The 144,179-nt window shown below is 41.0% G+C and overlaps 3 protein-coding genes and 1 long non-coding RNA gene across 5 annotated transcripts; 2 read left to right on the top strand and 2 right to left on the bottom strand.

Moving 5' to 3' along the window:
* Positions 1-7,488: 7,488 nt before the first annotated feature.
* Positions 7,489-7,836, bottom strand: LOC122672292. The gene has a single exon (XM_043869786.1). It carries the CDS (start codon positions 7,834-7,836, stop codon positions 7,489-7,491), a length of 348 nt encoding a protein of 115 aa, XP_043725721.1.
* A 41,839-nt stretch (positions 7,837-49,675) lies between these two features.
* On the top strand, positions 49,676-51,404 carry LOC122672291. The gene is made up of 3 exons (XM_043869785.1): positions 49,676-50,659; positions 50,826-51,105; positions 51,211-51,404. The coding sequence occupies exons 1-3, from the start codon at positions 49,676-49,678 to the stop codon at positions 51,345-51,347; spliced, it is 1,401 nt and encodes a 466-aa protein (XP_043725720.1). The 3' UTR covers positions 51,348-51,404.
* Positions 51,405-53,100: 1,696 nt separating this feature from the next.
* On the bottom strand, positions 53,101-106,955 carry LOC122670506 (UDP-N-acetylglucosamine transferase subunit ALG13 homolog). Of its 2 annotated transcripts, XM_043867413.1 has the most exons (4): positions 106,726-106,955; positions 60,169-60,268; positions 53,182-53,475; positions 53,101-53,151 (listed from the first exon to the last, which is right to left on the bottom strand). In XM_043867413.1, the coding sequence occupies exons 1-3, from the start codon at positions 106,903-106,905 to the stop codon at positions 53,219-53,221; spliced, it is 537 nt and encodes a 178-aa protein (XP_043723348.1). In that variant the 5' UTR covers positions 106,906-106,955; the 3' UTR covers positions 53,101-53,151; positions 53,182-53,218. The 2 variants fall into 2 exon arrangements, with proteins under 2 accessions (XP_043723348.1, XP_043723347.1); XM_043867412.1 differs by having other exon boundaries at positions 53,101-53,475.
* A 995-nt stretch (positions 106,956-107,950) lies between these two features.
* LOC122672798 lies at positions 107,951-109,854 on the top strand. Its single transcript, XR_006334481.1, has 2 exons — positions 107,951-108,157; positions 109,731-109,854. It is a non-coding gene; the product is annotated as an uncharacterized LOC122672798 (long non-coding RNA).
* The last annotated feature ends 34,325 nt before the right edge of the window (positions 109,855-144,179 follow it).

Below are 144,179 nucleotides of genomic sequence, written 5' to 3'. Positions count from 1 at the left end.
TTAAGACTGTCCCGGGCTCAAATAGGTTAAAGGTAAATGTATATGAGAGCCCAGGGGGTTCGATCTTTGGACATAAACCCCAAGGGAACAAAAAGTCCAACTAATCCTCTGGAACACTCCCAAAGTTATACTTCCATTTTTGGGTCGCAAGGTTTTAGGTTTCTACTACATTCCATACAAGGCTTTTGCTCTAAAGACTTTCACTTCTAATTCTTCAATACCTAACTCAACTTTATAATGAATTGAAATATTGATGGAATCTCCTATTGTTCATTCCCAATACAGAGGGAACGCATCGGTGACCCATTACTCCACTCATACCTATTATTGAGTAAAGTTTTGTCAAATCCTTCAGTCTAAGTCTCACATTCCAAAGGTTGCACTTAGTTGCACTAACACTCGATACAATGCTTCTCAACCACTAGATCTCCCAAAAACAACAATCACTTCCCAAAGATGCATGGGGCCACACAGGAAGAACACTCACAAGACATCAAACGACATGGGGAAGGTAAAATCCCTCCCACACAGGACTACAAGTCCTTTGGTGAGTCCCTCACCGACAGTTAGACTAAGAACGAGGAGGTTACTACCCACGATAGTGGAAAACTAGATTGGGTGCTAACCCTAAGGGTTGACAATACAAATGTATGTCAAAGGTCGGTGCTTATGATACCTACCACAGTAAGGTTTACACTAATGCCATGCTAGCAATGTAAAGAAATGATACATGTCAGGCATTAAAGAGTTATAAAAGGTACCTATCGTTGCACCCAATGTTGACCCGATTCACCCAAGAATCATGGTGAGGCATGGCATTGGGATCCACCATCCGGCCATGGCTCCTCGAGATGTAAGGCATTCAAGCATGGCACGTACTTAGCCTTATGGTATGAGTAAGTCCTAAGCATATACCCCCGTTCATTGTAGTCGTAGCAAGTAATATTTGGGTCACAAGCCTGAGGGGTATCTGTGGATTGTGATGGCCGATTACATAGAGTTGTATTCCATCTTCCTGACTGTATTGGAGTGGAATCAGGATAGGTCCCCTTTTAATTCTTGTTGGGTACCACAGGTTCCTATGGACAAGCAGGTCTCTTTCTAGACTTTGACCGTGTCACGCATTCATCTTCTTGCCCATCTTTCCCAGACTCATTAGGTACAGATGGTGTATCAGACACTGGGGGAGTCCCTGGTACCGCCTGTGCCTGCTGCACAATGAGGAACTATTCGTTCATACAAGTCATGAACTGTTACTACTGATGTTGCACTGTAGTGATTGCATCACTCATGAACAGTTGCTACTGTTGCTGGAAGTCTTTTAACATATCCAAGAATGTACCCTTCAACAATTCATCTTGGTATTGGAGGAAGCTTATCATCATATCATTCACCATAGTGGTGACATCATGAGCAGTGAGAGGAGGTTGAGCAGTAGGTGCTGGGGGTGATAATTATGCAGGAGGTACTGACTTTCAATCCCTCCCTCGCATTACAGCTTGGAATTGAGCATTCATAGTTTGTATGAAAGCCCATTATTGCTCTTGCATGGCTTGCAACATGCTCCTTAACACCACAACTACATCCACATAGTTTTAGACTGGAGGGACTTCCAGGAGAGCCGAATCTGAGGTGTTAGTGGCCTCGTCACGGGGAGGCGATGCATTGTTGCCAGAACGGGTACGAACCATGATTGGAGTCAGCTCTCAATTAACAGCTGCCAAGCATAGGTATAACAAGTCACAAAATATAAAGAAACACTAAGGGAAAAGGGAAACAAGTGTTAGAGAAAACAGCTTGAAACAAAAGGTTCAAAAGACCACTTTTAGTTCAAACGGATCCTCGAACGGATTCACTCTTTGTGGGTTCGTTTGAAAGTCTGTTCATGAAATTTTTAATTTAACTAGAACCGTGTGTTTTAAACTCATTTACCCCTCTATTTTGGATAGATTCTCAAAGTAGGGGGGAAGAGACTCAGGTCCGTTCGCGGTTTACATAGTATTATGTATAGCCTCACATTCATGCATTTGATTTCTCAACCATATATTTAGTTTAGGAATTGGAGAAGAAAATTCAAATTAGGTCAAAATTCCCTTTTCCCTTTGTCATATGTAAATGAGCATTGTTTATGGCAATGAGATGTCATTTAATTCATATGTTTGGAAGTTATTTAGGTTCACACACTCACACTGTTATGCTTGTATTATTGTGTTTGGGTTGTGTTTGTGAGCACGTGGTTTTGTTGTCTCCCCCCTTCTCCTTACAAGGTTGAGTGGGTCACTAAGTATCATATTGAAACTTGTGATTTGGGTTGCTTGTTTCCACTTAATTGTTTAGGGCTCAAATCATTCGAATTCTTAAAGTTCACTATGCTTGATCACAATGTGTTATGTTTTTCCAATACCTTGGCTGATATAACCATTGTTGAGCCATTTCAATTTTGTTTAGAATATATGGAGTTCCCATTCTTTTAAGTTTTTATGACTACCCATAATTAGTCACGGAAGTGAAAGTTCTAACTCTTGCTGTATTTTTGTTTAAAACTAAGGGAGGTAACTACATGTGGTCTTTGATTTAAGCCATTACTAGTTTATAGGTTCCAATCATGTTAAGGCTGTTTGGATAATTTATTTACATTTCTCATGACAATTTTCCTTAACTTGTTCTTCTTTAGTTAACGTCAACAATGGTTCGAGGTCAATTAGCTATCACCCATGAGCGCCTAGAATGGATGGCCAAATACACCCATGACAGCGACACATTTCTGTACCATGATGATCTCATGGGTGCTGAAATGAAGAAGATCAGGAGTACTATTACTCCGAAGGGGAGGGCAACGACATGGAGGATTAGGCCTCATGTCACACTAGAAGATTCTCTTTTATACTAGCAAGCTTTGGCTAGGGAACAATTTTATTGTTTTAATATTGTTTTAACTTTTCTTAAGTAAAAACTCTTATATTTCAGCAGTATTAATATGGTTTTTCCTTGTTGTCCAAGTTTCATATCCACCTCAGTAGGAGGCCAGGTAACAAACAATGGAATCCTATCTCTTACTTAACTAGTACGTACTATTATCCCTATTATGTGCTACTGTTCTCGGTTTTCACACCAATCAGTCCTCTTCCTAAGTTTGCACACACATCAATTTATTCTCTTTGAAAGCTTTTAATTTAGAGCCTAATCGTGTAGAGTAAATTAGGTGTTTCTGCTAGACTGTTATTGGTGCAGAGCATCACTCTCTGATACCATGTTGTCACACCCCATCCTGGCAAAGGATAAAATACTATAAAAGGGGTATGACTAGGATGCTTACCAACATCCTAACCACTACCAGGACCTCAATGTAGTGGCCAACTCATAGTCTTAAACCAATATTAATTACAGTAATATCAAAGTGCAGAAAGTAAAGGAATATTACATTCCAAAAGATCAGAAATAAGCGTAAGCGTTACAAACACAAAAGGATTCAAAGTCTATGTGATACATAGTTTAATGTTTTATATTTTGACCCAAAAGATTAGCTGAAAAATGAAACAACAGTATTACTACCAAATATATACAATGCACACGATAAACAAAATAACAAAAGATATAATTGTGCCCCAATGACACAGTTCTTGAGTGTACACCAACATCCAGGTCCAATATCACGGGCTCTGATTAGTCCATATCAAAGGAGGATCATGGTCATACATCACCCACATACAACTAAAAAGGGTTACGCAATGGGGGTAAGCTCCACTGAGCCAGTGAGGAGATGGGGATGCATATACAAGCAATTAACACATAGTCCATGATACATGTAAATGTTAGTAGATTTTTCACCTAACACACAATCTAAGTCATGGTATATGCTACTATGACAACTCGGGCAAAAACCATGGGTCACTTATCTTATCACCACAGTGAAACCTCAGTTGTCACTAGGGGCCTGCGTCGGCCGTAGTCATCACCACCCAGAGGCAGACCCCGATAACCATTGCTACCTTGATTGACCTCTCTCACTCTCCATAGAATTCGGTGCTTTGGTTATCCAACACCTAAACCCCTGTTGGTAAGGGTCGTAGCATAAGAGAATAAAGATCCTAACCGCAGATATACTACATGCAAGTCTTATCATCCCGAGAGATGTTCTGGGTGCATCAACGTCCCATTCCATCTATCACTCGGGTACCAACACGGCACGACGCATACAGACCAATATGGCAAGCAATAAAAGATAACATAAACATATATGGGGTTCCGGCACCGTAATCCAACACAGTTCACATCATTATAATCATCATCACAAATAAGAAATAATGCAATTGTGTAATCATGCTTATAATGATGCAAGTAACAATATACATATAGATATAATAAGCAAGCCCAAATAATCACCCAGACCCACTCACCAATAGTTCGAATATCATTCGATGTGTTTGGTATGGATTTCCTTAATACACGTTCTCCCGCACTAGCTAGATAGCCTAGGGATACATGAAACATAGAGTTAGGAGGTGTGGATGGGTCCTAGGAGGAGCTCCAAGTGTTTTGATCATTTTATACAAAAGATAGCAGGGACGAAAGCAAGGACGGAGGTAGTTGAGGTGGTTCCATTCGTAGTTCCGCCCAAGCCATGGGTTCAAAATACATGGGATGGATCCATAGACGGAATTATGATCATGGTTCCATTTGTGCATCCGTTCCAAACCCTGAGAAAATATTGGAGGGTTCAAAGCTATGGACGGAAGCAGTCAAAGTGGTTCCGTTCGTTGTTTCGCTCGAGCCTGAACATGAAATCCTTAAGTCAATCTGATTCCCAGCCTTCTTCCTTGAGGTCCAATAGCCTCAAGGGCTAGGGGAGGGTGTCTTAAACCTTTTTAAGGGCATAATGTCAGATATCATTCATTGGCCTTGAGAGATTCCATGGATTGGTCTCACCTTAGAGTTTTCCATTTCTAGGTTGAGGTCATAAGTCCCTTAGAACAGCAAGGGGGGTTTTGAGGGTATCAATGGTAGACCTTGGCACCATATTAGATCACTTAATTAGTATATTTAGGGGGAAATTTAGGTGGTAATTAACTCCCACTAAAATTTATCAATTCTTAGACAAGTAGCCACGATGTGGGCGAGGTCACCGAATTAGAGTTATGTTCTAAGGCTGCTATCAAAACATGACCTCAATTTTTGGTCCCATTTTTTAGGGTCTTTCATTCAGATTGGGTCAAAGATTCCTCCCTAGGAAATATATCCCTTTGAGTCTAGTTTACAACTCAACTTGAATTGCATCGATACAATATTTATAGACAAAGTTATGGCCAAAATACTAAGCAGTGGTCAAGCTATCAATAACGGACTGATTTACGAATGGAGGCAGTCAAGGTGGTTCCTTCTGATGTTCCGTTCTTAGATATGATGGGCCATCAAAACATCGAACAATTTGAAACTACGAACGGAAGCAGGTAGAGTTATTCCGCCCAGTTCAAATCATAAATATTTATAATTTTATATGGGATGAATTTAAGGGCGGAACCACGATGGTGGCTCTGTCCCTTGTTCTATCCGCAGCAAACATAAGTTTTCCACTCTGAAATTCCTCCAAATTAGTTCTTAAGGACATCAATGGCTTCAAGCGCTTGTAGAGATGGTTCCTGAAGTTCATTAGGGTCCTAATAACCTTAATGGCACAATGAATCAAGGCATCTATGGTCCATACCCAATTATTCAACCCAAAACTGGGTTTTTGGAGAAAACCCTAGGTTTTTATGGCTTGGGTTGTATGGTACACCATTGAGATGATTAAGGGTATCCAATGGCACCCAAAGGGACTAAGATCAAGTCCTAACACAAGAGCATTAATTTCCAAGTGGAACCCAAGCAATTCCCAACCCCAAAAACCAAAACCCTAAACTACCAAATAGAGAAACGGAGAAGAAAAATTTGGATGATTACTTACCACCATTGGAAGCAAAAAGAACAAGGCTAGGTGAGCCCTCTTTACTCTTTACTTCTCCTCCTTCCCTTCTTTTCCTTCCTTTTCTTCCTCTCCTTCTTCCTTCTTCCTTCTTCCTTCTTTCCTTTCTTTTCTTCTTTCCTTGTCCGGACAGCAAGAGGGCAGGAAGAAAGTGTGAGTGAGGGAGTTGTTTTCCCCTTCCCCCTCTCTCCTTCTTCTCCTTCTTCTTCTTATTCTTCTTCTTATTCTTCTTCTTCTTCCTCTCCTCTTTCTCTCCACTCTTCTCTCATGATTTTTGGTTTCAAGAGAAGAAATGAGCCTAAGAGCTCAAGTCCCCCTTCTTATAACTTAAAAAGGACCTAAGGCTCTATTTGGTTGGCTACTCAAGTCTTAAAACCCATTTAAGCTCTAATTGGCAATGTGGGCCCACCTATATAATCCAATTAGGTAAGGTAAGGATGGGGGTGGGGTCCACCATGGCCAGGAACATAGCCACGGTGTTCGATACATGGGCACGTGGGTCCCACCCAAGAAAACACACAATACAAGCATGATAGCAAGAACGGAACATTGGGCGGACTCACTAGCAATGGTTTCGTTCATAGTTTCATCCCTGCTGTCAAGGCCAAAAACTTAAAGAAAGATGACAGGCTTTGACCCGCACTTCAAGGACTTCGAGGAGGGTACGTGTACCTAACATTTAGGGTTTAAAGCTTACCCATTGTGTGGTCCAATCGCCCATCAAGGTTGAATCCAATCTTTGTTTAAAGCTTTTCCTTCGAGTGTCACAACTCGAGGTCACAGGTGTCGACTGTTGGCCGCATCGTCACACCTATCATTAAGAATTCAATTTGACCCGAAAAACTTAGGGTGTATTTTGGGCGCGGGTGTAACATGTCTACCCAATCTCTATGAGTATCAGCCATTTTTTGCAATATGACTTTGACATTTTTGTTGGCTACTTCCACTGCTCTGTTAGTCTATGGTCTGCAAGTCATAGACCAGTGTCTTTTAATACCAAACTTGGCGCAAAATTTATATGTTTTTCCCAAGAAATGTGCTCCCTGGTCGGATATGAGGGCATGTGGCACTCCATATCTACATATGAAATTTTCCTTGATGAACTTTGCTACCTTCGCAACCATCAAGATGGTGTAAGACTGTGCTTCCACTCACTTGGTGAAATAATCTATGGTGATGAGTATGAATTCATGTCCGTTAGATGCTTTTGGCGTCACCTTCCCTATGATGTCGATGCCCCATGTGGAGAATGGCCAGGGAGTGTTCAATGAATGGAGTTCCGTGGGAGGAATGTGAATAATGTTGGAAAATATCTGGCACTTGTGACATCTTTTCACGAATATGGCACAATCTTCTTCCATGGTTGCCCAATAATATCCTAATCTTAGGATCTTCTTGGTGAGCATTCTGGCGTTCATATGTGGTCCGCAGATTCTCTGATGGATTTCCTTCATGATTGTTTGAGCTTGTTCCTCATTTACACAGAGCAGTTGTATGCCATCATAAGATCTTTTATACAACAAGTCTCCTTAGATCATGAATTGCATGGTGTACTTTCGTAGCCACTTCTTTTCACCCACTGTGAAATGTTCAAGATACCACCTTTCTCTGATGAAGTCAATTATGGGGGTGAACCATATTTTTCCATCAACTGTCAAGACATTCACTGATTCTTCATATGCCGGCTCACATCTCTTGTCTGCCATAAATTGTCGAATCTGGGCATCTGAGCTGCATTCAACCATTGAGGCGAGGGTGGCCAAAGCATCTGCAAATTTGTTGTTGACTCTTGGCAAATATTCGAATGTAATTTCTTCAAAATTCTTGATTATCCCCTCCAAGTACTCCTGATAGGGTTTCAGCTTTTCATCTTTCATTTTCCATTTCCCTTGAGTTTGACAGATTACAATTTATGAATCCCCATAAACATTCAACTTCTTGATTCCCAATGCCATGGCGGCCTCAAGGCCAATCACACATGCGTCATACTCTACGATGTTTTTGGTACATGGGAATTCTAATCGGAAAGCAGAAGGGAGATAAAGATCTTCTAGGGTTATCGACAATAGTTTGGCCCCGTATCCTCTTTGATTGGCTATGCCATCAAAGTACAACCGCCACCAATCTTTGCATTCTTCTTCTTCCATTCATGCTAAGTCCTCATCCAGGAAAAGATCTTTCGTTGGCCGCGAATTCGACTCCACCGGATGTGTACCTAGATGGTCTAAGACTGCTCGCCCCTTCATAGACTTTTGGTTAACATATGTTATGTCAAATTCTAATAATAAGAACAGCCATCTGGCTATCCTACCGATTAGTACTGGCTTTTCAAAAAAGTACTTTATCGGGTCCATCCTTGAGATGAGTCAGATTGGATGTGAAAGCATGTAATGCCTCAATCTTTTAGCTACCCAAACCAAGGCGGTACATGTCTTCTCCAAAGGGGTATAATGAGTTTTGTAATCTAGCAAATTCTTTCCCAAGTAGTAGATTGCGTGCTCTTCCCCATTCTTCTGATCAAGTTGTGCTACCATTGATGCCATTGCCATTTCTTCAATGGATAAGTATAATAGCAGCGGTTCACCCAGCATCGGCGGGACAAGTACTGGAGGATGAGTCAAGTACTCTTTTATTTTTTCAAACGCCTCTTGGCACTTATCGTTTCATTCTTTTGGTTCTTCTTTTCTCAGGAGCTTGAAGATGGGTTCACATGTCGCGGTTAGGCGTGCTATGAACCGGCTTATATATTGGATGCGACCCAAGGAACCTCAGATTTCTTTTTTTATTTTTGGTGATGGCATTTCTGTTATAGCCTTTATTTTTTCGGGATCCACTTCTATTCCTCTTTCACTGACGAGAAATCCCAGAAGCTTCCCTGTCGTTGCTCCGAATACACATTTTTGAGGGTTCAATCTGAGCTTTTATTCTTTTATTCACTCAAGGAACTTTCTCAGTGCTAGGAAATGCCCCTATCGGGTGACTGATTTGATGATCATATCATCCACATAAACTTCTACTTCTTTGTGTATCATGTCATGTAGGATGACCGTGGCTACTCTTTGATATGTTGCTCCTGTGTTCTTCTGACCAAAGGGCATTACCTTGTAGCAATAAGTTCCCCATAATGTGGTAAACGCTATCTTCTCTCTGTCCTTTGGACATATGCTGACCTGATTATACCCAAAAAATTGATCCATAAATGATAATAGAGCATGCTTTGTTATGTTATCTACCAGCAAGTCAATGTGCGACAATAAGAAGTCATCTTTGGGGCTAACTTTGTTGAGATCTCAAAAATCCACATACTTCGTTACTTTCCCATCTTTCTTGGGAATTGGGATAATATTGGACAACCATTGGGGGCACTGTGGCACTTGGAGAAATCTTGCATTCCATTGCTTGATGACTTCTTCCCTAATCTTTCACTCCATTCAGGTTGTATTCTTCTAGACTTCTGTTTGACAGGCTAAGCTTCTGGATATGTGGGTAGTTGATACTATACTATCCTTGGATCGATGCCTGGCATATCTTCATAAGACCGTGCGAACACTTCTTGGAATTCTTTCAACAGGGCTATCATCCGAACTGACTTGACAATCATATCATCCACATATACCTCCACTTCCTTGTGTAACATGTCATGGAGAATGGCCATCGCTGCTCTTTGATACGTTGCCCCAACATTCTTCAAACCAAAGGGCATCACCTTGTAACAATAAGTCCCCATGGTGTAGTAAACGCTGTCTTTTCTCTGTCCTTTAGACACATGCTGATTTGATTGTATCTGGAGAATCCATTCATAAATGACAACAAGGCATGTTTTGCCGTGTTGTCCACCAATATGACAATGTGCGGCAAGGGAAACTCATCTTTAGGACTAACTCTGTTGAGGCCCCAAAAATCCACGTACATTCTCACCCTCCCGTCTTTCTTGGGTACAGGCACAATATTGGACAACCACTGAGGATATTGTGTCACATGTAGAACCCCTGCATTCCACTGCTTTATGACTTCTTGCCTGATCTTCTCAATCCATTCAGATCGCATCCTTCTGGGCTTTTGCTTGACTGACTGTGCATCTAGATAAGTAGGCAGTTGGTGTTATACTATCTCTGGATCAATGTTGGGCATATCTTCGTATGACCAAGCGAACACTTCTTGGAATTCCTTCAATAGGGCTGTCATTTGACCAACTTCCTCTTTGCTGAGCGAGACACCAATTTTAACCATTTGTGGGCATTGTTCAATTCACAAATTTATGGGGCATACATCCTCTTGGACATGTTGGGCCTTTCTTTGCTTTAATTACTTTATTAGATGATGCTGTTCGAAGATATCCTCATCATCAGAAGAAGAATCAAAAGAGGAATCAGATGAAGAGGAGACATACTCGAAATGGTTGATTTCATTCATGATGAGAGCAGGAATACAAGTAGACTCAACAAACTGGAAGGTACAACCTTCCTTGATTTCAATAGAGTCATCAACAAACGGGACTAACTCGGAGCTTACCACTCCTTGAGACTCTATCTCACTAAACCTTTTAGCGACACTAATATAGTTCACCATTGGCTCTTGCACAGGGTGAATTAATAAATAAGGTTTTGGCCCCTCTTCATCCCCCGCAGAGATCATAGCTATTTCAAACAGTCCTCCGATGTTCAGCTCTTCTTCAGTAGCTTTTAGCTTCATTTGCTCTATTTTGAGGGTGATCTAGTTGACATCATCCTAAAAGAATGTTTCAAACCCAGGTTGGAGACTTCCATTGTCATGATCGAACCAAAGCTCAAAGTTCCCGCAGTAAGGGAAGCTGTCACCTTCTTTGAAAAAAAATCCATTCAAGGTCTTGAAGTACGGAGATGGTTTCTTCATCTCAGCAGCGCTAGACTTCTGACATTCTCGGCTCATTTGGTTAGGATAACCTCCCTTCTCCAGTACCTTGTATCCCTGCCCTCGATGGTTGCCATAGGTCAGAAAGTCAAGGAATTGTGGGATCTCTTGTTGGTTCCTTCCTAATCCGAGCCCTGGAAAATATCCCATATTGTTCATCATCTTCAGAATTGTCCCACTCCATGTGGACGGGTAACTGGATGGAATTATTTCCTTCATTTTTGAGGCCATTACACTGATTGCCCCAATCTCAAATCCTCCTAGCTGGATATCTGTTGGGGCTTCCCCACCTTCTTCAATGCTTGCCAAGGTATGGACTATTTCTGGGCCGCCAAAAATAGTGATCATTTTTCCTTCATAGATAAATTTCATTTTCTAATACAGGTGTGAGGCTATTACTCCTACAGAATGCAGCCAAGGCCGTCCTAGCAGCATATTGAATGATGTTTGTATGTCAATCACTTGACATTCCACACTGAACAAAGCGGGACCGACTTGGATGTTCATGGTCAACATACCCAGAACCTTCCTTCTTGTATTATCATATGCTCAGATTGTCTGAGTAGAGGGCTTCATTTGGGTGAGATCCAACCCTATACAACTTGCAAATTTGAGAGGTATGACATTGAGAGCCAACTCCCTGTCAATCAAAACTTAAGGGACTCAGTTTCCATTGCACTCTAATGTAATGTGTAGAGCTCGATTATGGCCCTTTCCTCCAGGCGGGAGATTATCTTCCGAGAAGGAGAGAGATTACATGGCGTAAGTGATGTGTGAGAGTTCTTCTGGACCCATTTCTATCGAAACTTGAACCTTGTTGAGTGCTTTCAGAACTGCTTCCCGATGTAATGGGGAAGCCATCAATAATCCCCAGATAGAGATGTTAGCTTGTGCCTTCTTCAGCTAGCTCAGCACCTGATTTTCTGGCTCGTACTTGACTTGGTTCGGAGCAAGCACATAAGGCTTTTCTATAATCAATCCCCTATATTTGAAGTTCTTTCCACTTCGGGTCTTTGAAACCTCGGGTTCCTTCCCTTTTATGAGGAGCTCTACTAGGCACAGTTCTTCATCTTCTAAGTTACTTTCGGTTATCACAAGGGTTCCCACCATGGGACTCTTCCTTCTTGGGCTAGTGACTTTGCATTCTGTTTTCAAGGTAGTGATTGTCTTCTGGACCTTCTGTAGGATTTTGGATAAGTCCTCTTGCTTTTCATAGAGGTGCTTGATGAGCTGGTCATGGTCTAGCCTTCACGGCCCCACTGGCATCATTTGTTAGATCATTTCAAAGGGCTCACTGGCTAATTTTTTGAATCTCATTGCTTCGGACAAGGACCCAAAGTATTCCTCTTTCGACATCTCCTCGTCACTAGAGATTACTGGATGAATGTTCTTTGTGGGATCTCTCACTTATTCATCTACCTTGATGTTGTAGAGGAAGAACCTATCATGTGCTCATGCCCATTCATGATACTCCTCACTCCCATGGTCTAGAGATGCTGGGAGACTTCCGCACAAATCTTTTGCCAAAGCCAATACCAAGTTGACCGCATCTTCCAACTCTTTCATGACTTGGGGTAGTGGCCATTTCTCATTTACCGGCTGTTGTCACTATAGTTCTTCTTGGTACCTTTTTTCTGAAGGTACTACCTCAAAGAGCATTTGGCAAATCTTATCGACCATCCTGAGGATTCCTCTTGCTTCAAAGGGAAGGGACCACGCTCTTAGCCCATAGATTTCCTTATATTGGTTGATAGGAGGTTCAACCTCCATTTCAGATGCTTCGCTGGGTATTTCATCGCTAGTGTCCTCATCCATTACTTCATCATTCAAACTTTCACCGGATGCTTTCTGATTTGAATTTTTGTCAAGGGCCTCATCACTTGAATCATACCTTTCCTCTCCACTGCTATCAACAAGGTGGATTCCTTCTGTTGGGTAGAAGTATGGATCTCCGGTGTTAATATTACCTATCCAAGTTTTCATTCTTCCATCATCTTTGGGGCCCAGAGTATGGCCAGTTGTCTGAATACAACATGGGATCTTAATGAGGATTCCCAAAGAAATCTTTCGCCAAAGCAAGATTTAACCAAGTTATGTTCCTTAACTCATGTAATGTTCTCTGGAGAAGTCTTCTTCCATTGTCAACTCTATCTTCTCGCATTGTGTTGCAAAATGTTCGTACACCATGTTTGGGAAGTGTGAAGTAGCCTTATACAGGATGTCATGAGGCATGGACATTAGCTCAAGGATGTCTTGCACTTGGTAGAAGATGACCATATTCCACTTGTCAAAATCCTCCCCTTTGACAAACCATGCCCTTCTTGGATTTGCTGGAGATCTTACTCCCTCATCACCACTCCTCCCTCCGTCTTCTTAAGGGATAGGCTGAATGAGGTCTGTCGGATCTACTTCATCATCATCAACTCCGATGCTATTTACCTACTATAGAGTTTCAACAGAGAACTCATCTTCAGACTGTGACTCAAAGTCTTCTTCTTCACTATCGTCGGTCCCTCCTCCCACCTGGATAAGGAAAGTGTCTCCAGATCGAGGTTCGCCAATGGCTAGAGCCATATATCTTGGATCAAACTTGGTGTGACCTCCTCAATAGTTCTCATGCTGTCTTTAGATGGCCCTTCCTCAATGGGTTGAATATGAATCGTAAAATCTTTTTCACCTTCTGAATTTTCCACATATTCCATGTGACTGGTCTCAAAATTAGTGAACCCGAACCTTCTCAGTTGTGTGCTAAGACTGTCGAGTCCATTCTCTAGATATTCAAATTGCACCATCTAATGGTCAGAGGCTAGACCTTTCCCTCAGTCGCAACATTGTCCGCCTTCTCTGAACTTTTCGTTGCAGTTTGTTCTCACACAATAAGCACATACCATCATTCTTCTTGCTCTCCTTTTATGAGCGTATCAGCTTCGACCACCGAACGACGTTGGTCGACTTTTGATTATCTCTTCTTTGTATATTTCCTTCAGGAAGTCACTGATATTGGTTCTTGCTTCTGCTGGGAGATCCATTTGCCACATGAGGCGCACTTTGTCTCTCCATACCATTTTCAATTCCCTTAAAGGTGCTTTTAAGGGCCGGATTAGAGTGGTTGGGTTCAAACCCATTGTCCCTTCTTCCAAAGCATTCACAGATCCCATAGACGATCTTGGGGAGTTAAATTCTTCTTCATCAAGCGACCTGTTCAAGGTGGTAAATGTTTCTAGTACGCCGCTAGGGGTATAGATACTCATGATACACTCCATGTGGATTGTTTGCAAGAAATAATAACCGCAAGCGTATGGATCAATCATAGCTACGGGTCAAACTCAAGGAGATGTACGTCACTCTATTTTACTCACTTAAAAGCAATGCAAAGTGAAACAAATTAATTAAAGTGGTGGATTAAACTAATGGTAATTAAATTAACGCATCCTAACTCACAAGCATCTAACGAAATTACGCATCTAAGGAATTGAATTGGCGTCCTAACACATAAACATCTAACCTATCAAAATTAATGCGGATTTGAAGGGATAAATTGCAACCACACACCACAACCACATAAAAAAAAAAAAAACAAAAGAAAGAGATTAGAGAGGGAGACTGAGACTAAGAGATTAGAGATGTAAAACCTGAAGGGGCTTGAACCAGATTGAAATTGCTTGCTTCTCACACTTGAAATGGCATTACTAAATCTGAAATTAAAACAAAAATAATTAAATTAATATCCTAACATAATGCATAATGATAATAGTGAATAAAAAATAAAAACCTTAAAAACATGATTGAACTTGGGAGGAAGAGAATGAGAAATAAAATTAAAAAGTGGAGAGTGAGAATTCTTGATAGAATGGAGGGATTAATGGAGATGATAATACTAATAAAATAAAACTAATAGAAGAAGAAAGAGGTGGAGAATAAGAAGAAGAAATTAGAAACTAGAAGAATTAAGAGGTTAAGAAGAAGAAGAACACAAAAATAAAAATAAGAAATTGATACTCCCTTCTACCAAAGTTGAATTGCATGAATTAATTAGGCCTTGCATGAATGTAGTTGAAGAAGTTTGAACACTTGAATAATCCTACCATGGCTTCCTCTTCCAAGTCTTCTAAATCTTCTCACTAGAATTTAGAAGCCCAGACTAGAAAGCTTGAAACTAAACTAGAATTATTACAATCATATTGAAGACATGAAATTAAAGCATGAATCAAAAGCATTACAACCATGGAATTGAAAGCATGAAATCAAACTAGAACTTAGAAAGCCAAAAACTAGAACAAGAAAAGAAGAAATTTCACTAATAATTGAACTAGTTACAAGCTTAAACCCATAGGGTATTTATAGGGAAAGGAGGGAGAAGGGAGAAGAGGGGGCGGGGCTCCACGGTTTTGGGAGCTCCTCTCCTTCTAAAACCGTGGAGAGGAGAGAGAGTGGGAGAAGGAAATCCAAAGTAACGGAATATTCCCTTCTCCTTCCTCCTTTACAATGCCTTGAATCCCAAAAAAAAGAGAAAAAAATAGAAAGAGGGAGAGAAAAGAATCCTAGCTACATAAATTTTCTATTTTTTTAAAAAGTAACCTTCTAATTCTAATCTTGTGTTTCATTTTCCTTGTAGGTGTCTTCTCCAAGCAATGAGATCAAGGCATCTTTGACTTTTCAACCTTCCATGGATGAGAGAATATTTTTCAAGAGAAATCTGTCCAAAGTAGAATTTTAAAAGTGCCCTTGAAAAGTTGGAGGAGAGAGAGAATAAGGGTGATGACTAGGATTCCACTCAATCAATTAATCAAATACCCATTAAGTCCTCTAGAAAAATCGTGGAGGGTGTGTGTGCACCCTCTAAAAATCGTGGACAGCTATGGACCTTCAAAAATCATGGAACCTTGTGGTAGTGTGGGTCCCCCCTATGTGGGTAGCAGTCCTTCTCTCTCTTCAAGACTGGAAAATTGCTAAAACGGTCCTATACATGCAGTAGATCTCCACCAGTGATTAGAAATACCTCCTTTGATGCCAAAAATATCCTTGGGAAGTGGCAGAACGGCTATGGGCTTGCATTACACCTCATTTCTGACCCAATATCCTTTCTTGGATTGAAAAGAATAATCAACTGCATGGAGGCCTAAACGGATGCGTAACTGAATTCCGTCACGTCCATCTTGCTCAAAATTTAGCTCTAAACACAGCCGTGCAAAAACATTGGGCAGCTTTACGTGTAAATTTGGAGATGTAGCCCCCAATAGTCCAGAATAGCAATAAATAGCCCCAAACTTGAAAGGCACAAGAAAGCACCGAGTAACTCTGTCCAATGTGGTAAAATACATGCTTTATGCCCTAAGATATCACACATAAATGTGCTCATCATGGATTCTCTAGGATTATCCCCACTTGCTCTTCCTCTGTTAGGTGGGGCTGTATCTTTTCAGCTTCTTTACGGAACCTTTTGACGAAGTCAGAGAATCCTTCATTTGGCTCTTGCCTTTGCACCTCTAGCTCTTTTCTTTCCCTCTTGCTCTTCTCAGTTTGGGCTGCTATGATAGCCCTATAGATTCGAGCATGCATCATCTTCCGCTCTTACTTCACAGGTTGAATCAAAACCATTGAATCTCTGAAGGGATCTTCTTCTTGTAACATATTCACCCCATGATTTGGCAGAGGGTTAGTGGTCACATTGAGCTGTTGACCCATCTTCAATTCAATTTTCCTAGCATCTATCAGATCATGGATTGCATGCTTGAGGTGTATGCATTTGTCTATCATGTGACCCTTCTAATTATGATAGTAATAGTGCCACTCTGGCTATATCCTAGGGGTGGATTAACCGTATTCACGGGCGTGGTGGTACAATGTCCAACATCCCTTGCTTCTTGAGTTTGAAGAAGAGGTGAGTGGGTGTCATACTGCCAAAGGTAAACTGTCTAGGAGGGGCCAACTGCTCAGCATGGATTACCAAAGTAGGAGCAACGGTTGGTGAAATTTTGCTTCTCGGTGTACTAAACGGTAGTAACTGCATTCACTTCAGGGCCTTTCCTTCTTCCTCCTCTGTTGTTCATGCCAAAATAAGATCCAGAAGCTTCCTTGGTTAAAGTCTAGGCCTGCCTCCCTTTGAATAATTTATCCTCAATGCACTTTCTAGAGGCTATGAGTGCTTCAAAGGTTTTGATGTGTTGACAGTAGAGGCGATCGTGATACTCTCCATGCAGGTTTTTCAATATGATTTCAACCTGTTCTGATTCATTCGGGCGGTTCCACATCTTAGATGACTTTTTACGGAATCTCATGATGAAGTTAGAAAATCCCTCATTGGCTCCTTGCCTCAGGGTTTCCAACTCGTGTCGAGTGATGTCCACTTCAATGTTGTAGGAGTACTATTTGGTGAATGCCTTTACAATTGCTGACCAAGTTTGAGTTTGTGTTTGATCAAATTGGGTTAGCCCACCTTAGAGCTGATCCCGCCAATGAGTAAAGGAATGCTTGACCCATTTGATTTTCTATGAGATTCCACGACTTGGCCACTGTAATGAAAATCTTCAAGTAAGCTCGGGGATCTCTTGTTCTGTCAAACTTGTCGAGCTTCCATTTGAAATCTTTGGGTATTCTTTCTCCAGCAAAGCAAACCATGTCTTCTCCTGGTTTCTCAACAGCCTTTTCTTTTATTGCCATTTCGAGCTTCTCAACTTTCTCCCTTATCTGCCTCTCCCTTTCCATTTTTGGTGGGTCCTGGGGAGCATTGATGGCTATATCCTCTTCTTCGGGGGTTGGTGCATTGTCTGCTCGAGATTGACCTTGTATCGACTAGACCAACTGTGTAACTAGCTGCTTCATCTCTTTCAGTTTCCTCCGCATGTTAACCATTTCCTGACTTAGTACTTCTTCTGAAGATTTGGCCTATGGTGGATCCATGGTGCTCGTAACAAGGGGTGACCTTGTTAGACTTTATGTCAGGGACTAGAAGTCAAGGGAGGTGAAGAATTAAGAGGTTAAGAAGAAGAAGAACACAAAAATAAAAATAAGAAATTGTTACTCCCTTCTACCAAAGTTGAATTGCATGAACTAATTAGGCCTTGCATGAATGTAGTTAGAGAAGCTTGAACACTTGAATAATCCTACCATGGCTTCCTCCTCCAAGTCTTCTAAATCTTCTCACTAGAATTTAGAAGCCTAGACTAGAAAGCTTGAAACTAAACTAGAATTATTACAACCATATTGAAGATATAAAATTAAAGCATGAATCAAAAGCATTACAACCATGGAATTGAAAGCATAAAATCAAACTAGAACTTAGAAAGCCAAAAACTAGAAGACGGAAAGAAGAAATTTCATTAATAATTGAACTAGTTACAAACTTAAACCCATAGGGTATTTATAGGGGAAGGAGGGAGAAGGGAGAACAGCGGGAGGGGCTCCACGGTTTTGGGAGCTCCTCTCCTGCTAAAACCGTGGAGAGGAGAGAGAGTGGGAGAAGGAAATCCAAAATAACGGAATATTCCCTTCTCCTTCCTCCTTTACAATGCCTTAAATCCCAAAAAAAAAGAGAAAAAAATAGAAAGAGGGAGAGAAAAGAATCCAAGCTACATAAACCTTCTATTTTTTAAAAAGTAACCTTCTAATTCTAATCTTGTGCTTCCTTTTCCTTGTAGGTGTCTTCTCTAAGCAATGAGATCAAGGCATCTTTGACTTTTCAACCTTCCATGGATGAGAGAATATTTTTCAAGAGAAATCTATCCAAATTAGAATTCCAACAGTGCCCTTGAAAAGTTGGAGGAGAGAGAGAATAAGGCTGATGACTAGGATTCCACTCAATCAATTAATCAAATACCCATTAAGTCCTCTAGAAAAATCGTGGAGGGTGTGTGTGCACCCTCTAAAAATCATAGATAGCTATGGGCCTTCAAAAATTGTGGAACCCTGTGGTAGTGTGGGTCCCCCCCATGTGGGTAGCAGTCCTTCTCTCTCTTCAAGACTGGAAAATTGCCAAAATGATCCTGTACTTGCAGTAGATCTCCACCATTGATTAGAAATACCTCCTTTGATGCCAAAACTATCCTTGGGAAGTAGCAGAACGACTATGGGCTTGCATTACAGCTCATTTCTAACCCATTATCCTTTCTTGGGCTGAAAGAATAATCAACTGCATAGCAGCCTAAACGGATGCGTAACTGAATTCCGTCACTTTCATCATGCTCAAAATTTAGCTCTGAACACAGCCATGTAAAAACATTGTGTAGCTTTACGTGTAAATTTGGAGATATAGCCCCCAATAGTCCAGAATAGCAATAAATAGCCCAAAACCTAAAAAGCACAAGAAAGCACCGAGTAACTCTATCTAGTGTGGTAAAATGCATGCTTTATGCCCTAAGATTTCACACATAAATATGCTCATCAGATTCCCCCACACTTAAAAGTTACTTGTCCTCAAGAAAACAACAAGAAAAACTAACCTAGATGCAAAAATCCTAACTCACTTTCGTAGGAATCACGGTTACACTTAGCATGTGCAACAAGCCTTTAAACCCCTAGGTTACCCCTAGTGGACGAGTTTTGTCTTGTGGGTGTTTGCAGTGAATTTACACCCAAAATTCAATAAGAAAAAGAATGATGCAAATTGTAATCATGGCATAAGTAGGACAATGCACATAATCTCAAAAAGTGCTCAACTAAAGATCAAGGAGCCAAAGGTTCCCCCACACTTGAATTTTATCACCCCACATCAATTCAAGTAACAAGAATGCATCAAGATTAAGGGACCTCCTCATATTTTCTGAACACTACTCATCTTCAGGTAAACCACTCATAGCATCGATGGAACCAAAGACTTAGGCTTTGAGTATTTTTTGCCATACTTTCTTTTCAGGCATTTAGGCAGAAACTTTTCTTTCTCAACAGTTAACTCTATTTCTACTCCACCACTGTTCTCTGAATGATATGGTGGAGCATACACCAGACACCCAAATACTTGGTATGTCAAACCCTGCTCCTGACTGACTGAAGTTTTGATTGAAGGACAGGAACCCCTGATCAGGCAACCAAGAACACTGTGGAGTATCACTCCAGTGATTTGGATTAATGAGGAAACCCTGTGTGGATCATCCTACATGCCTGTCAGTAGGTGGATAGCAGACCCCTGCAAATGTACAGCTCATAGCATGATGTATGGCCTGAACTCCAGGTAATCTCTCTCCTCCCCATAACTGTGGGACCCACCTCTGTAAAAGTGTGTAAAAAACCCTTAGAAGGCATGTGGGGACATTGCCCTGACCAAGGGTTAAACCCCTATGCAAGCCCCAATGAGATTCAGCTTTGCTGCAATCTCTGGGCGATGGCATTGGGCAATGCAGGCAAGGCCCAGAGACATCACCCAATGAGTGAAACAGCATATTTTAATGGATTTTAATTATGGAGACCACCCAACATGAGCATGGGCACCCTCCATAGATAGAGGGGAGTCTGAGGGACCACCTCATACCCCTAGTTCAGTGTGGACCCCACCACAAAGCCCAGAATGGCTGTGAATTGGGTTAAAAATACATTTCTGAAAAAGGGACTTAATGGCCAAACAAACCCTAGTTGGGCTGGGCTAATAAAAAGGTGGCCTTGGGCTCATTTTAGAACCCTTGGCCACTGTTCAATTCGTGGGGGAGAAGAGAGGAAAGAAAGGAGAGAAAGAAGAAGAAGCAAGAGGAAGGAGAGGCTGCCACCCCCCCAAGGCCTGGAACCAAGCTCACTCAACCCTGTGCAGTTATAGAAACTCTGCTCAGATCTGCTGCTTCTCATTTGTGCTTATATTTATGGATTTTCTACTCCCTGGGCAACCCAAAACAGCTAGGGTTTGCCCTGAATAGCTCCAGATCTGCCATGCAAGCTTAGAGCATGGAAGATCTGTGATTTTTGAACAAAAATACAAGTCTAGTTTGCTATTTATGAGAGCCAAATCTGGCTATGCACAACTGCACTGGCCAGATTCACTGTTGGCTAACTGTTTGGAACCCTGGGTGTAAGCTATGGCTACACAGACCTAGCCCTAGGTAATTGCAACCATGAACCACCATATTACATCTATTTCCAGCCTTGCATGTGGCTGAAACTGAGATCCATGCTTGAAGAAAACCCTATGACACTATTTACTGGGCTGTCTAGGTAGCCTCTGGCAGCCAAATGGTGGGCCCAATGGAAAATCTACTTGGATCAAATGGTAGATCACCCCAGGGGCTACCTAACCCCCTAACATGCATGGGGTGAAGATTTGAGCCCTGCCTATGAAGCCCAACCTTGGAATCTCAGCCCATTGTCGATTTGCAGACTCTGGGCGATGCACCCAACGCCCAGATCCAACGCCCAGTAAAGGATTTGTTGTAGTTTTTGCAATTTGACCTTGGGGAACTCACCCATTGGCCATGTGACACTGTGGGATGATGGGAAATGACCTAAATGCCCTTTTCCACATCTGTCTTTATAAAGGAAATGCTTTGGAACCTAAGTGGGCCTCGTAGATAAAGGAAACCCTGCTGTGCTTGGTCCTACAGTATAGACAAGCTGTGGACAGCACTGTGAACCTAATCTGACCTAGGGTGAGGTACAATTACTGAAAATGACCATTTTACCCCTAGACCACCATCTTTGGATAATGCACCGAGATATAGACCTAAGGCCCAGTGCAAGACCTAGAGGATTCCAAGTGAGAACCAACTGGACACCGAGTCAACCCAGTAAGCTTAGGCTAACCCTAGGACTACTAGAGACAGATTGGAAATGTAATATGACAATTTTTTATTTACATCTAGGATTTGATCCCGCGCTCGAGGTCAACAACCAGACTGCTATTGGAACTCAGTTTGCGACTAAGGTCTTAGAACCAAACTCAGGTGAGTGAAATATTATCATATATGTACAAGTAATCTGTGATGCTGTGCCGACAATTAAATTCAAATATTAATGCTGTGTTTATTAAATTCAATTCAATTATTCAAGCTGTTATTCATTGATTGTCTGATGATCAACACTGTGAATCTTATATGATGATTGTGATTATTAGACTAGATGCCATAGTCGCCTTGGAAATGAGGCTTGTGGTAGCCCATAGAATGGGATGCGGTTGACACCACCTGACTCATACGATGCCATATAGACATGGGGTTAGAGTTTCATCACCCATGCTACGCACCCTTGCCAACAGGGGTTAAGGTGTTGGATGCCTGTGAGGGTGACCATATGTGTATATGAGAAAATAAATGAAATGAAATGTGTTTACACCGGAATGGTGATTTTGAGCTATATGCCGGGCCATATGCCAAAAAAGAAAAGAAATGAGAAATGTGATGGATTACCCTACAGGTTAATCACAAAGGGCTGGTCGGGCTGACCTTGGTGAACGAATGCGAAAGCTGACTGGTCCTCTCCGACAACTCAATGGGTGTATCGTGGGAAGGGGTTAGAAGCCTGTACTAGGGATACATGTACTGGGGATTGTAGTAGCACAGACCTAACTTAGTTGTGATGTTAGGTGGCTAATGAATAATCTGGACTTGCATATCATGTAGGATCATGTGAATTGTGGTTGCACATTCATGCATGATGATATGTTTTGCTCACGGGTTCAGTGGGGGCTCACACTCTGTTACACATTATTTTCTTAGATGATTTTGTAGATCGATGCCGCTGTGGCATAGAGGCTCATTATGAGGAGGCAAGCCCTAATTATTATGATGATATTGGTGTGGACCCCGACGGAGGTCATGCCGATGATGCGTGCATTCTCGGTGGTCATTGATGAAGACCATTGAAGAGCACACCTGATGCTTTTTGTCTTAGGGACACCTTTTTGTTTTTATTAGGAGTTTATCCCCGTTCTGACTGTGGTTTTGTTGTAGTTTTCTTTCTTTTTCTTTTTGGGGTTGAGTTATCTCACCCAGTATATATATATTATAGTTTATCTACAGCACTCTGATCTTGCCTTTTATAAAGTGAATGAATGTGGTACCATAAATGTAAGTACTACTTCTAAATCTGTGGGATTTGGCGGATTGCCGTTATGCAATTCGGGCCACCTACCCAATCCTCCCAGGGGGTGGTTTGGGGTGTGACAGAGCTTGGTATCAGAGCGTGAGGCTCTTCTTACATTCATGGAATGCAGATTAGGGTTAATAAGCCACCAATAATAAAACAAGTAAAAAAAAAAAGTTAAAAGCTACAAGGGAGGTAGATGTAATTAAATAAACGTGCATAATTTCCATTAAATTAAAGATGACTATGGCTAAGCTACTACATAAGCTTTAATTACATGAACTGCATTCCAATAATCACATAAGCTGACAAAAAAAAAACACTAAACTAGAAACATCCCAAATAAAGAAAAGTACATAAGCTAAAAAAAAGATATGTCCGGACCACGAACATAAACATCTGTCAGAAGAACTACTCCGATGGAGGAAGGTCGCTCGAAGGAGGCTGTGTCTAGTGTGAGTCAACATGATAGAATCTATCCCAAAAGTCCAAACGCTGCTCGATGGATCCTACCTTGCTCTCCAAAGAAGTGAAGGCCCGATCCATCCTAGTCGCCATGTCTGAAAGCTGGGTACCAAGGCTCTGGAAATGTGACATCATCTGCATCCACTCGGATGGCCCTGGAACCTGAGAACTGGTGGCACCCGTCGCCTCATAGGCAGGTAAGTCAGTAAACTGAGTGTCAACACCCTCGAAGCCGCCCTGACTCACATCCTGTGCACCAACAAACTGCTCCTCTCCATGCATGCCCCCGATGTCACCCTGCTCCACTCCATGCGTCTCCTCATCATGCACATCATCACCTTGCTCCTCCGCATCCAACCTCTCATCTCCCTACTACATCCCTACCTGCTCCTCCCCCTCTGGTGGATCCTCCCCAGGAACCTTCATCTTCAATATCGAAGTGTTATTAATGGGCCTGGATTTGTCCTTCTCCATGTACTCACCCTCAAGGGGAACGTCAAAATGTTAGAAAACCAAGGTAAGGAACTTCCTATATGGAAGGTTCCCATCCAATGGGTTCTGCACATGATATAGCATAACCTGGAGTAAAAGATATGGAAGGTTGATGACTGAACCCCCTCTACCAGCTCCTAGGAGACAAAAAGTGATGTAGGCTCTCATCATAGATATGCTACCCTGATTCCCGCCATTGGGGTAGATATTGTAGGTAACACACCTACTAATCACTTTAGCACTGGGCTTGTAGGAAGCCTCAGATTTCGGTGTGCTATGTGACCCTGTCAGTGCTTTGAAGACTGTCCTCCTAGTCTCCAAAGAAAACATCTCAGAAATATCCATGCGAGGTTTGTAATAGCAACTCTCTCCTGTATTGGGTAACCCCAATATCCCTGCTAGTGAAGCTGTGGTCAAATGGATGTCCACTCCCTTCAACCTACTCAATAGTCTGAACTCTTGTGCCTCAGATGGCACAAAGTTGCAGTAAAAGTACCGAACCAAGTTGGGATAACAAGGCTCAATAGATGACAACATAGATGCCCAACCTAGGGCATTGAACCTAGCAAAGAGACCGTACTGGTGGAAGTCCTCTACCCGAACAACCCGGCCATTTACAACTTTTAGGGATCTAAAGTTGTCCCATTCCTTAGAATGCTCATATCTAGAAAAAGGGAATCGATCAAATTCGGGTTCCTCCGAAGAGGAATCATCCCTAGATGAAGATGGAGGTACCATAGATGAAGATGATGATGAACGTTCACTTCCAACTCGGAGTCGCTTCTGAGCCACAGATTTTCTAGCTGTGCGGTGGCTTGTAGACATTTTCTACAAAAAGAAAAGGAAAGAGATAGTTAGGGCAAGAAGACTTGGCAAAACCCTAGCCAAAGTGTGGGGAAAACAAAAGGAAGAACTGAAATAGGGAAAGCAACCAAAAATCTTCCCTAGGCACATGTGGATTCGCAAAGAACTCGAGGAAACGCGAGGATTTGGTGTGGAATTGGTCACACTACCCTCCAAGGACCTTTCCCAAGTGTTTAGAGAGGTTTAGAAGAAGTTAGGTTTGAAATGGCCCCCTCTCGGACTCATATACCTGCGCCCCGATTCTCTGGGCGATGTGTCCAATGCCCAGAGACATCGCCTAGTGAATGTATTTTGCTGGTTTTTAGATTTTAACTCATGAGAACTTAGGATTTACCTAAAATAACCTTGGGAAAACACAAAGGTACAGACTTTTATTAATGTTTTAAAAAAGTAATAATAAAAAATAAAAAAAATAATTTAATGACCTAAGAAATTAAACAAACACAACTTTCTTAAAATCAAAGGGGTGAAATTTCTACATGTGGTTTGAGTATAACACAAAGGGACTTGGAAAAATTTTGTTATTATATTTTATATGAGAATCTAATATATATATATATATATATAAATATATGTGTATACGTACCTATGGGAATTGGTGTATGTAATACTAAATTATTACATGCTTGAATATTGATATGTACGAATTGTGTGGAGTGTTGCTATGCAAAACAGAACTTAGTTACGTAGGTATGTTGTAATACGTGTTTACTATGTGTGGGGAGCGTAGATCTTACCCTATCCAAGGTTTAGGACAGCCAAGAACAGGATATGATAGGTTGTCTAGGCAATCAAATATTTAGACGCTAAGGTACCTCGAGCCAACCCAAGTACATAATTATTGATTTGTTTAGCTATTTAAGTTCCAGTAGACATGTACTTAATTCTTCTAATTAAGTATGACCTGATGCTTAGAACCATTTTCTATGACAGGACCTATTACCTCAGCCAAGGCTGGAAACCCTGGCATTATGATCTATATCAAACAGCTACGAGAGAGACTGAGACGGATACGACTAGTACTACCCCGAGCCGAGAATAGATTGGACTTTTATCTAGCCCTTTCTGCCATTAGTGGACCGGAAAAGTAAGACTACTTTATGACCTTAGCTGAAGAAGTAAGAGCCGACATAGAGTACCTACTTACGATGGAGTTTGTGATAGGGAAGAAGTTGGAGTTGCTTGCTTGTTAGATCAGGTAAATAATTAAAAACCTTCAATTTAAAAATTTGAAATCTCTCATATAGTGTCATGCATAGGATATTGTTACATAAAATACGTAAGAAAGAGAAACAAAACACAAAGCAGAGAAAACATCTCACAATAAACCAAAATAACATATCTAACAATCCACCTTACTGGTGCGACTCATGAGGATCACTAGAAACTATGGACTAGGTTTGTACCTGCACTAACTAGGAAAAAAATAATTGTTGAACCTGATAAGTGATATTGAAATATTGAACACGCTCCTCTTTTCAGAGAAGCAACAATGGTCAACACCAGAAGGAGTTCACGTGGTGGCCGCAAAGGAAAACAACCTCGAGTTGTACCGAAGGTTGAACTACCTAATGGGACTGAGGCTCAAAATTCTGAGGCATCGGCTGCTTCATCAGAGGCACCAGCGGCTGCATGAAGCACTGTTGCAGCACCTCAGCCAAATATGATAGCTGGTGACGTGACTGCATTCATGACCACTATGATGTGGACCATGCAACAACAACAAGAATTGCTTGGTCAAATGTCTACACAATTTGCAACCATGATGCATGAACGTGCAGTTCCACCACCACCACCCAACCAGCCCGTACTATTTCCACCACCTGTGTCTCAACACTTAGCGGAGAACTCTGCTGCCAAGGTCATGGAGAGATTCAAGAAACTCCAACCGCCTGCATTTACCAAAATAACTTCTGAGGCAATGCAACTGGAACGGTGGATTAGTTCACTAGAAAAGGCATTTGAAGTACGAGAGTGCACGGACGCACAAAATTTGATATGTGAGAGTTATCAGTTGCAGAATGAAGCCGAAGCTTGGTGGAAAGCTACTAAACCTAATTCGGAAGCTACGCACCCAAACCCTACGTGGGAGCAATTTAAAGAAATTTTATTCAAGAACTACTTCCCAGAGAGATTTAGGGATAGGAAGGAAACTGAATTCATCGCACTGGTGCAAGGAACCAAGTCAGTATTGGATTACCAACAACGATTTGAAGACTTGTTTTATTTTACTCCAAAGCACCTGAAAGGGGAAGTTAGTAAGGCTAAGAAATTTGAGAAAGGACTCAAAACTAAGATCGGATCAGTATTGTCAATCATGGACATCTGGGATTATGCTTAGATGGTCGACAAGGCGAAGGCCATGGAAGATAGATTTAAAGAGAAAGAGAAAGAGAAGGCTGTGAAGTCGCCTGGGTCGAACAAAAGGCCAAATCATTTTCAAACTTTTGGGTGGCCAAATAAAGCTTATCGAGGAATAAGTTCAAGCCCAAATCCGACTCCGTATCATAGGCCGAACGTGGGTCAGAACTCTTTCCGCCCCATATTCAATCGACCTGCTCAACCGACTATGAGTCAAGCGGCAACAGCAGCTTCGCCAGCCCGACCAACAACAAGTTAAGGGAGTCAAGCCTCAAAACCTATTGCTCCACCCTTTAAGTGCTACCTATGCAACAAAGAAGGCCACATGGCTAGAGATTGTAGATCGTGTGGGTATGGCAACAACTTGAAAAATCAGCCCTACGCTAGACCCTTCCAGCCACAGGACAATCGGATGCTAGGAAATGTGTTTGCGATGACGAATGAAGAAGCTGAGGTGACCCCCGATGTATTGACAGGTAAGTTTGCTGAACACTGCTAAATTATAGGGAATAAATGGCTTACTTCATGTAACCTAAATTACCTACAAACCCTAGGTACCCTGAATGTCTCAACCATACCTGCACGAGTATTATTTGACCCCTGCCAGATTGAGATTTATGGGAAGAATCTAACCGCATGATTAATAAAGATGGATATAAAGGATTTTGACGTGATACTAGGCATGGATTGGTTATTCGCCTATGGTGCAAACGTCGTGTGTGTGGAGAAGAAAATAGTATTTAAGATGAATGCTAGATCAATCCTCACCTATCAAAGTGAACCAAGAAGGAAACCTAGGAAGATAACCCTATCAGCCCTCTAGGCACGAAAGTTGCTTGATAATGGATGCCAAGGCTTTTTGGCCACTGTAATAGACACGGAGGTGAAGATAAAACCCTTGGAGGAACTAGAAATTGTCAGAGAATTTCCTGATGTTTTTTCAGATGATCTGACGTAGCTACCGCCTGACCGCGATATAGAGTTCGCGATTGACCTAATTCCTGGTGCAACACCAATATCCAAGGCACCATATCGGATGGCGTCAATCGAACTGAAAGAGTTACAGGTTCAACTTCAAGACCTGTTGAAGAAGGGATTTATACAACCCAGTGTATCACCATGGGGAGCACCCGTGCTGTTTGTTACGAAGAAGGATGGTAGCATGCAGTTGTGTATAGACTTCTGCGAGTTGAATAAGCTGACTATCAAGAATTGATATCCGTTGCCACGTATCGATGACCTATTTGATCAGTTACAAGGAGCAAGAGCTTTCTCCAAAATCAATCTCAGGTCAGGATACCATCAACTGAAGATCAAGAGTGGTGATATTCACAAAACGGTGTTTCGAACTAGATACAGACATTACGAATTCCTGGTCTTGTCATTTGGATTAACCAATGCCCCAACAGCATTCATGCTCATGATGAACAGAGTATTCCATGACGTGTTGGATAAGTTCTTCATTGTGTTTATTGACGACATCTTGATATACTCCAAGAGTAAGGACGATCACGCTTGACACCTTACTTTTGTGTTGCAGCAGTTACGGGAACACCAACTGTACGCCAAGTTCAGTAAATGTGAATTTTGGCTTCACCAAATTGGATTCCTGGGACACATCATCATTGAGGATGGCATTAAAGTAGACCCAGGCAAGGTGAAAGCAGTTCTCAAATGGGAAACTCCAAAGAGTGCCATTGAGATTTGAAATTTCTTAGGTTTGGCCGGTTACTACCGACGGTTTATTGAAAATTTCTCGTGAATTTTGATACCCATGAAAAAACTTATAAAGAAGGGAGCCAAATTTGAATGGAATGAAGCGTGCGAGAAGAGTTTTTAGGAATTAAGAAACAGATTGGTGACAGCTCCAGTCTTGACCATTCCAAACGGTACCGGAGGAATGGTGGTATACACCGACGCGTTCATAACCGAATTAGGTGGCGTCCTGATGCAGAAAGGTAAAGTAGTTGCCTGCACCTCTAGACAATTAAAAGAGCACGAAAAGAACTACCCCACTCATGACTCAGAGTTGGCGGCGGTAGTTTTCGCATTGAAGATATGGCGGCATTACCTGTACAGTGAGAAGAGTGAAATCTTCAGCGATCACAAAAGTCTGAAGTATTTCTTCACCCAAAAGGAACTGAATATGAGGCAGAGGCGGTGGTTAGAACTAGTGAAAGATTATAATTGTGAAATTAATTACCACCCCGGTAAGGCCAACGTTGTAGCTGACGCGTTAAGCAGAAATCTCAGACTACAACTCTCGCTTCCTTAGTTGTAAGCAAATAGTTGTATAAAGAAGCTCGGAAGCTTAATCTGAAACTCGTGATCAAAGGAACGGCTATACAATTGGCAGCTATGGATCTACAGCCGTCGATAGGAGAGGAAGTAATTGCGAAGCAACCATTGGACCCTGAGCTGGCCAAGATCGTATGGGAAGTACAACAAGGTGTCCACAAGGATCCAAATTTTTCTTTGGCCCATGATGGTGCATTGAAGTTTCAAGATAGACTATACGTGCCTGATGATTTTGACGTCCAAGATCGAGTTCTTAAAGAGGCGCACAACTCACCCTATACAATCCACCCCGGAAGTACAAAGATGTACAAGGATTTGAAGAAGTATTATTGGTGGATGGGAATGAAGGAGACACCGACCGTATGGCTTATTGCAGCCACTTCCTATACCTGAGTGGAAGCGGGAAAGAATCACTATGGACTTCGTGACAAATCTACCCAACACCAGGAAGGGCATGAATGCAATTTGGGTGATTGTAGACAGACTAACGAAGGCAGCTCACTTCATACCAATCAAGATAAATTACTCCATGGATAAGCTTGCCCAATGATATATAGAGAATATAGTCTGCTTACACGGTGTGCCGGTCAGTATTGTGTCTAACCGAGATCCTTGATTTACCTCAAGGTTTTGGAGGAGTTTACAAGAGGCATTGGGATCTCAACTAAATCTTAGTACAACTTTCCATCCGCAGACGGACGAACAGTCAGAAAGAACTATTCAGACTTTGGAGGACATGCTCCGAGCCTATGTTTTGGAAATGAATGACAGTTGGGATGCTCACATACCTTTGGTGGAATTTGCATACAATAATAGCTATCACTCCACCATTGGCATGGCACCGTTCAAAGCTTTGTATGGACAGAAATGTAGAACTCTATTTTATTGGGATGAAGTTGGTGAACAAAAATATCTCGGGCCTGAGATGATACAAGCGACCTGCGACAAGGTGGATAGTATAAGAGAAAAGATCAAGACAGAAAAGTTATGCGGATAATAGAAGGAAGGACATTGAATTTTAAGTCGGAGAAAAATTATTCCTTCAAGTATCTCCAACTAAAGGATTGCTACGATTTAACAAGAAGGGCAAGTTGAGCCCAAGATTCATCGGTCCTTATGAAATACTCAACAAAGTGGGATCCGTAGCATACCGACTGGCACTACCACCATCTTTGTCAGGTGTCCACGATGTTTTTCATGTGTCGATGCTAAGAAAGTACATTACCAACCCGACACATGTATTATCAACTGAGGCCGTATGGCAAGGCCGCGGAGGCCGTGGCCCTGCGCGATAGGGGATGTTTGCGGTGTTTGAAAAGTTGGTTTTCAAGGACATTGCCATTTATCTACATCCAATAGTCGTCATCACTGGGAGTGACAAAATCCAGCGTTTACAGGCACCCCCTTCAATCTCAAAATGACTATGGGGAACATGTCAACATGCGCTCCTACGCGCAAAGGGATCTTATCCTTGGGTTACGCACTTTCACTAAGTGGCATACTACCACTGGGCTAATGATCACTCTCACCCTCTCTAGTAATCTCATGATGAGTTATTAATTCCCCACCTTCGCCAAGAGTAGGTGAAACATTTTCATCAGTCTCTATCTCAAAAAGATCAAGATCTCTACCAACGTCTCTAATACTAGGGAAATCGGTCTCAAGAAAATTAACATCGCAAGACTCAGTCTTGGTCATTCCTCCATCTTGATGTCCACTATACATTACATAGCCTTTAGAGCTATTGGAATATCTTATAAAGATACTCTTTGTAGCTCTAGGGTCATGTTTTCCAAACTTATGTGAGGTACTGTGAACATATCCCGCACATCCCCATGGTGGCTTATGGCCTAAAGTGGGCTTTACGCCTTTCTACAATTCATAGGAATGGAAGGAACTGACTATGATGGCATGCGGTTAAGGATGTAGGTAGTGTTTAAAAGAGCATCCCCCAAGAAAGATAGTGGGAGGTTGGCTTGCGTCATCATCAATCTAAACATATCTAGAAGTGTCCTATTCCTGCGCTCTGCTACACCATTTTGCTGCCGATTACAAGGAATACTTAATTGTCTGGTGATTCTTTTTTCCTCACACAGTTCTTTGAACTGATCTGACAAATATTTGCATCCTTGGTTAGTGTTAGAGTTTTTAAGCTCTTGCCTTGTTGATTCTTAACCTCTGCTATAAAGCGTTTGAAGCAATCTAATGCTTCGTAGCGGTGAGTAATCAAAAAGATAACCATATCACGAATAGTCATCTATGAAGGTAAGGAAATAAGAAGCACCATGACGTACCTTCACATTCATTGACCTGCAGATGTCCAAATGGACAACCTCTAGGGTCTGGGTTGCATGGATTGCCTTTCTAAAAGGCTTTCGGTGGGCCTTACCAGCTAAATAGGGCTCAAATGTCGGTAGGCTAATTTTAGCGAGTAGTCCAAGAAGGCCTTCCCTATCTATACATCCCATCCTATCTCGACCTATATGTCCTAATCTAACATGTTATGCAATTGATTCCGAATAAACATCAATATTAATTACAAAAGATGAAGAAGTAACCACAGGAGTTATTAAGTCTAATTTAATAAAATCATTTTCAAATTTGCATTGTCCAAAAGAACTACCATCCAAAAGTATCTCAACAGTATCACCATAAAAAACAAATGAATAACCTAAAGTCATAAGTGCAATAATGGAAAGTAGATGATGTTGGATTTTTTATGCGTATAGCACATCGTGAAGAAGCAAGATGCGCCCAGTGCACAAGGTGAGCTGATAGGTATCAACTCCATGAACTGCTTTACTTGTGCTATTTCCCATGTAGATGTTCTGGGCACCATCCAAAATCTTTCTATAATCTACGATCCCCCCTCGATCACGCGCTATATGTCTTATTGCTCCTGTATCCACAATCCAGTCAAATCGGGTTTGGGAAACCAAAACATGTATACAGACAAAAGTACAGGGAGAGAGGGATAGAAATGGTACCTTCTTCGCTTCAGTGTAAACATGAGCAAAGTGCCCCATCTTCTAGCAGTTATAGCACTTGACTTTGGTAATATCTCTTTTTCCACCTCGCTTGCCATGTTTGCGCTTGGCGGATTTGCCTCCACTTGGTGCTACGTTCTGAGCCTGTCCCTGATTCCGTGTGTTCCTTTGTCTCTTGCGTTTAGACCAAGAAGTCTTGCGCTGCCCCACTTGGGTGACAAGGGCATGTGATTGGGTCTCCTCTAGACGCTCCGCCTCTAGCTCCACATGAGCGGCAATGTCATTGAAAGTTTTGACACTATCATTATGTGTGAGAACCACTTTCATTTGGGCTAACATTCTAACGCGTGATGATTTATTTACATTGGCATCAGAGCCATTAGGGTTTGGTTCGCTCTGTTTTTTATTTGGGATGAGAGAGATTTGCAACGTACGCTCACAAATTTTTTGGAGTTTTCAATTTTTAATCCACAACCAGCGGCGGTGTACGTAGTCGAGGTAGCGTGCACCACCGCTAGCTGCTTACACACACATCAACCTCGCACATTGGCTCGGCTGCGCGCCTGCATGCCTCCTGGCCCTAACTCGTGCTGTGGCGCGCTTTGTGGATCGTGTGCAAAAACCCCATGAATCAGATTGCATAGCAAAACATTTTTAAAAAAAATTATATCACAATGATTGCTTTTCAAAAGGAAAAGCAATTATTGCTTTTTCAAAAGTTTTTAAAGTAATGATACTTTCTTTAAAAAGTCAAAAGCAAAGCAATCTATTTTTTCTCAGTCTCTCTCCCTTCTCTCCCTCTGCCCCGTGAAGTTCTTGCAAGCACAGCAGTAACAGCAATAGGCCATGGCTTGTGGCTGCCGCGGCTGTGTGCCATTGGGATGGATAAAAATAAAAAAGAAAAAAAAAAGAAAGGGGCAGATTTTAAGCTATTGTTTAAACCTTGCTTTTAGGGTTTTTTTAGGAAGGAGATGGGTGAAGTGGGAATTCCTTCACCCACACCTTTTCTTTTTTCCTAATTGAGCTATAATTGTGATATGCCCAAATTTTTAATTGCCCTTGAGTTATTTTATTTTTGCTTTAACGTGTTTGCAAATTTAAATTAGCAATTTTACCCTCCCATGGCGGTATTGATTTTGTTTGACTCGCACCATATTGGTAAGAGGTCAAACCCCATCCCATGCAACTTATGTTTATTTGATTTTGTATTTTATGGGATGGAATATTGGTACTTGTGTAAGGGATATATTTTTTTATGTATGTGCGATAGAGTTGGTACCTTGACATGATACAAAGTGCGGTGCTCCCTAGGAGTGATGTAGTAGAATTCTTGAATGTAAAGAGTTGGTTGTAATTTTAATTTTAATTTTTGAGTAGCCAAGTATAGGGAGGCTACTGCACTACGTATCATGACTTTGTATCGACTCGGCATATCACTTCAAGTATCAATCTGGGTCTCTTATGTTGCGCACCCAATGTATGGCGCATTAAATAGTGGTGTGGAGATGCTCTTTCCTCCTATTTTTTATTCGAAATCAATTAAAATTATACGTTCCCAAACACACACATTGTGAGAATTTATGAGTCTAGCGAAATTTTTGATCTTACCATGTGGAAGAGGGAACCGTTAATTTTAATTAGGGTCTCTTGAACAAATTTTTTTGTGAATATATACTAAATAGGATAATTATAGATCACCCCCTGATTTTCAATCGAAACTCAGATCACCCCCTGGTTTTTGAAAAAACTCAACCGTCTCCCTCTACACTAACGGTATTAACTTATATCAAATCAAAAAATGAAATGACATATTTACCTATTAGATTTAAACAAATAAAACAATAAAAAAATTGAAAAGATAAGGTTTTAACCTAAAACTAGTATGATTTCCTATTCTTCTTCCTCTTCTTCTTTCTTCTTCCTCTGCTATTGCTACCGTACCAACAAAAATAAATGAATAACTAAAACAGGGGAAGGAGCTAGAATCCTAAAAGCTAACTCCAAGTGAGAGATTGATAGATGTCTTCTTGGAGAATCTGCCCATCAAAAGGCCATTACAGATTCCTCTGGTCCACAAAGTTCAAACCCAACATCTTTGGAGAAGACTACTGAAGCTACAACAAAGAACACACGAGCTTCTTCTCTCTATCTCTCTTTCTCTTTTTTCTATAAAACCACAGCAGATCGAGCTTTAAACCCCCCTGTTGGCCAAACAACAGTCCAGGGATCAAACCATGGTTCCCTAGGGAGACCAAGATATTTATCCTTAGGGTTTTGCACGCCCTGGGTTAGCCAATGGTGTCCCATGGGTGTCCCATTTTAATTTTTAGGGCTTCCCATGGTCGCCCATGGGAACCCTAGTGCATCCCTGTTAGGGTTTTTCCTTCCCTCATGTGTCCCATAAAATTTATTATCACAGTAGGGACGAAGAAACTCATCTCTAGTCCATCACATGACAAGGGGGATCCATCACTAACTCGAATGCGCAGCGGAAAAGGTTGATTCGAGTTTCTTTCGCATCCCATAAATATTAATAATCAATGAATAGAAAGAATTAATAAAGAACTGCTAAAGTGTTGCTCCTCCAATAGACAGTGGTTCTTCCTCTAGCGAGCGGTCCAAGCAAATAGATCTGAACCTCCGATGGTGCTACCAAGGTTCTACACGCCAGTCCCAAATGCCCTCAAACTCCTCAGCACAGATCTAGGGTTTCACAAACCCTAACTCTCAAACATAGGTGAGAGAAGCAAGAAGAAGAAGAGAGATCACAAGAGGGAGAGAGAGAAACCAAAAATGTAGGAGAGAGAGTGTCTGCTACAAAAACGTGGAGAGCTGCCCTCTTCTACGTTTTATGGTCCCCTATTTATAATAATAGGGTTTAATTAAATCCTAGATAGATTTAATAGAGCCCTAGTGAGAGTCTGACTCTCTCTCTCTCAGTCTGGCAGTTCTATTTAAACTCAAAGTGCTACACAGGTGAAGAAGCAGAATCTAATAGGGAAAGTATTAATTAAATTCTTTATTTAATTATTAATGGATAATTACAATTAGCACCAAATCCATTAATTAAATAAAAAGCCAATTAAATTAGCAAATTCTAAATAACTCCCTATATGATAACAATTTATCATATACAACCCCCCCCCCACTAAGCAACATCATCATTATAGAATCTAGGGCACGTACACATGTACTGCCAAACCCCAATCCATAGTACATGTCCATATAAGAGCGCCTGTGCATCCGATCGGGTCCCGTAAAACTCGATAAAACACTTTATTTGAAATAACTATAAATAATGTATCATTTTATGTAAAATAAATTTTGCAAAACCATTTCCAAAACGGTACTGGATCCAAATTCTGATCCGACGATCACACTTTGCAGTGATAGGGTTCCCTCAGGTACAGGGTGTCGGTGACACATGTCTATCCCTTCCTACATCTGGCAGTAATACATGAGGGAATCGACAAAGTAGATTCTTCGCCAATGCACACATCAAACATGTGAGCACTCGCATTCGTCCCCTGACATCACATGTCTAGGCATACCCAATGCGACGACCATATGATAAGGGTGCCCAGCCCAAACCCTAGTCGTGACTACCATTTTAAGTATAACTTATGGACACATAATGCTCAAAAAGTTTATATCGCATGCGACAATATTAAACTAAAATATATAAATGTTCAATACAAAGGTGAACCAGGTTTGATGGACACACACTTGTCCAACAATCTCCCACTTGTACATCAAAGCCAATTCCCCATACAATTTAAACCCATGCCCTCCATGTGTTTCTCAAACACTCCTGGTGACAAAACCTTTGTTATGGCATCAGACACATTTACAGTTGTGTCCACTTTGGAGATACTCACGTCACCCTGCTGGATAATCTCTCTGATGAGGTGATACTTCCGCTGCACGTGCTTGTTCCTCTGATGAGCCCTAGGCTCCTTAGCTTGTGCAATGGCCCCTTTGTTGTCACATAATAGGGGAATAGGGCCCTTGACAAGATCAAGGACTACCTCCAAATCTGATAGGAATTTCCTCAGCCAAACACCTTCTTTTGCTGCATCACAAGCCGCAAGGTATTCTGCTTCGGTAGTAGAATCGGCTGTAGACTTTTGTTTCGCACTCCGCCACACAATGGCACCTACACCCATTAGATATACCATCTTGGACGTGGATTTTCTGTCATCCTTGTCAATTTGGAAATCCGAATCTGTGTATCCCAATATTGACAACTGATCAGGTCCAAAAACCAAGAAATATTCCTTAGTCCTTCTCAGGTACTTGAGAATATTCTTAACAACACTCCAATGCTCGTGTCCAGGGTTAGATTGATAACGACTTACCATACCTACTGCATAGCAAATGTCCGGCCTCATACACAACATAGCATACATAAGACACCCTACTACTGAGGCATAGGGAATCCTCTTCATCTCTTCAATGTCTGCCTGAGACTGAGGACATTAAGATCTAGAAAGACTGACTCCATGTCTGAAGGGAACACTTCCCATCTTGGAGTTCTCCATACTAAATCTGGCCAGAACTTTATCTATATAGGTAGCCTATGACAAGCCTAGCATCCTTTTCTAGCGATCTCTTATGAGTTTAATCCCAAGGATATAGCTAGCTTCACCAAGGTCTTTTATCGAAAATGTTGTGGATAACCACTGTTTTACTGATGAAAGGAATCCTACATCGTTACCAATCAGCAATATGTCATCTACGTATAAAATAAGAAAACATACTACCCTCCCACTGATCTTCTTGTAAACGCATGGTTCATCCATGTTTTGATCAAAACCAAACGATTCGATTGATTGATCAAACATGATGTTTCAGCTCCTGGAAGCCTGTTTCAGCCCATAAATGGACCTCTACAATTTGCACACCTTTCTTTCTTCCTCCAAGGAAGAGAACCCCTCTGGCTGTTGCATGTAGATTTCCTCTTGAAGGAACCCATTTAGAAATGCAGTCTGCACATCCATCTGCTAGATCTCATAATCAAAGTGTGCTGCGATAGCCAATAAAATCCTGATGGATTTCATCATCGCTACTGGTGAAAAGGTTTTCTCATAGTCTATACCCTCTTTTTGGGTATAGCCCTTTGCTACCAGTCTCGCTTTGAATCTTTTGACCTTTCCATCTGTGCCCTTCTTCCTCTTGAAGATCCATTTGCATCCAATTGGCTTGACGCCAAGTGGTGGATCAACTAGAGTCCAGACCTTGTTGGAATGCATCGAATCAATTTCAAAGCACATTGCCTCCAGCCACCTAGTGGCATCAACATCCTTTAGAGCCTCAAAGTATGTCATTGCATTATCATCCGATTCAACCGATACCATGTGGAACTCTTCCACAGCTTCCTCTTCGGGTAGAAGAGTTAGCCTGGTGGGTGGTCTAATAGTCCTCCCACGGCGTCGAGGTTCCTCAGGTGTTGGTATTTCAGCAGGTATGTCAGTTGGTCTCACTTCTGGAAGTGACGTTTCTGAGCCATCGGATAACTCTTTTATGACTACTGGTTCGGACCTCTGGGTCATCATTTTTTCCTCCAAAAATGTGACATGTTTACTTACAATGACCTTTTGGTCAACTGGGTCATAGAAATAATAGCCTATCGTGCCTTTGGGGTAGCCTAAGAAATAGCATCTCGAAGTCTTGGATTTCAACTTGTTTGTCTGTTGCTTTCGTACATGTGCTATGCAACCCCATACCCTAAGGTGTTGAATACTGGGCTTTTACCCCTTCCATAACTCAAAGGGTGTCTTGGCTACAGACTTAGATGGAACCCTATTCAAGATATATATCGCCGTCTCTAAAGCGTACCCCCAGAAAAAAAGAGGCAGCTCACTATAAGTGAGCATCGTTCTGACCATATCCAATAGGGTCCGATTGCGTCGTTCGGATACACTATTTTGTTGTGGTATGCTTGGATTAGTTAACTGACTAACTATCCCTTGGGATATGAGATGTTCTTTAAACTCATCCGATAGATACTCCCCTCCACGATCTAATCATAAGGACTTGATGCGTTTATCGAGCTGTCTTTCGACCTCGGCTTGGAATTCTTTGAATTTATCAAAGGCTTCTGATTTCCTACGCATCAAGTATATGTAACCATATCTAGAGTAATCATCGGTGAACGTGATAAAGTACTCATACCCATATCTTGCTTGTATGTTTATGGGTCCACACAGGTCAGTGTGTATCAACTCCAATAGATCTGTGGCTCTAGCACCTTTATTGTTAAAGGGTTTCTTGGTCATTTTGCCCTGAAGGCATGACTCACAGGTGGGGAATGGTTCCACCCTCAGACCCTCTAAGGGCCCATCCTCACCAATCTACTGATTCGGTCCACATTTATGTGACCCAATCTTAGATGCCACAGATATGTTCGATTCACTGGAGTCGCTTTCCGTTTCAAATCAACATTTGAAACAACATTCATTCTAATAGGGCAATCTAGAAAATACAAACCACTTTGCATATATCCAGATGCCACAAAGGAATTATTAAAACGAATAATCAATTTAGAATTAAAGGAAAAACTATATCCGTCCAAAATAAGTTTTGAAACTGAAATTATCTTCCTCTTGAAAGAGGGTACATAATAGCAATCCTTTAAAACTAAACTAGCAGAACTAAAATTTAAAATAAAAGTTCTCATGGCCAACGCCATGGTCTCAGCTCCAGTGCCCATCCGAAGACGTACTTCATTTCTTTCCAGGTTCCTTGTCTCCTTGAACCCCTGCAAATCATTGCAAATGTGAACAGTGGATCCACTATCCACCAACCAAGAATTGGTCGGTTCAAAAGATAAATTAGACTCATAAAGAACGTGAACATCACATGTACCTTCTTTAGCAGCCTCTTTTTCATCCGACTTCTTGTCTTTCAAAGTTGCCCGGTAAGCACGACAGTTTCTTTTCCAGTGACCATCCGTCTTGCAATAGAAGCACTTGCCTTTGCCTTTATTGTCAGACTTCCCACCCTTGGATTTCAGGGTCTTGCCCTTACTTCCCTTTTTCTTCTTCTTCCCATTTTGAAGAAGGCTTTGCCTTAGTTGCATTGACCTCAGCCTTGTCCTTTTTCAATGACGCTTCAGCCTCTACCAGTGCATTAGCAAGCTCGGTGAGCTCCATCTCTTTCTCGGACATCTTATAGGACATCCTAAAAGGTGCGTAGGCAGAAGTGAGTGACGCTAAGATCACACCAGTCTTGTATCACAGGCTGAAATCAATCCCCATGGATTCCAATTTTTCAAACAGATTGATCATTTTTATTACATGATCCATCACTGGAGTCCCCTGGGACATCTTGGAGTTATGGATTTGACTCACCACATCAGAATGTGCGTGTGTCAACTTCCTATTGAACAATTCAGCAAGCTTATCCATTTTACCCCCAGCAGTGCGTATATCCTTGACTGAGTCTACAACTGACTTTTCCAAAGATCCTAGGATATAGAGTGATGCTTCGGAATCCCTCATGAGGAACTCTTGCATCTCTTCATTTGCCTCAAAATCGTTCGGGTCGGGTTGAGGAGGAACTTGTTCATCTAGAACTGTGTACAGTCCTTCAGCAGTTAAGAGCAACTTAATGCTCCGGTACCAATCGACATAGTTTGTACCATTAAGTTTGTATTCGCTAATGAGTGTTAACAGGTTGGAATTAACGGCAGCCATCGTATATTAATCTACACATGCACAAGTAAATAATCACATGCTAATTAATGACCATTGAAAATAATAAATTGAGCACACATACATCAATGGTCTTTCATGATTTGGGTTTCCCTCATAACCCAAAAGATGAATTGGATACCTACAATCCTTGCATGCATAACTTATCCTGTCGGGAGTCATTATACACACCATGATAGTGTGGACTAAGCTGTCCACCTCATGGGCTTCCAATATTTTTGGCCACCTGGGTGTCATGTCCAGATCCTGTCGGCTGACATACACCCAAGTCATGTACTTACCTATTGCATTAGTTAGAATCATGGAATCATGAAAGATGGCCCACTGTCGCAGTGCCCTCTCACTATCCATACCCTAAAGTATCTAGATAGAGGTAAATATAGATAAATGTGTGGCAGAGGTCCTGGAAATGTCCTGTCGGCTTATGTGGGGTCATGTCACATATTTTCTACATTTATCTTCAATAGGAGGCCATGGACATGTCTACCGATTAAGACTAGTCTATATCATACATGTATTGTGAATAAAGAGGGATTAAGTGATTATGGGATGACGGCATTTTTATCAGAAGCAATTAAAGAACCCTCCAAATAAAAATAAAACTAATAACTTTGGGTGCATTTATCATGCCATGGATGCCACACCTCGATCATGTCCTCCTCCCGATTACATCTTCAAAGTAGGTAACTTGCATCTCCATAAGCTTTGAGCACCACATGTGGATCACCATCAACATGCCCTGGGAGTCCTAACTCCTCTAAAATTACAATGGAAACCTAGGAAAAATTCTATACACTTTCCTTTCCATAATAATAAAGAAACCCCGCATGGAGAAACCAACCCACCATTTGGGCTGCCATGGGGTAGAGTACATTTGTTTATAAAAAAGATAGGGGGAGAGAGAGAAAGAGAGAGAAGCATCACATCCACCCATAGCCCCATGTATCACATACATAAACAATCCATCCATTTATTAGAATGCCATTCCCATAATCACATCATAATATAATTCCATGCATGGGCATTAAAGCAAGTAAATCAAAAATTAAAACATGGATTCCTTCAATTATTGAACCACCACATCGCATGTGATAACATGTATCCAAGGGCATAAAATTAAAATCGCATTTTAATTGCAAGTGGATAAAGAGGGAATCTCTTCACCCATCATCATCCTCCAAAAAAAAAACAAAATAATAAAATTCTGTTTTGGAAAAAAAATGTTTTTTTTTTATTTTTTTTTATTTTTTTTTTATTTACTGTTAAACTGGAGGGAAAACAAGGGGGCTGCATGCAGCCCACATGCGTAGGCTACAGGCACTCCCTGCGCAGCCCATAGGCTAAAGCCCACGGACAGCAGGCTATAGGCCCGTAGCCCGCAAGTTTGCTGCCCGCAGGCAGCAGCCCGCAAGGGGATGCGCACAAGGGTTGGTTCATGGGGGAGGGCATGCACAGAGGCTTGGCAGCGTGCGCTCCCCCCCCCCCCACATATAGAATATGATTAAAAAATTTTAAAATAAAAAATTAGTAATCACAACCTAATTGGATACATGCTTCAATAATTGGAATAAATAAAACAAACCAAATCCATCATCACATGGGTAGGTTGTTACACTAACAACCTTGTAACTACCCATGTGCACATGGGAAGGTTGTTACAACAACCATATTCTAACCACCCATGTGCCAACTTGCATCCCACTCATGATAATTATATTAAACTATTAATTATTTAATATTCTTGCGTGGGAAAGGTGGCGCTGATACCACACTGTTGGCCAAACAACGGTCCAGGGATCAAACCATGGTTTCCTAGGGAGACCAAGATATTTATCCTTAGGGTTTTGCACGCCCTAGGTTAGCCCATGGTGTCCCATGGGTGCCCAATTTTAATTTTTAGGGCTTCCCATGGTCGCCTATAGGAACCCTGGTGCATCCCTGTTAGGGTTTCTCCTTTCCTCATGTATCCCATAAAATTTATTATCACAGTAGGGACGAAGAAACTCATCCCTAGTCCATCACATGGCAAGGGGATCCATCCCTAACTCGAATGCGCAACGAAAAAGGTCGATTCGAGTTTCTTTCGCATCCCATAAATATTAATAATCAATGAATAGAAGGAATTAATAAAGAACTGCTAACCTGGTGAGCCTCAAGTGTTGCTCCTCCAATAGATAGTGGTTCTTCCTCCAGCGAGCGCTCCAAGCAAACAGATCTGAACCTCCAATGGTGCTACCAAAGTTCTACACACCAGTCCCAGATTCCCTCAAACTCCTCAGAACAGATCTAGGGTTTCACAAACCCTAACTCTCAAACACAAGTGAGAGAAGCAAGAAGAAGAAGAGAGATCACAAGAGGGAAAGAGAGAAACCAAAAATGTAGGAGAGAGAGTGTCTGCTCCAAAAACGTGGAGAGCTGTCCTCTTCTGCATTTTATGGTCCCCTATTTATAATAATAGGGTTTAATTAAATCCTAGATAGATTTAATAAAGCCCTAGTGAGAGTCTGACTCTCTCTCTCTCAGTCTGGCAGTTCTGTTTAAACTCAAAGTGCTACACAGGTGAAGAAGCATAATCTAATAGGAAAAATATTAATTAGATTCTTTATTTAATTATTAATGGATAATTACAATTAGCACCAAATCAATTAATTAAATAAAGAGCCAATTAAATTAGCAAATTCCAAATAACTCCCTATATGATAACAATTTATCATATACAACCCCCCCACTAAGCAACACCATCATTATGGAATCTAGGGCATGTACACATGTACTGCCAAACCCCAATCCATAGTACATGTCCATATAAGAGCGTCTGTGCATCCGATCGGGTCCCACAAAACTCGATAAAACACTTTATTTGAAATAACTATAAATAATGTATCATTTTATGTAAAATAAATTTTGCAAAACCATTTCCAAAACGGTACTGGATCCAGATTCTGATCTGACCATGCACAGACAGTCTCTATCTTAGTGTTCCCCAATCGGGCAGTGGTGACCATGTTGGATAACTCCTTCACTCACAAAGTGTTCACGCATTCCTAGAACACTGGCTTTGACTTGCTTGAGTGTCAGTCATTGATGAACCAAAGAATGCGATCACACTTTGCAGTGACAGGGTTCCCTCAGGTACAGGGTGTCGATGACACATGTCTATCCCTTCCTACATCTGGCACTAATACATGAGGGAATCGACAAAGTAGATTCTTCACCAATGCACACATCAAACATGTGAGCACTCACATTCGTACCCTGACATCACATGTCTAGGCATACCCAATGCGACGATCATATGATAAGGGTGCCCAGCCCAAACCCTAGTCGTGACTACCATTTTAAGTATAACTTACGGACACATAATGCTTAAAAAGTTTATATCGCATGTGACAATATTAAACTAAAATGTATAAATGTTCAATACAAAGGTGAATCGGGTTGAACCGGACCGAATCAGGTTTGATGGACACACACTTGTCCAACACCCCCCACAAAATCCAACTCAAGTTCTATGACAAGTGTTGCTTACATATGACTTCTTATCAAAGAGAAAGCAGATTATTCACCCTAAAAACCTAAAAAACCCACCTCAAATTGTATCAGAATGATTGCACAAAAATGAAAAAAATCCAATTTATCAGCTATAAACTCAGTTGGATTTGGCTTTAAAAAAATGAAAACGGTCTCAAAATGAAAATCACGAGAAATTACAGGGGGGTGTAGATTGACAACTTCGCTTATATCTTTCAAAGATCGCTCCTCCTTTTCATCCCTCCCATTCCCATTGGCATCATTGCTAGAGAACCTGTAGAAATCTCTCTCTCAATGCCTTCCCTGTACTTTGCCAATTCATTGGACATTAACGCCCTTATTAACTTTTCCTACCACCTTCGTGAAAATCCGTTGCACTCCAATATTTCTTGGCTGGTTTTCCCCCGAATTTTCTTTCTAGGTTACTTCAAAAGAAATTTCTTTATCTAAAAAATCATTTCCGTTACGGCAAACTAATAGTTTTGCCTGATTATTCCCGGCCTTGTTGTCGACAAATGACTATGTATTTTTGTTATTAGAGTACCTCGGTGATCATCTTAGACATGGGAAGATCTCGACTTGTAGATTTTCTTGACCCATACAGCGGTTTCATAGAAGTTTCTTGCAGACCACTAGATCTAATCGATCTCTCTTTAGAATATTTCGGAATAACATTCATGGATTTATGATTGACAGCACAAGAATTCTATGGAGAACATTCATGGATTTTGAGTTGTAGGTCATGTGAAGAAGATGATTTTGGGTTTTTAGATTCAAGGATAAAATAGTAAATCTACACTGGTCAAGGGTAGTTTAGGGATTTAAATTTATTTAACTCAGTGACATCATCACTTAACAGCATAAAACTAACATCAGGGGCTAATTTAGCATTTTAGGGTCTAAACCAGGGGGTGATTTGAGTTTTTTCAAAAACCAGGGGGTGATCTGAGTTTCGATTGAAAACCAGGGGGAGATCTATAATTTACCCTACTAAATATCCTCCCTTGCACATTGTAGTGATGGCTACCAAGAATGTTGTTGCTGACCTTAATCAAGGCAACAAGTTGAATGGAACCAACCATGACATGTGGCATTGTAAGATGAAGTTCTTACTGAAAGTGGTTTTCACACGAAAAAGAACTCTATATCACAAATCCCTGGGAAGAGATGAAATCCCAAAGAGAACACAAAACACTAGAGAGAAGGAGAATTTGGTTTCTCAGATGATTTGGTCTTAGGGGGGCTTTCTATTTAAAGCCAAAACCCTAAGACCCCTGCCTCTGTAGGCTTAAAATATCATGGGCAGCAAGTATAAGACTAGAAATACAATAAACAAATAGTAAATACAAAACTTATCTGATTGGTATGGCAGATAGTATCGCACTGCATCAACAATACACATCCTCTTGTGTAATCTGAATAATAAATGGTAGAGTTGAGTCGCATCAAACGATGCTCTCCTTAAGGTTTTTAGATGCCCCAATTCTACAATCTGGGTTGACCATGCATCTATACCTCCAAGATGAAACAACTCTCTAATCACATAGGTTGCAGTTCCAAATGTGATTACAAAGGGTATCCAAAGGCTATATTCACTAACTCATCGACACTGATCGATTACGGTGGAAAAGAACTAAAATGCTTCTAAAACTATTTTCAAAAGCAATTGTTAGAGAATGAACAAGACCCCCTCTCTTTATATAGGAGAGGAAGAGACACCACTAAGGGATGTCTCCAAGAGATATGTCCCAACTCATGTCTTTTCCCATAAGGCTTGTTTGTTAGCCACTCAAGCAAGTCTTCCAATAGGCATCTATTGGCTATTTAGATGTCTATTAGGAAAGCACTCAACCCTCCAACAAAACCGTATTTTGAATCTTTAATTTTAAAACAATTAAAAATCCAACAACCCCTATTTAGACTCCCACTGGGAATCGACCAAAGAGGGGGGAAGAGACCCTGGCTGGTTCTCTCCACGCGTGGCGGGTCGGGTAGGATCCGGCCTGCCCCTTGTGGGTGGCTTGGACCGGGCCTGGCCCGTGTTCGATTTACAGAATTCTTAACACATCCATAGCACTTTCTTGATTCAGAATACATTAGAATGCAAAGCAAACACAGCCTCAAAATCCATCCAGAATCTAACGGCCAAAACCCAACTAAAAATATGCAAGATACGTATAGATCACCTCAACCATCTAGCTTGTATCTCATGATCTTATCAACTGAATCAAAGCTGCTTCCAATGGACAATTGGCAGCTTTTTTTAACTCCATCCTCGTGATCTAAACTCCTTTGCACACCCTTATCAGTATTTGGTCCACTCCCTTGCTTGGGTCACATCTGTCACAAGTATCACTGTGCCATGCCTATCTTTTTATTGAAAAGAAAAAAATCCTCACTGCTTATATTAACAATTACAAACTGGAATTAAGGATACTCTTGAATAGAAATACTGAAATAGTTTCCCTTAATCATATTTCGGTGGCCAGAGGCCTGAAATTGATTCGGGTGCAATGATCCACTAATCTTTAAAGCTCCATATATGTGTGGAAGTGGAACCCAAGGTAATGTACAACGACGAGCTTTAAAAGGCACCATACAACCAAGGGCCTTTATTCTTCTTCTTTTCGTTGAAGAAGGTAGAGAGGTCACGAGATGCACCAAGGCTTTTCTTTACTTTTCTTCCTTTTGAACCAACTTTGCGTCTTACTAAGCTTTCGGCACTTTCGGTTTCTTTATTGTTAATTTGTGCGTGGTTTGTTAAATATTTAGACAGCACTCGAAGTTATATTTGAGATTAATGAAGGAAGAAATTTCACCAAAAAGAACCACAAAAAAAATCCAATTTTGAGAACTGAATCAGACCAGACCAGTCCTTGATTTGCAGAGGGAACTAACCTGGTGGCTAGATTGTTGGTTCTTTCTTCTTTTCATTGCCCACTGGCAAGCAAGAGGCGCATCATAACACGAATATGATTGCTGAATTGGATTGCTCATCTAGTTCATTACAGAATTGTTGGTTCTTATATTTGAACCAAACCAATCAGCGGGTTTCAAGTCGAACCAGACTAGCATAATAGATGTCTTCAATACTCATGTTGATTAATTAGTTGATGTGAAAGCGAAAGCAATTATGTTAATCTAGACCACTTTCTAGCTAGGTCGTCTCTTGGCCTCCCATAATTAACAGTAGGGAAAATTATACTGCGACCCCTTAAGGTTTATTCTAAATACAGTGCAACCCCCTGTGTTTCTAAATTATACAGTCAGACCCCCTTAGTGGACGGTGTTAAATAATACAATATAAATTACCAATTTTGCCCTTCTAACATTTATTAACAAAAACCTATCGAACTACCCCTCTTCTCTCTCGTATTTCCATTTTGAACAAAATTTGGCTTCTTCTTCTTGTTTGTTTCCTTGAAGAAGAAAAACATAAAAAATGAAATCTTTGGGTTTTTTATTGTGTTGCAAGTGTCAACGACAGTTTTTTTTTTTTGATAGGTAGGGGGATGTAGGATGTGAACCAGGAGACTTGAACTCAAGACCTCCTGATAGCAATGGGCCTTTACGCACCACTAGCTACCAAGTGCGCTATGCACTTGACCACAAGTGTCAACGACAGTGTTTGTTCTTTGTTAACCTTGAATCTTTTTACTTAGTCCATTAATTATATTTGAAAAAGAAAAATATTTGGACGTGAACCTTGTAAGTAATCAAACTAAAAACCAAAACCAGAATCTGTCTCAAAGGATGACTCAATTAGGGTTTATTTAAGGGAAAGGCTAAATTAGGTTTAGGGTTTATGGAAGTTAGGGTTTACATGTTAGGTTTAATGTAAAGTTGATGATTTACTAATTCTAGTGATGAATTAAACTCAAATTAGCAAAACAGTGGTTGTAAACTGAATCAATAGCAATGGTTTATGGAGAAAATAGGTTAGATTAGGGTTAGGATTTAAGGGAAGAGAAATTAGGATTCCTTGGGTTTGGCTGGGCAAAATTACACCCAACTTGGATCGAGTTTTCCAAAGGGTCAGGATAGCACTCGATCTGAGTTTGGAGTGATTCTAACGGGTAGAATGGGCTGGTGTGAATTTAGGTCTTGGGAAAATTAAGAAGCAAGGGGAATCTAGGGTTTGGGGATTTCTAACTTACTTCTTGGTGATGAACAAACTTGAAATCAGACTTGTTGATGATGAACGAACCCTTCTATTCGTTAATTAATTAGCAAAACGGTGGTTGTAAACTGAATCGAAAACAATGGTTTATGGAGAAAATAGGTTAGATTAGGGTTAGGGTTTAAGGGAAGAGAAATTAGGATTCCTTGGGTTTGGCTAGGCAGAATTACACCAACTTGGATCGAGTTTTCCAAAGGGGCAAGGTAGCACTCGACTTGAGTTTGGAGTGATTCTCACGGGTAGAATGGGCTGGGGTGAATTTATGTCTTGAGAAAAATAAGAAGAAAGGAGAATCTAGGTTTGGGGATTTCAAACTTACTTGCTGGTGATGAACAAACTTGAGAACCCTAAAATGCATCTTCCTTATCATGCCTTTGAGTAGGAGAGGAAGGAGTTGAAGATGGCTTGAGGCATTGTCAGATCCCTAAACCTACGACTGATTCGATTAGCAGGGGAAGGGGGTGTGAAGTTAGGGATGCCCTATGGGTAACTAAATAAGGATATATCAGTCATTTAAAGGAATCAATTACCAACATCGTAACACCTTACTAACGGAGTGGGGCTGACTGTAACAATTAACCTAAACTCACGGGGTCTGGCTATATAATTTAGAAACACTGGGGTTCGCACTGTATTTAAGACAAACCTCAGGGGGTCGCAGTGTAATTTTCCCTTAACACTGTTATTCAAGACATGCTTATAAGTAACCTAAATTGTCAGTCCTCATACAATGTGGGGTGGGGTCGGAAGGAGTGCCTTATGGCACAAGGTGAAAACACGAAAGTCAAACCCATGATCTCCTGGGAGCCTACACTCTACTAACAAGACATCAATCAATTGATCAAGTTGTTTTAATAATGAAAGGTTCTGATGGGACAAAGGACCTAGCGCCGTGTGAACGAGCTAGCAAAGTCGTGGGTCAAGAACTAAGACCGCGCCTGTCTAAGCACGAGGCCTGCTAATTGTTGCGGCTTGTGATGGATGCCAAGCTATGAGCGACAAGTAGAGCGGATTGCCTGGTTGCGTTCTAGCCCGCATTGCTGCTAGGGGGCATCGTGCCCTCCCTCAAACGGAAACGACCTGTCCACAGCAGGTGTGCGAGGAATGACCTCTATACTTCGCGAGGATAACACAAAGATTCCCAGGGGCCAACATGGCCCGAGATTCTCCCCCACATGACACGTGGCAAGTTATGGATAAACACTATCCCCCATATCACTCTGAAACGGTCTCACTCCACTTTGAAAATCCAGCTTACCTATTCAGGCACGACTCTACCCCTCAACCACCTTAAGTAAGGGAGGTAACGCTGATCACATCTATCTGAATTCTTTCTGAATTGACTGTTGTTCTGAGATCTAACTTAAGCATTGGAGTGAGATCACCGGCGACGCTCGGTACTCTCTGCTAATCTTTGTCTTGCAGGCAGAGCTCGCTCCAACAGGTTTCTTGACGCAACATGTTCATATATAGGGAATACAATAAAGCTCTTTAATTTCTTAATTTCTTTTTTTAACTGCGACTTAATTCAAATCATAAGAAGAAGAAAAATAAAGAGAAATTATAGAGCCAAATGTATTGGAGAATGGTTGTGTACACTCAGCGTTCAACAAGTGTACATGCATGCGTGCAGCTGAACCGGACTCCAAATATTATGGGTCAAATGTCTTTAGGGGCACGGAGGGAATAATAATAATTAAAGTATAACTTCAGATTGTTTGCTTGAAAATTCCATTGTATGAAAGAAAGAGGTCCTATGGTCTACCTCTCACGCAATCCTCTCCCCAACTCTTTGCAAGATCTGGTTCTGTTATAGGAGAGAGAGTAATTGACATAGGAGTCCGCTCTCACGTTTCCTTGCAGTACGAAATTATGAATTCAATGTATCATCAACTCCTCTAGATTCAGTCCCCCATAATTAAGGCCACAACAAACCATGGAACCCATGAATTCCTCCACTGATTCTGGTGGTTTAGAGACACTCTCCGACGTTGAATCTCCCAATAATGATCTAAACATATCATTTCCCGACCAGCCGGACTATGAGCCAACTCCGGCCACTGTTCCATTGCTCCTACGGCGGTCCTATCTCCAATCGAAATCAACAACCATCCATGATGATGATGAGCTACGTAAATTTCAAATAAGCCTCAGGTGGTGCGCCCTTGATCACTCGTCATGTACAGGCAAGTTCATCTCCTATATCACCTTCATCATTCTCACCGTTGTCGTCCCCCTTGTTAGCTCTCTCACCGTGAGAGTACCAGCAAGTACTACTCTGCCAACCGATGACCTAATTTCCTTCAATAAGCTGGTGCAATTGCCGGAATCCGGCCTCGCCACTATTGGTTTCTTTACACTTTCCTGTTTCTTCCGACGATATGGGCTTCGACAACTACTATTCCTCGATGAGGCACTTCAGGATGATTCTCTCTTTGTTCGACGCGGTTACAAAAAGGAGCTCGATAGGGCCTTCCGGCACCTAGCAATCATCTTGCTGCCTTCATTTTTCGTCGAACTTGCACATAAAATCATATTTTTCTCCACTGTAAAAGTATCAATACCGTATGTAACTGCGTCTATTCCGGCCAATTCGATCATGTTTATCGCGGTTTTAGCATCATGGGTGTACAGGACTGGTGTGTTCTTGTTGGTATGTGTGCTTTTCAGACTTACCTGTGAGCTTCAGATACTGAGATTGGAAGGTCTTTACAAGCTCTTGGAGGGGAGTGGATCAGATGATGGAGTTATATTCCGGGAGCATATGAGGATAAGAATGCAGTTATCGGTTACCAGCCATAGATACCGATATTTTATCATTGGGTGCTTGGTTGCTATCTCAGTTAGTCAATTGGGAGCCTTGATGCTGGTTTTGGAATCAAAATCAGAGAAGAGTTTCTTCAATTCAGGAGATGTTTTAGTAAGTAACCAAGAATCAAATTAAGCATCAAAATACCCTAGCCATTATTGGGGTATTACTTCCATGATGAATTGATAATCCCAAAAATTCTATCTATATAACTTTCTTTTGTTTTTGAAGATTTCAGCACTATAATTTAAGTAATTTTGTTCAAATGATGTTCTAGGTGTGCTCAGTTGTTCAGATAAGTGGTTTCTTCTTGTGCCTATTGGGGGCTGCAAGAATCACGCATAGGGCTCAAGGGATTGTAAGCATTGCCACAAGATGGCATATGCTGGTAACTTGTGCCTCTGCTAGCAGTTCAAACACATTGAAAGACATACTTCCAGTGGCCAACGGAAACCCACGACCAACGGCGTCAAAATGCTCTAGTGATTCGGAGTCTGAGGTTCATATCTCAATCTCCTCACAGGACACAACATCCTTCCAAACCAGGCAAGCTTTAGGTGAGAGCAGCAATATAACAAAACATTGACATAAAAGTTAACATGTTTGTCTTATACCTTTCATATATATATACTATGGTTCTGAATCTTTCATCATGCTTGCAGTAACATATTTGCAACACAACAATGGGGGCATCACATTGTTCGGGTTTGCGCTTGATCGTGGATTGCTTCACACGCTCTTTGCTTTCGAATTTTCACTAGTATTATGGATCTTAAGTAAGGCGGTTGTTCTATCTTGATCGATCAAATATATTTACAGACCAGATTCAACATGGGAGAAAAGGAAGTATTTCTTGGGTTTTGAATCTCTAGCTCAATCATTTCATCTTGTAACATATCTTAGCTCCAATTCCATGTTGTTTAATAAAATTAAGTAATTGCTCAAAGATTCTACTATAGAAAAAGAAAAAATATATATTAATATCAAGGGGCACTGTTCTCTGTGTCGCAGCGCAGCCTGCGCCCAGGCACATGGGGGTGGGCGCAATGACCACTCTGCCCCCCGTACAGGCTGTCCATGTGCCTAGGCGCAGGCTGCGCTGCGGCACATAGAACTTCTATCTGAAATGTACATGTAATAGCCCGTTTTCAGAGTTACCTCATCAGGATTCCAGTAGATAGTACTGCTGCTGTAATTTTCTTTGAATTAGACCATTTTGTAAGGAAAAGGGAAACGGTCCTCCGGCTGGCCGGGGCAGGTACACTAGCACGCACCTCTATGTTTGCCTCTCTCTCTCTTCTTCTTATATGAAATGACCAAGTTTCACTTCTATATCCGACACCATTTGATTGCATCTTATTGGTGCACTCCCCTACCAAAAGAACCCTCTCCCTAACCCCAAAAAAAAAAAAAAAATCCACCATGTTTCTTCGGTGGCAGAATTATGTGTGCAAGAAGTTTGGGAGTTTCTGTCATCCCAAGGAAGCCCCGAGGAGGAATTGGAGATCTCCTGTCTCCCTCTGTTAATTGGGTAAAACTCAATGTTGATGGCTGTTCTCTGCGTAATCTAGGGAAATCAGGTGCCACAGTGTTTTTTCTGAGATGATAGCTTGACCGGTGGATGCTCAAGGCAAATCGTGTTTTTGTGATTCTTGATGATTTACTGTTGTTTGCAGGTTAGTTCCTCCTGCTGTGGCAATGCCGATGGGAGGGGCTGGCCCTGTTTTATTGTTTGAATTTTTTTACTCATTTAATTGATGTTTGTATTCTCTTTTTCCCATTTTTTTTTAATACAAATGATCTTTTAGCAAGAAAAAAGTGTTGTTAAAGATTACCACCCTCCCTCTTCCGCGCCCCCCCCCCCCCCCCCAACTACAACCTTTCACGTGGCAGAAATGACACTTCCCTTCGATTCATGGTTTCCTCCATATCTAGCCCAACACACATGTCAATCACCCCGATCTTCCCGTAATGATGGTCATTGGGGGTACTTTTGGCGGAAATTTATCCTCTCAAGTCAAGTGCACTGCCTAGTGCACCACACTTAAGAATCCAACCGTCCACCCAACACTTGAAAGGATAAAAGACACCACTACCCATGTTTTTACGGTTGGATTCTTAAGTGTGGTGGTGCAGTGGGCAGTGCACCACACTTGAGGATGAAAATCCACTCTTGGAACACATGGAGGACTCCACAATCATCATACGCTGGATTCTTTTTCTCACCAAGTCATGTCCAACAGGAAAAATAAATAACAATTCCAATGATGGAGAAAATGAAAATTAATAATAATTATTTTCCAGTAAAATATTTTGCAGCAAAACAAACAGAGAACTATGTAAATTTGATATCCCAAGAACAATATGAATAGAAGCCTTGATAAGGGAGATTCGTGTAGGAATCTCTACTTAAGGAATATGCAGGGCTTATCTACCAGGAACTCCCCTACTTAAGGAATATGCAGGGCTTATCTACCACGAACTCCCCAAATCACACCCAGTTCTTTACTAAATGTTCTGATCTTCTAAGCTCCTTAAGCTGAAGTCGAAGTAAATTACAGCATCATGGATTGCAAAAATAATGCAAGTTGCTGCTCAAACGAAACAGCTGATGTACCAAATCATGGCCACAACTTGTTATTTTTGCTCAACATTAACTTAGCAGATAGATTAATCATCAGGGAATCCTAAAAAGCTGTTTATGATTTTCGAAACTGGAGTAGCATCTCCTGGTGGGTAAGGAACAAGAGAGTCCAGTATCATGCCTGCAATAGTCTGGTAGAGCATTTGGGGGCGAGCACAAAGTAGATGTTTCCTCTCTGCAAGTTCTTCAGCCAACTCACTCTGATGATTGTCCATCAAATCCTCATTAACTACCACAAATAATGGTTTTCTCAGCCGTAGTGTCTCAAATATGCTTCCTGACCCTGCAGCATCACTAAAACCAATTACTTGATGAGGTGCTAATGAGGAATATTAATTTGTTGATACTGATACAGCATTAACGTTAAGCCTTCATGCAATTATGAGAACTAATTCTTAGTATATAAGTTCAAAACTCAATACTAAATTTTCAATGTAGACGCCCATGCCTAACCTAAGCAGATTAGGTTCAACAATGATATGAAGAGCAATTATCACCATCTTAGATCCATTTAGAAGTTAAAACCAGCAAATATCATATGCCCCTTCAGGTTCCTCACTTTTGCAGATCTGGTTACTTTATATTCTACAGTCTGAAGAGATTATAATATTCCATATCAATTGAATTTCTACCGCAAATATGAGGCATATCAATGGTTTGATTGTAAACCACTGTTAACGAGGGAAACCATGGAGCATGTAAATGCTATATAGCCAACAGATGCATAAACCAAAAAAATCAGAATACCTTCCTTCAGTCCATCAAAATTTGATTAGTGGGGTCTAATAACCTGAGAGATTTGACTCAGGCTCCAAATGGCATGTAAAGTTACACAGGATCAAACTGGTCCTGAGTTGTCCTTGATTGTGAGTGGCAAAGTTGGTGTAGCCATGTTTCAGAGATATTTGGCTTGTATTGAAGTAGTCGACTGAGTTATGTTCTTGAGAACTGATCCAAGTCTAAGCACTATAACAACTAATCAATCATTTTGGCTTCTAATTATGGATCCATTCTTTCTGGTATGCAATGAAACCATAGTTGTCACGTCGTAATGGCGATCCAAGTCGGTGGAGGGGTGTCTAATCGATATGTCGACAAATCGCCACCATGGCGTTGCAATGGCGATCATGGCGACCATGTTTTATTTTTTATTTTCTCGATTTTTAATGTTATTTAGTATGCTATAACATATAATTATATACCCTATAACATCAACAATCAACATGAAAGTGTACTACTAATCTACTATGGTTTAATTCATGAAAGTGTAATATCCATTAGTTTAATTCACGACCCTCTCCCTCTGACTAAAGTGTGAACAAAATAGAAAGTGGGGAGTGAAATTAGTAACTAAGGAAACAAAATAAGAAGTTATAGAAATAGAAACTCGAGCATGTAAGTTGCTGCTGCAGGTCACCACAAGAGAAAACAAAGAATTACTGCTAGAAAGGATTCGATGAACTAATATGGTGGTTGTTCATGCATTATAATGAATTTTGGAACTGAGAACAAGGCAACAAGGAATCAGTGAACAGAATAGCAAGTCAAAATCCAAACAGAAACGGAAACAAAACTGATATGTGCAGGGTGCATTTAATGGAGAAATTTGACCTAGGCATCTTACTCTCGACTGTGAGAGACTGAGAGTGGCATATTAGCTATTAAAAAAAGGAGAAGAGGAGTCACCGGAAGTGAAGAAGATGACTCTCTCTCTCTCTCTCTCTCTCTCTCGTGCTGGAGTCGCTGTGTGTGTGTGCGTGAGTGAGAGAAGAAGAACTGAACTGAAGAAGAAGAAGAAGAATTGAAGGAGAGAGTTGCCGGGGGACTGGGAGGAGAAGAAGAAGAAGAAGAAGAAGAACCAAATAAAAAAAAATTTACTTACCTGCTTGAAAAGGTTGCCGAAGCTGGGAGTACGCCGAGGAAGGAGGCCAAGAGCCGCTGGAGGGGTTCGAAGAAGTGAAGAATGCGTTGCCATCGAAGTCAAATGGTCTCTCTCTATCTCACGACTCTCTCCCTCTCTGTCTCTCTGTCACAGCCCAACCTGGTTAATAAGGGCCCACTGTAACTGGATGCCATCTGACATCCAACCAATCCTAAGGATCGCAAGTGCAGTACCCTATTCACAACAATTATAACAATATATACAGTAATTTAAACACAGCGAAAGAGTTTAAATAATAAGAATAAGATCAATAAATAAGAGAACTAAGTGATAATTCATTCATAGATATAATATCTGAAGCTTGAGCTACAACTGTACACTTCCAAAAGTAACTCAAGACAAGTTTACAAACTAATATATCATCTCTATACAAAAGTGGGGTATATAACGCAAAAAGGAAGGAGAACATAGCCTAGCTGTCACGCCACAGTCAAGAGAAGGCGCAGTCATCACACATGCATGAGGCATCGTGCACCTCATATAGCGGAGCCTCAACTCCAACACCAGTAGGAGAATCCATAACGGAGGCAGCTCCAAGAGAAACACCAGCAGTAGTAGTAGAGTCATCTGAAAAATAAGGACGTCCACAAGGATGAACTCCACTGAGCCTAGCAAGGGAAACACACAAGCAAATGCAGATAGTACATGATGAATGACCTAAAGTTAAGTATGCTCCTAACATTGATACTAGGTTTCATGGGATATAAATGCTACTGTAGTAGATATGATATCCTCGGTCCCGGAAACACAAACCAAATGTCGGTCACCCGAGCGATACCACTCTACTACGGTGGGAACCCGCTAGCTCAGGTATTACACATCTGACGCCAACAAACCCCCCAAATGTTAACCCTACTATTTGTTCACATTCTTATAGTGTTCTTCGGATATGGCACAGTGAATGGCATCCCTGGAATCGTCCCTTCAAACCTACCACGGGTTATCCAACACCTCTCCCCTGTTGGTAAAGGCCGTAGCATTGGGTTCATGATATCCCTAGCCCAATGCACACTATCATGATGGCATATGTTCTAGTATTAGATAATAAGAGAGAAAATTTCCAGCAACACATTCCAGTCAATTCCAACAAGTATCAAGATATTTTATGCATATGCAAGATGGAATGCACCCTAGTATCATGCAATCATCTAATGCATAAGAAGAGAAAGCTATTAAAACTATATGTAATAACCTGCTATTATGATGTATGACATGGCAACCAATAATAAACAGAAATTAAACAATAAACACTCATAAATTAAGTCAAAATCCCCTTACCTTAACTTGAAGAACAACTAGCTACAAGAAGATCCCAATTCAAACAATAACCTCACCAACCGGTCAGCCGTAAGGTCACCTACAACTCCATCCGGTGGATGAATCAGAAAGAGGGTTTTGGCTGGGATTACATGGATCTTGCCATGCAAAGTCTCAATTTGAAGAAAAAGACTTAGGGGAAGAAAACATAGCTAATTGGGTCAATTTAACCCAATTGCATGTTGGGTTTGAGGGTTTTAATACCCAATTGCCTGAGTTCTAAGCTTGGGGCTGAATTGAGTCATGAACTCAAAGGAAAGAAGGAGAAGGGAGAGAATTCAAACAAAACAGGAGTTGAGGACAGGTTCCTACCTGAAATTTAGGGTGTAGATGGTGATGACAGCCCCTACTTCAAGCTCCAAGTATCACCCCCAAGTCCAAGCTCTAAGCTCCAAGTCCTTAACCCTTCTCCTTCCTTCTTCTTTTCTCTTCTCTCTTCTTTTCTCTTCTAAGAGCAGAATTCGGTTTCAGCTTTTGGTAAAAATGAAATCCTAAGCTAAGTTTCACTTATATACTAAGCCTTAGTAAGGCATTTTGCCTAGGTCCTTATAGAATTAGTCTTAAGAATCTACTTCTCTAAACTAATTAAAATTAGAAATAACTACCTAATTACTTGTCTTTAGGTCATAGGGATGATGTCATGTGACATAAGCGGGAATGCGGTTAGGGTAACCTACGGGAAGTTAGATTCCACACTGAGGAGGTGTGTCCCACAAGAGGAAATCACTACTCTGCCCCTACTATACTATTTAAGCAAATATACAATATATATATATATATATACAAGAGCAGATTTGTACCTAGGATCCGGCCTAAGAGATCGAGAGCTTCTGCATGTGCTCGTCCAAGCACGTTTGACACATGTAGCTCAGATGCAGGGACCTGGCAGTTCCTTCGGATTCCAAGATGGCTAGCTACGTTGACTCCCCAGAATCTTCCATAGCTGAGTCAAGGAGTTGGTCTGAATCCACTACCGATGCAGCCCACAACATTGAGGCAAGCATGGACACTGAACCAGAACCTGAAATCACACAAGTTCCAAAGTTCAAATTTATAGTAGGTTTCACACTCTCTTTTCAATTTCTATTTCTCCCAAGGGAGTTAGGGTATTGTTTAATGTTTTTTAATTTTTTTATGTTAATGTGTATTGCAGGTGTAACTTGAAAAGTAACACCTCCAATACACAGTAAGGAAAAAGCATTATCTCTTAAATGGTTACAAAAAATTAGGGGAAAATATAGGGACACCCCCTCAACTATGGCCTGTTTTTGTGTACACCCCCTCATCTTTAAAACCTTTCAAACACACCCCCTCATATATGACACCATTATCTAACTAACAGAAAAAGTAAAGTTACTAAAATACCCTCTATAATTTAATACATTAAAAATAAAAAAGATCAAACTACCCTAAAAGTAAAGTTTCCCTATTTCCCAAATCTCTCACCAAACCTCCTCACCGTTGCTCTCTCCTCGACCCCCACCTTCATCTCTGATCGTTGCATCTGCTACTTGCCGCTGCTACTCTTCAAGTAAACTCTCTCTCTCTCTCTCTCTCTCCGCTGCTACTAGGCCTTGAGAATCCCAACTAAAAACCCCAATCGCTGCCCTCTCCTTACTTAAAATGGCCACTTTGAGCCAAAGCATCTTGACTTTTTCTTCTTTTTCTTTTAAAAAATGTGATGAAACCTTTTGTGGAGCTGAGTGGTAGCCCACCAAGCAGAGATGTATTTGCTGTTACAGAGAAAACCAGCAGCAGTATAGCACTATTTCAAAACCTATGGCAGCAACAAAGAAAGGGGAAAATAGGCTATCGGTCACAATATAGAAGGAGGATAAGAAGGAGAAAAAAAGAAGAGAAGATCATGAGGGAGGGGGAGGGGAGATTCCACTCAATTTTCTAAAACAGAAAATCCAGATTTTACATGTAGAAACAAAAGGGACTTAATTTTGAAGATTGAGGTCTTGTGATATGTGGATAGGGTGACCATTAATGCAGATTTTTTTTTTTTTTTTGGTTCAATAAAAATCATCTTGAGATCAAGTAATCTGAATTAGTGGCTTGCAATTTATCATTACCAACTGCAAGGATCTTCAATTACAGCATTTGAAACATGCTCGCATGAGTAATAACCAGATTTTCGGGATCAGAAATAGCTGGTACTCAAAGCTACCTCAGTTAAACACAGTCATTATCATGCAACCCAAAATAAATTTATCTCGCCTAAAAAGTTTCTAATCAAATGCTTGCATATAGTGAAGAACAATGCTTCAAAGCACTAGCTTAAAGGGCTCCCTAAGTAAATCAGTTTCTTTGGAAAACTGAATGTGTTTCCATCATAGGATGTAATGTTGGAGTCAGAGAAACAGAGAAAACACTGGAAAGGAAAAATTGAAAATAGATCTCAACATGACACAATGAATTAAGAAAAGGGGGATTTTCGATTCTAGGGTATTTGACCTGATGAAAATATCAGATTTCATTCTCCTTTGTTAAGAGGTGGGAGATGGGAGCAGTACAAGGGAATGATGGGGGTGGTGAAGTAAATTAATCGAGGTGGGGTGGGGCGGTACAGGGGAGTGAATGGGGTGAGGAAGATAGTAGAAATGGGATGGGGTACAATAAAAAGGCATGATTTGTATTTAGTATTTACCCTTAAAGGGTATTTTCGTCTTGAAACTTTTAATTTAGGCAATTTGGCCCTAAAAAAAAGATTGGGTGAGTATTAACGTTTAAAACTAAACGGTAGTTCGATGGACTAATTTACTTACTTTCAATAGATGAGGGGAATAGTTGAGGGGGTGTCCCTATATTTTCCCCAAAAAATTAATTATTAAAAACTTCAGTATTATACACTGAAACAAGAATATCGCCTGATATGGCCATATGTCGTGGTATGGCGTCCATGGCAGCGCCATGGCGACGCCATGGAGGCCATATTGGTCAATATTCTTACATCACCCATATCGTTGGTCGATATGCACACAATTCCAGTGATATGACGCCATGACAACTATGAATGAAACCTTGAAAACATACTTGCAGCTTAATGAAAACTTAATTTGTCTATTAAATGATTACATAGTACAAAAGTTGTTGACATTCCGGCAGCATGATGCCTCCCTTAGATTTTGAAAGTTAATTGTAAATGGGTACACTCTTTAAAGCAGGCACTAACATAAAAAGGCTGCTTTCTAAGATTTGAGATGGTGGAATGATTTGATCAAATTAATTTCAATCTTCCCAAAGTTACTAGGCTAACTTCAGGTGTTCCCATTCATTACCTCTGCCTCCTTCCCCAACCCCCTCCCCCCCCCCCCAAAAAAAAAAAAAAAAAAAGTTTCAGCCAACAAGGAACTAATAAACAAGGGCACTATTTGTTAATTTTGAAACTTTAAGACTGTGATCAAATCGGCCAGCTCTCCTCTCTCCCTCTCAATGTTAATATTAAAAGGGTAACTACCCATTCAATACCCCCACTTTCTTCTGGTTTTATGCTTTAATTTCCTTTTTATTTTTAAAAAAGGGCACAGAACAGAAATTCAAAAAGTTAAACAGCAAGTTTACTCTAGTATCCAGTCCTGATTTGTCTGTAATTATGACTGGATTAAAATATTCACAACAATGCAACACTTGTCCAGTAGTATATCAGATATAACAGGACACAAGTACAATCATATCAATCTCTTAAGTGGTTACAAAGTATTAATATCTTACCTGCATGGCTGATCACAAGAGATGCTGATCTTAGATAGTCTACAATGCTTGGAGAAAACGTAAAGTAGTCGACAGTCAAGGACCCATCTTCTCCACAAGACTGCACCATAAGATAAACAATCAGGAAATTTGATTCAACTATGTGAGAGAGAGAGAGAGAGAGAGAGAGAGAGAGATGTGCAACTACACAAAACAAAGTTTTTAAGTGGAGGAAATGGACTACATGAAAGCCTTTACTGAAAAGGACCAATATAAAAAGCAGCAAAATAAAGTTCTTAAGGGAGAAAAGCATACTCTTCTCCCATGTGGTGCAGGTAAGAATTCAAACTTGACAGTTTTTTGGTTCATCTAATGAAAATTCTGCAGCACAGCATTATCATACCCAGACCCGAATGGATAGTTGAAACAGTCACAACAATTATTTGTCACTTAGCCTGCTAAGGTTACTACATCACCCCAGCCAATGTTTAAAAAACAGGTGAAAACCAATAGTAACAATCTGGTTTTTGTTACATGGATAATCCAGATCATTTTGAGCAAATTGGGTAGTTCTGAGAAAACACCACAGAAACAAAATTATACTAAAAAAATAAGGTAAGAAGATACTTTTGACATTTTCATTTTGATCATTACTTCACATTTTACCATGCTATGGATATAACTTATAACGGTAAGCTAAGTAGAGTGAATCCATAGATCTACTTGATGAAATGGAGGTTCTCCATCAGCACCAAAACTTGCATCCTGTCACACTCCTATGAACCGATTCTCTTCAAGCTGATATCTTAGTCTTCCTTAAAGGATCCCTCTTGTTGGAGTTCCCTTGTTTATTTGGTGGATGCCTGCACTGTCATTATAACACGATTCTGGGTTCAGAAGCCTTAAATTTGGGTCACTATGGGCCCACTAAGGTGAAGAAATTCTCAAATATGAGAATGAGCAGCAATTCTGTAAATAAATGGAAGTTTTGGAGCCCTTTTGGGCAAGACAAAAGAATAAGGGACTCAATGGTAAATGAATCTAGAATGGGGAAGCCTTTTCTGGAATTCAAGTAAGAGGGGGAATGAAATAAATGGAATTTGCAAATACAGAGGCTTTGATGTAAATGACAATAAATAGGTCTTGAAGGGTAATAAGAAGAAGATTTCTTCTTCCTCCCAAAGCTAAACAACCAGCAGTAAGGCAGGTCAGTAAATTGGAGAGATCTCTCATTTTCTCTCATAAGAGGTCCAAATGAATTGGGAACCGCAGCTAGCATTCCTCTTAAAATCAAGCATTAACAGATCTAAGAAACCAATAAAAAAAACAAATAAATTTCCTGAAATTTAATCTGGCGGAAGGAGAGAGAACAGGTTGAGTTTCAGTTTGAAACTCCTATTTCCAGCAGGGTGTTGAGCTGAGAACGTGCTGATAGGGTAGTTCAGATGTGGGGATTGATTTCCCAAAGTGGTAGAGGGAGAGGAAAAGGGGTGAGCAAGATCGATGCTCAGTCGTAAGTGACTGGTATCGCTGGAACAAGGTACTGAACACAGATTAAGCAACTCAAAAGGGAAAGAAGAAATAAGAAGGAAGGAAGATGGGAGAAACAGAAAGGACTAAAGCAAGGAAAATAGCAGATTCAATGATGGGGAAGGCCAACAGTAACTCATTCAATATTCTATTCAATCCAATATTCCATCATTGGATTACATAGCATAAACAAGAGAAATCCATCTCAAGATATAAACCTACTCAATTACGAAACAACTAACTTAAGCAAATCTCCTATGTAGCTATCTCAAAAAAAATAAAATAAATTGCAGTAAAAAAATATCCCCAAATAACTAAATAAATCCTTACCAACCTTTGTTGAACCAAAACCCAGTCTTGGGACCAGTTCGTCACGGTCTAGGTTTCTAGATTGGGTCTTGCCTATCCAGCCATGATAATGCAGCTGCATCAATTTGCCCCCTCTGGAAACAACTCGACCCTGTCTAGTTCGTGTGAGGTCCAAGAATGCCATCTGACTCAACTCGCTGGAGGAGAAATGAACCCGCTACCTTCTTAAGCTTAATCTCGGGGAGGTTCATGCTAAAAGAAGCTTCATTTCTTTGCCACCATGCTTGAAAGAGTAGGTATTGCATACCCACATCATTGTGTTTTCTTATTGAAAAGAGGTCGTTGCCCAAAAATATGTGACACCTTCAGAAGTAGGACATCATATTGCACCATATCCATGAACCCACCAATAGAATATGTGAGCAAACATCTATCAGTAATTTTGAGATTGGAGCTGTTCATCCATGCAACCTTGTAGGGATTGAGATCTGACTCTGTCTCAACCCAAGCATACGAACAGCATCTTTAGAGACAACATTAGTACAACTGCCTCCATCAATCACCATTCTACACAGTTGATTGTTGGTGTTACACCCGAGCCCAAAATCCAGGTCTAATTTGAACTGTTATATCTGGGTGTTGCTTCGATGACTGTTGACACCAGTGATATGTGGGTTGTAACAGTTAAGAGGTCAATTGGAAGTACTGACTACTCTCCATGTACATGCCATGGTGTGCAGAAAGCCGTAGGAAATACCCGAAACCCCCTTTCAGATGAATGTGTTAGAGTTTATGTTGTAAAGGGTACTTTTGTCAATGTCTTGTTATTAGTTATGTTAAGTTGTAATTTTGTCTTTTGTCCTTTTTTTCCTTTTACCAACCTAGGGAGGCATGTGTAATTTCAAGAATGTGTTAATGAAGAAAATAGGTGAGTGGAGAAGCCTCTCCCTCACAATCGTTTCTCTCCCAACTTTTCCTCTCTTCTTCTCTTCTCTTTCTTCTCCTAGCTGTAAACCCTTGTTTCTTTGCTAGAATCAATCCATTCTCCATTTCTAACTTGCTATCAGAGCTGGTTTGAGAGTCAACCAAGCTCATTCGTTGTCCTCACCTCTCTTTGGAACCCTAGAAAAGTAGAGGGTTCCATTAGAGGCTATACTCTGTGAAATATTGCACATATTAGTCAAACCAACATACAATGGAGGGAGCTTAGAAGCTGCTGAAGTGGATTGAAGAAGTTTGAAGTTCAAAAAGGAACCAGTCAAGTTACCACCAGCCAGTCACTATTTTGTTCGATTCTCTCTCATCTCTCTACCATTTGAGATGAGACCAGGTGCACTTGGATCGCCCAAGGGTACCCTTTAAGACCCCCAAGCACTCGATTAGTGAAAGAAGCTGGTTGAGGAACACAGCTCCACACTTTGCTGCCCCATAGGTACCCACCAGGTTGTGTTTCTTTCTCGTTGTGTGAATGTTATTGGCTGTAATGAGTAGAATGGTTTATGTTAGTTGAAGGTTCCCATTATTTGAATGTCATTGGTTGTTGTGGACTGAAGTTATGGTGCATATTATGTTCTTCCATTGGTCATCATCAAAAACCTGCTCTCGGTTTGCTTCTTGTTGGATGTTTTAGTTGCTAGTTTGCCTTTTTTGGGTGGAGTGCATTTTTACAAGGTACTACTTTGATTTGTTGAGTACTTGCATACCATGGCTACCATGTCTGGATCTGAACCTGTCGTCAGTGGACCTTTGGAAGCTTCAGCGCCCTCCACAGCCCCCTTTTGGGTCATTGACTCTGGTGCCACCGATCACATGACTGGTATGTCTCAGTGTTATGATTACTACTCTATTTGCTCTGGTAGGGATAAGGTTAGGGTTGTTGATGGTTCCCTCTCTTCTAATTCTGGTAAGGGTAATATTAGAGTTACTTCCTCTATTTCTCTTGATTCTGTCCTTCATGTCCCTGATTTTGCCACTAACCTATTATTTGTTAGTCATCTGACCAAATCCTTAAATTGTTGTGTCACATTCTTTCCTTCCTATTGTCTTTTTTAGGATTTAGTTACGAAGAGGGTTATTAGCAGTGGACATGAGGAGAAAGGGCTCTACCTACCTGAGCCTCGAATACCTACTGCTTAGTCTTATGCTTGTGGTCGGAGTGAAAGTAGTACTATGGATTTTGTGATGCTTTGGCATCAATGTTTGGGTCATCCATCTTTTGTTGTTATAAGGAAACAATTACCACATTTGTTTACTTCTTTTTCTTCTTCTCATGTTTTTCAGTGTGAACCATGTATTTTTGCAAAACATTGTAAATCATCTTATCCTTATCATGGTAATAGATCTCTTGTTCCTTTCAATATTGTTCATTCTGATGTTTGGGGACCTGCTCCCACCACTTCTTTGTCTGGATATCGCTACTTTGTTTCCTTTGTTGATGACTATTCTTGGTCCACTTGGACTTTTTTTATGAAACAGAAGAGTGATGTGTATGATGCTTTCAAAAATTTTTATCAGTTGATCTGTACTCAATTTAGTACTCGCATTCAAATAGTTCGTTTTGATAAGGGGGGGTGAGTACATGTACGGAGGGCTCCAACAGTTTTTTACTGCAATGGAATCATTCATCAAGTTGCTTGTGTTGATACCCCTCAACAAAATGGGGTAGCTAAGAGAAAAAATCAACACTATTTGGAGGTTACTAAGAGTCTCCTCTTTGGTATGCATGTTCCTAAGACCTTTTGGTCTGATGCTCTTCTTGTTGCTGCCTCCCTAATCAATCGGATGCCAACTCAACTCCTTGGCTCCAAATCTCCTCTGGAAACCCTTTCACCTCAAGCTTCTGCTTTTTCCCTTCCTCCTAAAGTGTTTGGGTGTGTATGCTATGTTCATGTCAATAAATCAACTCGAACAAAGCTTGACCCAAAGCACTCAAATGTATTATCCTTGGCCATTCAGCTTCTACTAAAGGGTATTAATGCTACCACCCTTCCTCCCATAAGTGGCTTCTCACCAAAAATGTCACCTTCTTTGAGTCTATTCCCTTTTTTTTTTCTCATCAGCATCCTCTTCAGGGGAAGAACAATGGAAGTGAACAGGCTGCTGATGTTATTCTTTTTTTGCCTCCTTTACCTACCTCTGCCTCCCCATTTCTACTTGACATTGGAAAATACAAGGAAGTGGATGTTGTTGATGTTGATACTCATTCAAGTGTTGATGGTGTTAATGCTAGCAAAGAAAAAGAGTTGGTTGTGTACAAAAGAGGTCAATGCTTGAAGGGGAAGGGAAAGAAGACCTGCCAAGAGCCCTTTTTGGATCCACATCCTGAGCTCCACCCAAGGTTTGAAAAATCGGGTCTCGGGGCCATTTCGGACCCTTGAAAAACCGAGTCGAGTCGAGATCTCGCCGAGTTGGCACTTTTTTTTGCTCGACTCGAAGCCTCATCTTGGTGGGTTTTAGACCTAGTTTGGGTCTGAAACTTGGTATTCAACCTATTTTAGGCCATTTAAACACAATGACACTATCAGATTTTGCAAAAACAAAGTCTAAATAGGAGTTTCACTTAGTGGGAAAGCAGGACAGACATAGGACAAACACACTTATTTATGCCTAATATCATTTAAGTAAATGCTTTTGTATTTGTATTTGATTTACTTAAGATATTATTCATAAATAAGCAAATACCCCCCTAATTTGAATCCAATAAAAATAGTTAAAAAATCAAATTCCAAAAGGAAAAAAAGTCAACCCCCCAGTTCAAGAACAAAAACTGGATTTTCGGTGGTAGGTACAATTTTCAACTTTCTAATGCTGGGGTTTTTCTCAAATTTAAAAATTCCATAAATCTTAATATGGTAAAACATTGTTAAAAACCAAAAGTTCGGTAAAATATTCATTTGTTTTGATGTCCAAAAGTATATTTTCATTCAGAGGAATTTTGACAGCATTCGCGTACACCGATTTAAGTTTGACCAGTGTATAACTCCTTCAATATAAATCAGATTTAAGCAATCTTGGACTTGTTTAAGATTGTTCTACTGGTATCAAAGCCATTGCCTGAAAGAATAGGCTCGTGATATTGTGCCTTGACTTCCTTTACACCTGCAAGTTGCCCTTCTTGCGTGGGTTAAGTCTGATAGTACCTAGCACTGAACCGTCTAAACGGCAGAAGAAGTGTAAGTCCGAGAGACGACGGTATAACACTAGGTAGTGCCTTATCGCATTTAAGAAAGGCAAAATGCACTTTTAAAGGGGGGATAGTACCCGTATCATGGACCGTTTAGACAGAACAATGTCTTCGAGAACAATGGAAGACTGGAGTTCAAACTGTAGTATAATAAGCAACAATGAACAAAAGAGAGACGGAAGTCTCAAACAATGGACCATCACCAAAGTTCCGACCAAAGATGTTTACAAACAAGACCTTATCAACTTCACTGAAGCCATCAACACAGTTGAACAAACCATAGACTACAGCCCAAATATGCAGAAAATCTGCCTGCTTAACCCCAAAAGTCTCGAAGAACTTAAACAAAAATATAATTACATCCATATAGGATTAATCCAAGTAGCAATCAAACCCCTTCACAGAGAAGGACTCAACACATCAATCCTCTTAGCCTTAAGAGACACAAGATTCCTCAAGTTTGATGACTCCCTCATCGGAGCCATAGAGACCAGTATGTGTTATAGACCAGTACACTTCAACTGCTACCCAAATATAAGTTTGGGTTTAAAAGATGAGAACATCTTAGATACTCTCAAGATCAACCCCAAAACCCATGGCTACAACATGAAGCCTGGATCTATACCAATTGCAGTAGTCCATAGGATTCAATACAAAGCCATGAAAAAGATTTCTTGCCCTAGAGCCTTAAGGAAATCTGAGAAAGGCCAAACAAGATACATAGAAATGGACTTTGCTCATGCAAGGACCATTCTCCCAAGAATTTCAAAATGGGACGAGATCTCGTTCCCTGAAGAATGGAAATTGCAGTGCTAGATTCCGATCCCCCAAATAGACAACAGAGAGGTCGAGTACATCACTCAGACCATCGACGGAGAAGTATCAATCAAGTTCATTAGGACCCAAGGTACCCAAAAGGGGAAAGAACCTGTAGGACCCTCAAAACCCAAAGAACAGCCTGCTAGAGCCTTATACTCCGGCACACCCTCAAACTTCAGCTATCAAACAGCAAGTAGTCGCCTAACTGGCCTAAGGCAATAAGGAAACATTCTACAAGGAATGTATCAAGAATACAAAACTGAGACACAAGACTCAGACTCAACTCCAACACCTCCCAAATCACCAACATATTCCCAAATGGAAGCCCCAATACCAGATGCAAGAGTAGGAGTCATCTTCGCGGAGGAAGACTTCTAAATTAACAAACCCATGTTAAGAGAAGACTTTGAGTCTTCAAAAACAAAGAAAAGAAAGACTAGTTCTTTAGAACTATTTCTGAGGACCCACGAACAAAGATTAGAACACAGTGGTATGATTTCATGACCAGTCAAAAAATTAACATAAAATTCTTTACATACTTAGAAATTCATGCCAAATATCACAAAATAGACTACCCATTCGTTAGTCTGAACACAAACCAGAAAATAACAAAGTCTTGGAAAACAGATACAAATGAAACAATAGAATCTGTTCATCCTCCTCTAGCAAACCTCAAGCTAACAATAAATGAAGCAGAAATTTCTGCTACACCTTTTAGGTCAACACACGGAGCCTCTGAGGGAGAAAAGAAACTCATCGGCTTATCAAACTATACAAACCAACACCTTCTAACATTAGGGAAACAACTATCTAGGGTTGAGAACTTAGTACAACAAAGGCCAGATCCTCCAGACCCAGATCCGGGGATCAGACCAAGTTCTTCAAAACAAAACCTCCCAAGTTTTTCAACAAGACCCTTATTCACACCCCACAATATGAATCAAAGAAGCATAAAAGCCCTAAGCAAAAGTGATGCCCTAAAAGAAATTGAACAAAGACTAAGCTCCCTAGTCATCCCTGAAACTCCTCAAAAGGAAGTTCAAAATCAATCCCAAGTCTCAGACAATACAAGAACTGTTGGAGTCATTAATCGCCAGGACTCTGACGCAGAACCAAATACCATAAATGCAATAGAAGAAAACTTCCAAAGGTCTTACCCAAAACCAACATTCCCAGACCTACAAGTGGAGAAACGGGAAATTTATTCCCAGGCCTCTTACCAAAGCGGTGTTATCTATGAATGGAACATAGATGGCATGTCTGAGTATAACATCATTAACAAACTCCAAGAAATGACCATGGTAGCAAATGCCTACCGAATCAAAGAAACTTCAGACCATGCTGTGGCCGACCTTCTGGTTTCAGGATTCACAGGCCAACTCAAAGGATGGTGGGATTATGTCCTAACCATTAACCAAAAAACTGAAATCTTGACAGCAGTCCAAACTACTAAAGAAGGAGTAATAATCTTAGAAAATGGTAGAGTTGTAGAAGATGCTGTAAGCACTTTGATTTATAGCATAACCAAATATTTCTTAGGAGACCCTTCAAGATTAAAAGACAGATCCTCTGAACAACTAACAAATCTTAGGTGCAGAAAACTGCACGATTTCAAATGGTACAAAGACATCTTTATGACCAAAGTCTTAACTAGGGAAGATGCAAACTTTCCCTTTTGGAAAGAAAAATTCATAACTGGACTACCAACAATTTTCTCTGAAAAAATTAAACAAAGACTTAGAAAGGAAAACAACGGTGAGATTCCATATAATAACCTCACCTATGGTGATTTAATCAACACTATTCATGAAGAAGGCATTGCCCTTTGCACAGATTTAAAATTAGCAAAACAAGTAAAGAAGGAAACCAGATCCTATAAAGAATTAGGAGGGTTTTGTGAGCAATATGGATTCCTAGTCCCAAAACCTCCGTCAGACAAGAAACATAAGAAACATTTCAAAGATAAGAACAAAAAACGTTCTAAGGAACGATATAAAGATAACCCAGAAAGATTCTATACAAAACCTAGGTTCCAAAAGAAGAAAAGGTTTCAATCCAAGAAACCCCAAGAAGGAACAAAACAAGATAAACCTTCAACAAGCTCAGATAAAAGAAAATGTTTCAACTATGGCAAGCTAGGCCACATTGCCAAATACTGCAAGGTTGCAAAGAAGGTGAGCCTTCTAAACCTAGACAGTGAAACCCAACAGAAAATATTCAAAATCTTCGCTGAGTCTGACTCAGACATTGAAGACTCAGATGATGAGATCTTCTATGAAGTTAACCAAGTAAACCAAGAAACTGAGTCTAGGAGTGACTTTGACCTGATGCAGTTGCATGCAACTGTATCACCAATGCCATAAAGACTTATTCCTCCTCAGAGGAATATTCCGAAACCAAAAGCATCGGAATGATACGCCAATCGTTCTTTGATGCAATTGAACAAATTGCTGACGTACAAGTCAGAAAACAATGTTTAGAAGAGGCTAGACAAGCCTTCGAAGAAAACAAAGAAAGGCAAAAGCCCTATGACATAAACCAAGTCTTTAAAAGATTTGACAAACAAAAGCCTACAGAAAAATCAGATAAAACTAGAATAACCAATCTAGAGATAACAACACAAGAACTAAAAAGAGAAATTAAAGAAGTCAAAGAAGAACTAGTTAGACTCAAAGGGAAATCCCAACAAAACCCAGAAACAGAAACTAGCCAAAGTTATGTTGAGAGTATTTCCCCTCAAAAATGGTTTGTCAAAGTCAACTTAACTATAGACTCATCCTACAAGTTCACCTCTGTGGCCCTGATTGATTCAGAAGCACAGTTAAACTGTATCCAAGAGGGACTTGTCCCTACCCAATATTTCCAAAAGACTAAACAAAGGCTAACCACAGCCAGTGGGGCCTACCTAGACGTCCAATACAAATTACCAGAAGTCCACATATGTAACCAAGGGGTATGTTTCAAACAACCCTTCATCCTCGTCAAAGACTTGGATAGCCAAGTAATTTTAGGACAGCCCTTCATAGAGCTGATAAAACCCTTCAAAGTAACAAATTTAGGGTTAACCACAAAAATAGGAGGACAGAAGATAAGCTTTGAATTCTTAGAACCCTCCGATATAGAACAAATAAAAAATTCAAAAGCCTTAGCAATAACCAAAGATCTTTCTATAAATAGAATTAAATCCAAGGAGAAACATTTGAAACTCTTGAAACAAGAAATTATGCACATAAAAACTGCAGAAGTCCTACAGAACAAAGAAACTCAAAACCAAATAAGCAAATTAAAAACCCAGTTCGAAACCAACCTGTGTTCTGAATTCCTTGATGCTTTTTGGCACAGGAATAGACACATTGTCAAACTCCCCTATGAAAAGGAATTCTCAGAAAAGAATATTCCAACCAAAGCCAGATCCATTCAAATGAGTCAAGAACTCCAAGAAACCTGTAAAAAGGAGATCCAAGACATCCTAGACAAAAAACTAATTAGGAAGAGCCGATCACCTTGGAGTTGTGCGGCCTTCTATGTAAACAAAAGTTCAGAAATAGAAAGAGGAACTCCTCGCCTCGTTATCAACTGCAAACCCCTCAATGAAGTCCTTCAATGGATTAGGTATCCTATCCCAAACAAAAAGGATTTACTTCAAAAAATACATCAAGCCAAGATATTTTCTAAATTCGACATGAAATCTGGATTTTGGCAAGTCCAAGTCCATGAAAAAGATCGATACAAGACTGCTTTCACAACCCCATTTGGACATTATGAGTGGAACGTAATGCCCTTTGGATTAAAAAATGCACCAAGTGAATTTCAAAACATAATGAATGACATCTTCAATCCCTATGGCCATTATGCCATAGTCTACATAGATGATGTATTGATTTTCTCATAATCAATAGACCAACACTTCAAACACCTGAGAAGTTTCTACCAAGTTGTCAAAACAAATGGACTCGTCCTTTCAAAAAAGAAAATGGACTTGTTCCAGACCAAGATCAGATTTCTAGGACACTATATTCACAAAGGGACTATTATTCCTATTGAAAGAACAATAGTTTTTGCAGAAAAGTTCCCTGATCAAATTTTAGAGAAAAAACAACTCCAAAGATTTTTAGGAAGTCTAAATTATGTTAGAAACTTCCTCCCATCCATAAGCAAGATCTGTGAACCCCTATACCAAAGGCTCAATAAGAAGGCCCCTGCTTGGGCAGAACCACAAACAAAAGCAGTCCAAGAAATCAAAAGGTTAGTCAAGGAAATTCCTTGCTTAACCCTTGCAAATCCAGAACTCCCCAAGATCGTTGAAACTAATGCCTCAGATCTAGGTTATGGAGGTATCCTCAAACAAGTAGACCAAGGAAAAGAAAACCTAGTCCAATATACCTCTGGGCTACGGAACAACGCCCAAAAGAATTACAGTACTATCAAAAAAGAAATTTTATCTGTTGTTCTATGCATTCAAAAGTTTCAAGGTGATTTGTTAAATAAAAAGTTTTTTGTTAGAGTAGACTGTAGTGCAGCAAAACAAGTTTTGAAAAATGATGTTCAAATATTGCATCAAAACAAATTTTTGCAAGATGGCAAGCTTTGTTATCAAGTTTTGATTTTGAAATAGAATATATAAAAGGAGAGTTAAATTCTATCCCTGACTTTCTCACCCCGGAATTCCTACAGGGCCCAAAAGTCATAAACTGCACCTACGCCATGCCTCCCAAAGAAGACAACCCTCTTTCAAGAGTTAAATCAAAAGCTACCTATGCAAAAACCCCACCAAAACAAATGGCAAGCTCTGCCCAAGACACTTCTATCATCCCTTTCTCCCATGTGGTTGCAAGGACATCCCAAACAGTAACAAAACCAAGTTCCTCCAAGTCAGTGGCCAATCTCCCCATTCAACGGCTGACCCAACAGGCACCAAAGCCTATCCAAAAGAGCCAATACATAAACAAAGGCATCTTCCAAGACCTTACTATCTTAGAAGACTACTACACCCAAAAATGCACCTCTGCGGCAGATATTGCCAAAAGGATTTTTTACCAAGACTGGCACTTTTACTCCCCAAATCCTTTGAAAACCCAAGAATTCTATGAGTTCATCCTCGTAGATACAGACTATCAGAATCAAACAGAATTTTGACAAAAAAGACAAATCCCTGGTGACCCACTCTTCAGTCACCATTCTCAAGATCCTTAATGCTGAAGATTGGGGCACGTCTCCCCTATCCCACAAAGAGTTCTCCCAAAATTACAATCCCAAAGGATACCACTATTTCGACTACGTGGATGCATGGCATCATGCATTCCTTTGGCAAAATCAGAAGGGAAGACACTCATGGTTTTTCTGCTTCGACTACAAATTCAAAAGTAACATCCCAAACTGATTTTCAAGGTAGTGGCACACCTATGGGCCAATAGAAGAGGTACTTCCTGCATCTCTTGTGGAGGTATTTTCAAAGTTCTGTGAGATCACCCAAAAGGTCCCAAGACAATCGGGCCTATTTAGATTCTTTCTGCAGTGCCACCTAGCGTGGATTATGTACTGGGAGTACCAAGTCCAAGAAATGGAAACCCAAGAAGTAACCTTGCCAACCTTGGCTCGGATCTTCTATGTAAAATGGTGGGATGGGTGCAATATCACCCACTGCACCACAGACAAGATCATCAAGGCTATCACTGGGCTGAAGCCTATCCCAAAAGTTACTCAATCCTAAGGCTCCAACGAAGAAATCCGTCTCAGGCGGAAACAGTTAGAACAAGAACTGGCCCAGCTTGGCCCTGCCAGCAAAGAAGAAGACGATGAAGAGGAGAGATTCAGCATGGACTCCCTGTCCCATCATCTTCATGAAGGACAGTTCGCCCAAGACCCCGATGATCAAGAAGACTTGCTCACCCAGTAAGCAGAATCAATCTCCTCAACACACTCCACGACCAGAGGTCGAGGAAGAGGACGTGGCAGCACTATTAGCCACTTACCCCGCAGATCAAACAGGACCCGCTAAGGGCCCCTTAAAAAAAAAAGAGAGAGAAACTATTTACAAAACCCATGGACCCGGGTCATGGATCCTAGCCAAAGGTCAATCCGGGCAACCCGAAAGGGAAAAGGATGACTACGCCACTGTGACGTAAGGATGACTCCTATCACACTATTGCCACAACTCGGCAATTAAAATCATTGAGTTCAAATAGTGCAGACACGATGTGGAAATCAGTTTGTCCCCCAGACATGGAATGCCACATGTCCCCACTATCCACCAAGATCACTCCGAGACAAATCAACTTTCGGTGGCTTTGCCCCTTAAGTCAAAAGATTCTTTCCGCTTTCGGTGGGTAGGCTCCACTTGCCTCCGAAGTCCAAAAGCAACCGACAAGTCCAGCCGACAGGCCCTCGTGCCCTCGAATATTCCATTCGGATAGGGCTGAAGACAAAGCATCAAGCCTTCTTTAAGAAGACCCTTCGTCTCAGTTGGAGGAGGAAGTTTTCGAAGAAGAGAAGCAACGTCTGCAACTCATCTTCAAGCTTCGAACAAAATCAAAAGATCTAAGTAGATCTTCCGAATTTTTATTTTATTTTCCAAATTGTAACTCAAAGTCCAAGTTCGCGTCTGTAATCAAAGTTCGTCAAAGCCAAGTCCTGTAACTGAAGGTTTGCAACTAAGATCTTCACCAAGTCCTGTATCAAGTTCAAAGCCTTTATCTCAGGCTTACAAGGTTGTTCTTCCAACGTACCTGTAAGTTACCTATTCCGGCAACCTTACTTGTACCCAAGTCCTATCTCCAAGCTTACCTCTGTAATCAAGATCTCTCCATAAATATAAAATCAAGTTTTATTTTTCAAATACATATTATCTTCCTACTTGGCCGGCTCAGCCGCCTTCAAAGCACAGCAAAAGACTGCCTGCAAATCGACAGATCGATCAGGGTTACCCCCTCTGAGTGCAGCGACCGGTCCAAATTAAGGATCGCAGCACCTGCTAAGCACACACCCAAGTTTATCTTCAAGTTATTTATTTTATTTTCCACTGTTTTCTCTGTATGTTCATCACACACTTAGGTCACAATAGTTAAGATCCTTCGTTTTCTACTGGTCTTTCCAACAAGACCAAGATTGCTTAAATCTGATTTATATTGAAGGAGTTATGTACCGGTCAAACTTAATTCGGTGTGCGCGAATGCTGCCAAAATTGCTCTGAATGAAAATATATTTTTGGACATCAAAACAAATGAATATTTTACCGAACTTTCGATTTTTAGCAATGTTCTACCATAATAAGATTTATGGAATTTTTAGATTTGAGAAAAACCCCAGCATTAGAAAGCTGAAAATTGAACCTACCACCGAAAATCCGATTTTTGTTCTTGAACTAGGGGGGTGACTTTTTTTCCTTTTGGAATTTTATTTTTTAACTATTTTTATTTGATTCAAATAAGGGGGTATTTGTTTATTTATGAATAATATCTTAAGTAAATGAAATACAAATACAAAATATCATTTACTTAAATGATATTAGGCATAGATAGGTGTTTGTATACTAAGATTTTCTAGCAAGATCTCAAGATTTGGCACTCATATAAAGGACCTAGATGGGCATTTTCCTATGTCAAACCGAGATCTCTCCGAGATCTCGCCGAGATATTGACATTTTGACACTCGTAGGCAGTCTCGTCTCGGCATTTCGAAAAATCGAGAAACTCGGCTAGATCTTGCGAGTTCTCGAACTATGGCTCCACCTTCCTCCGTCAGGTAACACTTTTTCTCCTTCCTCTAAGTTGGATCTTCCCATTGCTATCCGAAAGGGGAAGAAAACCTATACTAATCCCATAGCCAAGTTTGTTTCCTATGATGTTATTTCTCCTACAGGTATTGCCTTTTCTATTGCACTTACTTCTTCTTCCATTCCCAAAAGTGTCACAGAGGTTAAGCCTGACCCAAAGTGGACGGAGGCAATGTCTGAGGAAATGATGGCCCTTGAAAAGAGTGGTACTTGGACTCTTATAGATCTTCCCAGGGGGAGAGTTCCAATTGGATGCAGGTGAGTCCATACCATTAAGTACCGATCAGATGGTATAGTTGAAAGATATAAGGCTTGGTTGGTGGCCAAAGGGTATAGTCCGATGTACGACATTGACTAGCAAGAGACATTTGCTCCTGTGGTCAAGCATAACTCAATTAGGGTTCTTAATGGGGGACCGGAAAGGAGAAAGGAAAAGATAGGGGGGAAGAGAAGAAACCGTCGAAGAAGAAGCAGAAGGGGGGGGGGGGGGTGCACACGTACAAACTCACTTTTCAACAAGGTTTAATATTTCGCGATATCTCGGTATCTCGGGCCTACCGAGATATCGCGAAATATTGCATTTTTTCTACAATATTTCGAGGGTCCATCTCGGGGGGTATTTGGCCATATCTAGGCCTGAAACTTCATGGACAGCCTTATTTAAGCTTAATAAACACATTTAAACCATAAAATTGTAAAAATGTGAATTCAAATTGGTGTTTTGGGCTTGCACCCTTGATTGACATACGGTCGCCGACCCTAATGTATAAATAGTTAAATACACATAGATTAGGCAGTTAATATTTAATAATAGTATTTAACTTCATCACATATCAAGTTAAAGCCAATACACATTGATGAGTACCATGATTCTCATAAACTCCATAATATTCAATAACTCGCTTAAAGCCTTAAAGGCGATACACTAAGTGTCAAAGTTAGTAAGTCACAAGTCTTATGACTCATGATCACAACTCACAAGTTCATAGATCAATGAAATCACAACTTAAGTTACAAATTACAAGTGCTAAACTGCTAATAGTAGTTGCTTGTGCCTCCCGGATCAATCCCACTCATGCCTCTTGAGTCGACGTCCATTGCTCTGTTTGAAGGACATATGTGGACCACGGTATAGAATCGGAGAAGAAACGAGTGTAGTCATCCACAAGTGTCACGTAAATGGAATCATCAACATATCGTAGGTAACCTATCCTAGGATATAAACTAGGGTTACCAATCGATCCATCGTGAAGAAGATGATCCACTGTGATATAATGTTGGCGCCGGCGCAAGAGGCGATGGCATTAGCTGCATGTATGGCTGGTGAGGTTGGTAGCTAGGTCCGCTAGGGTATGCAAAGATGTTATCTACAAAAGATGATCCAAGATGTCCCTGGGACTGGGACGTAGTCATAGTCCCTACCCCACTAAAGCGCCCATATGATGATGATCCATATACATATCCACTGTAAGGTTGTGATGCACCATAATCCGATGCCAATGGAGTGGTATGTGCATCAAAAGATGGGGCACGCCAATGTCCAATCGGTCCTCCCTCCCTATCACCCATACTCAAACCACCAACAGAGCTAGATAGGTTATCAATGTCCATGTGATCAAGTTGCAACTGTGTTTATCGACCCCTATGCTTCCTGTTGTATGTATGTAGGGGGCCTCTCGAGGGTGGGGGTACGGGGGCACGTGCTCCGTGGTTCGTATCTTGTGTGGCATGATCAAACTGTGTCTCTCCAGTGAATCGGAGTGGCTCTACAGGTGCCGTATCCTGGGCCTCCTGGCCTACCACATAACGCTCTCGCATGCCGTCAAATTCTTCACCAGCATCACCACCACCAACATCACCACCACCACCAGCATTACCACCACCAGCATCACCATCACCACCACCAGCATCACCATCATCACCATCATCATCATTTGAGGACTTAGACTAGTCTTCATCATCGAACATTACCACCAGTGGCTGGAATGGTATGGGTGAGGCTTCCTCGCATGTATCCGACCCTCGTCGACCATATACTCGTCCACATCGACACCATTCTCGGAAGCTATCATGGGGTCGGGCCTACCTCCCTCCTCATCCAACACTGGCTCACCTCTATCCCTCACCCAATCCACAATAGGGTCCTCATCGTCTGAGTCAACTTGAAAGATGTCGGCTAGATCAATGGTGCCCCTCTCGTCCCTCATGTCCCATGCGTATGTGTTGCGAGTTTCAGCCTCAAGTTGTAGTGCGCAATACACCATGTCGGATAAACGTTGAGACCCCGATTGCGCCTCTTGGAGTGGATGAGTGCAAAGGTACTCCAGTTCCTCTCACAACCGGATGCAGAACATGTTTAGGCAAGGACTTTAATTGCTATTCTTCTTAAGTTTTCAGCCGATTCCCCATACAACACCCACCATTCAGCTGCATTACAAGTTTAGAACAAAAAAGACATGTGTCAAATGTTGTTTCAACCTTGAACTTTCAAATTTCAATACATATGTAATTTAAAACTTAAAAGAATTACCAGCATCACCACGTACTCTGCCTTGTATCGCAGCCTCAGTTCCAAAACTTCCCAATGCATCCCTAAATACCTTGATCTACACCCATGTGGAAAATTAGTAAGTACTTCTTCACTACTTATTTGAAAGCATCAATAAGTTGAGTTTCCAAATGAACTCACCTCATTGTTGCAAATTGCTTGTAGTGCACCATCTGGCTCCAACTTCTTCACTACTTGTTTCACAGCATCAATAAGTTGAGTTTCCAACCCAAACATATTGTTATATTGATACTTAGGGTTCAAGTAGTATGCTGAAATATGACATATAGAATAGAGGTATTGTCAAATGCATAGGTAATTAGTAAATAATAATACTATGAATTAGTAAACATAAAACAAATTTACTCACCAGCCTTATGCAGTGGATGCATAAGTTGATTCTCCCAAGAGCATTTATGATATCTAAGAAGTGTTTGCTCTCACGAGGAGCCACACTATAGACACTATCTTTCATCAAGTCTATTGCGGCATATAGGACTGGCATGGTTGGGCCCTTCAGAGCGGAGTCGAACATGTAGAACTTTAACTACCGGCTCTAAAACTTTCACCACTTTGCTTAGTTTGGTCCGAAGTCCTCGGATGACATCGTTGCTTATGCTTCCCTCCCATTTGCGATCTTGGAACCCTTCCATTCAAATCACTCCTCGAAAGCAAACATGCTTCTCGGCTAGCCTTCTTTGTCTCAATGCTTTTGAGGGCAATGTAGTTGGTGGCAAATCTTGTGATGCCAGGCCTAACCAAGTCACCCCCCACATTTTTCCCTCAATAGATTGAGTGCATAGGAGTGATTGTATACAAAGTTGGTGACTTGTCTTGCACTTTCAACCACAGTCTTCACCAACTTTAACTTTCCCATATCTTTTAGCATTAAGTCAATGAATGGGCTGCACAAGGAGTCCGAGAAGAGCCGGTACTTACTATTGTTCATCATCTTCTCACCGCCACTGAAGTTACTTCCATTGTCGTTACAATCTGACAACATTCTCAATACCCACATCTTTTCCACTACTTCCTTTAACAATCAGAAATATATTTTACATCCTTTATCTCTTTGGATGCATCCACGATTTGAGGAACACTGTCCTCCCATCACAATAAACCGTAAATTGATGATGGACTTTCTTGTAGGCCCAGTCCATCCATCTGCCATTATAGTCACCCCATATGTCTCCCACATATTCCTCATCTCACTAATGTACTCATCAATCTCACTCTTTTGTTGAGGTAGATAAACATTCATTACCTCATATGGGGTGGGGCCCTTGAATCCTGGGCCAGCCTCTGCAATGGTATCTATCATGGTATCATAATGGGGCCTTGTGCGATGTTCTTGGATGGTATGGTATAGCATCCACTTAGCTATTGATTCTTTAACCAATCCCTTCATCCCCTTCCATGCTCCTTTGATTACTGGTTGATCGCTTCCTTTCTTCTTATGCAATTTAGGATCGAGATGTTGATGGTGGTACTGCATCGGTAGTAGGCGTTGGGGCTGTCCTCACACTTTGTGATCTTTTAAAAGGATTCAAAGTTCTAGGACCTCCAAAACTGTCAGCTCCTCCACTACCCCCTACTCTTTGTCTTTGCTGATCATCTTGAAAACTTACTCTACTCCTTGAAACAGTCCGCCTAAAATCCCTAGCCTCCTCTGCTATTTGTATGTCATCAGGTACTGCAATGTCATCATCATCAGAGGAGGAGGAGGAGTCATCATCATCATTGTATCGTCTTCCTCCTCCCATCGAACTCCTCACTGTATCCTCAAGTTGTTCTCTTATCCTTTGCTTGTCAGCCTTCCTCTTCTTTCTTCCCCTCAAACTATCACCAATCTCCCTGGCTACTTCAATAGGGACCATATGACAACCTACAACATCTTTAGATCCTCCAGTCAGATGTTGTTTAAGTCTACTGGACCCACCTCCCATAAATTGCATGTGATAATAGTTACATATAGATTTTCTCTTATCCCCATCAATGGGAGTGCCGTATAACCATGCAATGTCACCCCTATCTTTGGTGGCGGGTCTCTCTTGTTCCCTCTGTTCTCTTTGTTCCCTCCGCCCCCTTTATTGACTACTTTCCCCCACCTTTTGCTTGCCCTTCGCACGTTGTCTATCACGATCCGCCATAATGATACTTGTTTACTGCAATGTAAGTAACATAAATAATTAAAATACTTAATGTAGATGCACTTCAATTGACACTTTTAGATTCCTAATACACTTGTATAGTCTTTTAATAGTTTTCCCCTAACCCTTATATTTTTCACATAATTAAAACCAATTTTTTATATATAATGTTAATATAAGTATTGACCTAACACAACAAAACCAAAAATTAGTAAACATAATATACATGTAATGCATTTCAAAATATATAGAAATAACTTTCATATTTTTTCATTATTTTTTAAACTTAAAACTCATATTTTTCCTTATTTATTTCTGTTTTTTTTTTTCTTTTTTATATATTTTTCTTAATTTCCAAAAAAAAAAATTATTTAAGAGCAGAAAAATAAATCCGACACCGTGAAGCCGTAGATCGGCCATTGGTGTCTAACATATATTTAATTCATTACCATCTAAGTCATATTACCCCTAATTATTTCCTATTTTAATTGTAGGAAAATGAATTTTTAAAACCAGAAAATTAAAAAAAAAAATACATATGGAAAAAATATTTCGACACCGTGAGACTATAGATCGGCCTTCGGTATCTAACATATATTAATATCATCACCATCCAACAAAATTTGTATATAGTCTTTTCAAAAAAATAGTTTTAGAGGAATAGAATTTACCTTAAATAGTGGAAAAAGGCTTGGATGATGAGCTTAGATGACCCTCCGATGAGTTTACCGGCGAAAATCTGACAACAATGTGCTTGAACAATGGCTAGAGTGTTGGATGAGAGCTTGGAAGAGTGGAAGAATAGGCAAAAGACTGAAATTCCTTAGCAAATGCAGCTCTCGGTCGAAATATGGACCGAAATCTGCGAAATATTGTATTAAAGCCCCCCTTCACGTGACACTTCAAGCCAAAATACCATATTTCGTCGATATCTCGTGAGATATCGAGATATCCTCGACGAAATATGGTATTTTTTCATTTCGACCTGATTTCGCATCTCGGTAAGCTCAGATATACGAAATTAAGCGATATTTCAGCGAAATATCGCGAGATTTTGAACCATGCTTTTCAATTGATTCTTCCATAATCTTAATGATGGGGAATTACATCATATTTTAAGAAAAAATAAGACTCCTAAAAAATTAAAACTCACCCTCCAAACTAAAACTTATGCAAAGAGGGAAACTAAAACAATTGGAAACCAAATATCCTACGTGACTAACTTCTAAAATAAAGAGAGAATAAAATAAACTTAAACATACTATTTTCCCAAATAAGATAAATTCCTAAAAGCCTACTTCTCGCTTCCGCGTGATGTTCTAGCATCTCCCATTGTTTTTATGCGGATAACACCATTATTTTTACCAGGGGTTTAAAAGCCTCTCTTAAGCAGATCATTGGGTTTATCAGCAGATATGAGGGTTTTTCTGGGCAACTGGTCAAGAAGCAGAAAAGCTGTTTTGTGGTGGGGGACACGGTATCGAGGGCTAGAGCCCGAATGGTTGGTGCTGTAACTGGTTTTTCAAGGCGGTGTCTTCCTCTAGCCTACCTTGGGGCTCCACTTCATTCGGGCCGGCTGAAGATTAGTTTCTTTGATGATTTGATTGGCAAATTGAGAAGCAGGATGGCTGGGTGGAAGGGCAAACTATTATCTTCAGGTGGACAGGTTACTCAGTTGCGACATGTGTTGTCATCCATTCCCCTACATGTGCTTGCTACTTTGGAGCCCCCAAAGGCAGTATTTCGACGGATCTATAGTATTCTGGCTGATTTCCTCTGGGGCAACTCAGAATGGGGAAAACGCAGGCACTGGGTGGGTTGGTATAAGGTGTGCAGGCCGCTGGAGGAAGGAGGGCTGGGGATCAGACTGCTAGAGGAGGTTGGCCTCTCACTTAGGCTGAAGGGCCTCTGGAGGGTCATGTTGGAGCGCTCGCTTTGGAGGGACTTTTTCATGGCAAAGCTGCTGAAAAATTGCCATTTCGCTTTGGTTTTCTCCCATGGAGTGGGCTCCAAATCATGGAGAAATACCTTGGCTTGCAAGGATACCCTGCTGTCCAGGTCTAGGTGGCTCCTTGGCACAGGTGACATTCTCCTCTGGTTGGACGATTGGACTGGAAAGGAGCCTTTGATGGATCATGTAGATAATGCTCTTCAGATTGACACCTCCCTTCGGGTTAATGATGTGCTGGGGGTGGATGGCTGCTGAGTTCAGACCTATTATTGGATAAATTGACGCTGATGAGGTACGACAAGGTATACTCCAGGGTGGCTATGCGCTTTCAGGGAAGGAGGACAGGCTCGTTTGGACTCCCTCTAGCGATGGTTGTTTCTCAATGAGGTCTGTTTGGAACGAGATGAGAGGTCGCTCGCCTGAGGTTCACTATTCAAGATGGATTTGGAACCAGACACTGCCAACAAAAATTGCTTTTTTTACTTGGCAGCTTTTTAATGGTTCAATACCAACGGACGAATCTGTGATGAAGGTTGGTATTCCCCTGGCTTCAAAGTGCAATTGTTGCAGGAGCCCTAAAAGAGAGTCGACAGATCATTGTCTCGTGTCTGGTGGGACTACTATTAGGGTTTGGAGATTTTTCTCAGGGGTTACACCCACGCCCGAAATATATCCTAATACCCCGGGTCAAATTAGACTTTTACCAAAGGGTAATGCCACGGTGGCAATGGTCAACACCTGTGACCTTGAACTTTAAACTACTATTATAAGTGTCCCCTCGAAGTCCTAAAAGTACGGGTCAAAGCCCCGCAATTTTCCTTGAGGTTTGGGCCCTGACAGCAGCAACGAAGTCACGAACGGACTCACTAGACTAGTTCCGTTCGTGGATCCGTCCATACTGTTTCTTACTCTTTTGAAGTGTTTTCGTGTGGGACCCACGTCCCCGTCTCCCGAACACCATAACTAGATCTTCGGACAAGATGGACCCCCACCCTTACCTTCAATTGGCTAGTTGGGCAGCCATAAAAGTGGGCCCACAAGACTTAATTTAAATAAATAATATATTCTTCTACTTAGCTAGAACCAAACACACCCTAGAATTAATGTGTCCTCTGTGAGACTTAGGGCAGACCCAAACATGTCCTAACTAAATAGACTGATTAGGTGGTGACCTTGGCCAAACAGGCCCTAAGGTTCATTAAACCCAAAAGACTATCTTATGTCTTAGAGACACTTAGGCAAACAGGCCCTAAGGCCTCTTTTGGCCCTTGAAAGATAGGCTTAGCCTCATATTCTCCTATCTCTTCCCCTCCAAGCCAAACCGTGGAGGAGAAGAGACAAGGAAGAAGAAGAAAGAAGTAGGAAGAGAAATTGGAGGGGAAGGGAAGAAGATGGAAGGCATACCAAAGAGGTTTGACTGCCCTACTTTCCATCCCCCTGTTGATCGATCAAGGCTTGAAGAAAAGAAGAAAAAGGGGAGAAGGAGAAAGCAGGAGGTGGGTCTTCAAGGCTGGCTAGGGCTGGGATTAGAGCTCCACTCACCAAGGTATGTCCTAACTCTTGGTACATCCCTCTTTTCCATTCTCATTCTTGATTTGAAGTAGATTCCTTGAGCTTGAGCTAACCTAGGGTTCCATTTGGGACTCAAGGTGAGGCTTAGCCCTTCAATGGGGCTCTAATGGTGAAGACCACCCCTAATGGAGACTCCTATCAACCATTTTGCAGCCATTGTTGCTGATTCCTAGGTTGTAAACCACCAAACCCTGCCCTTGGACCAAATGGAGCCAAACCCTTATGTGATCATGGATCCATGAGGTAAGCCTAGGTTCTAGTGACCCTAGGGAGACCTAAGACACCCCTCTATGACCCTGAGTGCCATGTGCACTCCAGGTTCCAAGCTGGAGGGAAAACCATAAGAGATCTCGGAAAAGAATTCTGACGGACGCACGAACGGAGTCACCGTCGTGGTTCCGTCCGTCAGTCCATCTAGTGTATCCCAGTGACTGGATTCGAACGGATGCAGGAACGGATTTACTATGTTGCCTCCGTCTGCGGATCCGTTCCCTCTTGGGAATGTCTCAGGGATTGAACGGATCCAGGGACGGATTCATAAGGCGCTTCCGTCCGCAGTTCCGTTCGCTCTCGGGTAGGTCTCAGGATTAGAACAGATGCAGGAACGGATCCAGGTGAAAGTTCTGTTCGTGGATCCGTCCCTCGTGTTTTGACCTTTTGGCCTGAACGGAGTCAGGGATGGACTCACCCTGTTGCTTCTGTCCATGAGTCCGTCCGTGCTGTCATGGTTGAAACTTAATTTTAACTGTGGGGGCATAACATAGGACCCCTCTATGCATCTTTTGACGTTTGCTCTTACATTCTTAGACTACCCAACTCGATGGATAGCTGGTGCACCGGTGAGATTCATGTCAACCACGCCGGGTGACACCCGAGTTTGGTGAGTGGGTTTTGGGTGACTTGTTTGGGCGTGGATATATTTATTAAGCAATCATTATCATGCTACTATATGAATTATAAGCATCTTGTGCATTGTATTATTTATCTCGAATGTGAACTGCTATGAATTTGATGTGATAATGTTCTCACTATTGTATCGGGCTACGGTGCAGGGTGTACCGGTACCGGAACCCCAGAATTAATTATGGAACTTGTTATCTGTCATCTTGATCTGTATGCGCCGTGCCGTGCTAGTACCCGGGTACTAGATGGAATGGGACGTTGATGCATCCGGAATACCTCTTAGGATGATAGAACTTGCATGTAGTATATCTGTGGCTAGGATTCTTACTCCCTTATGCTACGACCCTTACCAACAGGGGTTTATGTATTGGATAGTGTGAACACCTGTTGCCTATGGGGGAGAGAAGCCAGGTCAGGGGTAGTGATGGCTATCGGGGTCTGCCACTGGGTGGTCTGATGGCTTCTACCGACGTAGGCTCCCTCATGATAACTGAGGTTTCATTGTGGCGATAAGTTAAGTGACCCACAGTGTCTCCCGAGTTATCACAGTAGCATACACTTGACTTAGAATTTATATGCTAGGTGGAAAATGAATCTAACGTTTACATGCATCATGAATTGTTTGAAATTGCGTGTTTGTGTGTATGTGCATTCCCCTTTGCTCTCTCACTAGCTGTCTAGCTTGTGGAGCTAACCCCGTTGCGCAACCCCTTTTTTAGTTGATATGCAAGTAATCTCTTGATGCGCACTTACAGATGCAAATCAAGTGGAGCCGGTGGCTGGGACTTGGATGTCGATGTACACCCAAGGATGGTGCCCTAGTGGCATGATTTAATTGTTTATTTCTGTATTCATCTTCATTCATGTATAAACTTTATTTATAAATGTATAGAGGTAAATGGATGGTTACGAGTTATTGCAACTATATTATGTGTTATCATTAGAGAACCGATGCTCTATATTTATATGATTTAAATGAATTTCGCTTCCGCTAACTCTGTAATTAGAACGATTTATTCCATTGGATACGTTCTCCGCTGTTATCATGACTTGATAACAGGGTGGACTGTGGCTCGGGACACTGTATCTGTAATCAAGGTTGTAAGACTCGGGTCTCGGTGGCATCTTGGCCAAGCCAGAAACCGAGTCGAGCCAAGGGCGAGTTGGTGCAATTTTATTTTTTTTGACTCGGACCCCCAACTTGGTGGGTTTTACACATATTTTGGGTCTGAAACTTGGTATCCAGCCTATTTCAGGCCATTTAAACACAATGGCATGCCCAGATTTGCCAAAAAACAAATCCAAATATGAGTTTTACTTTGGACCATAGGTTGGTAGGCGGCGAGTCGTACTAAAGTCTAAAACAACCTACTCTACATATAATTTAGTAAAACCTAGCAAATTAGCAATCAAAACATTCTAATTAGCACATAATAATATCAATCAAAACATTCAAATAAAAATTACATTACATCAATGTTCACTGAATTTGTTACATAAATATGATTGAGTAATAAATTCATCCCCACATTGATCCACAAAGAATTCCCATGTCATGGAATTGCTGTAGTGTTGCACATAGTGTGACACAGCTGCCATATAAGTCTTCTGATCAACATATACCAATCTCCCTATCTTAGGGTACATGGGAGGCTGTTGATATGAGGTGTAAGATCCACTGCTACTGTCATATTGAGTTTGAGGCATGTATGGCTGGTTTGGGACTGGGAATATGTACCCAAAACCTGACCCAGAGCTTTGACTGTCATACTCAGCTGCTGACTGCCCATACTGACCATAGGTACTATAATCAGAACCGGTGCTCTCCTGGCCATAGTCATAGCCATGATGATGCTGAGATGATTGCCATGACTGATGCTCACTAGTAGTATCTATACTCATGCTTCCGAAACTTACAAGCATGGTGTTCATACTGCTGTCATCATCCTGAGCATCTGACTGATGTGAGTGTTGGCGACCCTTCTTTCTTTTGTATGTTTTAGGGTGGCCACCATGGTCTTGATCTTGAGTAGCATAAGTAAACTGAGACTCACCGGTGAAACGCACAGGGTCCCCTTGCGTTCCCACCTCATACTAGTACTGCTCACGCATCCCTTCATGACGATCATCATAATAACCGCCACTCGGCATGCCACGACCACGACCACGACCACCACCACCACCACCATCATCACCATCACCACTGTCATCACCACCATCATCAGCAGGACTTCCTACAGCAGGCTCAAAAGGTTTCGGTGACTCTGCATGTGCACGCCCCTCTTGCGACGACATATAATCCTCAACATCAGTGCAGCGTTACAGACGCAATGATGGGGTCGGGCCTACCCCCAGGCTGATCCATATCAGCTGTACCACGATCCCTCACCCACTGGAATAAGGGATCCTCATCGTCATCAGAGTCCTCTTGGAAAATGTTGGACAGTTCAATGGGTTCTTTATCATTGGCCTCAATTCCTTCACGTATGTGCCTCATCCTGAATCTCATATTGTAGTGCACATACACAAGTGCTCCGTCGTTCGCTACCCAACCTGTTCCGCCTCTTTGAATGTATCAATGAGAATGTACTCGATTGCGCTCACATCCGGAGGATGAACAAGTTTGTGAGAGCACTCTCACTGCTACCTTCCTCAAGTTGGGGAACTTGTACCATAAAGCACCCACCAGTCGGCTGCATTATAGAATAGTAAGAATATGTACATTCAAAAGAGATAAAATTATAATTCATAAATATAAATATGTAATATCATGCTACCTACCAGGGTCCGACTTTTTGTCTACCCTCCACTGCACTTGTCGACCGAAACTTGCTTGAGGCCTCTCTAAAGTATTTGATCTATTTTCAATTTGAGGAATTAATATTTCCTATTTAGTAATTACATTCATAAACTAACTACCAAAGTCCCATACTCTCACCTCATCATTGCAAGCAGATTGTGTCTTTGGATTGAGCTCTAACCCGCAGATATGGTTTGAAGCGCCTCTAACAATTCTATGTCTACCCCAAGATCATGGGAGTAGTGATACTTTGGATTCAAATAGTATGTTGGTAAAGTAGACACCACAAATATGATTTGTTAGTGACTTTACTGACTTAATGCCTTTGGGTTTTGAATATGTAAATGTAAAAAAGTTATAACATTTAAAGTGTAAAGTATGTTGAACTCACCAGCTTTATGCAATAGATAACTCAAGTGCTTCTCCCACCGCTCATCAATGCTGTTAGTATAGGACTTTGCACTTCGAGGTATAGCAGCTTTAACCATTTCCTTCATTTTTTGGATGGCAGCATAAATGTGGGCCAAGGTAGGCTTCTTCTTTGTATCAACCATCCTCAGTGCTGCCACCACTGGCTTTAATATGGCAACCACTTTCCCCAAGTCCTTCCAAAATCCATCACTTGCAATGGTCTGTTGTGCTGCCTTTGCATCTTCTAACTTAGAACCTTGCCAACCAAACCATTTATCACTTGCAAACATAGACCTCAGACCTATTGCCTTAGTCTGAAAGCTCTTCAATGCAATGTAATTGGTGGCAAATCGAGTGACACCAGGCCTCACTAAATCTCCATTGCATTTCTCCCTCAGCAAGGCTAAAGCATAAGAATGGTTGTACAAAAAAGTTGTCACTTGTCTTGCCCTATTTACCACACCCGCCACCAAAGTCTTTTTCCCCATGTCCTTCAGCATTAAATCAATAAAATGGGCTGCACATGGGGTCCAAAAGAGCCGGATCCTCTTACTCTTCTTATTCATCAACTTCTCTCCAGCCTTTTTAAAGTTGGAATCGTTATCCGTCACAATTTGGATTACGTTCCTTGGTCCTACCTCCTCTACCACTTGCTTGAACTCCTTATACAAGTATGATGTATCCCTTACATTATTTGATGCATCGATGGACTTCAAGAATACAGTCTTTCCATTGCAACTCACCATGAAATTTATGATGGATAGTCTAGTAGGTCTAGTCCATCCATCAGCCATAAGAGTAACCCCATATGTCTCCTACATTGGCTTCAAACTATAAATGTAATCTTTCAGCTCCTGTACCTCCTGAGGCAAATATACATTATATAATTCATGTGGTGAAGGTCCCTTCCATCCTACACCAGCCCTCCCTGCAGCATCAAGGAATGCATTATAGTATGTTCCTTGTGCTACATTGGCTGGAATGCCATGGTAAAGCATGAACTTGCTGAAGGCTTTTCGTGCTTCCTCTTGTTTACCACCAAATATTTACGGGATGGTTGGCTGGTAGGCATCTTGTTGCCTAAAAGTTGTGGGATCCTGCTCAAAAATGGGCTCTGGAGCTTGTACTCGTGGTCGGGTTGGGGTCGTGGTATATTTCTTGTCCCAGTGCTTTTCCTCTACTCATCTTCTTGCACTGGTACAACTGAGCCAGATCCACCAGCTCCTCTTGCTTGCTCATATGCTCTTATATTCTCAAAATGAAAACTTCGTCTACTCTCAGCCAAAGTCTGCTGGTAAATTCTCCATTCAGCCTCTGATTGAAACTCACCAGGTGGAGGCTCAATGTCAGTATCATCTCCGCCACGGACCTCTACACCAGTCCTCTCTAGTACTGCCTCATCAAACTCTTGTTGCATTCTTTCTCTCTCAACTTTCTTTAATCTTCCTCCTTTCAAGTGTTGTGCCATTGCCACTTTCACTTGGATACGAACATTTGGGCATGAGGCAACATCCTTGCCTGTACCAGACAAGTGTTGCTTTAACCTAGTGGCTCCTCCAGATAGCAACTTCCCAAAATAATTGCATTTGGACTTCCTTTTGTCTGCAGACATGGGGACTCCATGTTGCCATGCAATATCAAACATTGTGTACAAAATGTCTTATATTTTACACTGTTACATAAAAAAGCATGTATTAATAACCATGGATCACTTAAAGTAAGGTATTCAAGACTTAAAGTATGCTATTCATAACTCTTAAACGTAATGTCAAGCAACTAGAACTATGAAATAACTATCTCTTATTTATCCCCTAACCCTAGTATTTATTTCTTAATTAGAAATAATATTTTGAATTTTTTTAAAAAATATTTATACCTTAAAGTATAAGAAAAATATAATGTAATGATGTATTTGACACCATTTCAAGGTGAATATTATGTACATATGTTGTACATAATTTTCCATAAGCAACAAGTATTTTTCCTTAATATTATATATTTTTTTAAAATTTTTATAATATATTTATTAAATCTGAAAAATAAAATAATTTTTTTAATGGGTGAAAATAAAAAATTAATCCATGGGGCTGTAGAGCATCCTAAGTTGTTTAACATATATCAAATTCATTTTCAAACAATCACTATTCATCCTATTTTTTTCATTTTCTTTTTTCAAATAAATCATTTATTTTTTCAGAAATTATAATAAAGAATTTAATAACTGAAAAATAAATCCGACTCCATCAAGTGATGGATCGGGCAAAGATGTTTGACATATATCAAGACCACATGAATCTAACAAGTATTACACAAATTTTTTTGAAAAAAATAGATTTGGGAAAAATTAGAAAATACCTTTGAAATCCTACAAATAGGTGATGATTTGGAGTTGAATCTTCACTTTACCACTTCAATCTCACTTCAAACATCATAATCCACCAAAGATTTGAGAGAAATAGGAAGAAATTTGAGGGAGAGAGCTTCTGGAGTGTTTTTCTCTAAACTTTAGAGAGCTTTGGATAGAACTCGAGATTTCCGAGTTCTGTCCATTGCTCTCTTTTAATAAAATGGGCATATGGGCACATGGGTCATGAAAACTGGGTAAAAAATCATATAACCTGATACCTCGGCGAGATATTGAAATTTCACAACTAAAAAAAAACAGAGAAATGTGTATCGAGACTTGGCCGAGATCTCGGGCGATATCTCGCCGAGATCTCGCGAGTTCTCGAACCATGTCTGTGATCCTGGTAGGTATTGGGATGACACCTGTCGTCCCAGTCACCCCCTTTGTTGTAAAATATCTTTCATCGAGATAGGGACGTGACAGAGTGGTATCAGAGCAATGATGCTCTGCACCGACCACAGTCTGACGTAACCTCTTGATTTACTCTCCACAATTAGGTTCTAAATTAAAAGCCTCAAGAGCATAAGTAATTGTATGCGGACATAGGAGAAGACCGATTGTGGTGAAATTGAGAACCTAGAAGATAATAAGCAAGCATGGAATTTAAGACTTGAAACATAAGCTGTTAAGTGATAACTGTGACACTGTTTTGTTAGGTCCGAAGTGAGTGATAAATAGTCAATTGTATAAAACAACCCACAATTACCAACAATGATCCAAATGAGGTTAATAGGTAAATATATAAACATATATATATAGGACCAAATCCAACTACCAAATTGTTCCAAATTCCTTCCTTGAAGGTAATTGTGCCCTTCCCAACTCAAAATACATACTTCCACCATTTCCAAATTTCCCAAACCAACTGATAAAAAAAAAAAAAGAAAGAAAAAAAGCAAGAAAACAAAGAAAAGTTAAAAGAAAAAGTTCCAACAACATCCAGCTCAAGGCAAGTAAAGAAAGGTCTGAATAAAACAACTTCAAATTTCTGGGAGAGAAGTGGGCTAATCCTCCATGCCGTCACGGTCATCAGTCCTCTCACTACCACCATAGAAGAGGAAGGTGTTGATGTCGTTCAATTCCTTCTCCAACCTCTCGAGACGCCGACCTTGAGAAGAGAACTGCTTCTTGACATCTTCAAAACCCTCCATCATCCTCAGGTTCATCCGCCTGATGGCCAACAGAACATCACTCCCACCTCCCTTTCGAGCACTAGAAGTCCCTGCAGCATGTGGTCCGGATCCTATGAACTCAATGTCATCATCCTCCTCATCAATCTCTCGGGGCCCTCCACCCTCACCAAATCTGACCGGCTCCCCGGAACTGTCGTAGTTACAATACAACCCCATCCTCTGTATGGCATTAAACCAAAAGGCCCCTCGGAGCTTGTTTCTTTGGGTTCATAGTCCAGGTCTATCCCAAAGTGCAAGAAGATCCGAGTGAGTAGTCTACCATATGGCAAGGTGTTCTTGCAGCGAGGATTTGCCACTGCATGGGCCATGTGCTGAATGATCACATATGGAAGGCATGTCTGCTGACCAGTGTAAAGGGAGTATGCCAATGCTGCTACCATTAAAGGGGGTTGGGTGCTGTGTGCTTTGGAGGGCGCCAAGTTGGTCTTGGCAATGAAGGTAAGAACCCGCTGAGAAGGGGGAAACCTTGTAAGATCATCATTTTCATCGGACTTCTTGTTGGTGAGTGCCCTGAACACCTTCTGACTGTCTGCAGGGGACAAACATCTGTTAGGATCACTAACTAGTGCATAAAAGACCCTATCTCCTTCTGCAGAAATGTCCAAAAGTGTCCCTAACTCCACCTCATTGAATGCAATTGTGACCCCCTTCACAAATGAGGTCAACCTGACACCCTCTCCATCTTCTTTGACTAGCACCAAATTAGAATAAAACTCCCTAACCAGTGTGGGATAGTAAAAGTCGGGGCGAGTCAACATGCTACTCCACTTCAGCCTGCCAAATCTGATGCCCACCTTGAAGGCAAGCTCCACCACCATATCCCTCTCCACCAAAATCTTCCTGTCATGAAGGTGCTCTCATTCTCTCGGTCTCCGCCGATATAAACCTCCCCACATTGTAGGCGATAGGGAGAGCTGGCACTATAGCTAAATCACTTCGCCTTCAAGGAGCCATGGGTATTTCCTACACAGAAGAGACCACCCAAAAGGAAATAATAAATGAGCCAAATTGGAATAAATGAGATATGATTGGCGAGTAAAATTACAAATGCAAATGCCTATGTGGTATGGAAATTGTTGGATGAGAAGGATTACACAATGAGAAGATAAGACATGATCACCATTGGAAATATGATTAATTTGGGGAAAAGATACAAGATTTATATGTATATAAAATCCATATAAAAATCTCTAGGGCATAAGCATGAGGAGATGAGATTAATATGAACAACCTATGCTTTTGGCTACCCTATATCCCCAATCAAATATCAAACAAATAAGAGCATTTAATGAGACCCTAACAAGAGACAAAGATGGATTATGATAGAGTAAAAAGGTAAGGGATGAGTTTCAAATTCAATATGGACAACCACATGAACAAGGAAACATGCTTGAGGATGTGTCAATGGAAGTATTTTCTATGAAATTTTAGGGCATTTGATGGATTAGTCATGCCTTTGAGGTTTTTCCCAAAGTAGTGAGGATTTGAGAATTTTATCTCAACCAATACCTAGAAACAATCGAAATAGTTCAACTAGGCATTGCAAACTTGACAAATAATCTCTAACATTTCCTTGAAAAGAATTTTAAATTCAATAAAAGACACATATGCATACAAAATTTACTAAAATAGTGTCATTGATCGATTAGGGCTTGAATCAATATAAAACCCTAGTCTCAATCGATTTTGGGATGATTCCGGTGGTTACATGGTTATAAGGAGGCAATCTAGAGCAACATATACACAAAAATTTGAGAGAGTTATCCCTAATCGATGGGAAGGGGAGGAAAATGAAAAGACACAACCGAAAAACCCTAGAAATGGAAAGGAGAAATAGGGAGAGAACCTTACCTTTAGTCGGAGGAGATCGATCTTAGGGTCTTGGCTCACCAAAATCACTAAGGAGGGGCAAGGAGTGCTTGAACGGAAGTCCCTTGTAGAGCCTTTGTCCTACGGTTATGTTCTTCTCTTTTGGAGCCAAAATGAGTTTGAAAAACTCGTGGCCCTGTTTTTATAAAATCCTACGAACGGATCCACTATCGTGATTCCATCCGTGAATCTGCCTAGCACAAATTTGTAAATTCTCATTCCTTAAACTACACGGAACATCGAACGGATCCACTATCATGAGTCCGTCCGTAATTCCGTTTGTCTCAGTATTTTTACCAAACCTAGCCTTCTGATAACGGACGAACGAACGGATTCATGTTACATAATCCGTCTGTTGATCCGTCCTGCCTATTTCGCGATGGAGCCACGAACGGACTCACAGCATTGATTCCGTCTGTATGTCCGTCCGTTTTCTTTTAGGATTTTGAGCCCAAATTTTTTAGACCTTTTGGCCACACCTATATGTGATGATTATGTGCCTATACCCTAGTTTTACACCCATGTTGTTTGGCCCATTCGTGGTTATTGTTTGATCTAATTGTAAGCTATGGTGTCTAAATATTAGGGCCTACATCGGCCGGGCCGACCAGCAGACAATGGTAACAAACAGTAATAGAGCTATGGCTTCCACCCTACTTAAAAGAGGAATGAGTGTCTTGGGGTGCGAATCCTTAAGCTTCATGATCAAACGAACCAAAATTTTGTTAAGAAGCCTAAACCTATGCGGCGTAGAAACCCTTAATGGGATGTATAGGATCCAAACTCGTAGTCAGACAAGAGGAAAAGAAATAATAGGCTGGTTTTGAATAGCTTAGCTTGAGTGATCAATAGAGACCTTGTAGAAATGAAGGTCATTCGTGACACCTCACAGGCTAGTGACAACTCTATTTGAAATTTTGCTTGGTCCATCCAAACTTTTATTTAGACCCATAGATGGAGTTTCAAGTCGTGTTTAGACTTTCCAAATGACTTAGTATACCGTACCTAAGACCTCGCTTGCCCTTTTGAATTAATCTTGACGGCGGATACATTCTCAAGGATATGAATGTAATTATTGAACTCATACTTATGTATATGTGTGAATTTAAAATAAAATAAATATATCCCTTAAATCTTAAAGTGTGTGGCTAGAGTAATTCTCCTGCACTACAAATGTGACCTTGCCTTGACCTTACTATGTTAGCTAGTTTGAGTCCTGACCTTAATCAAGATCTAATTGTGGGCTGGTAGTCTTCAATGAATTTGGCTATGACCAGATAGATCCCGGGTAGGTTAATAATTAGGACCTGCTTAAAGAATTGGCTTAGACCGAAACTGGTAAAAGATTGTTTGGCTCTCGAAAGACCATTGTAGACTTTCTCTGATGGATTGACCAAGTTGTAAATTATGCGATGGTGAAGGCTGAAACTAAAGGATGTAACAAGACCTTCTCCAACAACCATAGTTGTCACGGCGTCACGGCGATCCAAGTCGGTGGAAGGGTGTCACGTCGATATATCGACATGTCGCCCGCCATGGCGTTGCCATGGCGAGCATGTCGACCATGTTTAATTTTTTATTTTCTGTATTTTTAATGTCATTTAGTATGCTATAATATATGTCCTATAACATCAAAAATCAACATGAAAGTGTACTACACTACTACTAGTATACTATGCCACTATGGTTTAATTCATGAAAGTGTAACTAATATCCATTAGTGTATATGAAAGTATGAAAAATTGAAAATATAGATTAACCTGTCAAAATATCGACCGATATGCCAACATATCGTGGTATGGCGTCCATGGCGACGCCATGGCGTCGCCATGGAAGCCATATCGAACGATATATTTACATCCACCATGGCGTAGCTCGATATGCCACCTCTCCCAGCGCCAGGACGCCATGGCGGCGCCATGGCGACGCCATGACAACTATGCCAACAACAGACATGAATAGGGTAATGGGTCACTAAATGCGTTCCCTTCGTACTGGGAGTGAACAATAAGAGATTCCATCAATATTCTAAATCATTCTAAAGTTGGGTTAAGTAATGAAATAACCCGAAGTGAAAGCATTCCGAATATTAACCCTATGTTAAGGACTAGATGAAGTTAAATCTTGTAACTTAATGGTGACTAGAGTGTAATACCGACCTGATCTGGAAGATCTAAGGAACCTTCTGTTCCTTATGGCTTAACTTAGTATTTGAGGTCTTGTTTTCCCTGATATATTTTAATCACCGACTCTTAACCCAATTGAGCCCAGGGTTACGGTGAACCGCACCCCTGTGGTAATGCGACCCTATAAGGTAGAGGAATTGTAAGTCCCGACTTGCCGTGCCATTTAAGCACTGCCCCACCTTGACCGGACCCCTGACTTAGTCCGTGTGGTGGGTAATTAGAGGTGTTGTTATTTAACAGTCCTCACCCATTGAGACCTCTAGAGGCATCAAATTTCGGGGACTAAATTTTTAATAAGATTGGGGGAATGTTACACCCGCGCCCGAAATATATCCTAATACCCTGGGTCAAATTAGACTTTTACCAACGGGAAATGCCACGGTGGTAGTGGTCAACACCTATGACCTTGAACTTTAAATTACTATTATAAGTGTTCCCTCGAAGTCTTGAAAGTACGGGTCAAAGCCCTGCAATTTTCCTTGAGGTTTGGGCCCTGACAGCAGCAATGGAGTCACGAACGGACTCACTACACTGGTTCCGTTCATGGATCCATCCGTACTGTTTCTTACTCTTTTGAAGTGTTTTCGTGTGGGACCCACGTCCCCGTGTCCCGAATACCATAACTAGATCTTCGGACAAGATGGACCCCCACCCTTACCTTCAATTCGCTAGTTGGCCCATGAAAGTGGGCCCACAAGACTTAATTTAAATAAATAATAGATTCTTCTACTTAGCTAAAACCAAACACACCCTAGAATTAATGTGTCCTTTGTGAGACTTAGGGCAGACCCAAACATGTCCTAACTAAATAGACTAATTAGGTGGTGACCTTGGCCAAACAGGCCCCAAGGTTCATTAAACCCAAAAGACTATCTTATTTCTTAGAGACACTTAGGCAAACAGGCCCTAAGGCCTCTTTTGGCCCTTAAAAGATAAGGCTTAGCCTCATATTCTCTTATCTCTTCCCCTCCAAGCCAAACCGTGGAGGAGAAGAGACAAGGAAGAAGAAGAAGAAGTAGGAAGAGAAATGGGAGGGGAAGGGAAGAAGAAGGCATGCCAAAGGGGTTTGGCGGCCCTACCTTCCATCCCCCTGTTGTTCGATCAAGGCTTGAAGAAAAGAAGCAAAAGGGGAGAAGGAGAAACAAGGAGGTAGATCTTCAAGGCTGGCTAGGACTGGGATCGAAGCTCCACTCACCAAGGAATGTCCTAACTCTTGGTACATCCCTCTTTTCCATTCCCATTCTTGATTTGAAGTAGATTCCTTGAGCTTGAGCTAACCTAGGGTTCCATTTGGGACTCAAGGTGAGGCTTAGCCCCTAAATGGGGCTCTAATGGTGAAGACCAACCCCTAATGGAGACTCCTATCAACAATTTTACAGCCATTGTTGCTGATTCCTAGGTTTTAAACCACCAAACCCTACCCTTGGACCAAATCGATGTAAGCCTAGGTTCTAGTGACCCTAGGGAGACCTAAGACACCCCTCCATGACCCTGAGTGCCATGTGCACTCCAGGTTCCAAGCTGGAGGGAAAACCCTAAGAGATCTCGGAAAAGAATTCAGACGGATGCACGAACGAAGTCACCATCATGGTTCCGTCCATCAGTCCATCTAGTGTATCCCAGTAACTGGATTAGAATGGATGCAGGAATGGATTTACTCTGTTGCCTCCGTCCGCGGATCCGTTCCCTCTCAGGAATGTCTCTGGGATCGAACGGATGCAGGGACGGATTCATAAGGCGCTTCCGTCCGTAGTTTCGTTCGCTCTCGGGTAGGTCTCAGGATTCGAACGGATGCAGGAATGGATCCAGGTGAAAGTTCCGTCCGTGGATCCGTCCCTCGTGTTTTGACCTTTTAACCTGAACGGAGTCAGGGACGGACTCATCCTGTTGCTTCCGTCCGTGAGTCCGTTCGCGCTGTCTTGGTTGAAACTTAATTTTAACTATGGGGGTATAACATAGGACCCCTCTATACATCTTTTGACATTTGCTCTTGCATTCTTAGGCTACCCAACTCAATGGATAGCTGGTGCACCGGTGAGATTCATGCCAACCACGACGAGTAACACCCGAGTTCGGTGAGTGGGCTTTGGGTGACTTGTTTGGGCATGGATATATTTACTAAGCAATCATTATCATGCTACTATATGAATTATAAGCATCTTATGCATCGCATTATTTATCTCGAATGTGAACTGCTATGAATTTGATGTGATAATGTTCTCACTATTGTATCAGGCTACGGTGTCAGGTGTACCGGTACCGGAACCCCAGAATTAATTATGAAACTCATTATCTGTCATCCTGATCTGTATGCACCGTGCCATGCTGGTACCCGGGTACCAGATGGAATGGGACATTGCTGCACCTAGAATACCTCTCGGGACGATAGGACTTGCATGTAGTATATCTGTGGCTACGATTCTTGCTCCCTCATGCTACGACCCCTACCAACAGGGGTTTATCTGTTGGATAGTCTGAGCACCTGTTGCCTGTGGGGGAGAGAGGCCAGGTCAAGGGTAGTGATGGCTATCGGGGTCTACCACTGAGTGGTCTGATGGCTCTACCGGTATAGGCTCCCTCGTGATAGCTGAGGTTTCATTGTAGCGATAAGTTAAGTGACCCACAGTGTCTCCCGAGTTATCACAGTAGCATACACTTGACTTAGAATTTGTGTGCTAGGTGGAAAATGAATCTAACATTTACATGCATCATGAATTGTTTGAAATTGCGTGTTTGTGTGTATGTGCATGCCCCTTTGCTCTCTCACTAGCTTGTGGAGCTAACCCCGTTGCGCAACCCCTTTTTTAGTTGATATGCAAGTAATCTCTTGATGCGCACTTACAGATGCAAATCAAGTGGAGCCGGTGGCTGGGACTTGGATGTCGATGTACACCCAAGGATGGTGCCCTAGTGGTGTGATTTAATTGTTTATTTCTATATTCATCTTCACACATGTATAAACTTTATTTGTAAATGTATGGAGGTAAATGGATGGTTACGAGTAATTGCAATTGTATTATGTGTTATCATTAGAGAACCGATGCTCTATATTTACATGATTTAAATGAATTTCGCTTCCGCTAACTCTGCAATTGGAACGATTGATTCTATTGGATACGTTCCCCACTGTTATCATGACTTGATAACAGGGTGGATTGTGGCTCGGGACACTGTATCTGTGATCCGAGTAGGTATTGGGATGAAACCTGTCATCCCAGTCGCCCCTTTATTGTAAAATATCTTTCATCGGAATGAGGGTGTGACAGTTTTTTATGTCCCAGTCATTCTTGCTCAGGACGTTAGAAGCCGGATTTTGCTCTGGCATGAGTCAGCTAGTTGCAAAAGTCTCGCTGACTACATCGCTGGGTTCCTGCCCTCCTTAATTGTGTGGGAGCTTTGGAAGGAAAGGTGCAATAGAAGGCATGGGGAACGGATGAGGTTGGTTCCAAGTATCATTGGCAGCATAGGGGCTTGGGTGAGGTGCTTGCCATTGCCTTCCAAGCTTGGAAGAAGTTCTTTGATGAGGGGGCAGCAAATTCTTAGTACCCTTGGGATTGTAGCTCCCTCACCTATGATAGCTCGGCCTATCCCGGTTTATTGGTGCCCCCCCCCCCTTTGTGTCGCTGAAACTGAACGTGGATGGGGCATGTAGAGGGAACCCTGGTAAAGGTGGAGGAGGAGGGATTATAAGGGACAGTGAGGGTGTTGTTCTGGCAGCCTTCGCTAACTTCTATGGCCCCTGCACGAACTCCATTGCTGAGCTGCGTGCTTTGAGGGATGGTTTGAAGTTATGTCAGGAGTTGGGCCTCTTTGGTGTGGCGATTAACTCGGACTCTATTTCCACGGTGCGCATGATCAACCTCAAAAGGTGTGGTTTATGGCAGGGATGGTACTGGTTTCAGGAATCTTTGGTGCTGATTGACTTGGTCAGGCCTTGCATTTCCTTTGCATATAGGGAGAGCAATAGGGCAGCAGACTGGCTGACAAATCATGCTTGCGATGAAGGGCACTCCGCCACGTTCTGTCAGGGCAACTTGCCACAGGGAGATTACCAACGTATTCTGAGGGAAGATTGATCAGGTTTGCATGTTCTCAGGCAGTAGTGTGTCACGATTCTTTATTCTTTATTCGTTATTGGGTTAGGGGTAACTGGGTAAGGTGGCATGTCCCCCCGTGTATACATTCATTCTTTTTGGAACTTAATAAAAGTCTAGGGGCTACCCCGGGTCCCAGGTAATATTCGGGTTTTAAAAATAAAAATAAAAGATAAATTCCTAAAATCCTACTAGATCCAAAAATTCAAATTGGACCTGGTTCAATTGAGTTTGGGTCTGTCCAAGGTAGTGCACCAGTTGGGACGACCCAGTCCATGATTCTCCTGCATCACCCTCTCATCCTTGAGAGATTGCATTATATTAGTTTAGACTATACTTAGACTATTACAAGGATCCTCTTATCGTTAAAAGAATGGATTCTCTTACCCTTAAAAGATTGTAAAGGATCTTTTTATCCTTGAAAAAAATTTATAAAGGTGATATTTCCCTACCTATTGTATTGAAAGGGAAATACTAGTAGAATTCTCTCAAGTGTTGAGAGGAGTGGATGTAGACTTGCTAAGTCAAGCCACTATAAATCTTTATGTCTTTTCAAATTGTGCAATTGTCTATCTACTCCTTGTGAATTGCTTTAACATAATTCTGCATCATACTTTATAATTCACAAGTAATCGAAAAAAGAGGCAAAATCCCCTAGTAATACTATTTACCCTGTTCTAGGTTATTTCACACATTCAGTGTACATATGATAGTACATGGGTAAGTCCATGTGATAGAGAACCAGGCAAGCATTTCATTGGTACAATTTTAGCTTAAAACGAGTAGAGGAAGTACCTAAAATTACAAGAGATGCCATTTGTATTTTATATTCATCTCCATTAGATGGCATTTTGGTAATTTTAATAAAACTTTGAATCAAAGGTTGAGTAATTTTCCTTGCTTACTTTGGATTAAAATTTGGTCATTGAGACACATGTGGTCCTCTATCACATTGACTAACCCATGTATTGCCAAGTGGGAAATAGTGAAGCATTATACTTCACTAGACATAGTGTTACGCCTAGAAGGACACATTAGTATTTTATAAAAAGTCTAATTCCTTAAAATTTTTAGGGCAAAGATTTCTTTGGGCTGCACAGTTAGGAGAGTGTCTTTGGACTGCACACCTAGTGGTGCCAGGTGGTAAGGGTGACAAATCTGATCTTAGGTTATCTAGAAAATGGTCTGGATTAGCCAATACGTCAAATTTCATACTCAAAACTAATCATATGCCCTCCCATGTATTGCCATCTTCCATTTTATTTTTCTGCCATCCATGTACTAGCATTCACCACCCTATTGACCAGGATTTTGCAGAGCTTTATTTGTCATCCTAATTCCCAATTCCGTTTGTGCTGAAACTTGACATGTAAGCAGGGGGTCTATCTTCCCACAAATTTTCAGCCCCCATATGACATGCCATGTGGCAGATATTTGTGCCCTATGTATTGTGCAGTCCAAGGATATTGTTCCCTCAAATTTAAATAAGAATTTTAGTTCATTATATTTAATTTATCTAGAACTAATTTCTTATTTGTAGGTTAAATTATAAAAAATTTTAAAAAAAAAAAGAAAAGTCTATCCACAAATAACCGTGCAAGCCTTGAACAAGATGGTATATTCACTAAGTTTTCCTACCATACTAACATTTTTAAGAACATCTTTTAGGTATCTCTCAATTTTGTAGATGAATAAAAAATAACACTTTGAAAATTCCTAACAGATGCTTGCTGCCGTGACATCCCTTCTCCGGCTCCGGCCATGCCTGCTGCCTTGATCTCCTATTCTATTCCTCTCATGCCGTCTTCTTCCTCCATGCCTTCTCCTCCCCCCTCTGCACCTCCCTTAACCCTCCAGCCTGCTTCTTGGAGTTCTCTGCTTACTCCGGTGTCTGGCTCTCTGCCTGAGGGCCTTCCTTTGCATTTTGTGACTCCTGCCTCGGTTGGCTCCTCCAAAGTTGCTCTCTGCTCGCCTGATCGTCTTGCCACGGAAGCAAAGCTTTGGGAGAACTGCCTTGTCGGTCACTTCCTTGGTTCCAGACCACCATTTCACACTGTGAAGCTGTCCCTCTCTAAACAATGGAGGACTCGGGGCTCCATGGATTCCTTTCTACTGGACAATGGCTTCTTCATCTTCAAATTCTCTGCTGAATCTGACAAGACCTGTGCTCTTGAGGGTGGTCCCTGGCTTGTAGGTAAGAAACCTATCTTCCTGCGTCAATGGCATCGTCACCTTCAACTCCGGCAAGTTGATCCCACCTCCATCCCCCTTTGGGTTACTCTGCCAGGGCTCCCTCTGCACTTCTGGTACACTGATGGTCTCAATTTGGTTGGCTCAGTCTTGGGCACCCCTCTCTTTTCTGATGTGAGAACTAGTCGAAAGGACAAATTAGCCTACGCTCGAATTTGCGTCGAAGTCTCGGCAGCTGAACCTCTTCCTTCCTTCATCACAGTCAAGGAGGGAGAAGAGTTCTCTTTTGAGCAGGAGCTCCATTATGAATGGAACCCTCCCCACTGTGAAGTTTGCAAGACTTTTGGTCACGGCTCACAACTCTGCAAACCAACTCCTGCTGCTGACGATGGCGAGAAGATTGCCCGTGCTTCTGTCGGAGGAGCGACAATGGACCCTGCTTTTCCTGTCGAAGTCATTTTCGATGGAGTTCTACCTGATCCTCTTCCCTCTGCCGCTACTGGAGGGCCTCTGCACCAGCCTCCCCCTGGCTCCATCGGAGCAGAGCAAAAAGACCCCAGCCGGCTGCTAGCAACTTCCGATCGTCTTCCCGGGGAAGAACTAGGAACAAAGTTCATCATCGGAATTCTCGCCGGAAAGTGACTAGCCAGATGCTTCATCAAAGCCAGCAAGTTTTCAACTCTGACCAGAACAGATTCAGCGTCCTTGCCGCTGACGACGATGAGGCAGATGATTCTGGCCCTATCTCGTGCCCCGAAAAACTCCCTTTTGATGTTCTCCCAAGGAGCCGTTCGAGGATGTCGCAGGATTCACCCTCTGACCCTTCCTTTCCTAGCTCGTCTGCTCTGCTGCTCGTCTGCTCTGCTGCTGGTCCGTTGTCGTCAGCCATGGCGAACAGCTTTGCTCCTGTAACTGGCTCTCTGCCTACGCTTTCGTCTCTTGGTACTACGGAAGCTGAAGCTCCTTTGCATATGTCATCGTTGTCTCCTTTATGCTCTCCCTCTGTGGGCCACTCAGCTTTTGGCTCCCTTGTGGGCTCCACAAGTCATTCTCTCTCTTTGGGCTTGAACCACGATGACCCTAGGCTTCGCCCTTCTAACTTAAGTGAATCTCTCCCTTTCACTGTTATTCTCTCGGGTTCGCGGGTCTCTTTAAAACCCGCAAATCCCAACCCATCTGTAACTCTGTCTTCTCCACCCGACATTTCAAATCTTTCTCCTTGCCCCGCTCGACCGTTAAACACTCATGTTTCTCCCCTCCACTGCTCCTACCGGAGTCGCCACAGAAGCGAAACCCGTTCAAGATCAGTTCTGTCCAGGCTTTGTGAGCCATTGTTGCCTCTCCCCCCCCCCCCCTCTTTCCTAATGTTCCAAGGCTTTATCTGGAACACTAGGGGCTTGAACTCCCCTTCTAAGCAAGCTTCTGTTCGTTCTAAGTTGCGTCAGTCTCGAGCAAACTTCTGTTGCCTCCTTGAAACTCATATTAAAGAGCCAAACCTTGCAAAAATTCTGCATTCTTTAGCCCCTGGCTGGTCTTTCCTCTCTAACTACTCTCATCACCCAAATGGAAGAATCTGGATTCTTTGGGACCCTTCAAAAATCTCTTTATCTCTCCTGTCTTCTTCCTCTCAATTTGTCCATCTTTCTTTCTCTGACTGCCTGGGTCATTTTTCATTCTTCTTCACTGTGGTTTATGCTCTCAACAGTCATGCTTTGAGATCTCCTCTGTGGTCAGATCTTCTTTGCATTGCTAGGCAGCTTGGTCATCACCCTTGGGGCTTGGGGGGTGACTTCAATGTGATTAGATTCAGTCATGAAAAGAAGGGAGGTGATCACTTGGATTTGGAAGCTATCAACTCATTCAATGAGTGTATTGAAGACATGGGTGTTAATGATCTAAGATGGACTGGGTTCCCTCTTACTTGGTGCAACAAAAGAGCAGGCCCTAATAGGATCTCTTGTAAACTTGACAGAGTTTTGGTCAATGAGGATTGGCTTTCAGCTTTTCCTTCTTCCCATGCCAATTTTGACAGTCCGGACATTTCAGACCACTCCCCCATCTCTCTAGCCATTCAGCCCTTCCCTTCTTTTGGCCGAAAACCCTTTAAATACTTTGACATGTGGGCTTCTCACCCCTCCTTTTTAACCACAGTTCTTCAAGCTTGGGAAAAACCTGTAAATTCTTTCTCTTCCCCTCTTATTGCTTTTTCCAAAAAGCTCAAAAATGTCAAGACTACTCTCAAGGACTGGAATACCTCCACTTTTGGCAATATATCTCAGCAGGTTTTGGATTGCAAGGACAGACTAGGCTCTATTCAGATTCGGCTGCAATCGGATCATTGTATTGGTGCCCTAGCTGATGAAGAAAAAGGTACTTCTCTCGAGCTCGTGAAGAGAGCTTTATGAAGCAGAAATCTAGAATCAAGTGGCTTGATCTGGGGGACTCTAATACTGCTTATTTTCACAGATCTCTGAGGGCCAAAGTTAATGCCAACTCCATTGTTCAGCTTACAGCCCAAGATGGTTCTACTGTCTCCTCTGTTAAAGAGATCAAAGATTTGGCTGTTCAACACTTCAAGGGTCTCTTCACTACCTCTCATTTGGCCTCTCCTCCCTTCCCGAATGGCCTGCTTAACAAATTCACCCCCTCGGCCCTCCAAGACTCTTTGAGCTCCATTCCTAATGAAGATGAGATTGTGGCTGCCATCCATTCTCTCAAGGTGTCGGGTGCCCCAGGCCCAGATGGTTTCAGTATGGGGTGCCTGGGACATCATCAAGCTGGATCTTATTGCTGCTGTTATCAGTTTCTTCTACAACCCTTATCAGGTCAAAGGCATTAATCACACTTTTCTTTGTCTCATCCCTAAAAAGGATGGTGCAGCTGCTATGAATGATTTCAGGCCCATTGCTCTCTGCAACCTTCTGTATAAATTCATTGCAAAGATCCTTGCTAGGCGGCTCAAAAGTGTGGTGGATATTCTTGTCAATGACAACCAATCGGCCTTCATTCCTGGAAGACACATCTCCGACAACATCCTTATTTGTCATGACATTGTCAAAGGCTTTGAGAGGAAAAATCACTCCCCTGCTATCTCTTGAAGATTGATATTCACAAAGCCTTTGATTCTTTAAGATGGGATTTCATAAGTCAGGTGATGACTAAGATGGGGTTCCCTTGTATCTTTGTAAACTGGATTTAGGCTTGCATCTCTTCCCCAAAGTTTTCTGTGCTAGTTAATGGCAGCCCGGCAGGTTACTTTGATGCCTCTGTGGGAATTAGACAAGGCTGTCCTCTGTCTCCCTATCTGTTTACTTTGGCTTTGGAAGCTCTCTCCAGGGATATCCAACTCTGCACTGATCAGCAGCGGATTGCGCCTATGCCTAAGTGTAAAGCTCTCAATCTTTCTCACTTCGCCTATGCAGATGACCTAATGATCTTCTCAAAGGCTTCCATCGCCTCTCTGGAGTCTATTATGATTTGCCTGCAGCACTTCCATGAGATATCGGGCCTTCGCATCAACCCCTCAAAGTCTCTCATATTCTTTGCAGGGGTTTCTGAGATGGATAAAGCTCCTTTACTTACCAGATCTGGGTTCCAAGAAGGTCACTTGCCTGTCAAATATTTGGGGCTTCCTTTGATTACTGCCAGGCTTTCAGCTCATCACTACACCCCAATGCTTGATCGCATTCGCAAAAGGCTTCAGTTATGGAAAGGCAAGCTTCTCTCTTATCAGATCAGTCCTGGAATCCTCTTATATCTACTGGTCTGGAATCTATGGGTTGCCTCAAGCTACTATAAAGTCCTTGGAATCTTTATTGGCTTCCTTCCTTTGGAAGGGTAATGATACTTCCAAATTTCTTCACCCTCTTCCCTAGGCTGCAGTCTGTCTGCCGAAGAATGAAGGAGGCTTGGGCATCAGAAGAATCAAAGAAGTGAACTTGGCGGGTATCTGCAAGTTAATCTGGAAGATTGCTTCTAAGCATAAGAGCATCTGGGTGGACTGGATATACTCGGGGTACCTTCGGCATGATTCCATTTGGACAGCCTCCCTGACGGCTAATTCTTCTAGGATTTGGCGCAAACTTTTAGACACCCGCCACCTGGTCAGACATGTCATCAAATCTCAGATTGGGGATGGGCTCTCTTCCTATCTTTGGTTGGATCATTCACCCGAAGGGAGTTCTCCCGCTGATTACTCCTCCGACCATTTATGCTTCGGGCCTACACAGGCTCTCTTTGGTGGCTGACATCCTTCATCAGTCCGGCTGGACCCCCCCCCCCTCCTACTTCCTCTCAGGATCTTGCCTCCATCTGGAATGACCTCCCCTCCATCTCCAAGAGGCCTTTTGACAACCAGAACTGTGTAAACTGGATGGCAAACAACCCTCCGCTCTTCTCCCCCAAATCTGCCTGGGACATCATTCGACACAAGGGTCCTCTAGGCACTGCTTTACTGTTTGGAGGATCTTCAACAATTGTCTCCCAACTCAAGCCTTTCTCCGGCATCACCACATCCCGGTCTCCCCCTCTTGTTGCCTCTGCTGGAACAACATGGAAGACTCGGATCACTTCTTCTTTGAGTGCCCTACTGCAGCAGCGATCTGGAAAGGAATCTTGCCTAAATGTTGGCCTTCTCCTAGAAGAATTCTTCCGTTCTCCAGGGAATGGATTTGGATCGACATGACTTTTTCCAGACGCTTTTAATGTGATACTGTTGAGAAGCTTGCTTTTTGTGCTACCTTGAACCACATTTGGATGGAGCGTAATATTAGAAAATGGACCTCCAACTCTAGATCTTACCGGCAGATTTGAGATTCCATTTCTTTTGATATTACGGCGAAGTTATCGTCAGCTCCTCCTCTTTGCCCGGACACCCCAAGGAACAGGCTTATTGTTAACTCCTGGGGTCTCTCTTCTATCTCCCTTGTTTCCCCTGGCCCACAAAGCTGAGGCTAGGGGCCTTCCTTATTTTTTGTTTTGTTGCTCCCCTCTGAGGGCACTGTAATTCTTTTTCCCTTCTTGGTAATGAATTTCTTATTCACCCAAAAAAAAAAAAAATTTTGCAGAGCCTTTGACGAGCATCCAAAAAAGGAAAGAAGTCTCAAAGGGGAGCTGAGAGTTACTTTTGAGAGGGAAATAGCACAAAGACCTCAGTTATCCATAAGAAACTACATACTCTGGAATCTATCCATAGACAACCAATATGGATATACCCATTAAACATTCTTACCACACCCAGGGAGGTAGTCCAAAGTACATGTGTATAAAGGATAAATCCAGCTATAAAGCTATATATCCTCAGTTGAGAAGCTTTACATGTGTTTAAAGGATAAATCCAGCTATAAAGCTAATCCTGAGCAAGCTATATCCTCAGTAGAGAAGCTCGGTTGAGAAGCTTTAGAAATAATAAAATCGATCCACTGCAATCTTTGGAAGCAGCAAGAGGTGGTGACTAGTGTTGTAGTAAGACAAAAATGAGGTAATATGTGGATTGGCAAGATTAAAATCACAGCAATAATTTTGTAGTATTTGTGCCTTGCATTCTCTCTGTATATGTCACAATGTGAGAGAGAATGCAAGGCATAAAAAACATAACAAGAAGAAAAAGTAACAATAAGAAAAGTACCTTCGTTGGCACCTTGGCACCCAAAAAAAAACACAACAATAAGAAAAGAAAAATCCAGAAAGTTACCTTGGTTGGTACATACGATCCATGACCCATTTGAATGAGAAGATGGGTATATCCTTTCTTTAACAACTCTTCTTTAACTTCCTCGGAGTCAACTGCTCTAACAAGAGCATCGAAACAAGTCGTGCCCACAGTCACAAAAACTATCCTTGTCTCCTTTTCACTGCCATTAGCTTCTCCCATTTATTGTTGAATGGATCTTTTCAAATATGAAATACTGCCCACATTTTACACAAAAAACACACTCAACACCATATGTTCCAAAAGATGAACAGAACCTCAAATTCCGAACAGTAATATAACTTCGTTAACTCTTAATAAAGAAAAAAGAAAGTCATCCCACAACAGGGATTATTAAAACCAGTAAAAGAAAAAGTAATCAATTGATCAAACTAACAAACTAAAAATTCACATCTATGACACTCGTGACAATTGTTAGCAAATTCAGATTCGGGAACCATTCAGATGGAGAATTATTCAGAATATTCATTTTGTTAATTTAAGAATTCGGTGAAAAAAAGTGGGCAAAAAAGATTCGGGAATTGTTCGTTTATCAAAAAAAATTAGGCAAAAAATTCGGAAGTAATTTTTAATATTTGTAATACATGTGTCTCATTATCAATCAATTATCATATGTACATACTATACACGTGATATAAAAATTGGAATAACATTTGTTTCAACAATCACAAAGCATAATAAAGTTTCAAAATCATAACATTCAATCCAACTAATACCATCATCCATTTCCTACTGGCCCATTCTCATTCATCACCATCTTATTTTTATCAACATTTCATTTTTCCATCAAGAATCAGGGCTTAACTAGTGAATAACAGCATCACTGGAGCTAAATTCACAATGCGATACTGCTGGAAAGCTTGTGTTCGGGGCCGTTATATCTCACATTTGGATGGAGCAAAACCTCCGTAGATGGGCTTCCAACTCTCACTCTATTGACATGATTTGGAAAGCCATCTCTTTTGATGTTAGCTCCAAGCTTCATTTATTTCCATGTAATCAGCTTCTTGATTCCCCAAGGAACAGGCTTATTGTTGTCTCCTAGGGTTTAGGCGATTCCCTTGTTCGTTCTCTTGGGCTCCTTCCTTAAGGTCTGAGGCTTGTTTTCTCCCCCCCCCCTCTCTCTTCCCTATGTATTCTCTTCTTGTTCTTTCCCTTTTGGGGGTTTTAGTTATTTATTTTTATTCATCCCCAAAAAAAAAAAAATTCACACCACCACCACATGCTTTGCAAAGATTACACCACAACACACAAAATGGTACAATCTTATCATCAAGAATACAAGTAATTACACCGTTACACAGTACAGAATTACATATAGATTACAAATTAGAGCAAAAGGAAAAGATTAGACAATTACATAAGAGTAACTTCAACCTGATCAAGCAAAAAAAACCTAGCAGACCAGATCAAGGTTCGAAAACTCGGGTCTCGGAGCCATCTCGGCCCAGCACAAAACCCAGTTGGGCCGAGATCTCGACGAGTTTGTGCACTCGGAAGCCCATCTCGGTGGGTTTTAGACCTCTTTTGGGTCTGAAAATCAGTATATAGCCTATTTTAGGCCATTTAAACACAATGACATTATTAGATTTTGCAAAAACATAGTCCAAATAGGAGTTGCAGTTACTGAGAAAGCAGGACAGACACTTATTCTAGAAACTAGGACAGACATAGGACAAACAATCTTATTTATGCCTAATATCATTTAAGTACTTAAGATATTATTCATAAATAAGCAAATACCCCCCTATTTGAATCCAATAAAAATAGTTAAAAAATCAAATTCCAAAAGGAAAAAAAGTCAACCCCCCAGTTCAAGAACAAAAACTGGATTTTCGGCGGTAGGTGCAATTTTCAACTTTCTAATGCTGGGGTTTTTCTCAAATCTAAAAATTCCATAAATCTTAATATGGTAAAGCATTGCTAAAAACCAAAAGTGAGGTAAAATATTCATTTGTTTTGATGTCCAAAAATATTTTTTCATTCAGAGCAATTTTGACAGCATTCGCGCACACCGAATCAAGTTTGATCGGTAAATAACTCCTTCAATATAAATCAAATTTTAGCAATCTTGGACTCGTTGGAAAGCTATGTTTTGACTCGTTGGAAAGCTGTCAAAACATAGCTTTCCAACAAGTCCAAGATTGCTAAAATCTGATTTATATTGAAAGAGTTACGTACCGATCAAACTTAATTCGGTGTGCGCGAATGCTGTCAAAATCGCTCTGAATGAAAATAATTTTTTGGACATCAAAACAAATGAATATTTTACCGCACTTTTGGTTTTTAGCAATGTTTTACCATAATAAGATTTATGGAATTTTTAGATTTGAGAAAACCCCAAGATTAGAAAGTTGAAAATTACACCTATCGCCGAAAATCCAGTTTTTGTTCTTGAACTGGGGGTTGACTTTTTTTCCTTTTGGAATTTTATTTTTTAACTATTTTTATTGGATTCAAATGGGGGGGGTATTTGCTTATTTATGAATAATATCTTAAGTAAATGCTATACAAAAAGCATTTACTTAAATGATATTAGGCATAAATAAGTGTCTGTCTTCTCTGTCTTGGTTCCTGGCATAGATAGGTGTCTGTATACCAAGAATTTCCAGCAAGATCTCGAGATCTGGCACTCATATAAAGGACCTAGATGGGTATTTTCCTATGTCAAACCGAGATCTCGGCATTGGATCGAGATCTCGGATAGGCATAAATAAGTGTTTGTCTTCTCTGTCTTGGTTCCTGGCATAGATAGGTGTCTGTATACCAAGAATTTCCAGCAAGATCTCGAGATCTGGCACTCATATAAAGGATCTAGATGGGCATTTTCCTATGTCAAACCGAGATCTCGGATCTCAGAGAGATCTCAGCGAGATCTCGGAGAGATATTGACATTTTAAGTTTCGTAGGCCATCTCGATTCGGGAAATTGGAAAACCGAGAATATCGGCGAGATCTCGCTAGATTTCGGACTATGGACCAGATTAGAGATGAGACATATTAACATGACCTTATTAAGATGTAAGACCCTCTACCTTAACTGACTCTAACCTTACCAGACTCTCCAAGCTAGCCCTGCAAATGTCAAAACCTCATTGTAGTAGCTACCAGAGACCAATTTTTCTATTTTATACCCCTATGAAGTATGAACAGAAAACAGTAATTACTGCCAAACCTGTAAGTGAGAGGCTTTGCTAAAAAATGTTATGCATCTACAAAGTGCAAACTACAGGTGAGATATTATTGGCCTGTTCCAACTAAAATCTCAACATATCCTAGAATTATAGTAATGTAGTCCTAGATTCCTAGGAGACCAACTAGGAGCCAGACAACCAGGATCTATTATGAACAGGTGAATTGGCTAGGTTAAAATAGGGTTTTTGGTGAAATTAGGGTTATGGTTTGGTTAGAGTTAAGGTTTGATGTTAGAGTTATGTCAAGTCAAGGTAGGGGAGTCTATCAGTGAAGGTCCTGAGATCTTTTGATGGATGGAAGTGTGTAAACATGAATGGGCAGCAAGGTTAGGTTTAGGGTTTTGGGTTTTGAAAAGAGTAAAATAGGGGAATCTAGGGTTTAGAGTGGGAGGATGGGGCTAGCATTTGGATCAAGTGCTATAAGGGAAGGGGTGGAGAGTTTGATCTAAAAAAGAAGGGATTTTGCTGGCTCGTTTGGCCTGGGCAGAATTTAGGTTATAGGAAAGTTGTTCAGTGATGGAGGGCTGGATCCAACACCAATCCCACCAGCCTTGATTACACACAAGACAATCTTCAGCAATGAAGAACAACAGCTCAAAAGAGAGATTTTTCAAAACTCATAAGTGTGAATAACACCCCCCCCCCCCCTCACCGAATTGTTTTATTTATAGTGGCCATAGGCCATATTCCTAATCAGCCTAGGAGTGTAAAAGCTCCTAGCCTACTCTAATTACACTTCACAACCTCTCTCAAATTCGTGGAGAGGTGTGGACCCAACTTAGAATGAAAGCAAATAAAATACAGGCGATTCAAGTCACTTAAATTGAACCACTGGTTAAAATTAGTTTTGGACCAATTCAATTTAAAACACATAACATGAAAATAAACTAAGTATAGAAGCTAATCCCGTATGCAACCTATGTACCCCTACTTTAGGTCCATAAAAGTGATCTATTACATTGAAAACCCATGGGACCAAAGGCCCAAAATGTATAGAACCCAACCCTAGACTTATTCCTAATAAAACAAACCTATTTTGGTGATAAATCTGCATCAACTCTCGCCAGCTTGAAAAAATTTGGTAAGTAGGGACGCTAGGAATAAAGTCTTCAACCCTGGGAGTTTTCTCTTCAAAGTATTGATGCGGAATGTACTTGGAAGTCTTCCTTAATCACGACCTCCTCTGGCACTATTGCTTTAACTGTGTCTTCATGAACCTCTATAATGTAATCCTCAACTATTGTGACCTTCTCATCAAATAATTGAGGCACAAGCTCCATCTCTTCAAGAACAACATCTTGAATGTTAATGATTTCTTGTGGAATGTTCACGACCACCATTTCACCTTCCACTGTTTCAGCTTTGTCTACTTTGATTTCTTCAATGCAAACTTCTTCAATAGAATCTTCACATGTTGACCTCCTTTTTCATCACAATTCACAGGGATCACTTTAGCTTTATCTTCAACTTGTGCTCTCTCAATTTCCTTTGGCAATGTAAATTTGTATTCAGCCCTTGATTTGACACTGGTGATGTCAGATTTCCAACACTTTTCAACTTGCAAACTGAATCTCATTGAGGGAGGCTTCAAGTTGTCATCAGATTTGAAGGCCTTTGGTGGTGATGTTGTGAAGGGAATTTAATTGAGCTTGTCGTCGAGCTCTGAATGCACGAGGTAAATATTTTTTACTCAAGTCTTCCTTCATCTTTGCCCAATTAATAGGGACTTTGCCCTCATACTGAATATTTCTTTCAGTAGTTCTCCACCACTCAAGGGCTGGCCCCACTAGATTAGTACGAGCTAATCTCATCTTCCTAGGAACAGATAAATCATACCAATCAAAATAATCATCCAAAGCAGCTAACCAATCAGAAAATACTTGTAGATCTGGTCTGCCATCATAGTCCCTCAACTCGAACGCCTCTGGAGGTTTAGGTTGTTCCCTATAGTCTTTGTATTCTCTGTTCCATCTGTTGGGGCGATGAACTTGGGATTGTCCTTGATATCTGTCTTCTTCGAGTGATAGATTGCTATCCCTTACTGGAGTGGTTTGGTGTTGTTCAATTTGCTGAAAACTTTCATTCATAGCTCTTTGATCAGCTAGTAGCTGCTGAAGCATCTTGATAACCTTTGCCATAGGATCGGGTGTTGCTGGTACCATGTTCGTTTATTCTCTGATACCACTTAATGTAGTCCTAGATTGGTAAGAGACCAACTAGGAGCCAGACAACCAGGATCTGTTATGAACAGGTGAATCGGCTAGGTTAAAATAGGGTTTTTGGTTAAATTAGGGTTACGGTTTGGTTAGGGCTAGGATTTGGTGTTAAGGTTATGTCTAGTCAAGGTAGGAGAGTCTATTAGTGAAGGTCCTAAGATCTTTTGATGGATGAAAGTGTGTAAACTTGAATGGGCAGCAAGGTTAGGTTTAGGGTTTTAAGTTTTTAAAAGAGTAAAAGAAGGGAATCTAGGGTTTAGAGTGGGAAGGTGGGGCTAGGGTTTGGATCGAGTACTATAGGGGTGGGTGGAGAGTTTGATCTAAAAAAGGAGGGATTTTGCGGGCTGGTTTGGCCTAGGCAGAATTTAGGTTATGGGAATATTGTTCAGTGATGGAGGGCATGTTAGGGTTTGGTGGTTTAGAGGATTAGAAGATGGATGTGAATGGGGATGCTTCCAACTTACTTGTAATGGAAGAAAATTATTGGCAACAGATTGTTTGAATGAAAAACTTGAATAAAAATTGAATCTTTAACTAGAACTTGAGAGGAACCACTCGGGCTTCATACCACAGAGTATCGATTGGATCAGATATCAATCCCACCAACAAATCACCCGGGATTCCCACCACAAGGTATCGATTGGATCAAACACCAATCCCACCAGCCTTGATCACACACAAGACAATCTTCAACAATGAAGAACAGCAGCTCAAAAGAGAGAGATTTTTCTAAATTCAAAGTGTAAAAGATAGATATGAAGAGGAATTCACCCATGTATCATTTGTGATATAGGGTAGTATATTTATATTGTATGAGTATTACAATCAAGAGTTTGACATTCAGAAACTACAAGTAAGGAGTTTGAGTTCATCTACAACAGTAGCAAGAAAAGTTTTAGGAAGATGAGATAAGAATCAGCCAACATGCATGAGATTACTTGGACTAGGTCTCTGTGCAACTGTTGCTCAAATTCAAATTTGAGTTTAAATTTGAATTATCATTCTTATCTTTAACACGCCCCCTTAAGCGAAACGGCCGGTCAATGACAGTGAGCTTGTCCCTGAGATGTCTGTATCTTGGTCCTGGTAGTCCCTTGGTCATTATATCTGCAATCTGATCTTGACTTGGAATTAATCGAACAAAGAAACGCTTGGATGAAACGTGTTCCCGCACAAAGTGATAGTCAATTTCTATGTGTTTGGTCCTGGCATGAATAAGGGGATTTGCCGCAAGATAAGTAGCCCCAATATTGTCACAATACAAAATTGGAGCAGGTGATGATATACCAAGATCGATTAATAATTGACGCATCCAGAGAAGTTTTGCTGATGTATTTGCCAAACCTTTATACTTGGATTCAGTAGATGACCGTGCGACCATAGTTGTCACGGCGTCACGGCGATCCAAGTCGGTGGAGGGGTGTCACGTCGATATATCGACATGTCGCCCGCCATGGCGTTGCCATGGCGAGCATGTCGACCATGTTTTATTTTTTATTTTCTCTATTTTTAATGTGTTAATAGATGTATACTCAAGCCATGTTTTATTTTTTCTCTATTGTTTCTCAAGTTTTAAGAAGAAAATTCAGAAATCGAAGAAGAAATCGAAGAGGGAAAGAAGAAATCGAAAGAAATCGAAGAGGGAAAGAAGACAGGAAGAAGAAATCGAAGAGGGAAAGAAGACAGGAAGAAGAAATCGAAGAAGAAATCGAAAGAAATTGAAGAGGGAAAGAAGAAATCGAAGAGGGAAGAAGAACTCGAAGACAGGAAGAAGAAATCGAAGAGGGAAAGAGAGTCAGGAGGAAGAAATCAAAGAGGGTCGCCATGGCGTAGGTCGCCATGCAGCCCTCTCCAGCGCCAGGACGCCATCGCCATGGCGACGCCATGACAACTATGCGTGCGACTGTATGCTGTTTCTTGGAACTCCAAGATATCAAATTATCACCCAGATAAATACAATATCCACTTGTGGATCTACGGTTATCTGGGTGGCCAGCCCAATCTGCATCTGTATAAGCACTTAATTGCATAGATGAAGAGGCACGTATGTAAATTCCCAGCTCAATAGTATCCTTTATATATCGGAAGATCCTTTTGACTGCAGCCCAATGATCCATGGTGGGAGAGTGCATAAATTGACAAACTTTGTTGACTGAAAAGGCTATGTCAGGTCTAGTCAAAGTCAAATATTGCAGTGCACCCACCGTGCTACAATACAGAGTTGGATCTGAAAAGGAGTCACCACTGTGGCAAGATAAAGTAGTGGTAGAGCTGGGTGTTGGCATTGGTTTGGCTGCCTCCATGTTTGTTCGTTTGAGAAGGTCAAGGGCATACTTGATCTAAGTCAAATAAAGACCATGAGAGTGTCTTGTAGCTTCGATGCCAAGAAAAAAATGGAGGTTGCCAAGATCCTTAATAGCAAATTCTGTGCCTAGTCGAGTAATAATCTCCTGGATGTCACTTGGTTGCTTTCCTGTGATGATTATATCATCAACATAGACCAAAATATAAATCAGCCAACCATTGTGATTAAGAACATAGAGAGTCGTATCTGACTGGCAGGACTTGAACCCAAGTGTGACTAGGAATGAACCAAGTCGGTTAGCCCAGGCCCTTGGTGCTTGCTTTAGACCATATAGAGCACGTTGAAGGTGACAAATATGATTAGGATGGGCTGGGTCCACAAAACCTTGAGGTTGAGTCATTAATACTTGTTCATCCAGCTGGCCATTAAGAAATGCATTTTGCACATCTAATTGGCGTAAAACCCATCCCTTAGAGACCGCTAATGCAAGAACGGTTCTGATTGTGGTGGGTTTAACAACAGGACTGAAGGTGTCAAAGTAATCAATTCCTTCCTGTTGTGTAAAGCCCTTAGCAACAAGCCGCACTTTGTAGTGAGAAATAGTACCATGGAGCCGGTGCCCTTTTTGATTTGCAGCAGGTTGTATTTGAGTTACATCACACGGGCCTGCGATTGAGAAGCATATGTACGCTCCAAAGTCGTCCAGGCAGCAGGGAAGAGGAGATGCCGATGATATGAGCCATAGAATGCTCAGTTAGGGAAGAGATTATCCAACTTAGGATAATCTGATCTTGTCTCTTCCATGCATTGAATTCTGGAATTGGGATTGGGGTGGGGTTGGTGGATTCGTTGGGAGGTGGAAGAGTTGGAGTAGGGCATGGAAAACTGCCATCTACATAGCCCATCAGATCGTGTGCAAGTAGTAAAGGGATAACCTGCAATTTCCACAAGAGGAAATTGGTTCGATCAAGTTTGATCGGCAGCAGCTGCACTACATTGGATGGGGAGATCAGAGTGGAGGAAGAGGCAGTGGTTGTGGTGATGGAGGATTCTGAAGGAGTCATATTGAGATAGGACGTTTGTCAATGGCTCTTGTATAGCATGTAAAAGATAGATATGAAGAGGAATTCACCCGTATGTCATTTGTTATATAGGGTAGTATATTTATATTGTATGAGTGTTACAATCAAGAGTTTGAAATTCAAAAACTACAGGTAAGGAATTGGAGTTCATCTACAACAGTAGCAAGAGAAGTTTTGGGAAGATGAGATAAGAATCAGCCACTGTGCATGAGATTACTTGGACTAGGTCTCTATGCAACCATTGCTCAAATTCACATTTGAGTTTAAATTTGAATTATCGTTCTTATCTTTAACATAGAGGTGTGAATAACCCCCCCCCCAAAAGAATAGTTTTATTTATAGTGGCCATAGGTCATATTCCTAATCAGCCTAGGAGTGTAAAAGCTTCTAAATGACTCTAATTACACTTCACAACCTCTCTCGAATTCGTGAGAGGTGTAGACCCAACTTATAATGAAAGCAAATAAAGAAAGGTGACTCAAGTCACTTAAATTGAACCACTGGTTCAAATTAGTTTTGGACCAGTTCACTTTAAAACACTAAAACATGAAAATAAATAAGTATAGAAGCTAATCCCGTTTGCAACCTATATACCCCTATATACCCCTACTTTAGGTCCATAAAATAAAAGTGACCTATTACATTGAAAACCCATGGGACCAAAGGCCCAACATGTATAGAACCCAACCCTAGACTTAATCCAAATAAAACCAGCCTATTTTGGTGATGAATCTGCATCATGAAGCTAGGCTTGAAAGCGCTAGAGGATGAACACAAGGACCATCGCTTTTTTCATCTCCCATATGAAGAACTAAGTCTTGGGGGACAAAATCTAAGTAGAAAGAGTATCTATGATGCAGGTGCACTACCTTTGTATGACCCATACTCTTTTGAGTGTCCAGACGGAGACGAACCGGGTCTAATTTGAGTTTTTTGAGTCTAGTAAGACTTTAGAAAGTTTATTTATTTGGGAAAATATTATTTAATCTTTTATTTCGGGAAGGATACATAGGACGGTAACTTGGTAGTTTCCTAGTTGGATATGTTTTTATTTCTGTTTCAGATTGTGATTTCTTCTCCTCCCCTGCACCTCTGAGACCCCTCTGGATATGTTTTTATTTCTGTTTTAGATTGTGATTCCTTCTCCTCCCATGCAACTCTGAGAACGCTCTCAAGTTTCCCTTTCTTCTCCTAACTGGTTCTCCACCAATTTGGTATCATAGCCGAAGATCCCCATCTCCCTCCTACCCATAGTTGCCAAGGGGCCGCCTTGGCGTCCAGGCGGAATTCTAGAGGGTAAGCGATGCTACACTTAATGTGAGTCACGAAAGTCGGCCACCTTGACCAAGTAGGCATCGCCTAGGCTGATAAAGCGACGCCTTAGTATGCTTTGTAGTCAGGGCAGTCGCCTCTTGAGTGTGGCTTTTTTTTTTTGGTTTTTTGCATGCATTATTTTTTATTCTGTTTATTTAATTTTCATTTGGTGGTGTATATTAAGTTACTAAACGCTGCTACATGGGATCAGGTTTATAAATAACCTTTGTAAAATCCCTAAAGCTTCTCAAAAGTCAAAACCCTCGACCATTCTTTTTTCCCTGCGAAAACAAAGGCGCGACCATCTTCCGGCAGTATCTCTACTATTCCGGCTTCCGAAAATTATTTTCCGACTTCTAAGGCTCAGGCGAAGCTTCCTCCGACCATTCCGGCTCCGGCAAGGTAAATATATTAGTCTCTAGTCTTCTTCTTCTTCTACTTCTCTGTTTTCTTTTTTTTTTTTGGCTTGGTTAACGCCTGCTGCTGCTTCTTCTTCTTTTACTTCTATTTCTGTTTTTTTTTTTTTTTTCCCTTTAAAATGATGCTCTCAGCCTCTCATGCTCCTGTAGCCTGCTACAGTGCTGGTTCATCATCTTCTTCTTCTACTTCTCTGTTTTCTTTTTTTTTTTCCTTGGTTAATGCCTGCTGCTGCTTCTTCTTCTTCTATCTGTTTTTTTTTTTTTTTTTCTTTAAAACGATGCTCTCAACCTCTCATGCTCTTGCAGCCCTGCTGCTTGCTTGCTTCATCATCTTCTTCCTACCCTTCTCTTTTTTTTTTTTTAAAGAATAAGTAAATAACGACCAACGATGCTCATGTTGCTGCTGCTTCTTCTCTACTCTGTTTTATTTTTTTTTCCTTGGTTGTTTGTAATGACTAATGATAATGCTGTTGCCTGCTTCTTCTTCTTAAGTTCTTATTCTACAATTTAATGTCTAATTCTATGTTTATTGTTTTTTCCCTTGTAATGGTGAATCTATACTGCTGCTGCTTACCTGCTTCTCTACATTTTCTTTTTCCTTTGCAAATACATGATGATACTGCTGGCTGCTGCCGCTTCTTCTTCTCTGTTTTTATTTTTTTTTCTTTGTAAGGATGAATCGATGATGCTGCTTGCCTAGTTGCCTGCTTCTTCTTCTACTCTTTTTTTTCTTCTTTCTTCGGTCCGATGATGCTGCTGTATTTAATTTTTAATGATATAACGTATGATGCATCATGTACTGATTTTAGAAAAGTGTTTTTTTTTGGGGGGGGGTGGAAATTAACACTAGACCGCCTAGGCGGGTACCATACTGCCTAAGTGCTTAGACAGGCCTCTACCGCCTTGCCGCCGTGACAACTATGCTCTTGTCAATCTTTCTCATCTCATTCTCCTTCCCTATTCTCTCTTTCCCGTTATTGTTCTACGATACGGTGAAAAAAAAAAATACATCCCATCGAACCCCACTACATCCGCCAACCCCACTCCATTCCTTCGACTCCACTGAAACCCCACTGGCAACAACCCTAACCCTTCGACTCCCTCAAAAAAGAAAAAAGAAAACCATCTCCAACTGAAACCCTCTCAATTCCCAACCACAGCAAGGCCCTTTCATCTCCATTACTGCACAAGCACCAACCCCCCCCCCCCTTCGATTCCACTTTGTTAGTGTTGAGAATTAGGGGTATTTTGGTCTTATAGTTGAGGGATATGGGTTTATTTGTAATTCTCTTGTTTTATGTCCTTAAATTGTAAGGGTGTTATTGGTAGAGGTTAGGGGTAATATTGTAAATCCTAACTATCTTACTAATTCCTTTTAATACAAGTTTGGCTCCTACGATAGGGATTCAAGTTTTTTCCATCGTTAGGCTGCTTCTCTTCTCTCTTTCGGAACTCGTCTTCTTCTCTTCCCTTTCTTCTCTTCTTCTTTTCCTTCACTCTTCTACTCGTTAGGTTCTAGTTTCTAACATGGTATCAGAGCCATACTAATCAGTAGAAGAGTCTCTACTAATCATCTTCTGCTGATCTCCTTCTCAGTTCTTAGTTTTCTGGTGTGCAGCCACCGAGCTGCTTCTTTTTGTTAATGAACTGAAGACTCCTTTTACATGAATGGAGTACTAGTTTGTGGTGGTTTGTTGGTGTTCTGAAGACTGGCCTTGAAGAATCAATTGGAGAATGAAGCAATCACTATTTTCTGCAATCGATAGAACTAGGTTTTTATGTTGAGAAATCGATAAAGCTACTCTTCAATGTTGATTACTGCTGCTTCCAATGGTTGCTGGCTGCTTTCAGTATTCCCTTACTGTGATTTGCGATCTGTTTTCTATGGTGGATGGTGTATTATTGATCGCTTAGAGGCCTCCTATTGATCCTGCTCTGGTTTTCACATTGACAAGAATTTGAGGGACGTGTTCTTGGGCCCGATAGGTTTCTTCTTCAAGCCCTAGTTGTTGCTACTGGTTCCAGACTGGATATTGGTGTTCCGTGTTATTATTCTGCCGTAATTGGCAGCTGGCTCTCCATACTTTATCGTAGTAATCTTCCAAAACCCTGATTCTAGTCGATTTTTTGTTGCTGCAATTATTTTTCTATGGTTGTTTGGTTGCTGATTCTTCTTGTTACCTTTGCTGGTCCCTGTTACTATCTTGTTGGCTGAACATTAAACCCTATTATTTCCTGCTTGAGGCCTTTGTTGCAAGTCTAGTGTTTGCTGCCTGCTATTTGGATTTCTTTTGTCAAGAATCCTTGCTGGTTGTTTTGCTTATTGTCAAGAATCCTTGTTGGAATTATGGGGGAAAATAAAACTACTACCGTTGTTACTTCTCCGGCTGAGACAGTGAATGTCACTATCACCTCCATTAAGCTCAAAAGAAGTTCGAATTATTTATTGTGGACCCAAGCTGTGAAAGTGTACATTATGGCCAAGAAGAAACTTAAGTATATTACTTCAGACCCTCCTGCCACTGATTCCCCTACTTATGAGGATTGGATGCAAGAAAATGTTATCTTAATATGGTTATAGAACAGCATGGAACCTGACATTGCTGCTAATGTAATGTTTCACACCTAGGATGATTTGCGGGACACCTATTCTCAGGAGAAGAACATGAATCGTGTCTATGATCTGTATGAAAAATTGTTTCAACTTCGTCAATCCAACAAGCCTCACCAAGACTATTATAGCTCGTTCAAAGGCCTTGTTCAGGAACTAAATGTTTTTCAGCCTCTCACCACTGACATAGACAAGCTTAAGGCACAGCAAAATGAGTTCTTTGTTTCCAAATTTCTGGCCGGATTGGACACTGATTCGAAGTCCGTTAAGGGACATATTTTGGCTGGTGAGTCTGTCCCCACACTTGCTGATACGTTCTCTCATCTTTAGCGCATTTCCTCTCCTGAGAAGCCTGATTCGGTTCCCAAGGAGAACTCAGCTTTTGTTGCTGGTCGTGGTCATGGCCGTGGTAGTAGTTCCGGGCAAGGCCGTGGTAATGGTGGTCGCGGTAGTAGTGGTCCTTCAAGTGACAGATCTTCTCGAAAGTATGCTCATTGTGGCAAGAGTGGTCACACTGTGGATTTCTGTTGGGACAAGCATGGTAAGCCAGATTGGGCTTCTCAGTCGGCCAATCATGCAGTGATAGATGGGGGTAATGATGGTTCTTCCCATAGTGATTCTACATAGGGTCCGATGACAGGTGGCAATTCTCCTATTACTTCTCACCGTGATGATCTCTCCCAGATCTTACGGGGTTTACAGAACCTGGAGGCATCTAGTCACACATCCAACGGGGCGTCCTCTTCTTCTACTACTCTGGCCCATGCAAGTACACCTGCCTTCTTTACTACTACTACTCCACCCTGGATTATTGACTCTGGGGCTTCTGCTCATATGACTGGTGAGTCATCCTTGTTTACATCTTATTCGCGTAATTATTCGTCTTCTCCTGTTATTTTTGCAAATGGTTCCTCAGCCCCTATTTCTGGGCATGGTACCGTGTCTCCTACTTCCTCCCTTAACCTATCCTATGTGTTGCATGTTCCTCAATTACCTTTGAATCTTCTTTCTGTAAGTCAATTAACTAAAGTCTTACGTTGTTCTGTGACATTTTTTCCTACTCATTGTGTTTTTCAAGACCTTCACACGAGGAAGACGATTGGGGGAGGGTGTGAAAAGGATGGGTTGTACTACCTTGACCATGGTGCAGCTACCTCTTTTGCTGTTGCTGCTTCTGTTGGTGGAGTCACTCCTTTCCAGTGGCACTGTCGGTTAGGTCATTTGTCACTAGCTAGGTTAAAGTTGTTATTTCCTTCCTTTCGGTCCGTGTCTAGGTTAGAGTGTGAAGCCTGTGAGTTGGGAAAGCATCATCGTGCCTCCTTCCCATCTCGCTCTGTGGCTCGTAGTTCGTCTTTATTTTTTTTAATCCATTCGGATATTTGGGTTCCTTGTCGTGTTAGGAATAGGAGTGGTTTTATATATTTTGTTACATTTGTGGACGACTATTTCCGCTTTACATGGTTATATCTCTTGAAGGATCGCTCTGAGTTTCTCTCTGTATTCCAAAATTTTTATAATGAAATCAAAACTCAATTTGGCATGTCTATTAAGATTTTCCGTTCTGATATGTTCAAAATGAGATTTCTACATTTTGTGTTGATCATGGTATGTTAGACTAGCTGTTCCTACACCCCACAACAAAATGGGGTGGCAGAACGCAAGAATAGGTATTTACTTGAGGTTGCTCGCACCATAATATTCCATATACATGTTCCAAAGCAATTTTGGTATGAAGGAGTGCTTACTACATGTTACTTGATTAATCATATGCCTTCATCTATTTTACCTGACCAGGCTCCGTTTTCTATTGTTTTTCCTGGTCAACCTATTTTTCGTCAACCTCCTCGTGTTTTTGGGTGTACTTGTTTTGTTCAAAATCTACATGTTACCTCTGATAAATTCTCTCCCAGATCTACTAAGTGCATTTTTCTTGGTCATTCTTGTACCCAGAAAAGGTATAAATGTTATGACCCTGTCACCCAGAGATATTTCGTGAATGCTGATGTCACATTCTTTGAGGATAGTTCTTATTTTTCTTCGTCTCCCTCTGTCTCTGGGCATGAGTGGCATGTAGTTACTCCTCCAATTCCAATCTTGGTTCCGTTCTCTCCACCTTTACAAGTTTATTAGCGGCGGAATAGGGCAGAACCCGAGGAGGAGGTTCCACAGGCTCCAACCATTTCACCTCCTTTACCAGCTCCCTCCTCAAGTAAAGCTCCAACTTCCTTGTTGACCAATGACTTGCCAGTCGCCAAGCGCAAAGGTACTTGTTCTTGCACCCAAAAGTCCAATATTGTGTATTCTATTAATAAGTATGTATCTCTTGCTCACTTACCATCATTTGTTCATAATTTTGCCTTGTCGTTGTCTGCCAACCCCATTCCTAAAAGTCATATTGAGGCTCTTCGCCTTCCTGGTTGGAAAAAGGCCATGGATGTGGAAATGGATACTCTCTTATCTCGTCACACTTGGAGTTTGGTTGATACGCCACCTGGTAAGGATCTTGTTAAGTATCGCTGGGTTTACACCATCAAATACCTTACGGATGGCTCTGTTGAGCGGCTCAAAGCCCGTCTGGTTGCCAAGGGGTATACCCAGACCTATGGAGTTGACTATTTTGAGACTTTCTCCCCTGTTGCTCGGTTGAATTCTGTTCGATTGCTCATATCTCTAGCTGTGGATTTTGATTGGCCGTTGTTTCAACTTGACATTAAAAATGCCTTTTTGTATGGTAACCTTCATGAGGAAGTTTACATAGAGCAACCTCCCGGGTATGTTGCTCAGGGGGAGAACAGTACTAATGTGTGCAAATTGAGAAAGGCAATCTATGGTCTCAAGCAGTCACCCAGAGCATGGTTTGAGAAGTTCAGTGCTACAGTAGTATCATGTGGGTTTTCTCAGTGCTACTCTGATCACTCTGTTTTTATTCGTCGCCGTGGAGGCAAGTTGGTTGTCTTTTTTTTGGGTGAATAAATAATTCATTACCAAAGAGGAAAGAAAGAAAAAGAAGTACAACTACCCTCAAATAGGAGGGATAAGAAGGGAAAAACAAACAGCCAAAGACTCAAACAGGGGAGTCCGAGGCTCGAAGAGAAATAGAAGATAGACCCCAAGATACAACAATGAGTCTATTCCTTGGGGAGTCAATACAAATAGAGGGAACAGCCGAACTAAGTTTGGCTTTAATTTCAAAAGAAATGGAATCTCAAATCTGTGGATGAGTTCGAGATTTGGTAGTCCATTTCCGAATATTACGTTCCATCCAAATGTGATTGATGACAGCACAAATTAGTACTGGACAAATAACACCATGATTCATTTGGACAAGGGTAGGGGGAGCAGCTCAGGCCTAAGGAGCCGGGACATGGCACTACGAGATGAGGAGGCACTTCGGTGACGACGATTGTACGAGCAAGCAAGGGAAGGCATTGCCAAGGGAACCGTAAGAACAGGGGACTTACAGAGATTATTGCTTAAAGGTGGGGGGTAGGGTAAAAGAGAAGAGGAGGGACCCGGGTTATGATCCAAGTAGTCTCCAACCCGATCCAAAGAGGAATGGGCCACAGAAGAGGACAAATAGTCAAAAGTGGGGGCCACAGGAATAGAAAGGTTAGGAATGGAACGCACGTGATTTACAAGGGATAAAGATGGAATGGAAGGAACAGGGGTTACCAGGGGTAAAGAGGGAATCAAATGGTTAATAAAAGAGGAGGTAGCAGCCACGTGGGCTAAGGGCCCCACAGAATGGGGAGGAGGGGAAAGAGAAGAGTTAGCATTAAAGGGGAAAGGGGCAGACGAAACCTGGGAAAGTGAAGACGAAATATCACTCGCAAAAGGAAGGAGGAGTTCAGGTCTCTGCAAGGAACCAGGCTGCAAAGTCGAAGAGGAGACCGACAAAAGTAGCGGCAACTCTCGGGGAACCAAGGAGAGATCACCAAGGATGACAGAGTGGCCATCAGGGAGCGGCGTTGCCATTCGTGAGCGGCTACAAGGTAAAGCAGAATCGCAGATCTTCTCCGGGCAAGGGTCAACCTCTGAACAAGGTTCATAGGCTAAAGGTACAAAACGATTGTGCCCAGCGGGTAAAGCAGGGGTTCCCAAGATACTTTGTTGATCCTTCGGAGGATGACGGAGTTGCCGGCGGTGGTTTCTGGTTCGAGTTCTATTGCGAGATCTTCCTCTGGCCTGAGGTGAAGCTTCAGCCGTAGTAATCAACGAGATCGAATGGGAATCCTCATGAGGAAGAACATCAGAACCGGGGGCAAGCTCGAATGGAGAGGTGGTATCAGCTTTTGGAGAACAGAGAGCAAAATCGTGACCAAACAGCTAGCATACCAGACAATGGGGGGGCTTCCAGTCATAATGGACTTCCTGTTCGAAGGAGAAATCCTCCCCTTCCTTCACAGTGATGAAAGATGGCAGAGGCAAATCAGCAGCAACTTCAACACAGATGTGAGCAAACGCCAGTCGAGTCTTCCTCAATGTTCTAACATCAGAGAAAAGAGGTTTTCCCAGAACAGAGCCCACAGTACTCAAGCCCTCAGTACACCAATAATGAAGAGGAAGGCCAGGCAAAGAGATCCAAAGAGGGATAGATGAGGGATCGACTCGACGAAGCTGAAGATGACGGTGCCATTGACGAAGAAAAATGGGTTTTTTCCCAACTTGCCAGGGACCTCCTTCCAACACTAGAAGTTTATCAAGTTCATCAGAAAACTTGAAAATAAAGAAGCCATTGTCGAGGAGGAAGGTTTCAAAAGTACCGATAGTTCTCCATTGCTTAGAGAGGGACAATTTGACAATGTGGAAAGGGGACCTAGAGCCTAGGAAGTGGCCGACCAAGTAAGACTCCCAGATTTTTGCTTCATCCTCTAGAAAACTAGAGGGGCAGAGAGCAACTTTAGAAGAACCGACGACAGAGGGAGCAACAAAATGGAGGGGGAGACCTTCAGATGAGGCTGTAGGTAAGCAGGAAGAATTGAAAAAGGAGGTCCATTTGTGAGTAGAGACAGTAGGGGATGCTGGCGCAGAGACAGAAGCAGGAGGTGGAGAGATTGGGGGAGGAGGATCAGTTTCTGGAGAAGCAGCGGTGAGATGACAGGATACAGGAGGTGGAGAAGGGGAGGGAGAGGTAGCAGACATCTCACCGGCCGGAGTACTGCCCTTCAGGCCACCAGAGACTCCATGAAAGTGAAATCGCTAGGTCAAAGCTGATTATTACCGTTGTTGCTGCTTGGAAGGCAACATAGGTTTTCTGATATGTGAAGTTGGTTGTCTTGGTAGTGTACGTTGATGAAATTATAGTTTCTGGTGATGATGTAGCAAGCATTGCCGAGGTTAAAACTTATTTACAAAAGCATTTTCAGACCAAGGATCTAGGTAATCTTTACTACTTTTTTGGCATTGAAGTTGTGAGGAGCAAGAAAGGCATTAGCCTGTCCCAAAGGAAGTATGTTCTAGACCTTTTGTCTGACACTAGTATGCTTGCTTTGAAACCTGTGGGCATTCCTATGGATCCTCATCAAGAGTTTGGGGTTAACGATGGTGATCCTCTCAAGGATGTGCACCACTACAGAAGTTTGGTTGGTAAGCTGATCTATCTTATGGTTACCAGACCAGACATTTCTTTTGTTGTTGGTGTGCTGAGTCAGTTCATGCAAACTCCACAGAAAGCTCATTGGGATGTTGCTGTCCGAGTTCTTCGTTATTTGAAGGGTGCTCTTGGTAAAAGGCTGATTTACCGCCCTAATCGTCATATGGATTTGATTGCTTATTCCGATGCTGACTGGGCTGGATCGGCAAGTGATCGTCGGTCCACTGCTGGATATTGTACTTTTGTTGGAGAAAATCTGGTTTCATGGCGGAGTAAGAAACAGCCTACTATTGCTCGGTCGAGTGCTGAAGCAGAGTATAAGGCTATGGCTCACACTACTGCAGATTTAATGTGGCTCAAGTCTCTTCTTCTTAAGATGGGTTTTTCTATGTCTACACCGATGAAGATGTATTGTGATAACCAAGCTGCTATATACATTGCTAGTAATCCTGTGTACCATGAGAGGACCAAGCACATTGAGGTGGACTGTCACTTTGTTCGCGATGCTGTCTTGAAGAAGCTGGTTGAGACTCCATTTGTTTCATCTTCGGATCAGCTAGCTGACGCTTTCACTAAGTCGTTGTTTGCCCCTAGTTTTCGCACCTATTGTAACAAGCTAAGCTTGGGTGACTTGTATGCTCCAGCTTGAGGGGGAGTGTTGAGAATTAGGGGTATTTTGGTCTTATAATTGAGGGACATGGGTTTATTTGTAATTCTCTTATTTTATGTCCTTAAGTTGTAAGGGTGTTATTGGTAGAGGTTAGGGGTAATATTGTAAACCCCAACTATCTTACTAATTCCTTTTAATATAAGTTTGGCTCCTCGGATAGGATTTCAAGTTTTTTCCATCATTAGGCTGCTTCTCTTCTCTCTTTCGGAACTCTTTCTCTTCTTCTCTTCCTTTCTTCTCTTCTTCTTCTCCTTCACTCTTCTATTGATTAGTTAGGTTCTGGTTTCTAACAGTTAGCAAAACCCAAACCTCTGTGTATCATTCTCCCCTTGATTTCCAGAACCCACCCCCACCGTCTTCCCTTTCCCTCCTAGGGCTCCATCGAGTGGGGAAAAAAAGTAGAGTGAAGAGAAGAGAGCACGAGACAGAAGAGAAAGCAAGAAATAGAGAATAAAAAAAAACAAGAGGGCAATCATACCTGATTTCGCAGCGCTTCTACCACCAGATTCCTTGCTGGCTTAGTCCTTGTTCACACAGTAGACTCTATCTCAAACCCCTCCTCCCTTGCATCTCACCATCTCCTAGTCAAAGTCACAACAGCAGTCATGCTGAAGTTTTGTTTGAACTCGAACTCCATTGCCTCCTTTGTCGCAACTTCACAGCATTTCTTTTGTTGGGATTTCTTCTCTGGTTCGACAGGGTAGAAGACCCCAAATAGGAGACCCCACCCTCGGTTGGTAATTGGTATAAGACTCCCCTAACCTTAGATTCCTCTTTTTATCTCCTTTTAATTTTTTTCTTATTCCTAAACTGCCACTTCTCCTTTACCATCTTTTGCCCTATTTTCTAACTTGCTTGCAATTTTGCTCTTCTTCAATACGCACTACTCTCTTGTGTTTTTCTAATTGAACTTCATCTAATAATGGTAGTGCCACCATCTTGTGCATTCAGTGTATTTACCATTCTGCCATTCTTGTTATAAACTTATTTTATTTACGGATTTTGCCATTAACTCCTTGATTTGAGTATCCTCTTAATAGTGTGGACTCATACCGATTCTGAATACAACCCTGGCCATGGATTTCTTTGTGTTCAAGTTTTGAGTCCGTTTGCCCAACGAAAAGCTTGTTGACCTCTTTATTGATGAAAGAAAGACAAAGTGGTTGAGATGCTCTCAAAGACCAACTAATGTAATTCTAGATTGGTAGGAGACCAACTAGAACCAATAACCAGGATCTGCTATGGATTGGGAAAATCGGCTAGGTCAAATTATGTGAAATTGTGAAATTAGGGTTAGGGTTTGATGGGACCTAGGGTTAGATGTTAGGGTTAAGTTAGGAGAGTGGATTATATGGGAGAGAAGAGATGCTAAAAGTTATAGTTAAATCAGATGACTAAATCTGAAGTTATTGAGGAATCCTTGTAGAAATAGGATTGAGGGGTAAAAGGGTAATTTTAGACAATCGGCTTGGTGGATGGTAATGAATTTTGGATCAAGTATCTCTTAGGGTTTGAGGAAGATTCGATCAAAATTTCAGCAGGTTCTAACGGTTAGATTTGGCTGGGCAGAATTCTCCGAAAATCACCTTGCATGTGACCTTCTAGAAGGGAAGAAGAATAATTGCAGAATTTCAATTTCAGACTTGTTGTTTGAAAATATCTTGAACCTTGTAAAGATTTTTCAGCAACTGAATATGTTTCTTCAAGAGATCGGCTATGGCAGAATTGAAACTTGAATGGAGCTTGATTGGAGATTGATGGAGGGGGTTGGGGAAGGGTATGGCTATCTCAGCTCACCCTGGGCATCTCACCCTACCTATCTCAGGATTTTTAACAAGGGCTAAAGCAAATATTTCATTAATCAAATTCATGTTCAATGCTGGCTTCCCTTACAAACTTTTTTAAAAGACTCAAAAATAGACTTAGACACTAAAAAGGAAAGGCCTAACTCTATCCTTAACTATAAGGTAACCTAAATTGACTAGAAAAGTGAAATATTAAAGAAAATAGACTCAAAATAGGACTCTAACTAAAATAAGGAAGTAACACCCGTTTTCCTACTTTAAACCCATATTTAGGCCCATTAAAAAATAAACCCATGGGATCAAAGTCCCAATACATATATGACCCAACCCAAAGCTTATTTCCACTAAAATAAGCCCTAAGTGACTTATTTACATCACCAACTAGATCATTATTCAGTCTGAGGATTATGTATTCTTCGAATTCTTCGTTTCTGAGTATTGTGACGGTGCATATTGTGAAGTGTTTGATTCTCCTCAACCCATTATTAAATTGGGTCGAGAATATTTAAGGCTCAACAACTTGCTAAAAAAGAGAAGAGATTGATTTGACAAGCCCATTTTGGTAAAACTTGAGGGATGAGCGCCTACAGGCACACATCCAACATTGTTGATCATGACAGAAACTTGTGCACCTTACAGCATTTTCACATGTGCCAGACATTCATTCTTCATGGATTAGTTGATGAGGTTTGCTCAAAGCCAAGAGAGGCAACACCAGTAATGCAGCCTCAACCAGAACCACAAATAGTGGCAAAGGAAAACAAGAAGATCGTGGATCAAGTGAAAACGGAATCCAGTGCAATGAAAGTCGTTCCCAACCATGAGCTCGTTCTTCCCCATGATTTCCCAGACATGAATGCACTCCCAAAGCTTCGTATTTTGGATTTTCGTCAAGTTGCAGATGGAGCCGATAGCCCCCACTGGCTTTTAATTCTTCAGTTCTATAAAACTCATGGCCGAATTTTTCTCAACACCAGGAGAATTGATGCAGGTGCACAGCACTACCTTGGACCGACCCAAACCCATTTGGGTATTATCCAAACAGAGATGAACCAGGTCCAATTTGAGTTTTTGGAGTCTAGTAGGAGTTTAGACGGATTGGATCGAAACGACTTTCCTGTCAAACCACTTTGTGTCTGTATGAATCTCTGACCGCGCGGAATCTCTATAGCCAATTTTCCATTTTTGATTCTAAAATCAGAGGGTGCCTTTGGTACTACTCTTATTTCACACGATCCAGGAACTTCCATAACGTTGGCATGATTCGGTTTGAGCAATGGATAAGTTTATTTATTTGGGAAAATATTATGTAATCGTTTATTTTGGGTAGGATACATAGGACGGTAACTTGGTAGTTTCCTAGTTGGATATGTTTCTATTTTTGTTTTGGAAAAAAGAACTCTGTTCGGGAGTGTGGCCTACGCCAACACTCCCATTGAGTCTATCTCTCTCCTCCCCATATGAACAGACACCTCTGCCCCCTTGTTTTGAGGAGGAGAGAGATAGACACATGGGAGTGTTGGCATAGGCCACACTCCCGGACAGAAAACTGTTTCCCTTTTGTTTTAGATTACGTAGGGCTTTCTTTTCTTATTTATATGTATGCTGGTAGCCTGGTACCGATCAAAAAAACAGATATTTGAGAATGAAGTGAAACTTGAGTTTGAAGAGCCCATCTTCTTCTCCCCCCCCCCCCCCACCCTCTCTTCTGATTATGTGATTTCTTCTCCTCCCCTACAACTCTGAGACCATTCTCAGCTTTCCTTTTCTTCTCCTAACTGGCCCTCCACCAATCTATCTAACTTCAAAGTTGAAGATGTATAGCAAAATGAAGAAATCAGAATTGAATAAGTGAAATACCTATAAGAAGAACACTTATCTATAAGAGAGAGTTGTAGAAAATTTTAGGGAAGATAACAGATAAACTAAGTTACCATTCACCATGAACAGTGAGACTCTTTGTGTATAGGATAAGATACTTTTCCTGTTGAGTTTTCTTCAGTGTCATATGTAAATTTTAACATACAGAGAATAAGGACATCGAAGAGCACATACAGAAATAGGCAGGCACACTGTTACCATCCTTTCTCGCCAATCAAATCCAAAAGAAACCCATAATCTGGGAAGATTAAATACTGGAAATCAGCACCATCATCAAGTTTCAGATATTCTGACCACATGGACAGACAGAGAGAAGGGAGGACTCACCTGGTCAGAATCTAGGCGATGACGGAGAGCCCTCGATCAACCATAGTGAATCCCTAAAATCATCCAATAAAATGAACGTCAAGAGTGGCAATCGAGCCGAGAGAGACAGAGACTACAGATAATAATCCATTTTCGTATAAACCAAGTCCAGATAAGCAGATTATAGAAGATAAAATCGAACATAACTGAGGAAACAATGAGGGAAGAGAGAGAGAGCAGGTCCCTAAAGTTTGGACCACTCATAGAGGATGGAGCAGAGGGAACCGAAAGAAAAATTGCAGAGGGAACCGAGGGGAGAGAGACAAAGGATGGAGTAGTTCTGAGTCGCCAGATAGCACGTTGAGGCGGTGGCCGGTCGGAAATGGACTACATGAAAGCCATTAATGGAAAGGACCAATATAAAAAGCAGCAAAATAAAGTTCTTCAGGGAGAAGAGTATGCTCTTCTCCCATGTGGTGCAGGTAAGAAATCAAAATTGACAGTTCAGGAAATCTCTTCTAAAGAAATATTCAGCTCATCTAGTGAAAATTCTGGAGCACATCGTTATCATATCCAGACCCGAATGGACAGTTGAAACAGTCAACCAATTATTTGTCACTATGCCAGCTAAGGTTCCTACATCAACCTAGAAAATGCTAAAAACAGGTTAAAACCAATAGTACCATCAGTTTTTTTTTTTTTCTTGTTTACATGGATAATCCAGATCTTTTTATGCAAATTGCGTAGTTCTGAGAAAATACCACAGAAACAAATTATACTAAAAAAATGAGATCAGAAAATACATTTGACTCTTTCTTTTTGACCAATACTAAACGTCTTACTGCAATAGTTATAACAGTAAGCTAAGTAGAGTGAATCCATAGATCTACTTGATGAAATGGAGGTGTTCTCCCTCAGCTCCAAAACTTGCATCCTGACCATAGTTAGCAAATTCAGATTTGGGAATTATTCGGAACAATTCATGTTGTTAATTTAAGAATTCGGTAAAAAAAAAGCGGGAAAAATATAATTCAGGTTCGGATTTGGGAATTATTTGTTTACCAAAAATAAATATATCTGGATGTTATTTTTAATATTTGTAGTAACTATTTCACATTATCAATCAATTATCATATGTAAATAATATACAAGTGTGATAAAAATTGGAATAACATTTGTTTCATTAATCACAAAGCATAATAAAAATTTAAAATCATAACATTCAATCCACCTAATACCATCATCCATGCAAAAAATTTCAAAGATGCAGACAAATTGCTAACGAAATTCAAAGAACTCTGATGGAAAAGAAGAGAAGATAATTCCATTTCCATGTAAGTAATTGTACATTTGTACACAATGGGACCAGCACTAATAGTAAACTAATCTGAACCAAAGGTCAACATTGAACTAGAAACAATGGTATAATGCTAAATGGTAACAAGGTTTCAGATCAGCCAGCAATCAAATTCATTTTGACCCATACACAAGAAGTAAGTGTAAGCAAAGGCACAAGAAGTAATTGTTAGCAAAGGCAACACAGGTCTTCACACAAGCCATTTTACCAGAAGATAAAGAAGTGATTGGATGCCATTATGCAAAATCATAGTTTGTGGGAGGGCACATAATACATGAGGAAACAGAAAGTACAAGGAGAAAGACGTTTATAAGAAAAGGTTCAGGAAGTATTTTCTGTAAGCCAACCTTATCAACAAGAGGTTCAGGAGTATTTTCTGTAAACGAGCATTATTCCAGCTCCATTAGTAAAAGCATTCTCTCCCCACTTCAGTTTTTTCAATGAATCAATCAACTACCCACATCTGCCCACGGCGCTCGCTATTTCAAGCTCCACCCTCAAAAGTCAAAACCATACCCTGCGTCCACATCGTAATGAGATATTCCATCATAACCGGAAAAGGCAACATGAATCTATTTCACCTCGTCCTCCTCCTCCTCCTCCTCTTCACTGTTCATCAACATTTTACATGGAAGAACCTGACGAGGACAGGAGACGGGCAAAAGGATTGTGATTGTACCTAATGGAACCCTTAATGAGAAATGCATTATGTACAAGGCCATGGAAAGTTGAATTGATCAAAATTTTCATTTCCAGAGCTACAGATGCAAAAGGCGCTCTAACATTCCATGATACTTTTAAGCATCTCAGATTATAAATGCATCAAAACTCTATTACATGCAGAGAAAAATTCCATTCCAGGTTACAAAGTAAGAGAGGAATTGAAGGTATTGGGGGGGGGGGGGGGGGAGACACAGGATGGACGAATAGGAATAGGCCGTACCTGAGAGGCTGCAAGCCTGCGACGCCGGATGCACGTTGCAGCGGTGGCCGGAGCCGCCGGACGGGGCGGCAAGGAGTTACTCTATCAGTGCTTCCTCGACAGTCGAGGACTCGAAGGAGAAACAACTGTTCGTCGACCAATGTTTTAAAAACTCGGAATCGGTCAGAGAGGATTCCGATGTGAATTCAATCTGACCAGTCTGAATCGGTTCAAGAGTCGGGCTTCTAAGCTATTTTATGGTGAAAATCGATCGGTTCAAGAATCGAGAATAGACCCATAAATTGATCAGATTCAAGCTGGAGTAGAAAAAAGGGTAAATTACGAAACACTCCCTAAAAGTAAAATGAATCTCAAATCATTCCCTCTTATTGGAAAATACTCAGAACACCCCCTGCTTTAGAGCCCTATATTATAGATTAGTCCTTACCGTTATTTTACGCTGTTAACTTCTGACGACAGCTAATTAAATTTTTTTAAAACCCAAAACTACCTTTGACCAGTGTATAGTTACTATTTTGCCCTTGAAATCTAAAAACCCCAAATTCGACCCTAATCCTCTTCCTTCTTCACACCACTCTTCCTAACTGGCCCACAACTTCAATTTGAAGCAAAAGTTCGTCGGAGAAAAGAAAGACAAGAAATTTCCAAGATTTTTTGCCGAGATACACACGAAAACCATAGAAGATTCTACTTTCATTCACTTCTTAAACTGACACCCTTCTTCTTCAACCTTCATCTTCAATTTCTGACAAAGAAGCGTCTCAACCAGAAAGTGGGAAGCATCTCGGTCACTAGAGTAAGGAGAAGGTTCTTCTTGAAACTTTGTCTTTAATTTCCCCATCATTTTGTTCCACATTATTATATATTGCTCATAATTTTGGGTTTTTTTTCGTCATAGGAACCAAAACCCTAACCTATAACCAACTTCTCAAACGATCATAGGTAACCTTCAATAACAATAGGGTTTTTCTTATTACATATTAATCCTATATAAAGCTCATATGTTCTATGCTCTGATTATACCAAATTAATTTGCAAAGCATTCTGTGCGAAAATATTGCTCTGTTTGATCCATTGTTATAATCCCCTTTGTATTGTTATAATCCCCTTTGTTAGATGGTTTTGTGGATAATGATTAGGTGTCCATTCAGGTGGTTCTATTTAGACTTTCTCTAATCTGATATTCAGTTTATAGAACATAATAATGAGTTACTAATCGGATGATTTATTTATCAATGCATTAGCAGTTTTCCTTTTATTAACATTGACTAATCTTAAGTATCAATCTCCTGATGTCATCATTCTTTTGACTGATTGGAAAAAATGACATTTGTTTACTCAGGAAGAAGAAAAGAGATGTTGGCAAGCTAAAGTTGATGAAAAAAAGTAACAATAGGGTTAAAAATCTGAGGTTAGTATATACTATTATACACATGTACTACATGTATTTTCTGTTAGTGGAACTGATGTTTATGTCAGTGTTACATGGATTTGAACACTAGAGTTGGACTCAAACACTTAGTGTAGCCTTTACTTGGTTAAAACTGCTAAAATTTGGATCTGGAAACTCATGCAAAAGTTATAGTTATTGTTGAACACTAGGCTAACATGTGAACACATACACTTATATACACGGTTTGTAAATAAAAACAAATGATTTTATTTGTTAAATTGAAGCCTCCTACATGAAAAACAAGGTTCAAATTTCTATTGGATGATCATTACATCAAGAAATAAAGAACAGAGAGAAAGGAAATTGAGTGCCCTAAGCAAATGTTTTTTTCCTTTTAATCTCATTTGATTATTGACCCTATTTTGTATATACCATTGCAGGGTTGCCTTTCAAAGATACAACAAGCAATGGATTTGAGGATACCAATATTTTACTACTTCAATGGGCAAACAACTAAGAAATAGATAGACCCAGATAGGTATGGTGGGTATTTGGATGTAGTGTGATATTTACAATTCACTGATCAAAGATGAGGCCCTTGTGGGGCATACTATAAGGACATTGACATGACGGGGGATCGTTACGTGTCCTCCACCTCATCCCCCTTTGGGAAGAAGAGAGAGGTGAATGTTAGAGTCGCCACCTAGAGGAGGGTCTAGGACCCATAATGTAAAGTTAACTCTCATGTAATGTCCATTGGGGATTGAACAGTCCATTGGTCTAAGTACGGGTCAAGTTATGGTCCGTGGAAAGTATTAGGCACCCCCGTCCGCCCAGTCAAGTCGGTCTTCCTATTACTTGGTTAGGCAATGGTATAATATGATTTTAGGTAAGAAATAAGGTACAAAGAAAGGAAATAAAATACAAGGAAAGGTAGGAAAACATACCTGGAAGCTTGGCTACATGGTAGGGGTTAGCATACATGAAATTAAAATAATGAGAGAGTTGAGAAAACATACCTGAAGTGTTTGGCTGCATGATTAGTATACATAATGTAAAGAAATAATATACAAGATAGGAATGAATAATGCATGAGGAAGCAAATCCTAAATATACAAGCCCTAAACCTAGGATGCATAGATGAATGGTAAATGAAGGGAACACATTGAGAATGCAAAGATGTCAATGAAAATATGGCTAAAACCTTAAGCAACATAGCTAAATGAAGAAAATATGCATGAGAATACACATACAAAGCAAATCAGTGAAAAATATAAAAACACCTCTAAGGCTAGTGCAAACCTAGAGAAAACCTAGAGAATCTCAAGAAGTAATTTTAAATAGGAAAAACCTTGGACAACAAGACAATAGTGAAAATATGATTAAAACATGAGAAATATAATTAAAACATGAAGCAAAGTTGAATCTTGGAAATACACTGATAAAACATCTATTCTAATGGTGAAAACCATGAAAAATAGAGAAAACATGCAAAGACACATATGATGCATGGAAACATGAGAAAAACACATGAATAAAGAAAACAAAAATTGAACATGGACAAATGGATCAGAGCATCAAAATATTAGCCCAAAAGTAGTCATCATACATATCAACATATCATTAAAAGCATCAACAAGCTTGAAGCTACCATAGACATAATGAGGATAGATCAAAACATGAATACATGAAATAGCATGCAAGGACCTAATATAAAGTGCATAGAAGGAAGAAAAAGCAAAGTGAAACATGAGAAATGCATTAACAACTATCAAAACATTATGATATGCAAACATGCAAATCCTAGACTAAGGGGATGCATGAAGAAAGGAAAGAGATGGGCATGTATGTATAAAGAGAGAAAATAATCTGACTTAACCATAATGCATCAACATAATTGATGGAAAAGATCCATAACATGGAATCACCATGATAAGATAAAGAGAAGATCTAAATCATGAATAAAAGAGAGATAAAGTGACACAAGTTCTAATTCTAAGAATGCAATAAACAGGTGAGAAGAATGAGACATATGACTAAAAGGTTAAAACAAAACTAGAAAATTAATCAAAACCAAGCACACATGGGTGTATGACCACTACCTAGTGAGGTAGGAAGCATCACACACCCTTTTGTGTGTAATGGAAAGAGAGAGAATATACAAATTAAAGGTAGAAAAGATGGAGTAAAATAACAAGAGACAATGGAAGATTACCTTATTGTAGAAATACCAAAAAGAAGGGTTGGAGGTCACCCTTGACTTAGTAAGAAGGTCTAAATTCGTTCACAATAGTCACCCAAGTGTTAGGGTTGCAAAGCCTTCTCTCTCTAGCTCATTCCAAGTTCAAACATTAATGTTTAGTATGGAGAAACTCAAGAAGGATCCCCCTCAACCTGGGAGGTAGTGTATTTATAGATTTAGTGGGGTGTACATGTTCTTAAACAAGTCCATGGATCATTACTTGGATCTAAATCATCCATGGGGAATTTCTCAAGTGGTTTTGCATCAATGGTATAGGTTTTGCCAACAATCTTGGCCAATGAGGTTCAAGCAAGTGTATTATTACCAAATATGTGTTTCTTGGGGTCTAATAGTGTAACGCCCCAAAATTGGCCTAGGGGTAAGGGTCATCACACAAATCCACAAGATCGAAATGGTTTTAAATAGATGAACCAAAATTGAACCATTAGTCATAATCTCCAAATAAATCCTCAATAATACCATCATATAACACAGCGGAAGACTTAAATAGTTAAATTCAACATTCGATCAATATGAATTCGAATATTCAAAACTAAAGAGTTGCTGGCACTACAACTAAAAGAAGGAATAAATCCCAACTACATCCATCCATCCAAATATTAAAATAAACCATGTATCAAGGTTAAATCCAAATCCAAAATCATTACAATTATCCAAATAAAAGAAAGTAAATGATTTCATAAATTTTTTAATCATCCCCAATTTGAGTATCATCTCCTCCAACAACTCCAGTGCACTCATCACATCAGCATGGCTCCTGACTCTCGTTCTCTGTGTGGTTAAAAAAGGGGTAAGCTTGGGAAAGCTTAATGAGTAAGGGAAAATAGAACATAAATATTGATAAACAAATACATATCCAGAAATGTAATAAAATCTCAAAACATATGTTATATAAATCTGAAAATATCATAAATTCCAATAAAACATGCCATGAGTTCAAACGTTCATAACACCAATTCCAATTAATAGCCTCAACAAGTTCATAAAGTGGCACTGCTAAAAATCAACATATCACCAATATAATCAATAGGATAGGACTCAGGCTCTTGGCTCACAGAACCGGTAACGGACTCCTATGGAGGGAAAACCACGTTCCTTAAACGTCACGCTCTTGCCTCACCCCTTGGTCCACATACCTAAACATAATGGAATTGTGAGCTTCGAGCTCTTGGCTCACAGAACCGGATCATGTCCTTAAACGTCACGCTCTTGCCTCACTCGTGCTCAATAATCCATCCCAACACACAACCCCCTGTTGGAAGGGTTACAGTCCAACAATATTACATTCAAACCATATCTTATAAATTGACAAGTCTCATCATGCTTTTATTAAAGTAAAAATCATGCATTCTTTCCATAGAAATCAAATTATATTTCAAAACATGCATAATACTTCAAAATACACTTCAAGATAATTATGCATAAATAGTTATGTTGTCTCAAATCATGAAATTTCATAAAGCGACAAATCAAAGAAAAGAAATTTATATATAAAAATAATACATAGGTTCTGCGGGGTCTCACTCACCTTGCAAGTTTTAAGTCAATTCTCATTGCACTTCAAATCACAAAAATAACGATCCAATATCCCCTACATAGATCATAAATAGCAAAATCAATAGGTTTATGTACCCTTACAAAGCTGTACCCAACTTGTAAACACGGGCAGCCCTCAAATTGCAATATTTTCTCCACTTGTACATATTTAGAGACTCTCAAAATTTACAGGGGACCAATTTACCCTAATACCAAGATCTCCACAAAAAATCATCTCCAAATTCTCATATTTCATATTTAAATCATTTGTTTCAATCTTAGTGCACAAATTCAGCCAGAATCTGCGCAACATATTTAAAAGATACATAAATACCATATCCCAAACTTATTTTAATCCACATTTTTTATTTATTAAATTAAACTAAATGATAATGATTCACACTAAATTTCAAATCTAAATTCCAAGTATTAGTTGGGTTTTCACTATTCCCAAGTTCAGGTTCAAATTCTGCCAAAACAGCAGACTAGTCCCAAGTTCTCATTCAGATGGGATATCAAACGAAATTGGATGGACCTCAAATTTGACACAATATTCCATCTACAAGTCATTCATAATCCCACCAAAATTGGGGTCCAAAATCCTCACCGATTAAGAAATACAATTATTTTTCTAACAGACTGTATACTGTAACAATACAACCATAAGACTCAATCTCCTATGTTCAAATGACCATGACATAGAGTATAAGAAAAATGACAATATATACCTCCAAATAAAAATGACAAAAAAATGAATCCTCTTCTCTCTTGCTCTTACATAAAACTTTCTCTCCTTCTCATTTCTTCTTTATTTGTTCTTTATTTTTTCTTCTTCAATCCTTCTTTATTTTTGAAATAAGTTTCAACTCCCTTTTAATTAAGTTTTAATCTCTTAATTTATTTTACAGTTTATTAATTCATTAAACTTTAAGTTTTTTCATTCTCTTCCTTCCCTTAATTTATCTCAACTGCTCAAATACACTTGATAAAGAGAATTTTTCTTCTCCTTTCAATATCGATTATAGTCCCCAAGTCAAAAGTCAATATTGTGTCCACCAAGCTATCCAAAGCAAAACAAATAAAATTCCTTTCAATTGCTTCCCTCAAGAATTGATCCTTAGACCTATTTAAATCCATATGGGGTCCTAACCACTAGGCTAACCTCTCTTAGATATTAATAAACTTATAAATAAATATATTTGGATACTAGCAACATATAACCATGCACAAAGAAGGAAAAATAAATAAATAAATAAGTATACCCTGCACTAATACTAATAAAATACTAGCAAGGTTTTACCTCTAGTGTGCATGCTAACAACAAAAATTACACTCTTCATTGGTCCATTGGTACAGATTCTGCTCACAAAGTGAAAAGTTCAAATTACCCTTGTATTTTGGGAATGGGTATTACATCCCTCCCCCCTTATAAAAATTTCATCCTCGAAATTTACGTACCTGGATCGGTAAAAAATTGTGGATACTTTCTCTGCATATCATCTTTCGTTTTCCAAGAAGCCTCGTGAATGCCATGATTATTCCAAAGAACTTTCACGTATGATATGGTGCGGTTCCGTAGGACTTGTTCTTTACGATCCAAAATACGAATAGGGGTTTCTTTATAGGATAGGTCTTCTCTTAGCTGCAACGGTTCATAACTCAAGACGTGCGATGGGTCTGCAACATATTTTCTGAGTAAGGAGATGTGAAAGACATCATGTACTCCAGCTAGAGTTGGGGGTAGTGCAAGTCGATAAGCTACTGGTCCAACCCTCTGCAAAATCTCAAACGAACCAATGAATCTGGGGCTAAGCTTCCCTTTCTTGCCAAATCTTACTACTCCCTTCATTGGTGCAATCTTTAAAAAAACACTGTATCCCACATTGAATTCTAGCTCCTTCCTTTTTGTGTTGGCATAGCTCTTCTGTCTGTCTTGTACTGCCTTGATTCTTTTCTGTATGAGCTGTATTTTCTCCTGAGCTTCTTCTATCAATTCTGGTCCCATAACTTTTCGTTCACCAACCTCATTCCAATGAAGAGGAGATCGACATTTTCTACCATATAATGCTTCATATGGGGCCATACCAATGGTCGCCTGAAAACTATTGTTATATACAAATTCAACCAGAGGTAAGTGTTTCTCCCAACTTTCTTTTAAGTCTAGAGCACAGGCTCTCAACATGTCTTCAAGTATCTATATCACTCTCTCTGACTGTCCATCGGTCTGTGGGTGAAAAGCTGTACTGAACTTCAATTTTGTCCCCAAGGCTTCATGTAGGCTCTTCCAAAATCTGGACGTGAACCTCGGGTCTCTGTCTGACACTATCGAAACTAGCACTCCATGAAGTTTGACTACCACATCAATATACAACTGCATCAACTTCTCCAGAGAATGCTTCATAGAGTAAGCAATGAAATGTGTCGACTTGGTCAGACGGTCTACCACTACCCAAACTGAATCATGTTCCTTAGGGGTCTTTGGTAGTGCAGTGACAAAATCCATGCTTATATGCTCCCATTTTCATTACGGAATTTTCAATGGATGCAACAATCCTGATGGTCTCTGGTGCTCAGCTTTCACTTGCTGACAAGTCCAACATTTTTCTATATACAGAGCAATTTCTCTCTTCATATTATTCCACCAGTAATGTTCCTTTAAATCCCAGTACATCTTGGTACCTCTCGGATGAGTGGTGTAAGGAGAATGATGAGCCTCCTTCAAAATTAAATCTCTCAGCTCAGTGTCATTTGGTAAACACAAGCGAGTGCCATACATCACAACCCCATCCTCTATCAACTGGAGCTGTGTTTGTTTCCCTGCCTGGATTTCACCTCTGACCTTCATCAAGTAAGAATCTATAGTCTGAGTTGATTTAATTTGGTCAATCAATGATGGTTTGATAGTCAATTTGGCAAATAATGATGTAGGGCAACTGACAATAAGTTCTAGTTCTAGGCTCCTGAAGTCCTCCTGAAGTTGTATTTGTTTAGTCAAAATGGCTGCTGAAAACCCTTGTGACTTTCTGCTCAATGCATCTACAACCACATTCGCCTTCCCTGGGTGGAAGTGAATGTCACAATCATAATCTTTTATTAGCTCTAACCACCGTCTCTATCTCATATTCAATTCTTTCTGGGTAAAGAAGTACTTTAGACTCTTGTGATCTATGTAAATCTCACACTTCTCATCATACAAGTAGTGCCGCCAAATTTTTAACGCGAACACCACCGCTGCCAGTTCTAAATCATGTGTGGGATAGTTCTTCTCATGAGTTTTCAATTGCCTCGAAGCGTAGGCTACCACCTTGCCATATTGCATAAGTATGCAGCCCAAACCCTTGTGTGAAGCATCACTATAAATAACCATCCCTCCAGTTCCTACTGGTATCGTCAACACTAGTGCTATCACCAATCTGTGCTTCAATTCTTGAAAACTTTTCTCACATTCCTCTGACCAATCAAATTTCACACCCTTCCTGGTAAGTCTAGTCAAAGGTATAGCAATTTTGGAGAATCCTTTAATAAACCTTCTGTAATAACCAGCCAAACCCAAAAAGCTTCTAATCTCAGTAACTGTGGTTGGCCTGGCCCAATCTATAACTGCCTTCACTTTATCAGGATCAACTGAAATCCCACTAGCTGATATCACATGACCCAGAAATGCAACTTGGTTGAGCCAAAAATCCCACTTGCTTAGCTTGGCATACAACTGTTTTTCTCTGAGTCTTTGCAGTATAGTCCTTAAATGTTCCTCATGATCTTCCTTGTTCTTGGAATATATCAAGATATCATCGATAGACACAATAACAAAACTATCTAGGAAGTCATGGAATACCCGGTTCATCAAGTCCATAAATACAGCCGGTGCATTAGTCAACCCAAATGGCATAACCACAAATTCATAATGGCCATAATGAGTCCTGAATGCAGTCTTTGGTATGTCTTCACCCTTGATCTTCAACTAATGGTACCCAAATCTCAAATCAATCTTGGAAAAGACACTTGCACCCTGCAACTGATCGAACAAATCATCGATCCGGGGTAAAGGGTATCTGTTCTTGATGGTCACCTTGTTCAGTTCTCTGCAGTCGATGCACAATCTCAAGGTCCCATCCTTTTTCTTCACAAATAAAACTGGTGCTCCCCAAGGAGACACACTAGGTCTAATATACCCTATCTCTAATAATTCTTGCAGCTGGTCTTTCAGCTCTTTCAATTCTAATGGTGCCATTCGGTATGGTACTTTAGAGATCGGTGCCTTATCGGGTACTAGATCAATGGTAAACTCCAATTCCCTATTGGGTGGTAACCCAACAAGGTCATCAGGGAACACATCTGGAAAGTCCCTAACGATATGAATATCCTCCAATTGTTACTCCTCTTTCTTTAAATCAACTAGAGAAGCAAAAAATCCATGGCAACCTTGAGCAAGTAACTTCCTTGCACGCATTGCTGATATCAGAGGCGATGCTGATATCAGAGGCGATGCAGGTTTACCCATCCTTAACCTACTAAACTTAAATTCAGTCTCATTCTTGGGTTTAAAAATTATTTCCTTCTCATAACATTGTATATTGGCATGGTAAGTAGACAACCAGTCCATGCCAAGTATGACATCAAAGTTTGTCATGTCTGGAAGAATTAAGTTTGCTGGCATCTCTCTACCCTCTATCTGAACCAAACAAGACTCAAACACAGTGTCTGCAATCAAATTCTCTCCAGATGGTAGGGTTACCAATAAGGAGGGTTTCAATGGTCTAGGGTCAACACTAATCTTTTCAGAAAATGATTTAGATAGAAAGGAGTGTGTCGAACCCGAGTCAAATAATACATTGGCAGATATGATAGAAATGTTCAGTGCACCTGAAAGATGTTCTAAGTTTTAGTTTTCATTTCCTAGTTTTAGATGCAATTCTTCAATCACTCAAAGAAGTCACCAGTTATATTGTAAATCAAATCCTTAAATATAGGTTTACCTGTAACCACTGTGGGTGAAGCCTCAACATCCTCTGTCATCAAAGCAAAAACTCTAGCCTGAGCCTTTTGTGTTTCAACTGTCTGTGCAGTCTGATGTTTCTGCTTTTGTTGATGCCTCGAGGGCTGTTGTTGTCCTTGCTGTGTCTGATGTGGACATTGCCCCTGATATGGTAACCTCAGTGGTATCTGCTACTGCCCATATGGTTGTATCTGATGCTGCCTCTGCGATGGTGTTGTTTGTTGTCCAAGCCGTGGTGCTTCATGAGGTAATGACGTAGGGCAGTCCTTTACCATGTGACCTCGTCCTCCACATCTATAGTAATTATCAGAATTCTGCCTACACAGCCCACTGTGATGCTTGCCACAGGTACGACAAGGAGTCTGTGTGGTCTACTCATAGTGAGTCCTCTGATGCCTCTGGGGTCTATCATCCCTAGAGTGCTGACTATCAATAGGCCTCTTTCCCTGTACCTTACTCGAGTTGCCCTGTATAGTACCCCTCTGACTATCCTCCAATAATAGTGCTCTCTCTAGCACCTCAGCATATGATCTCAGCTTCAATACTACGATTGATCCCTTCAATTGGGATTCAAACCTCTAAAAAATTTCTTAGTCTTCTTAGCATCAGTATCAATGTGTGTAGGTGCAAACCAAACCAATTCTTCAAATTTCTTTTTGTAGGCCATCACTGAATCTGATCCTTGAGTCAAATGTAAAAACTCCAACTCCTTTCTCTCCCTAAGAATTTCAGGGAAGAAGTTCTCGTAGAAGACTTCTAAGAATCTCGCCCATGTAATTACTGGATCTTGAGCTTCCAGAATCTACCTAGAAGTCTTCCACCACATATTAGCTTTTCCCTGTAACATGAATGTGGCGCAAGTGACCTTCTGGTGGTCGGTGCACTCCAAGACTCTAAAAATCTTCTCCATCTCGTCAAACCAAACTGATGGCCACAAGGGATCTGTACTTACTCCCTTGAAGACCAGTGGTCCCAATTTCTTAAACTTTTCCATCACCCTACTGGTATCCTCTCTCCTTGGGGCTTGTTGCTCAGGTTGTGGTTGGTTAGCGCCAACTGTAGCCTGTTGTTGAACAAAATTCATAAAATTTGTAAAGGCTCCCATAAAATCCTGTGACGTAACCCCAGGTACAATAGGTGGTGGTGGGGGTAGAGTCTCCTCAGCTGGTGGTGGTGGTGGAGGAATTGAGCGTCCTCTACGAGGAGGCATTGTACCTAACAATAAGAGGTACACTATAGTCCAACGCAATATATCACACCCACACCAAAATTTCTAGTACACAGGAAACCAAAACAAACTACCCTATTGATAGAGATTTAATCCTAGGTATAATATCTCTATGACTAAGATCCTATCCCACAAATTCTAGTTCATACTCTACTCTAAAACTCTGCTCTAATACCACCGCTGTAACGCCCCCAAATTGGCCTAGGGGTAAGGGTCGTCACACAAATCCACAAGATCGAAATGATTTTAGATAGATGAACCAAAATTGAACCATTTGTCATAATCTCCAAATAAATCCTCAATAATACCATCATATAACACAACG

This window comes from Telopea speciosissima, chromosome 8 (assembly GCF_018873765.1).
Source record: "Telopea speciosissima isolate NSW1024214 ecotype Mountain lineage chromosome 8, Tspe_v1, whole genome shotgun sequence".
Taxonomy (NCBI): domain Eukaryota; kingdom Viridiplantae; phylum Streptophyta; class Magnoliopsida; order Proteales; family Proteaceae; genus Telopea; species Telopea speciosissima.
This window is presented reverse-complemented; position numbering and strand designations above follow the sequence as displayed.

What these genes read in the sequence shown, in the direction of transcription:
- LOC122672292 (XM_043869786.1), bottom strand. Translation starts at nt 7,836, where the DNA reads ATGAAAGATGAAAAGCTGAAACCCTATCAGGAGTACTTGGAGGGGATA.
- LOC122672291 (XM_043869785.1), top strand. Translation starts at nt 49,676, where the DNA reads ATGGAACCCATGAATTCCTCCACTGATTCTGGTGGTTTAGAGACACTC. An exon ending in TCAATTCAGGAGATGTTTTA is followed by an intron (nt 50,660 to 50,825) that starts GTAAGTAACCAA and finishes ATGATGTTCTAG; the next exon opens with GTGTGCTCAGTTGTTCAGAT. An exon ending in CCAAACCAGGCAAGCTTTAG is followed by an intron (nt 51,106 to 51,210) that starts GTGAGAGCAGCA and finishes TCATGCTTGCAG; the next exon opens with TAACATATTTGCAACACAAC.
- LOC122670506 (XM_043867412.1), bottom strand. Translation starts at nt 106,905, where the DNA reads ATGGGAGAAGCTAATGGCAGTGAAAAGGAGACAAGGATAGTTTTTGTG. An exon ending in GATCGTATGTACCAACCAAG is followed by an intron (nt 60,269 to 106,725) that starts GTAACTTTCTGG and finishes CTTATGGTGCAG; the next exon opens with TCTTGTGGAGAAGATGGGTC. An exon ending in TCTTGTGATCAGCCATGCAG is followed by an intron (nt 53,476 to 60,168) that starts GTAAGATATTAA and finishes GTGATGCTGCAG; the next exon opens with GGTCAGGAAGCATATTTGAG.